Here is a 144,179-nt window from a genome sequence, read left to right as displayed (position 1 = left end):
AATACAAACCAGCTGTTTCTTGATTATTCATTAGAAAATCACTCAACAGAAAACAATTTAAGATGGCTGCTTCAGGACATAGCTTTCCAGGAATTCATTTGTTTATCTGGGACTTACTCCCACTCCATATTCCTAACAATAAGTAAAGTCTACGCACTCACATATTCTTGTTCTTAACACTAAACATTTTACAAAGTAAGACATCTTCTAAACTTCACCATAATACTAACAGAAATTACTAATGGCTCAAATTCTTTATCTATATATAACCAAGTAAGTGTTTTTGGAAATAAATTTAGATAAATGGGGCACTGACACCCAGATAAGGAAATAAAATTTAGGATCTTTATAATTCAAATGGAGAAAATTTGATTTTCTGCTCTGACCTGCATCTCTCAAATGCATGCGTTAGCGTTTTAGATGATACTGCACTCACAAGGAGTACGTTGTTATTGACTGAATAATGATCAGAGGAGAAAATAAATCACATTTTCCCTGAGACTGTTAAGGAGCTCTGGATGTGCAGTGGTCCAGCACTCAGTTACTAACAGAAAGGTTGGCAGCTTGAGCTCACCAGCTACCCCGCAGAAGAAAGGTGTGGTAATCTGCTTCCATAAAGATTACAGCCTTGGAAACCCTATGGCAGTTCTACTCTGTCCTAGGTAGGGTCGCTATGAGTCAGAATTGACTCAATGGCAAAGAGTTTTGGGATGATACTATTATTACTTTTTTTTGGCTATCAAATGAAGGGACATGCACTTTATCTAAATTTGTTGTACACATAACCTAGAAAATCAATGAACTAAGATAATTACACAGTAAATTCAGAACAACGAACACCATCACTGAACCAGAATGATAATTTGGAGAAAGTATATTTCCTGGCTCAAATAATAGGCAGCTATTTTATATTCTGGAGTCAGAAGAGTCAGAATATAAGTGAATATATACATATTGTCTTTGCCTGGGTTCTCTGGAGAAGCAAAACCAGTAAAGTATATAAATAGAGAGAGAGAGAGATTTATCAAGCAAATGGTTTACGTGGTTGTAGAGGCTGGAATGTCCCAAGTCCTTGGTTCAGGGTGGGCGTTTCTCCTGATTCATGTAGCCTCAGGGGCTGGTGCACCCCAGATTGGCAGGCCAGACAGCAGGGCTCTTGCTCACAGGCTGTGAAGACTGATGAATCCCAAGACTGGCAGACAAGACACGTAGGTAAGCTGCTAGCTCGAGTACCAAGAACCTGAGGTCAGATGAACAGGTGCCAGCTGCAGGACCAAGAGTCTGCAAAATCCTCGAGCCTTGCCAGAGAGTCTACCTGTATTGGAGGCAGGCCACACAACCCCAAGGAAACCCCCTTTCAACTGATCGGCTACTCACAGGAGATCCCATTGTGGAGGTGATGACATTATATCAAATCTCATCATGGAAGTGATCACATCATCATATGACTGAGAAGCTACATCATAACTGCCAAACCACTGAGAATCATGGCCCAGCCAAGGTGACACACAACCTCAATGATTACACACGTAAGTATGTACTATGTACTTTATTTAAATATCCTGGATTTAATGCGCAAAGGATAACAATGAAAATGAAATATAAGTGATTATATTGTTAGGTACCATTGTTATTGTTAGGTACCATTGTTGTTGTTAGATACCTTTGAGTTGGTTCAGATCTATAAGGACCCCATGCACAACAGTAAAAAACACTGACCAGTCTTGCACCATCCTCACAATAGTTTCTGTTTGAACCCATTGTTGCAGCCAGTGTGCCAATCTATCTAACTGAGGGTCTTCCTCTTTTTCGCTGACTGTCTACCAAGTATGATCTTCTTCTCCAGGGTCTGGTCCCTCCTGATAACCTGGCCAAAGTACAGGAGATGAAGTCTTGCCATCCTCGCTTCCAAGGAACATTCTGCCTGTACTTCCTCCAGGACAGATTTGTTTCTTCTTCTGGCAGTCCATGGTATACTCAATATTCTTAACCAATACCGTAATTCAATGCATCAATTCTTCCTTGATCCTCCTTATTCATTGTCCAAATTTTGTGTGCATATGAGATGATTGAAAATACCATGACTTGGGTCAGACACACCTTAGCCCTCAAAGTGACTGTTTTGCTTTTTAACACTTTAAAGAGGTTTTTTGCAGCCGATTTGCCAATGCAATATGTCATTTGATTTCTTGACTGCTGCTTCAATGGGCATTAACTGTGGATCCAAGTAAAATGAAATCCTTGACAACTTCAGTATTTTCTCCATTTATCATGATGCTGCTTATTAGTCCAGTTGTGAGAATTTTTGTTTCTTTATGTTGAGGTGTAATTCATACTGAAGCCTCTAGTCTTTGATCTTCATCAGTAAGTGCTTCAAAACCTCTCTATTTTCAGTAAACAAGGTGGTACCATCTGCATATCACAAGACCAAAGTCCTATTCATTAGAAATACCATACATGTGGACATTCCCAGATGGAAGCAAATTGACTATATTTGTGGAAAGAGACAATGAAGAAGCTCAATATCATCAGTCGCAACAAGGCCACCGGCTGACTGTGAAACATACCATCAGTTGCTCATATGCAAGTTCAAGTTGAAACTGAAGAAAAAACAATTCCACAAGAGCCAAAGTATGACCTTGAGTATATCCCACCTGAATTTAGAGACCATCTTAAGAATAGATTTGATGCATCGAGCACTAATGAACAAAGACCAGATGAGTTGTGGATGATATAAAGGACATCATACATGAAGAAAGACAGGAAAGAAATAAAAGACCAAAATGGATGTCAGAAGAGACTCTGAAAATTGCTCTTGAATGTAGAGTAGCTAAAGAGAATGGAAGAAATGATAAAGTAAAAGAGCAGAACAGGAGATTTCAAAGGGGAGCTTGAGAAGACAAAGTAAAGTATTATAACATGTGAAAAAAAGCTGGAGTTAGAAAACCAAAAGGGAAAAGCACACTCAGCATTTCTCAAGCTGAAAGAAACGAAGAAAAAAACTGAAGCCTCTAGTTGCAATACTGAAGGATTCTGTGGGCAAAATATTGAACAACACAGAAAGCATCAAAAGAAGACGAAAGGATTAAACAGAGTCATCTTACCAAGAAGGATTGGTTGACGTTCAACCATTTTATGATGCACCATATGATTGAGAACGGATAGCACTGAAGGAAGAAATCCAAGCTTCACTGAAGGCACTGGCCAAAAAAAAAAAAAAAAACAAGACTCCAGGATTTGACAGAATACCAATTGAGATGTTTCAACAAAAGGATGCAATGCTGGAAGCTCTCACTTGTCTATGCCAAGAAATTTGGAAGACAATTACCTGGCCAATGACTGGAAGAGATCGACAGTTGTGCCCATTCCAAAGTAAAGTGATTCTACAGAATGTGGAAGTTATCAAACAGTATCATTAATATCACAAGTCAAATTTTGCAGAAGGTAATTCAGAAATGGTTGCAGCAGTACATTGACAGGGAGCAGCCAGAAGTTCAAGCTGGATTCAGAAGAAGACATGAAAGGAGGGATGTCTTTGCTGATGTCGGATGATCCTGGCTGAAAGCAGAGAATACCAGAAAGATGTTTACCTGTGTTTTACTGACTATGCAAAGGCATTTGGACTATATGTATCATAACAAATTATGGATAACATTGTAAAGAATAGGAATTCCAGAACACTTAATTGTGCTTATCAAGAACCCATACACAGAGCAAGAGGCAGTTGTTCCGATAGGACAAGAGGATACTACTGCACAGTTTGGAATCAGGAAATGTGTGTGTCAGGGTTGTATTCTTTCACCATATTCATCCAATCTGTATGCTGAGCAAATAATCCTAAAAGCTATACTTTATGAAGAAGGATGCAGCCTCAGGATTGGAGGAGACTCATTAACAACCTGCTATATATACACACATATATAGGTACATATGTATGTACTTTTAAAATTCTAATCATATATTTTCTTCCCTATATAAGATGAAATATTAATACTACTTGAGAATTACCTCAGTTTTTTTATTTTTCTTATATTTTTTCATAAGAAATACTAGAATACCAAGATATTTTCTAGTGCGTAATACTTGAAATCAGATAAGTAATCAGGTGATTTTTTCATTTACATGTAAGTGTGAAATCTTGATTTTGTAGGAACTCACAATTCTTTAAAAAGCAATAAAACAGCAATGAGAAGATGGCAATTTTGTAACTACCTAATTTTTACAATTAAGTTTGGAAACCCTGGTGGCGTAGTGGTTACGTGCTACGGCTGCTAACCAAAGGGTCGGCAGTTCGAATCCGCAAGGCGCTCCTTGGAAACTCTATGGGCAGTTCTGCTCCATCCTATAGGGTCGCTATGAGTCAGAATCGACTCGATGGCGCTGGGTTGGAGTTACAATTAAGTTCAGGCATCCTGAACTCTCCTTCAAGGTGAATTATCTCAGAGATGAATACAAAGGACCTGCCTTAACTGGTCTCCAGGTCTCCTGCTATTTCTGTAAATTTGCTGATTTACGAGATACTTTGAGAGTTTTTCTTTCTCTCTCCCCCTCCCCCCTCCCCCTTCCTTCCTTCCTTCCTTCCTTCCTTCCTTCCTTCCTTCCTTCCTTCCTTCCTTCCTTCCTTCCTTCCTTCCTTCCTTCCTTCCTTCCTTCCTTCCTTCCTTCCTTCCTTCCTTCCTTCCTTCCTTCTCTCCTTTTTTCCTTCCTTCTTTCTTTCTTTCTTTCATCCCAGTGAGGGTTGTAAATTTTTTTTTTAATGTGCTATTTGTATCAGTTTGTTATGACTCCAAAAAGAGTCATCACGTTTACTTCATAAGGTATACAATTGAAATTTTATGTTAGAGACAAAATATGACATATTTCTACTCTCACATATGTCTCTATAATTATCCCCAGTCCTTCATTAGCACATGTTTTGCACACACATATAGCAGGTTAGTGTTCTATGTTTCTGAGGCTCATTGTTTCCCAAATCCATGAACTTGAATCAACTCCAAAAATTTACAGCATTGAGTTTCATTTATCACATTCGTCACTAGAATACCATCCACATTATCTCAATTTTCTGCATCACTTCTTAAGTTAAGACAAATACTTAGTAATTGTTTGAAAATCAAGAACTTAAATATATTTGACTTGTTGAAAGCTTTATATCCCGTGTATTTCCTCTGAAATGCTTTGTCACTCTAAGCTAGCCTGAGGCTTGGGGGTATTTATCCAGTAGCGATATAACTATAAACATTTCTTCCCACCTTCCTTTCCACCCTCTACCTCAGTTATTGGTAAGAACCAAGGTTTTTTATGAAATATTCATGTTCAGAACATCAGGCTGCTCCATCCTGTCAGGCGGATGACAGTCTGCCAGGAATGAAGCTGTTCATGTAAATTAATCAAATTTACTTTATCTGCCCAAGCACATCTTCTATTTCTTTGGGACTATGTACATATATATGTGTGTGTGTGTGTGTGTGTGTGTATAAATATATACATATATATACACACACAAACACGTATATCTAGACATTTTCTAGTGTACTGTGCAATAAATCTAAACCCAGGAAATTTTTGTAGATCTGGCTGCTTTCTTCTCCAATCTAGCAGAACAGCTGGCATTATTATCTTCTTGAGCACTTTGAAAAGCTATATATGTGTAAGAACAAATGATGCAATTGGTAATTGGCCTTTCTCATAAAAATTCTGGGTACGTTCGTTAGGTTGCTCAGCACTGCCAAAACAAGCAGTGAACTTCATTCCAGTTGCACTGCCTTTGTTCCTTGTTCTCAAGCCCTGATCTTTGACAAAGCTGTAGTAGAATCATATTTTATATTAAAACTTTGGGTTGTAGCTGAGGACACTATTTTGCACATGAATTTTCATTAAAATCTACCCCTAATCCCATGTTCCACTGCTCCCCTTTGATTTCTCTACTTTTCATTCACCTTGAGGTGTTCATGTTCTTTAGCCTGCTATCCTGTCTCATTCCTCCATGACTTTACGCTTTTCTCTGTTTAGCCTACACACTCCCTTCTGTGCCTGACAAATTCTTGCTCATCTTTAAAACCCAATTCAAATATCGTTTTCTAAGTAGAGTCTGTAACTCAATCTTCTATGTATTTCCAGGTCTTTTCACGTTTCTAGTATCGCTTTTTTTTAAAACATCAGGCTATAATTGAGTAATTGCAGATCTGATTCACTCTTGGATTTGAATTTCTCAAGGAGACAAATCATATATTTTTTTAATCCCTGTAATATTGGCTTTTTTTTTTCTATCAGCATTTATTCCGTTTGCAACAATCTTCCAGATACAAATTTTGAAAATACTTTTTAAAAAGTTCTATAGAAATGTGAATGGTTTACATAAGATGTAAGGTGGCATTTGTACACTTATCTTTTTTATTATTTGTTTTAATATAGAGGGCTCTTTAAAGAGCTGTCCAGAACTGTACTTTCAGTACTGCAAATTATAAATTCGTAAGTTTAAGCTCCATTTGTTAAAATAGATTGACCAAAAAAAAAAAAAAAAAAAAAATCTCCTATGTAGCCTTGATATACCTGTCAGTCACTTGTTGGGATAGAGATTTAATTTTTGTATGTTATTTAGAAGAGATATATAGTTTTTTAATTTTTTCAAAGTTCATTTAAGCTGTTGTTTTCTATTAGTGAACCTCGATAGGAGCCATCAGAGATTAACTTTCATTCCCTTGCCTCCAGGTTGAACTAAAACCATTTACTTTTTATAAGTCTGTAGAGAAGGAAACTCTATGGCCTGTATCATTTCAGTGATTAATGGGGTGACCTTGTTATTTTCTGCTTTGAATTTTTTTCATACCATGTGTTTTCATTAATGAATGTATGCTAAGTCATGGGGGTTGTTTAAATTTTTGGTTGGTAATATGGATTTTGAGGAATAATATCTTGGATTACATAGTTACCTTTGAACTTTTTTTGTTTTCAAGTCTGCTGATTGGTGGGTTACAGTCTGAACCTTGGTTGCTGAAAACATGGTGGGGTTCTTTCCATTAGGTTACATGGGGAACCTCTGGTTTTCCAAATATCACACACACACACACTACACACACACACAACACAACACAACCAAGCCCACTAGGGATCCCTAACTATCACAACAACCAAAACCAAACCTGTTGCTGTTGAGTCAATTTCAACTCATAGCAACCCTGTAGAACACAGTAGAACTGTCCCATAGGGTTTCCAAGGAGGGGCTAGTGGATTTGAACTGCCGACCTTTTGGTTCACAGCTGAATGCTTAATCACTGCACAGCCAGGCCTCCAAATCTAACAGGAAACCATAAATATGCTTGCAAGGCTTGTCTAGGGGTACAAAAGAGACAAAATTTTTACCCAATCACACTTCTTGGTTGCACTACCTTACTGGCAATCTCAGACTCCAGATATTTTTCTTCAACTAACAATTTGTTCACCTTTCGTCGTTATACAAGTTCCCACTGAAGGGCAGCAAATACTTTCAACAGTAAAAGAATACTCCCAAAGAACTCTAGAGGCATAAAAAGTGGTTGGGATACCATATGTTCATGGGCCACCAAAGGGTTAACAACACTCACCACCAAGACAGTTTTATTCATTTTTAACGTAAATCACCGTAATAGTCTATTTTCTTTGGTCTTGTCTTCAGAAAAGATGGAAAACAGCAGGTCATCATCCTCTGTATAGAAACTCCTCATGTATTTGCAGACCATCAATATGTCATCCTCCTCCGGGCTAAACAATCTTTGTCCCTTTAGCCTCTGAAATGGCTCCTATTCCAACCTGTTAATGATCTTTGTAGCTTTTCTGTGGACACTATCCTGATTTCCTTAAGTTGTGGAATCCACAATGCTTTTCTAGGTGAAGATTCAGTATTTTCGTTTGACTTTTTATACAAACCAGCATTTTTCTATAGACATTATATTTGAACTTTCAAATAACATATTTTCAGAACATTCCCCACCAGAAACACTTCCATGTGCTCCAAAGATGATTAATATAATGAATTAAAAATGCAAGGGAGAATATCCTATGTATAGTTTTATAATGACTTGAGAGTGAAAATTTACTCAATTAATTTAAATCGGGGGACTTTCTTAAACGGATCACTATGACTTAACTCCAGCAACCCAAAATGATATGTTCTCTAGAGCCTGGCTCCACTATGGTTAAACACTATAATCAACTTGAGTTTGAAATCCATAGAAACTTGGTACAATACAGATAGTGAAAAAAATATTATGAACTGACCATGAACAGGTTGCTATTTTATGAACGGTGAAGGGTTAATATGGATTCAAACACATTAATTCCAATCTCTCATCAGCTGTTCTAGGTGACCAGGCATCAGCAAATGGGTAGCTGTGATTCTAATGTAATCTTTAGTCAAGGAAAGATTATAACGGTCCACATGGAAGTGAACAGGGCCTTCACTTACCATAGGGATCACAACTATTCAAAATTCTTCTTAAGTTCCAAAAGAGTAACTCTTTTAGTTTTAATGTTTTCATTTTTGTAATCTTTATACCAGTTTTTCATACTAGTAATAGGCAGAAAAACTTCAAAAGCAAATATATGATCGTAACACATCCCAGTGCACCACATTGAAGAGGTGTTGGAATAACATTGATGTTTTAGAAATTTGAGTTTTCCTAAGGGGAATGTTAATTGGGTTATTTCTATTCCGCTCTTATTCCTGATAGAACATAGGTTTCCTTCTTTATCGTTAATGGCATACTTCAAATTGTATGGATAATATACGGCCTCCTTTTCCCACTGAGCACACATACCCAAAGAGCAGTGATGTTATCATATAAAGCCAAAGACATCTAGCTAATGGTGGAAATGTAGGTTTACAAGGCAATTTAGATTAGTATCTGTTGAATTGTACCTGTTGGAATTTGTTCTTTTGTCATTATTATTAGGTATATTTTCTTGCTTATTGTCTCTATTAGAAGCTAAGCCTGGAACTTTGTTGTTTTGTTCTACTAGGAAGGATATGTTTGCTGTGAATAGAGCAATTAGGAAACTGGGTGGAGGAGAGGGAAAGGTACATTTTCCAGACCTCTTTGAAATGCCTTGTCTAGGAGCCATGGGCGGCGCAAATGGCTAAGCACTTGACTGCTAACCAAAAGGTTGGTGGAAACCCACCCAGTGGCTCTGAGAAGAAAGACCTGGAGATCCGCTTCCATAAAGATTACAGCCAAGAAAACCCAATGGAGCAGTTCTACTCTGTCACGCACAGTATTGCCATTACTTGGAATTGACTCAACTGCACATAACAGCAAAAACAACCAATAAGTATACACAAATTGAAGAGGAATGGTGTCACATTCATCATCAAAAAGAACATCTCAAGATCTGTCCTGAAGTACAATACTGTCTGTGATAGAATAATATACCTACACACACGAGGTCCAGTTAATATGACTATTATTTAAATTTACTCACCAACCACTAATGCGAAAAATGAATAAATTGAAGATCGTTACCAACTTCTGAAGTCTAAAATTGATCAAACATACAATTAAGATGCATTGATAACTACTAGTGATTAGAATGTGAAAGTTGGAAACAAATAAGAAGGATTGGTAGTTGGAAATTATGGCCTTGGTGATAGAAATGATGCCAGAGATCGCATGATAGAATTTTATAAGACCAATGACTTCCTCATTACAAATACCTTTTTCACCAACATACATGACGACTACACACATGGACCTCACCAGATGGAATATACAGGAATCAAATTGACTACACTTGTGGAAAGAGATGATGGAAAATCTCAAAATCATCAGTCAGAACCAGGCTAGGGGAGGAACAGACCATCAATTGCTCATGTGCAAGTTCAAGTTGAAACTGAAGAAATTTAGAACAAGTCCACGAGAGCCAAAGTATGACCTTGACTTTTATCCCACCTGAATTTAGAGATCATCTCAAGAAAAAATAGTTCTCTTTTTTGCTGACAGAAAAGGGTCAGATACGTATAATATACTTGAAGACAGCATGTAACTTTAGAAAAGTGAAAATATTTTTTCAGAACATGTCTTGATATCTCCTGGAAGTTGGCTGCCCTTGTTTTTTAGATAGACTTTAGAAAGAACCAATTCCAGAAAATATTTCTTTTGCTTGGTCTGCCCTTGAAAGATAGTGTCCTGAAAAGATTCTCATATTCTTAAAATATCTTCCCTTCTGTTAAGAAGACTGTGTTGGTGGGCAATATATGTGAATATTTCCCTACCCTTGATTTCCTGATTAGAAAAAAATAGCACATACACATATGGGTTTTGAAGATGATAGTGATACCTTCAGAAGACTGCTGGCTTCAATACTGATATTGCACTGTGTCATCTGAGCCTGTTAGCATATTGACCCTCAGACTCTCAGCTTGTCCTAATTTCTATAGCTTTGTTTTCTTTGAGTAAAGTCCTCCAACTTAGAACCAGAATACTGAATAGCTAGCGTTAATCAAGGTTGGTCCTTGTTATGGATTGAATTTTGTGCCCCCAACATGTGTGTTAACTTTGGTAGGCCATTATCCCAGTGTACTGTGATCCTCTACCATTTTGTAACCTGATGTGCTTGTCCTATGCGTTGTAAATCCTTCCTCTGTGATATTAATGAGGCAGGATTAGAGGCAGTTATGTTAATAAGGCAAAACTCAGTCTACAAGTTTAGATTGTATTTTGAGTCAATCTCTTTTGAGCTATAAGTAGAGAAGTGAGCAGAGAAACAGGGACCTCATACCACCTGAAAAGCATTGCCAGGAGCAGGGTGTGTCCTTTGGCCCCAGTGCTCCGGCGCTGAGAAGCTCCTAGATCAGGGGAAGATTGATGACAAGAATCCTCCTCCAGAACCTACAGTGAAAGAGCCTTCTCCTAGAGCTGACACCCTGCATTTGGACTTCTAGCCTCCTAAACTGTGAGAGAAAAAACTTCTATTTGTTGAAGCCATTCACCTGTGGTATTTCTCTCATAGCTGCACTAGATATCTGAGACAGCATCTTTTCATTTATTTTGAGTGGAATTATTGCCCATGTGCTAACTCTATGCTTAACATTTTGAGAAATTGCCAACCCATTTCTTTAGAAAAATGTCTTTTCAAAACCTTACTCATTTTTAATTTGGGTTGTTTCTCTTTTTACTGAGTTATAAGAATTCTTTGTATTATTCTGTATGCAAATCCTTTATATGATTTGTAAATATTTTCTCACTTTCTGTGGATAGTCTTTTTACTTTACTAATGATATTGTTTGATGCACAAGGAATGTATTTCTAATCAAATATTTATCAATTCTTCACTATTTTGAATGACTTTTAAAAAATTAACTGATTAATTGGAAGTTGTGCCAATTCCAGGATCAGCTAATGTAAATCAGAGGCAAATAGAGCACATGGTGCTTAATGATGCTGCCTTGGGCAAGGATCATTGAAATGACCGTCTTGGTGTTCTATAATATTAGGATTGAGTGTTTATACTTACTTTTATGCATTAAGATTACTTTTTTCTTTTAGGTTAATACTCTCAAGTAATGTATGTAGGATGCTAAAGGTGAACCGTTTGAATATTATCACAACCTTAGTTTATAGATGTAATAAGATCCTGCCTACTGAATCTTTCTGTTTTTCTAATAAGATTTAACTAGCCCATTCCCAGCAAACTAGGAGTATTTTCTGTAATTAGTATCATAAATATTTATAAAAGAAAACAATGGACACAATTTCGTTTTTGAATTTTGCATAAATGCTATCTGATTGACTATGCCAAGTATTTCCCTTGCAAATGAATTTTTTCTTACTAGTGCATTCAGAATCAATAAGTCTCAGGAGATTTCCTATACCTATTAAACTAGAGATGACAAAATGCTGTCAAAATAAAATACAAGCATATGCCCAGCATCTACATTTGTCTATATTTTATATGTATTTCTAGAAAAAAAAATCCCATCACAAAATTACCATGAATAATAGTGGTGCAATCTACCATATTATGCCACTCCAGTTGACTTACTCATTAAGTTATTTAAAAACACCCACAACTTTAAAGTCATATATTTGGAGTCAATCATCTTAATCTATAATTACTTAAAGATCATTATTTTGTTTGCTCTCTTTGTGTCAGGATAATGAAGGTTTTATATTCTTTACAAATCTCATGCAATCTTCAAACTTTGTAAAAAGCCCTTTAATAGTTGGTTAATAAGCATTTATTGAGGATCTACTTTAAAAAATGAACAAGTATCATGGGTTTTTCATTTCTTCTCTACATCAAGAAAATTGCTACTGAGTTTTATAGTCCTTTGTGGAAGTAATGGAGCATTAGGCCATTTTTCTACTTGGAGAAACCAAGGCAGCATAAATAATATTTAAGTGATCCAGTTACATAAAATTACTAATTAGTCCCTTGAATGACTTTACCCTTTTCCATTTAACTAGATTGTCTAGCCTATAATAATTCATGTGAAATAGATTATAAATAGTGCTTTCAAAATATTGAAATATGCTCATCATAATTTGTTATCCTTCGAGCAGCATTAAAGTGATTAATGCATTTTAAAGAACTAACTACAAAACAATAAAATAAAATAAACTATAGAAAATATAAGTTGTCATAAGGTCACAGTAGATGCACCCTACGTGAAGTTAGGGACGTGATTAACAAAGGCCTTGTGATGAACAAGGGTACTAACGAAATAGATTTTAACCCTATATAAAACTCTTCTACTTTAAAGAAAACTTGCTTATTTACATGAAGCTTCTAATTTAACATAATGTGATCTGAATCCTGGTCCATGGAGTGCACTGTGCCTCTCTTTTATTGTCCAGGGCCAAGCATCTGCTAGGACAAACCAGCCATGTGAAACTGAAATTCCCTCCTTCACTTCAACTGTAGCTTCCAAGACCCTGCCCCTAGGTCCATATTCACCAAAACAATAATTACCTTGGACACTTGCTAAACCACAGAAACCTCATTTGCTCCTAAATTTCAGTCTATGTGCATGAACAACAATTGCTCATCTTTCAGGTAAAATCACATAAACATACAGAGAAGCCACATACCCCCAGTGACGTCAAGTCGATTCTGACTCATAGCAAGCCACATACTTGGATATATTTATGGTAGCTTTGCAAACAGTTTTCAAAAATCAGTACATCAGGCTAATTAATCGTTCAAATATTTACAAAGAGGTCTGTCCACAGTAGCCAAGGCCCACAATTTCCTCCCCTCCTCATCTCCTATTGTTCCATATCTGAAACCAAACTGCCTTGCCCAGCCAAGTGCACTGAACATAGCTTTAACAGTTAACATTTATTGAGCATTTGCCATACACAAGATCTTAGACTGAGAGCTTTGCATGCAGGAAGAATATTCTTTGTAATCGTAGAGTGGTAGTCATAACACAAAGAATAAAAAGAGCATGATCTTTTTATTTATGTATATTAAAGTTCAAACATTGACTAAGTCTCATTCTAGACTTGATTTAAATTTTCCAAGTTTTGGTTTCTGCATCTTTGAAGTGAGCATGGTAATCGTAATTTACAGATTTCAGTGGACTTGTCCAAGGACAGAGCCAGCAACCTCTAAAGCTGATATTCAACCCCAGAGCTAAAGTCTATGTGTTTAACCAGCATGTTTTACTATCGCCATTAGTCTTTTGCAGTTTTTCAACTTTTCCTAACAGTGTTCAAAAACTTAATGATATTGAAAAAGATTGTTATAGTCATACCCTATCAAGGATAGGAAAGACACTTTCTTGTATTTCTGGACAATTTAAATTACATAACACGCATGTGAAGTTTTGAAAATTATTCTACTTGTTTCCCACAGCTTGTCCTCTACTATCTTTCCCATGGCTTTCCTTACCCCAGAATTTGGTACATTGTACATTGTCGTGCAGGGGTGTCAGTGCAGTTAGTGGTTGTGTATATGAAGGAAAGAAGTTGGGGAAATGAACACACGTAGTGGATCTGAAGAGAGGAAAAAAAAAAACTCTATCCCTTTTTCTCTCTAACATCAAGTCTTTTATAGGTGCATTTTAAATATGTTTCTGAATATTGAAGATTGTCTTTTACAAACTGTAGCCTTTTGTCTCTACTTTTTTTTTTTTATACTAGTACAGAATATAGCGAGTAGAGGTTAAGGAGGGAACAGGAACGGAAACGGGGAAGAATGATTTTTCATGCTATTAAAATTTAAATAATAATGATAGTTAAATAAGTGAACAAAAATCCACAAGCCTTTAAAATTAAATTGCCTTTTGTTTTGTTTTATGAAGAACTTGGAGCGAACTCTTGAGCTCTCGTCATTATATGTGCTTCATCCAAAACCATCTGATGGGCTGGATTAGAAGAAACACAATAAGATTTATAAAATGTTGTTTTAACTCTCTTTATTGGCACTTTGTGCACATAGAAAAAAATGTAACTTTACATTGCCCCTGCACTGTCCATGCTAACCTGAAAATGCTGAAGAAACAGAGCCTTGGATTTTATTGGATTAACACTTATTTTTATCCAGTGGAGTACAGGTCAAAGGTATTCTACAAGCTGAATTTGTAGCTCTAGGAAGCAGTGTTCTGAACCAGAAAACAGGAAAGAATATTAATCAAAAGTGAAAAGGTTGTGCTAAAGCAGAACAGCCTTGGAAAATGTTTTTAAAGATCATTTACCATGTGCACAATTATTTTGTAGTTGCAGTTCATGCCAAGATTTCAAAGAAAACTGTTGGTAAATTGCATTATTCAAGTATGTGCTATGTATTCAATATAATCCCAGTCACTAACTGGGGCAAGACAAAAGTAACATAACAAGAGAATTTTAAAAAACCTTATTGTTCCATACTGTACAAAGTAAGCTTTCATTGCAAATATTTATTTCCATTATGAGGTCTACAGAAGCATAATATTGTTAAAATGAGAATAGTTTCTGAACTGTGGAGACTTTTATGGATATTTTAAAAATACATCTCTAAAGTGATGTCTGACTGGCACTATTATTCCTCATTTTCATTTGTGTGTGTGTGTGTATTTTACCAGTTCGGGAATGATCTAATTTAATATAAATTCCCATCACTATGTGTAACTTCCTCTCCATTTTCGTAGTAGTAACCTGAACCCCTACTTCAAACATAGTTCAGCCAGTTAAAGGTGTTGAAGACACAGCTTTGTCATTTTAAAAGGGACTTATTCCATAAAGAAGGTACAATGTTGGTAGACTTAAAATAAAAATCATTATACTCTGTTCCATTGAAAAATAATACCAACCCAAATAGATTTTTTCCTTTTCCTCAATTGCCAAACCTGTCAACCACTTCCTTGTCCCAGATGTTTCTATATGAAGTCAACATGAATGTATATCCCATAGTAGCTGTCAGTTCAGAAAAACCACCGCCCCTTTATTTAAAAAAGAATAATAATAGAATAAATAGTAAGTGAAACCACTTACCACATTAAATCACTTGTTTTGTTGAATTAACTAGTTAAACTAAAATACTTGGTGAGTAGTCTCTTTTTTGTTCCAACTGTAATCATAGATTTGATTCAGCTTACCCAACAAAAGAGCACTATAGGAAATAAAATAAGAATATGTCTTCAGAATGATGTAAAATATATTTTTAAAAGTAAGCTTGTAGAGGAAAGAGGCAATGCCTTTTGAGTTTCACCAACAATTCTAGTCTTTGTATTTTGAATTTCCCTAGGTCTTTGTTACATGGAGCCAACTCTGCTTTTAAAGCTGGTTCTCCAAAGTTTAAGAGATTACATCAGTTCTGCAAGGTTTCTTCTTTCTCACCCAAAATACCATTCTTCAGAAGAACTATCCAAGCAAGCTATACAGCAAAGTCAGTACATACCTCAGATATGTTTTCACCTAAGTAGCATCACTTTTTCCACAAGTACCTTATTATTTCTTAGGAAATTTATCTTTATTTCTGGAGATAATTTATATAAAGCACCTTGAAAAGAGTGGCAGCCTATACTAAACTCGAAATAAAATTAGTTGCCTTTTACCTCCTTTCACTGAGCTATTTTATTGTGGGATTTGAACGTAAACATATATGGTTTTGATGGTCTTGTCCTCCATAAACTTATAAATGCTAAGTCTTTCCCTTTGCCCAAGTTAATATATGTCTATTATCTAGTTAGTAATTACCCCTTCCTCCTCTCCCATTCCTGGTAACCATCAAAGAATGTTTCTTTTTGTGAGTAAAATTTTTGTTGACTTTTTATAGTAGTGGTCTCATACGATATTTGTCCTTTTGTGATTGATTTCACTCAGCATACTGTCCTCCAGGTCAACACAAGATGACCAAGGCAAAGGAAGACACTGAGAGGTACCCAAAAGTAAACTTAAACAATGATAAATGTTATTACATACACAATCCTGCAATAATAGTAACAACAAACAATAAATTATGAGTGGATACGTAAGTAGGTATGTAAGCTGAACAGGGGTGGGATGGCATATGGGAGTACACCTATGAGCATATATAGGTTTGGCAGAGGATATTTATACAAACACATTTGTATGTGCTGCAAATATATCCATATATACAGTAGAGCACACGGGGGATAAGTTATGAAAACTTTGTAGCCATAACCAAACACCATGAGGGAAAGAGTCACTGGGCTTGAGGGATTAGGACCATAGTCTTGGGGAACATCTAGGTAATTGGCACAAAATAGTCCACAAATACAATGTTCTATTTCCTACTCTGGTGAGTAGCAACTGGGGTCTTAAAAGCTTGCAAGCAGCCATGTAAGATACAATTATTGGACTCTTCCTATCCAGAGCAAAGAAGCATAAAGAAGATCAAAGTCTCAAGGAAACAATTAGTTGAAAGGACTAATAGACCGCATGAACCACAAACTCCACTAGCTTGAGACCAGAAGATTTAGATGGTACCTGGCTACCAATAATGACCCCTCTGATCTGGATCACAGTAGAAGGTCCTGGACAGAGTGGGAGAAAAAAGTAGAACAAAAATCAAATTCACAAAAAGACCAGACTTACTGGTCTGATAGAGACTGGAGGGACCTCTAAGACTATGGCCCTTAAATTTCATTCAAACCTGGTGTTGAACCCACTTCCAGAGGTCACCTTTAAGCCAAACAGTAGACAGGCCTATAAAGTGAACACTAACAACCATGAGGAGCTGCTCCTCAGAACAATCAACCAGACCAGAACAAAAGGACCTTCCCCCAGAGCCGAAAGAGAGAAAAGCCTTCTCCTGGAGCTGGCACCCTGAATTTGGACTTCTAGCCTCCTAGACTGTGAGAGAATAAATTTCTCTTTGTTAAAGCCATCCACTTGTAGTATTTGTGTTATAGCAACCCGAGATAGCTGAGATACTGTTCTTGTTCAATAATGGACAAGAATGTACTGGAAGTCCTAATCGGCAATAAGAAAGGGAAGTAAAGGGTATCGACATTGGAAAAGAAGAAGTAAAACTATCCTTATACATCTATGACATAGAAAATCCCAGAGACTCCACAAGAAAGTTACTGGAACTAATAGAAGAATTCAGCACATCTTCAGTGTTCAAGATCAACTCACAAAAATCATTTGGGTTTCTCTACACTAACAATGAGAACTCCAAAAAGGAAAAAAAAAAAAATACAACTTACAATAGCCCCCAAAGGTATAAAATACCTAAGAATAAACCTAACCAGGGATGTAAAAGATTTATACAAAGGAAACTAAAACACTACTGCAGCAAACCAAAAGAGACCTATATATGGAAAAACATTCCATGCTCATGTATTGGAAGACCTAACATTGTGAAAATGTTGATACTATCCAAAACGATCTATAGATATAATGCAATTCTGATCCAAATCCCAACAACATTCTTTAATGAAATAGGGAAACTAATCTCCAACTTTATATGGAAAAGAAAGAGCTCCAAATAGCTAAAGCAATACTGAAGAAGAACACAATACAAGGCTTCCACTCCTCCATCTCAAAGCTTACTATACAGCCACAGTAATCAAAACACCTTGGTACTGGTTCAATGACAGACACATAGGCTGATGGAATAGAATGGAGAACACAAAAGAAAATCCATTTACCTATGGGAAGCTGATCTTCCACAAAGGATCGAAGTACATTCAGTGGGGAAGAAACAGTCTACTTAACAAATGGTGCTGGCAAAACTGGAAATCTGTTTGCAGAAAAATGAAACAGGATACATACCTCACACCATGCACAAAAAGTAACTCAAAATGGATAAAAGACCAAAATGTTAAACCTAAAATTATGAAGTTCCTGTAAAATAACATATGGACAAAACTAAGGAACCTAATTTTCAGCATGAATGTACTTTCAAACACAACTAAAAATGCACAAACAACAGAAGATTAACTAGATAACTGGGACCTCATAAACATAAATACTTATGCTCATCAAAAGACTACTGAAAAAGTAAAAAGAGAGCCTACAGATTGGGAAAAAAAAAAAAAAACCTTGGTAACAACATATCTGACAAGGGTCAAATCTCTAAAATACATAGAAAACTTCAACAGCTCAATAAAAAAAAGACACAATTGAATAGAAAAAAAAATGGGCAAAGGACAAAAACAGACACTTCACCAAAGAGGAACAAATAAATGAGAAGATGTTTGCAATCAATAGTCATTAGAGAGATACCATCTCACACCTGCAAAAATGGCAATGATGCAAAAACAAAAAATGCTGGTAAGATTGTCAGGAGATTGTGACTCTTATACACTGCTGGTGGGATTGTGAAATGGTACAACCACCAAGGAAAATGACATGGTGCTTCCTCAAAAACTAGGAATAGGAATACCTTGTGTTGTTATTGTTGTCCCATGCCATCAAGTGTGCATCAACTCATAGTGACCTTATGTACAACAGAATGAAACACTGCCCAGTCCTGTGCCAACCTCACAATCGTTGTTATGCTTGAGCCCATTGTTGCAGCCATTGCCAATCCATCTTGTCTAGGGCCTTCCTCTTTTTCGATGGCCCTCTACTTTACCAAGTGTGATGTCCTCAAGGGACTGATGCCTCCTGATTATATGTCCAAAGTATGTGGGACATAATCTCACCACTGTTGCTTCCAAGGAGCATTCTGGTTGTACTTCTTCCAAGAGAGATTTAGTCATTCTTTTGCAGTCCATGGCATATTCAATATTCTTCACCAACACCACAATTCAGAGGTGTCCATTCTTCTTTGGTCTTCCTTATTCATCTTTCAGCTTTCACATGCATGTGAAGATATCGAATATACCACGGCTTGTGTAAGGCACACCTGAGTCTTCAAGGTCACATCTTTGCTTTTCAACACTTTAAAGAGGTCTTCTGCAGCAGATTTACCCAGTGCCTTAAGTCTTGATTCCTTGACTGCTGCTTCCATGGGTGTTGATTGTGGATACAAATAAAAGGAAATCCTTGACAAATTCAGTCTTTTCATGGTTTATGATGATGTTGCTTATTGGCCCAGTTGTAAGGATTTTTGTTTTCTTTATGTTAAGTATAATCCATATCAAAGGCTGTGGTCTTTCGCCTTCATCAGTAAATGCTTCAAGTCCTCTTTACTTTCAGCAAGCAAGGTTGATCATATGCATAACACAGGTTGTTAATGAATCTTCCTCCAATCCTGAGGCCCCATTCTTCTTCATGTAGTCCAGCTTGTTATTGTTGTTAGGTGAACTCAAGTCAGTTCCAACTCATAGAGACCCTATGTACAACTGAATAAATCACTCCTCAGCCCTGCGTCACCCTCACAATCATTGCTATGTTTGAGCCCATTGTTGCAGCCACTATGTCAATCCATCTTGTTGAGGGTCTTCCTGTATTTCTCTGAACCTCTACTTTATCAAGCATGGTATCCTTCTCCAGGGACTGGTCCCTCCCTATAACATGTCCAATATATCTGGGACAAAAGCTTGCCATATTCAGTATTCTTCACCAACACCACAATTCAAATGCATCAGTTCTTCTTTGGTCTTACTTATTTTTTGTCCAGCTTTCACATGCATATGAAGTCATTGAAAATACTATGGCTTGGATCAGGCAAGGCCAATGCAATATATCCATTGATTTCTTGATTGCTGCTTCCTAGGCACTAACTGTGGATCCAAGTAAAATGAAATCCTTGACAATGTCAACATTTTCTCTGCTTGCCATGACGGTGCTTATTGGTCCATTTGTAAGGATCTTTGGTTGTTTTATGTTGAGGTGTAATCCATACCAAAGACTGTAATCTTTGATCTTCTTCAGTAAGTGCTTCAAGTCTTCTTCATTTTCAGCAAGCAATATATCCATTGATTTCTTGGTTGCCATTTCCATAGGCATTAACTGTGGATTCAAGTAAAATGAAATCCTTGACAACATCAGCACTTTCTCTGCTTGCCATGATGGTGCTTATTGGTCCAGTTGTGAGAATTTTTGTTTTCTTTATGTTGGGTTGTAATCCATACTGAAGGCTGTGGTCTTTGATCTTAATCGATAAGTGTTTCAAGCCCTCTTCACTTTCAGCAAGCAAGGTCGTGTCATCTGCATAATGCAGGTTGTTAATGAATCTTCCTCCAATTTTGATACCATTTTCTTCTTCACATAGTCCAAACTCTCAGATTATTTTCTCAGCATACAAATTGAATAGGTAAAGTGAAATGATACAATCCTGACACACACCTTTCCCGACTTTAAACCACACAGTGTCCTTTTGTTCTGTTCCAATGACTGCTTCTTGATTTATATACATGTTTCTCATGAATGCAATTAAGTGTTAATAATTTGTTATGATCCACATAGTCGAATGCCTTTTCATAGTTAATAAAACACAGGTAAACTTCTTTCTGGTATTATCCACTTTCAGACAGGATCCACCTGACATCAGCTATGCTCTACCTGGTTCCTTGTCCTCTTCTGAATCTGGCTTGAATTTCTGGCAGTTTCATGTTGACATACTGCTGGAGCCACTTTCAAATGATCTTCAGCAAAATTTTACTTGTGTGTGATATTAATGATATTGATAATTTCCACATTTGGTTATATCACCGTTCTTGGGAATAGGCATAAATATGGATCTTTTCCAGTCTGTTGGCCAGATAGCTGTTTTGCAAATTTCTTGGCTTCACTTTAGCTACCATACATTTAAAAGCAAGTTTTAGAATCTTTTCTGAGATCCATTTTGGTCTTTTCTTTCTTTCCTGTCTTTTTCATGACCTTTTGCTCTCTTCATATGTAGTGACCATGTTGTGATCACACAACTCATCTTCTATTCATTGCTTCAAATCTATTCTTGAGATGGCCTCTAAATTCAGGTTGGATATATTCAAAGCTGCACTTTGGCTCTCATGGACTTGTTTTAATTTTCTTCAGCTTCAACTTGAATTTGCATGTGAGCAATTGATGGTCCATTTCCTAGTAAACCTCTGCCATTTTTTCTGACTGACGATATTAAGGTTATCCATCATTCTTTCCACAGATGTAGTCAATTTGATTCCTGTGTATTCTATCTGGTGAGTTCCACACGTATGCTAAAACCCGTTGCCATCAAGTAGATTCTGACTCATAGAGACCCTATAGAACAGAGGAGAACTGCCCCATAGAGTTTCCAAGGAGCCCCTGGTGGATTTGAACTGCCAACCTTTTTGTTAGCAGTCATAGCTATTAAGCACTATGCCACCGGAGTTTCCTCCACATGTATAGTTGCCGTTTATGTTGTTGAAAAAATGTGTTTCCAGTGAATAGACCCTTGGTCATCAAAATTCTACCATATGATCTGCAATGTTGTTTCTATCACCAAGGCCATATTTTCCAAGTATTGATCCTTCTTCGTTTCCAGCTTTCAAATTCCAATCTCCCATCATTAACAGGTGCACCTTGATTGCATGTATGACCAATTTCAGACTGCAGAAGTGGGTAAAAATCTTCAATTTTTCTCATCTTTGGCATTAGTGTTTGGTGTGTAAATTTGAATAATATTCATTTTGAATGATCTTCCTTGTAGGCACATGGATATTATCCTATCACTGCCAGTGTTGTACTTCAGGATAGATCTTGAAATATTCTTTTTGACAAGGAATATGATACTGTTCTTCTTCGACTTGTAATTCCCAGTATAGTAGACCGTATGATTTTCCAATTCAAAATGGTCAATATCACTCCATTTCAGTACCCTAATACATAGGATATCTATCTTCCAACATTCCATGTCAATTTTGACAATCTCCATTTTTCATAGATTCGTACTTTGTACATTGCATGTTCTGATTATTAATGAATCTTGTAGCAGTTTCTTCTCATTTTGAGTCATTCCAAATTAGCAAAGTAGGTGCCTAAATATTTACTCCATCTATATCATTAAGGTCAACTCTACTTTGAGGAGGTGGCTCTTCCCCAGTCATATTTTGAGTGCCTTCCAACCTGAGAGACTTATCTTCTGTCATTATATTAGACAATGTTCTGCTGCTCTTCATAAGATTTTCATTGGCCAGTTTTTTTAGAAGTACATGGCCAGGTCCTTTTTCCTCATCTGTCTTAGTCTGGAAGATCCACTGAAACCTGTCCACCATGGGTGACCCTGCTGGTATCTGAAATACTGGTAGCATAACTTCTAGCACCATAGCAAGACGAAAGCCACCACACTATAAGAAACTGACAGACAAGAGAAATACCTTATAATCCAGCAATCCCACTCCTAGACATATATCAAGAAGATATAAGAGCAGTGACATGAATAAACATAAGCACACCAATGTTCATTGCACATTATTCACAATAGCAAAAAGATGGAAACAACATAAGTGCACATCAATGGATGTATGGATAAACAAATTGTGGTGCATACATACAATCCAATACTTCTTAACTATAAAGAATGAGGATTCGGGAAACATAACGTGGATGACTCTGGAGGACATTATGCTGAGAGAAATAAGTCAGTCTCAAACAGATAAGTATTTTTTGGCTCCACTACTATAAAAAGTGAAGTATACATATACGCACAGAAAGCAGTGTTCTTTGATGGTTACCAGAGACGGAAAGTGAGGAAGGGGGGTTACTTTCTCAATAGTAGACACTTATTTCTGAAGATAGGAAAGGAAATATCAAATATGGTTGAAGTCTGCACAACTTGAACAGGATAAATGAAGACACTAAAAGCTACTCAAGAAAAAGGGACACAAAGATCAGTTGGATTCCTCTACACCAACAAAAAGAACATCGAAGTGGAAATCACCAAATGAATGCCATCTACAGTAGCCCCCAAGAAGATAAAATACTTAGGAATAAATCTTACCAGAGATGTAAAAGACTTATACAAAGAAAACTACAGTACACTTCTGCAAGAAACCAGAAGAGACTTACGTAACTGGAAAAAACAGTTGCTCGTGGATAGGAAGACTTAACATTTTAAAAATGTCTGTTCTACCAAAAGCGATCTATACATTGAATGTAATTCCGATCCAAATCCCAACGACATTCTTTAATGAGCTGGAGAAAAAAATCACGAACTTCATATGGAAGGGAAAGATATCCCAGATAAATAAGGCTTTACTGAAAAAGAAGAACAGAGTGGGAAGCCTTACATTACCTGATTTTAGAACCTATTATACTGCCATAGTAGTTGAAACAGCCTGGTACTGGTACAACAGATACATGGACCAATGGAACAGAATCGAGAATCCAGACATAAATCCATCCACATATGGGCAGTTGATATTTGACAAAGGCCCCAAAACAGTTAAATGGGGAAAAGGTGGTCTCTTTAACAAATGGTGCTGGCATAACTGGATATCCATCTGCAAAAAAATTAAACAAGACCCATACCTCACTACATGCACAAAAACTAACTCAAAATAGATCAAAGACCTAAATATAAAATCTAAAACAATAAATATCATGAAAGAAAAAATAGGGACAATGTTAGGAGCCCTAATACATGGCATAAACAGTATACAAAACATTACTAAGAATGCAGAAGAAAAACTAGATAACTGAAAAAAAAAAGGGAGCTCCTAAAAATCAAACACCTATGCTATCCAAAGAATTCACCAAAACAGTAAAAAGACTACCTACAGTCTGGGAAAAAGCTTTTAGGTATGACATTTCTGATCAGCACCTGATCTCTAAAATCTACATAATACTGCAAAAACTCAACTACAAAAAGACAAACAACCGAATTAAAAATTGGGCAAAGGATATGAACACGCACTTCACTAAAGAAGATATTCAGGCAGCTAACAGATACATGAGGAAATGCTCTTGATCATTAGCCATTAGAGAAATGCAAATTAAAACTATGATGAGATTCCATCTCACTCCAACAAGGCTGGCATTAATCCAAAAAACACAAAATAATAAATGTTGAAGAGGTTGTGGAGAGACTGGAACACTTATACACTGCTGGTGGGAATGTAAAATGGTACAACCTCTTTGGAAATAGATCTGGCGTTTCCTTAAAAAGCTAGAAATTGAACTACCATATGATCCAGCAATCCTACTCCTTGGAATATATCCTAGAGAAATAAGAGCATTTACACGAACAGATATTTGCACACCCATGTTTATTGCAGCACTGTTTACAATAGCAAAAAGCTGGAAGCAACCAAGGTACCGATCAGCGGATGAATGGATAAATAAATTATGGTATATTCACACAATGGAATACTACGCATCGATAAAGAACAATGATGAATCTGTGAAACATTTCATAACATGGAGGAACCTGGAAGGCAGTATGCTGAGTGAAATTAGTCAGATGCAAAAGGACAAATATTGTATAAGACCACTATAATAAGACCTTGAGAAATAGTTTAAACTGAGAAGAACATTCTTTTGTGGTTACGAGATGGGGGAGAGAGGTGGGGTGGGAGAGGGGCACTCACTAATTAGATAGTAGACAGGAACTACTTTAGGTGAAGGGAAAGACAGCACACAATACAGGGGAAGTCAGCACAATTGGACTAAACCAAAAGCAGTTTCCTGAATAAATTGAATGCTTCGATGGCCAGCGTAGCAGGGACAGGGGTTTGGGGACCATGGTTTCAGGGGACATCTAAGTCAATTGGCATAATAAAACCTATTAAGAAAGCATTCTGTATCCCACTTTGAAGAATGGCATCTGGGGTCTTAAACGCTAGCAAGCAGCCATCTAAGATGCATCAATTGGTCTCAACCCACCTGGATCAAAGGAGAATGAAGAACACCAAGGACACAAGGTAATTACGAGCCCAAGAGACAGAAAGGGCCACATGAACCAGAGGCTACATCATTCTGAGACCAGAAGAACTAGATGGTGCCCAGCGACAACCAATAACTGCCCTGACAAGGCACACAACAGAGAACCCCTGAGGGAGGAGGGGAGCAGTGGGATGCAGACCCCAAATTCTCATAAGTCTAGACTTAATGGTCTGACTGAGACTAGAAGGGCCCCAGTGGTCATGGCCCCCAGACCTTCTGTTGCCCCAGGACAGGGACCATTCCTGAAGCCAACTCTTCAGACATGGGTTGGACTGGACAATAGCTTGGAGAGGGATGCCGGTGAGGAGTGAGTTCCTTGGATCAGGTGGACACTTGAAACTATGTTGGCATCTCTTGACTGGAGGGGAGATGAGAGGGTTGAGGGGGTTACAAGCTGGTGAAATGGACACAAAAAGAGAGAATGGAGGGAGAGAGCGGGCTGTCTCATTAGGGGGAGAGTAATAGTGTGTAGCAAGATGTGTATGGGTTTTTGTGTGAGAGACTGACTTGATTTGTAAACTTTCACTGAAAGAACAATAAAAATTATAAAAAAAGAAAAAGGGACAATTTGAGTAAATGCTGTAATTTAAACAATTTTGCAACAAAAGTAAAAACATTTAAAAAAATATGCATATGGATAACCTGACCTAACCTAACTAAATGCTTTGGAGTCGATTGCGACTCATAGCGACCCTATAGGACAAGGTAGAACTACCCCATAGGGTTTCCAAGGAGCACCTGGTGGATTTGAACTGCTGATCTTTTGGTTAGCAGCTGTAGCTCTTAACCACTATGCCACCAGAATTTCCTGTATATGGATACATAGGTGGATATGTATGCATACATGTGTAGAGGAAGGCATATGTGAGTAAGTGCAAGAGCATGTATAGGAGTATTTGTAGCCATATATATATACATACATACATATACATGTTTTCCTGTGCTGCATATATACTCATATATATAACAGAGCACATTGGAGGCACAGCTACAGAGACCTCTTAGACATATTCGAAGAACTCATGGGACTGGTTTAGTGGGTTAAAAGGCTTGGGACCATAGTCTCATGGAAAACTTATCCAATGGGCATAACATAGTTCAGAAAGGTAATGTTGTACAATCTAGGTTTGGTGGTTAGTGTCTGGGGTCTTAGAAGCTTGCAAGTGGCCGTCTAAGATACAACTATTGGTCTCTACTTAAAAGAAACAAAATAAAATGAAGGGAACCAAAGACTCAAAGATGAAATAAGTCCACAAGACTAATAGCCCACATGACCACAGTCTCTTCTAAACTCAGACTGGAAGACCTAGATGGTGCCTGGCTACCACTACCAACCATTCTGACCAGGAGCACAAGAGAAAGTCCTCAATAGAATGGGAGAAAAATGAAGAACAAAATTCATCTCCCTGATAAAGGGCCAGACCTACTGGACACAGACTAGAGGAACCCCAGATACCACCACTCGAGATATCGTTTGAACTTAGAACTGAAGCTATTTCTAGAGTTCACCTTTCAGACAAATAATAGAGTGGCTTATAACACCCATGAGTTATATGCTCCCTCAAGCAATTAACTATATGAGACCAAATGGGAACATTTATCCTAAGTATTATTTAATATGTATTATTTTTAAAACATTTTACTCTTATTTGTTTAGTTAACATTGACTTACTTTATCCATTTTGAAACATATTAATAACTACAAAAAAGCAAATGATTTATTACTCACATTCTCCAGGCAGAAAAGAGTGAACTGATTTAAGAACTTCACATTTTTAGTGGATTTATTAGTCATAATAACTCCATGCAGTAGGAATTATTATAACTTTCTCCAGTTTGCAGATGAGGAAACTGAGAGACAGAAGGGCTAAATAACTTGTTTAAGGTGCAGTGGATTGTACATGGCCAAGCTGAGCTACAATACCAGGCAGTCTAGTTCTAGAACTGCTCCTAACTTGTAGGTTTGGCCAATGGCATGTGTTTTGGGCATTAAATTTCTCATTGTAAAATGAACTTTAGTGATCAGAATGAGACCAATGAATTCCCATGTATAAATAAAGTGAATTATTTCCAGTTCTTTCATTCCAAGACAAGCTTATTATGAAGTCTACCAAATCTCCCTAGAACTAATTTAAAATTGCTCCAACTCCAAGTTATTATTAAAATGTGGCAAGTGGTTATCAACAATTTTGTGTTTGGACAACACATGACAGGTCTCTTTTGCAGTGTACCACTTGAAAATTACTCTTCGGTCAGCTCTCTAACAGCTGTGATGCTGAAAGGACAGCTAGAACATGGAATGTGTCACTGAAAGATCACTTCATTCTCTATTATGAATCCTTTGTCATCTTTGCAGTGACAAGAGGATAAAAAAAAAATTCCCATCGAGTCGATTCTGACTAATAGCAACCCTATGGGACAGAGTAGAGCTGCCCCATAGGGTTTCCAAGGAGCGCCTGGTGGATTTGAATTGCCAACCTTTTGGTTAACAGTCGTAGCTCTTAACCACTAAGCCAGGGTTTCTGACAAGAGGATAGGTAAAATTAATTCCTTGGAATAAGACTGTATCTTATTCATTTCTGTGTCCCCAGCACAGGACACGTGCCTGGCATGTAGTAGGTGCTCAAAGCACGTTTGTTACATGAATGCGTGAAGGAATGGCACCACTCAGCTGAGTAATTGCCTAAAACTCTTCAGAATATTCTGATTCATTGTGTAATATCACAGGGGGGCAAAGGGCTGAGTCCTGTCCTTTACACGGCATGGACCATGCATGGATGTGAGCTTGACTGCCTTTCTGCAGTGCCCATGGCATCAGGACTGCACTTTATGTTGCTGTCTTCTGAGACTTTACACATTTTAAATTTGAATGATTTGATGATGCAAAACCTGTTCTAGGATGGGACAGAAAAAGAGAAGGGGGGGGGGTCAGCTATTTCTTGCCAGCATGGGGAAAATGCTTTCTTTTTGCACTACTTTCTGAATGAATCTAAGCAAGGCTAGAACTCTGTCTAGGATGAGGGATGTAAGCACCGAGGGTGCAAAATCAGTCTCTGCTTTATGCAAACGCAGGACTGACATCGCATGAACATCAGAGTAAACTCCCTTTAATATTTGTAGCTTAGGTGCTTTCTTGATTTAGGCTAGACCAGGTTTTAAGCCTAAAATACAGAATGGCAACTTGTGGGCTAATAATAAATGAGTCTAGCTCATACTGTAAATGGAAGTATAATTTTGATTTGCAGATGTAGTGAGAGTATGACAGTGCTTTAAGACAGGGAAGGTTTGCAGGTAGTGACAACTTTCCACATGTTTTCATCAAGGTGCTGCTCCATCCTGGTGCAATAGAAGCTCTTGATAAACTTACTTGGTTGCTTGGCAGCTGGGTTGTCTACAAGTGTGTTCAGATATCTCATGGCTGTCACAAGGAAAGAGCCGAATTCCTGAGGCAGAGGAGTTAGGGAGAGATAGATAGAGGCTGGAAGAGGCTAAGCTAACTTTTAAGTAGGTCAGAAACTTGGAGATAATTGTTTTGTGATGGTCTAAATTTTTCAGCTTTGAGTAACTACTGGCTGTGCTGCTGTGGGTGCATGTATGGATTGAATCGTGTCCTCCCAAAATGTGCATCAACTTGACTAGGCCATGATTCCCAGTATTGTGTGGTTGTCCACCATTCTGTGATCTGATGTGATTGTCCTGTGTGTTGCAAATCTTAATCTCTATGACATTAATAAGGCTGGATTAGAGGTAGTTATGTTAATGAGACAGGACTCAACCTACAGGATTAGGTTATATCTTGATTCAGTCCCTTTTGAGATATAAAAGAGAATCAAGCACCTAGGAGAGGGAACTCCTACCACCAAGAATGAAGAACCAGAAGCAGAGAGTGTCCTTCTGACCAGAAACCCCAGCACTAAGAAACTCCTAGACCCAGGGGAAGATTGATGACAAGGACCTTCCCTCAGAGCTGACAGTGAGAGAAATTCTTCCACTGGAGCTGGTGCCATGAATTCAGACTTCTAGCCTCCGCGACTTTGAGAGAATAAATTTCTGTTTGTTAAAGCCATCACTTGCGGTATTTGTTAGAGCAACACTAGATAACTAAGACAATATACTAGACATATTCTGTGTGAGGGGGTATTTCATTAGTTTAAATGAATTTAAAACAATTGTAAATAATTAGGTGACATTTTTATAAATCACTGTAAAATAATTTTTGTTTGTTGATGTGTAGAACTATAGCAATTAATACATCTTTGTACTTGGTGAGTACCCGTATCGTGAATAATGTCAGCAATCATGCAGATCCCTACAGATTCCTTCTTCCTGTTATAATGTAACCATCTCCTTCCCATCCCACCATCAACTTCAATATGTATTTTGTGTGTTTTTTCTTCCAGCAACAGCACCTGCCTCTCTTTGCAGAGGACTGACCTTGGGCTTCTAGGTTCTGTTATGCCCTTGCATGCAGAGACTGGAGTGTTTGGACATTTTTACCCCTTCCAATCTCAAAGCCAGATGGAATGAAGACATGTTCCTTAACTTACCTTGCAAAGTCTTTACGACCTGCATTCTGCTGCCCTTGTGAGAAACCTCTCATCACTCTTCCCCGGTATTTCAAATACCTCTCAATGTGTTCCCTCAGAGCCTCTGGCTCTTGCACGTTTGGTTTCCTCTTTTGGAAATAGGTTTTCTATACTCCTATTCCTCAGCCAGTTGACTCTGACTCTCCATAAGGTCTCACCTTAAAATTAATTTCCTTATGGGAATTTTTCCTCATCCCCATAATACTCTGTTGTAATCTCAGAGATTTTATACTTTATTTGTTAGTTTATTAATTTGCTATTTTTTCAAGTTTAATTTCTTTTCTCACCAACTTCTGTGTAAATGCTGGGAGAATTGGATAGAGCTTTTGGTTTCATCATGATAATTCTAGGGCATAGTACAGGGCTGAGCATATACAAAAAAAAAAAAATTTTTTTTTTTTTTAATAACTATACATTAAATATATGACTAAATGAATACATTGATGTGATTAATCAATCTATATATGGCTTATAAATCTCTTAACATTTTGTCTTATTTTCTTTATTTACATGATTATTAGGCCCTCCGCACTAACCCTGTCAATTATTGTGAAGGTTGTTGAATATAATATATATATATACACTTCCTTTCCTGAAAGAGTAAAAAATAACTTTAGTAATCAACACTTACACACATTAAAAAAAAAAATTAAGGATTTAAAGACAATGTCCTACTGATTTTCTAAGAGGGTAGTCAAAGGGCAACCAAAAATTCACGCTTACTCAGGGAAAATATTTCCAAACTCTGGGTCAATGCCTGGCCACAGCTTGCACACATTTATTTAAACATTTTAAAATCAGAGTTGGGTGGGATCCTTTCCCATAAATATTCAGTAAGTTTGCTGTGAACAAAAAAAGTCTCTCAGACAAAGTTAGAGCCCCTTCCCCCAACCCCCCACTTTTTTTCTTCTAAAGCAGAATTTTCAAAATGGTACAGTCTTAGCAGAAGTTCTCCCCAGAAACTAGAGCCTAAGAACAGGTTTATTTTGGGATACCAGAGGCCCTAATAGAGTAGTGGTTAAGAGCTATGGCTGCAGTTTGAATCTACCAGGCACTCTTTGAAAACCATATGGGGCAGTTCTACTCTGTCCTATAGGGTCACTACAAGTCAGAATTGACTTGACGGCGATGGGTTTTCTTGGTTTTATCTCAACGTACAGAGCCCTGGTGGCAAAGTGGTTAAGAGCTTGGCTGCTAACCAAAAAGTCGCCAGTTTGAATCCACCAGCAGCTCCTTAGAAACCCTATGGGACTGTTCTACTCTGTCCTATACAGTCAATATGAGTCAGAATCTTCTCGATGGCAACAGGTTTTTGCTTTTATCTCAGTGTAGAAGAGTTCCTGGGTGTTGTAAATGGTTAAGCATTCTACCACTAGCTGAAAGGTTGTTGGTGGTTCAGAATATAGGCCTGCTGATCTGCTTCTGAAAGATCACAGCCTTGAAAACCCTTTAGAGTACAGTTCTACTCTGACACACATAGGGTCACCACGAGTTGGATTCAACTTGTTGACAACAACATCCCAATATACAAGAGTGGAGGACTCAGGGAAATCAAAATTAGGCAGGAGGGAAAGCCAGGACAAAGATGGGTTCTCATCCTTTATTTACCACTGTGGACAATTGTATTGGAATTCTCTGAGGAACCATGTACATGAGCCTTTGATACCCCGTAGATTAATGTTTGCCTCACTTGTTTTCCAGCTGCTCAGTCTTGAGTACTGGGTGATTCTGCTGGTTTACCATGCTGAAAGATCAGAAAATCTTTGGGAGCAGACAAATGAGATCTATTCAGTGCCACTGAGAAGTACACCAGGTTCGCCTCTGAGGAGCTGGTTGCCACAGTGATGCCTGGAAAAAAAAGTAAGCCTAGAAGACGTGAGTGGGGAGCAAGAGTTATCCAATACAGTTGGCCTATGGGATGAATACTTCTAACAGATGTGTTTTCTTTGGTAATCATAGGATCTATTTTTTTCTTAAGTTAATTGACAATGTTTAAAAATCTGAATTCACATAATAATATGAATTTTCTGCTTCACTTCCAAAAATGGGATGAATATCTCTCATAGACATGTTTTGCTTGGTCATCACAGAATCTTTTTTTAAATTAATTGTTGACATTTAAAATTAAGAAGCTTTCATGGAGTAATCTGGATTTTCTGCTTCCTTTCTAAAAATGGACCTTCTAGCAGCACTGGTTCTAGATTCCCCCAAAGCTAGAAGGAAGTTATGCACATGATATTTATGCTGTTTTAGATGGATACATACTCAATTGTCCATCATGCACTTACATTGCTGCCTCTCCTATTTGCATTACCATCTGGCCCCTGACATACTTAAATTTGAAACCACTATTCTGAAGACTGAAATCACTTACCAAGGTAAATGGTTAACCTGTTTGCCCCTTTAGAAATATTGTTTGCCAATCTCTGCCCCCTGATCTGTGCCTGAGAAGTTGGTATGTACAGACTGAACCACTTGAGCTCCCTTTCCAAGGTAACTTCATGTTGGCTCAGCCAATGGGAGGCATTGGCAAGAGATCAGAGGGCAATAGGAAAACCAAGTTGGGGAATATTTTCCAACTCTCTCCAAGCTTCAACATCACAGTTATTAAGTGGTTGCTTCCCTCTACCATCACAGCTCACTTGAGTTGTTACCTGGCCCTAACAATACCATTTCCTCCCCTTACCCTTTCAGACTGTTGCTAATCTCTGGATATCTCAATATTTATTTTGGTTCTCTTAAGCTTTCCATCACTACTGTAAATAGATTTCTCATTAAAAATATCTTCTGCTGAACCATTTGATTGGAATTCTCTTTAATGCTCAGGTTTTGACTAATACAATAAGGCACTTGTGGTTATTAATTAATAAGGGAGCCATCCTTCTCTTGGAAGTCCTTCATCAAACTCTCTTCTGGGAAACAGAATATTCTGTTGTGAACTGCTTCTACCATCTCTGCCAATCTTGCTTGCTTCATTCCTGTTTTCCCATTTAGCTGACCATGTGGTCTACTGGGGCCTAATCTGCTGCCTCATTTTGGTCTGCTTCAGCCAGACAGCAGATTTATTGACTGACAGGCCAGGAGACCTTTTGCCAGTTTTTTCATACAGTGGTGGCTTTGTGTAGCTGTGATGCTATAAGCTATGCCATTGACATTTCAAATACCAACAGAGTCACCCCTGGTGGACGGGTTTCGGTGGAGCTTCCAGACTAAGAGAGATTGGAAAGAAGGACCTGGTGATCTACTTCTGAAAAAACTGGCCAGTGAAAACCTTATGGATACGATCAGATCATTGTCTGATATAGTGCCAAAAGATTAGCCCTTCACGTTGGAAGGCACTCAGATTAAGACTGAGGAAGAGATACCTTCTCAAAGTAGAGTTGCCCTTAATGACGTGGATGGAGTAATGCTTTTGGGACCTTCATTTTCTGGTGTTGCATGACTCAAAATGAGGAGAAACAGCTACAAACATCCTTTAATAATTAGAATGTAGAATGTGCAACGTATGAATTAAGGAAAATTGGCAGTTGTGAAAAATGAGATAGAATGAAAAGATAGATATGCTAGGCATTAATAAACTGAAAAAAAAAATTAGCCTATTTTGTTTCAGATAATGGTTTACTACGCTGGAAATGGCAAATTGAAGAGAAACGATGTCACATTCATTGTCAAAAAGAGCATTTCTAAATAGCTCCTTTAAAATTTGTTTATACTGATTTGCATTTTTTGAGGGGAATTAACACATTTATATATTGGCTGTGTCAAGGCCACACTGAAAACTACCCTTTGCCATAAAAAGATATTTTTACTGAGGTCATGTAATCAAGCCTACACTTCATTAGTCACTAAAACTTACTGCAAATATTCAATAGCTACATAGAAATTGCAAAGAAAACAATGAAATTGATTTCAAACTGTAATGCCTGTGATTTGTCTCATAAAACACAGAAAGACGTTAGTATGCTTTGCTTCTTACATTACCATCTTCACATATTATATATAGAGAGAGAGATAGATAGATAGATGATAGATAGATAGATAGATGATAGATAGGTAGATAGATAGGTAGATAGGTAGGTAGATAGGTAGGTAGATAGGTAGATAAGTAGGTAGATAGGTAGATAGATGCAGGTTTTTAATCAATGCCATAACTAAACTTTCTTACATGGGGAAACTACATAAAATTAACATTACTTGAATAGTTTTCACCTAGGTATACTAAATACATTAAAATCATAGAATTTTAGAGAGCTAGTGGATTCTTGGCCTGATTCATAACAATTCCCTCTAGTCTGAGTCAGTGGTCATTTGATAATTGCTGCTGGAACGTCTGGAATAAAGACTTTAAAATAATACGTGGATGGGAACAATAAAAGAGCACTCAATGCAGAGTAAGTCCAATGTTCAAATGTATCTTTCTCCTTATCAACCCACATTATTTATTTTTATTTTTTCTCATTAAAAAATTCATACACTTATTATTTGGTGATATTGGTTGCAATCCCCAGTATGTGACAGCACACTCCCCCTTTCCACTCCAGGTTTCCTGTGGCCATACATCCAATTCCTGTCCCTTTCTGCCTCCTCATCTCTTTTTTGGACAGGGTTGTCCATTTAATCTCATATATTTGATTGAACTAGGAGACACATTCCTCACGTTTATTTTTATTTACTTTATTTTATTGTTTATTTTATGGGCCTATCTAATGTTTATCTGAAAAGTGGACTTCAGGGGTGGTTTCAGTTCTGAGTTAGTAGAGTGTTCAGGGGTCATAGTTTCAGGAGTTCCTCCAGTCTATGTCATGGCTGGACCGACAATCCACATCATGATAAACAGAAAATGTTGAAGTTGTCACGGATTTATTTTTACTTGTATTACAATCAATGCCAGTGGAAGCAGCAGTTAAGAAATCAAACAACACACTGAATTGGGCAAATCTTCTGCAAAAGTCTTCCTTAACGCGTTAAAAGAAAGAGATGTCACCTGAAAATTAAAGTGTGCCTGACCCAAGACATGGAATTTTCAGTCACCTCATGTGAATGCAAAAGCTGGACAATGACTAAGGAAGATTGAAGAAGAACTGCTGTATTTGAATTATGGTGGTGGCAAAGAATATTGAATACAAAATATAAACAAATTTGTCTTAGAAGTGCAGTCAGGATGCTCTTTATAGATGAGGATGGAGAGACTTCATCTCATGTACTTTGGACATGTTATCAGAAAGGATCAGTTCCTGGGGAAGGACATCATGTTTGAAGAAGGTCAGCAAAAAAGAGGAAGACCCTCAACAAGATGTATTTACACAGTTGCTGTAACAGTAGGCTCAAACATACCAACTATGGAGAGGATTGAGCAGGACCAGGCAGTGTTTCATTCTGTTATACATGGGGTCACTATGAGTCAGAACTGGGTTGATGGCACCTAACAACAGTCCAGGAGGCTCCTTACTGGGGTCTCAGGTTACCCACTGCATTTCCCAAGGCTAAAAAAAAAAAGGCTATAAGGGGTCTTAATTAGATTCCCATGAACCAGTTGCTGTCCAACCTGTCTTGCTTGCAGTTAGGAAGGGCAGTAAGCATCTTATCTTTCCTCCCTCCTCCATGGCAGTATTTGTGATTTTAGATTGTTTGCATTCTTGCTAACAATCTGTGTGAGAATGCCTGTGGGGAACAAATTTTGATCTTGCCACCTCTGAGCAGAGCTTCCTGCAGAAAAGAAAGCACTGAAAGCTTTACAAAGGTTGTGACTTTTAACCCTGCACATCTGAACATTATAAGTAAGCTTTGGGTCACTACATAATGCAGCTTGTTCAGACCAGGGTGCTTAGTTTCCCAGGCATGTGCAAAGTCTAAAGACTTCAGCTCGCTCAGCAGTTCTATGCAAGTTCCACCAGCAGAATTTCAGATTCAGTATTTCAACAGCTGCTCAAGCTCCTGCTCTCTCTACTGCATCACAAAATTGAGAAGAGTAAGACTTGGGTATGAATACTTGCTTTGCAAATTTGGATAAGTTACTTAACTTCTCTGGACCCAAGTATTTTTGTCTTTAAAATGGGGATAAAGGAAGCGAGCCAAGATGGTGAAGTAGTCAGATGCTTCCGGTGATGCCTCTTACAACAAACACCCCAAAAAACAAGTGAAACAATTATATATGTGAGACAAGCTAGGAGCCCTGAACATCAAAGGCAAAGTTAGAAAATGAACTGAGTGGCAGGGTAAAGGAGAGATGGTTCAGGAGCAGCAAGGAGTTACTGGACCTGATTCAGCAGGAACCCTCAGGCACCATTCCCTGGAGCAACTGGAGCAGGGCTGGTGATAGCATTCTGGACGCAGTTTCCTCAGGGAGAGACAGCAAGCTGCACAGCCTATTCACACCTCCGGAACCAAAGAAGAACAGTGCTCTCACCAAAAGCTAAGTACTTGCATTTATTTTACCACGCCCCCAGCCTCCAAGCCGGCTTCAGTGAGTGTCAATTTCCCTGGGTCTGAGATAGGTCCTGCTGCACACCCTGAGCCATTCTCTTGGCCTTGGAAAAGAAATACATTCACAACTGGGGGAAAAGATAATCTGCCAGCTCCACTAAGCTGGGGAGATCAGGACAGAAGCAGCTACTGTCCAGGCACAAAGGGTCCACGGACTTTGAATGCCTTTCACCACTGTATGGACCTGTGTGGGCCCATTTCAGGAGAATGGGTGCTTGTTGGCAGACTGAAACTGTTTCAGCTGTGTGGTAGAGAGGTGGGTGTTTGATCTTTGACACTGCTTTGCCTATTAAACAGGGTCCTCACCTACGGATATCAGGGGCCTAAGGACTGGTGGCTCCCCCCATGTCACCTAGCCACCTGCAACATGGGTCCAAGGGTAAGTGGTACCTCCCAGTACTTGCAATAAAAAGCACTGGGTGCCCATGGTCCAGCTGCAGAACTCACCCACCTGTGCGCTCTAGGGAATAAGGATGCGCTTTCCTCAAAGACACTCAGGGGACAGTTGTCAGTCACCTGCTTGTTCAAAGCATGACCACCTGCTGGAACTGGATACCTGTACCTACATCAATCACCCATGCCCCTCTAAGACTGTAGGACAGCGCCCGTACCACACACTTGAGAACCAACTACATGGACACCTGAGCTGAATCCATACAAGAAAAATGAATGGACTCCTATGCTTATATACCTGGTAACAGCTCTAGCCATCTAGTAACAGGATGTAAGAGCTTCAAAGGTGCAAATAATGAAGCTAATTCACTCAAGCAGCCTACTTGGGCATATCAAAACAAATCAAAGCAAGAAGCTAGGATACAGCAAACAAACATAAAATAAACTGATATAATAACTTAAAGATGGCTCAGAGACAATAGTCAATATAACATCATATAAAGAAGCAGACCATGCCGCCTTCAACAAGCTCTCAAAAAAAAAAAAAAAAGGAATCTTCCAGATGAAGGTGTATTCCTGGAATTACCAGATGCAGAATACAAAAGATTAATACAGAGAACTCTTCAAGACATCAAGAATGACATCAGGCAAAATGCAAAACAAAGCAAAGAACAAACAGATAAAGCAGTTGAAGAAATTAAAAAGCTTGTTCAAGAGCATAATGAAAAATTTAATAAACTGCAAGAATCCATTAAAAAAAAAAAAAAAACCTGTTGCCATTGAGTCAGTTCTGACTCATAGCAACTTTATAGGATGGAGTAGAACTGCCCCATAGGGTTTCCAAGGATTGTCTGGTGGATTTGAACTGCTGACCTTTTGGTTAGCAGCTGTAGCTCTTGACTACTATGTCGCCAGCGTTTCCACAAGAATCCGTAGAGAGACAAAAATTAGAAATTCAGAAGATTAACAATAAAATTACAAAATTAAACAAATCAATACAAAGTCAGAGTAGCAGGCAGAGTGGAAGGCAGAATCAGTGAGACTAAAGATAAAAAACTGGGCACCAATATAGTCAAAGAAAAATCAGATAAAAGAATTTAAAAAAGTGAAGAAACCTTAAGAATCATATGGACTCTATCAAGAGAAATAATCTACATGTGATTGGAGTACCAGAACAGGGAGGGATAACAGAAAATAGAGAATTGTTGAAGATTTGTGGGCAGAAAACTTCCCAGATAATGTGAAAGATAAGAAGGTATCTATCCAAGATGCTCAACGAAATCTACATATGGTAGATCTCAAAAGAAAGTAGCCAGGACATACTGTAATCAAACTTGCCAAAACCAAAGATAAACAGAAAATTTTAAGAGTGGCTAGGGATAAACGAAAAGTCACCTACAAAGGAAAGTCAATAACAATAAGTCTGGACTACTCAGCAGAAACCATGCAGGCAAGAAGGCAGTGGGATGACTTATATAAAAAATTGAAGGAAAAAAATTACCAGCCAAGGATCACATATCCAACAAAACTCTCAAATATGAAGGTGAAATTAGGACATTTCCAGAGAAACAGAAGTTTAGGGAATTCATTAAAAAAAAAAACTATAAGAAATGCCAAAGGAAATTCTCTGGTTAGAAAATCAATAATATCAGATATCAACCCAAGACTAGAACACAGGACAGAGCAACCAGATGTCAACCTAGATAGGGAAATCACAAAAATAAATCAAGATTAAAAAACGCTCAAAACAGGGAAACAGTGATGTCTTTATGTAAAGGAAGACAACATTAAAATAATAAGAAATATAGTCATGGATCTTTCATATGGAGAGGAAGTCAAGGTGTTATAAAGAAAGAAAAATTAGGTTTAAACTTAGAAAAATAGGGGTAAATATTAAGGTAACCAAAAGGATACTAAAAATCCTACACATCAAAATAAAATACAAGAAAAAAATAAAGACTCAGCAAAAAGAAAATCAACAACAATAAGAGGAAGAGACAGTACATAAACTATGCAGTACAAAAAATTAAGTGTGAAAAAGAAACTGCCAACACCACACACAAAAAAAAGACGTCAAAATGATAGCACTATACCTATCCATAATTCTGCTGAATGTAAATGGACTAAATGTACCAATAAAGAGACAAAGAGTGGCAGAATGGATAAAAAAAAGATTATCAGTCTATATGCTGCCTACAACAGACACACCTTAGACTTAGACACTCAAACAAACTAAAACTAAAAGGATGGAAAAAATATATCAAGCAAACAACAATCAAAAAAGAGCAGGAGTAGCAATATTAACTTCTGAAAAAAGAGGCTTTAAAGTTAATACACCTCAAAGGATGAGGAAGGACACTATATAATAATTAAAGCGACGATATACCAGGAGGACATAACCATATTAAATATTTATGCACCCAATGACAGGGCTGTAAGATACATGAAACAAGCTCTAACAGCATTGAATAGTGAGACAGCTTCACAATAATAGTAGGAGACTTCAACGCACCACTTTCGGCGAAGGACAGAACCTCCAGAGAGAAGCTCAATAAAGACACAGAAGATCTAAATGCCACAATCAAACAACCTGACCTCATAGATGTATAGAGAACACTCCACCCAACAACAGCCAAGCATACTTTCTTTTCCAACTCACACAGAACATTCTCTAGAATAGGCCACATATTAGGTCATAAAGCAAGCCTTAACATCCAAAACATCAAAACATTACAAAGCACCTTTTCTGACCATAAGGCTATAAAAGTAGAAATCAATAACAGAAAAAGGAGGGAAAAAAATCAAGCACTTGGAAACTGAAAAATACCCTGCTCAAAATCGATTGGGTCATAGAATACATTAAGATAGAATAAAGAAATTCATATAATCCAAGGAGAATGAAAACACTTCCTATCAGAACCTTTGGGACACAGGAAAGCAGTGCTCAGAGGTCAATTTATATCAATAAATGCACACATACAAAAAGAGGAAAGGGCCAAAATCAAAGAATTATCCCTACAACTTGAACAAATAGAATGAGAGCAACAAAAGAAACCCTCAGGCACCAGAAGAAAGCAAATAATAAAAATTAGATGAGAATTAAATGAAACAGAGAACAGAAAAACAATTGAAAAAGTTAACAAGACCAAAAGCTGGTTCTCTGAAAAAATTAACAAAATTGATAACCATTACCAAACTGACTAAAGAAAAACAGGAGAGAAAGCAAATAACCTGAATAAGAAATGACATAGATGATATCACTACAGATTCGACTGTAGTTAAAAGAATCATATCGGGTTACTACGAAAAATTGTACTCTAACAAATTTGAAAATGTAGAGGAAATGGTTAAATTTCTAGAAACTCACTATCTACCTAAACTAACACAAACAGAGGTGGAACAACTAAATAAACCCAAAACAAGAGATTGAAAAGGTAATTTAAAAACTCCCAACACAAAAAAAGCCCTGGCCCAGATAGCTTCGCTGCAGAGAGTTCTAACAAACTTTCAGAGAAGAGTTAACACCACTATTACTAAAGGTATTTCAGAGCATAGAAAAGGACAGAACACTCCCAAACTCATTCTATGAAGCCAGCATACCCTTGATATCAAAGCCAGGTAAAGATACCACAAAAAAAAAAAAAAAAAAAGAGAATGAGAGAGAGAAAATTACAGACCTATATCCCTCATGAACATAGATGCAAAAACCCTCAACAAACTTCTAGCCAGTAGAACTCAACAACATATCAAAAAAATAATTCACCATGACCAAGTGGGATTCATACCAGGTATGCAGGGATGGTTCAACATTAGAAAAACAATGTAATCTATTACATAAATAAAACAAAAGATAAGAACCACATGATCTTATCAATTGATGCGGAAAAGTCATTTGACAAAGTTCAACACCAATTCATGATAAAAACTCTCAGCGAAATAGGAATAGAAGGAAAATTCCTCAAATAATAAAGGGCATTTATACAAAGCCAACAGCCAATATCATCCTAAATGGAGAGAATCTGAAAGGATTCCCCTTGAGATCGGGAACCAGACAAAGATACCCTTTATCACCACTCTTATTTAACATAGTGCTGGAGGTCCTAGCCAGAACAATTAGGCTAGATAAAGAAATAAAGGGCATCCATATTGGTAAGGAAGATGTAAAAGTATCTCTATTTGCAGATGACATGATCATATACACAGAAAACTCTGAAGAACCCTCAAGAAAACTACTGAAACTAATAGAAGAGTTCATCAGAGCATCAGTATACAAGATAAACATACAAAAATCAGTTGAACTCCTCTACACCAACAAAAACAACATCGAAGACAAAATCACTGTATCAATACTGTTAAAGTAGCCCCCAAGAAGATAAAGTACTTAGGAATAAATCTTACCAGAGATGTAGAAGACCTATACAATGAAAACTACAAGACACTACTGCGAGAAACTGAAAGAGACCTTCCATAAGTGGAAAAATATACCTTGTTCATTGATAGGAAGATTCAACATTGTACAAAAGTGATCTGTAGATACAATGCAATTCCCATCCACATTCCAATGACATTTTGTAACGAGATGGAGAAACAAATCACCAACTTCGTATGGAAGGGAAAGAGGCCCCAGATAAGTAAATGGGGAAAAGACTGTCTTTAGCAAATGATGCTGGCGTAACTGGATATCCACGTACAAAAAAATGAAACAAGACCCATACCTCACACCATGCATAAAAACTAACTCAAAATGGATCAAAGACCTAAATATAAAATCTAAAACGATAAAGACCATGGAAGGAAAAATAGGGACAATGCTAGGAGCCCTAACACGTGGCATAAACAGTATACAAAACATTACTAATAATGCAAAAACACCAGAAGAGAAACTAGATATCAGGGAGCTCCTAAAAATCAAACACCTATGCATATCCAAGACTTCACCAAAAGAGTAAAAAGATTACCTACAGACTGGGAAAATGTTTTTAGCTAGGACATTTCTGATCAGCGTCTGATCTCTAAAATCTATATGATACTGCAAAAACTCAACAGCAAGAAGAGAAATAATTAAAAAAATGGGCAAAGGATATGAACAGACACTTCACTAAAGAAGACATTCAGGTAGCTAACAGATACATGAGGAAATGCTCAGGATCATTAGCCATTAGAGAAATGCAAATCAATACTTCAATGAGATTCCATCTCACTCCAACAAAACCCCCAAACAAGGCTGGCATTCATCAAAAAAACACAAAATAATAAATGTTAGAGAGGTTGTGGTGAGACTGGAACACTTATACACTGTTAATGGGAAGGTGAATAGGTACAACCACTTTGGAAATGGATTTGGCAGTTCCTTAAAAAGCTAGAAATAGGGCTACCATGTGATCCTGGAATCCCACTCCTTGGAATATATCCTAGAGAAAAAAGAGCCTTTACACGAACAGATATATACACACCCATGTTCATTGTAGCACTGTTTACAACAGCAAAAAGATGGAAGCAACCAGGGTGCCCATCAATGGACGAATGGATAAATAAAGGATTGTTATAGTCACCCAATGTAATACTAAACCCAGTGCCTACTACACATCGATAAAGAACACTGATGAATCCGTGAAACATTTCATAACATGGAGGAATCTGGAAGGCTTTATGCTAAGTGAGATTAGTCAGGTGCAAAAGGACAAATATTGTATGAGACTACTATTATAACAACTCAAGAAATAGTTTAAACAGAAAAGAAAATATTCTTTGACAGTTACAAGAGTGGGGAGTGTGGGAGGGAGAGGGGTATTCACTAATTAGATAGTAGACAAGAACTAATTTAGGTGAAGGGAAAGACAACACAATATAGGAGAGGTCAGCACAACTGGACTACACCAAAAGCAAAGAAGTTTCCTGAATAAACTGAATGCTTCGAAGGCCAGTGTAGCAGGGGCAGGTTTTGGGGACCATGGTTTCAAGGGACATCTAGGTCAATTGGAATAATAAAATCTATTCAGAAAACATTCTGCATCCCACTTTGGTGAGTGGTGTCCGGGGTCTTAAACACTAGCAAATGGTCATCTAAGATGCATCAATTGGTCTCATCCCACCTGGAGCAAAGGAGAATGAAGAACACAAAAGACACAACTTGATTATGCCCTAGAGACAAAGGGCAACATAAGTCAGCGACTACATCAGCCTGAGACCAGAAGAACTAGACAGTGCCTGGCTACCACCAATGACTGCCCTGACAGGGAACAAAACAGAGAATCCCTGAAGGAGCAGGAGAGGAGTAGGATGCAGACCTCAAATTCTCATAAAAAGACCAGACTTACTGGTCTGACAGAGACTAGAAGGATGACGGAGGTCATGGTCCCCAGACCTTCTGTTAGCCCAAGACTGGAATCATTCCCAAAGCCCACTCTTCAGACAGGGATTGGACTGGACTATAAGGTAAAAAATGATATTGGTGAGGAGTGAGCATCTTAGTTCAAGTAGACACGAGACTGTATGGGCAGCTCCTGTCTGGAGGGGAGATGAGAAGGCAGAGGGAGAGAGAAACTGGCTGAATGGATAAGGAAATACAGGGTGGAGTGAAGGCATGTTCTATCTCAGGGGGAGAACAACTAGGAGTATATAACCCAAAAAAAACCCATTGCAGTCGAGTTGATTCCGACTCATAGCGAACCTATAGAACAGAGTAGAACTGCACCATAGAGTTTCCAAGGAGCGCCTGGCAGATTTGAACTGCCAACCTCTTGGTTAGCAGCCGTAGCACTTAACCACTACGCCACCGGGGTTTCCAAGGAGTGTATAGCAAGATGTGTATAAGTTTTTTCATGAGAGACTAACGATTTGTAAACTTTCACTTAAAGCACAATAAAATTTTTTTAAAAATGGGGATAAAAACTCCATTTAGGAAGGTGATAATAGATAACTTGTATGAATTGCTAGTCCAATGTCAATCAAATAATGAGCACTTAACAAATGTTAAAAGTGTCAGATAAAATGGAATCCAAGTCCCTCATTCCGATTAACTGTAGAATGCTTGCGAAACATTGGCCCATTTTATTCTGTTCTTAATCACAGCATAGAACAGTGCTTAAAATTATAATAGGCTCTACATTTTCCTAACTCTGTAATGCTGGAAAAGTCACCTAATCTTCCTACCTCTCAATATATTGTCTCTAGAAATGTCTTGCCTGTGTTCAAATTCCAGGTTTATTCTTTAGGAACTATGTAACCTTAGGCAATGCACTTTACTTCTCTGTGCCTCAGCTTCCTCAACTGTATTTAGATCTTAATATTGAGCGTTATCTATCTCATTGAGTTATTGAGATAATTAAATGGGTTAATTTGTATCAAGTCCTTGAAACTGCTCAATAAAAGTTAGCAAATATTAGTTTCTTTATCTGTAAAGTTGGTATGATGATATTTATTCATGGTTTACTGTGAATATTAAATGAGATAATGACTTATGAAGAGCTAGATAAAGTTGCTAATATTTGGTTATATATTTTATATACTTTAATAGTACATAATTATATTATTAACATAATGGTTGACACATATTAAGTGCTTAGTAAATGTTGGCTGTTACCATTTAATCATCACATTAAGGTAAAGAACCGTGAATCACATGAATCACACACTTTCCTTTGTATGTAAAGGATCCAAATTAAGATCCTATACCATCTGCCCAATAAGTTCTCTAATGCTGTTCAGCCTCAGATGATGCTTAGAATATTGGGTCTATCTGGCATAAGTTTCTGTAGAAAGAAGGGGTATGAGCTGCAATTTTTGAATTCGACTGCTAACCCTAAAAAAAATCTCCCTTAATACAGTTTGACAAGGGCTTAGCCAACACTTGTCTAAAGGACATAGAGGTCATTTTCATTCCCCCCTCTTAAACCCCCAAGCCTTGGTGAGACTCTGTACTAACCGAAATTCTTTCTGGTTTGGGCCACTTCCAGCTTGTGTTGTGACAAGTTAAGGGTCCATGGCTAGCTTCAAGATTGCAGTTCCAAAGTCCTTTCTGCTCCCTGTCTCCAGTTGGATCCTGACCATTCATGACCTTGAAATGATGATTATTTCAATAAAAAATGTATGACTTTTGGTATGGGCAGGAGAGTGGCTCGCAAAAACTTTACGGGTTCTTTCCTTTAGCTTAACTGAGCACATACCACTTCAACCCGACATCTGGAAAATGGGAGAGCACCTTCCCAAGGAAACAAGGCAGCCTTCACCAGAGCCAATGGGAGAAAAACTGTTGGGGGGGCAGGAGGGGATGGGGAAGGAGGAAAGCTTGAGCAACCAGCTCCTCTTGTAGCCATTCATGAGAAGATGACCGAAAAATGTACGGAAGGGCTTTGGATTAGATATTTTGTTGAAGAGTATTTATATAGATCCACATCAGTGCTTAAGATTATAGAACCACAATGCTGAAGAGACCCTATTCAGGTCTCCCTCCCTGATTTTCAGCAGGATTCCATGAAAATCTCTGCAGAGAGTGTTTTGAAACACATTTGAACAAAAGAGGGTAGATGAGGTAATGGCCACCTTGGTAAAAATTTGCTGGTAGAGAGCAAGGGGAAATTCTTGCCATGAATTAAATAATTGGAAAAACAGAATGAAACACCTGCAGTTTATAAATCAAAGTCACCATATGGCATATAACATTTGCTAATAAATTCTTATAAGCAGAGCCCTAGAAATGAAGCCTTTTTAAAAGGTTTTGCTATAATGCAATACTATTTTATACTGGTTAACTTCGTATGGCACTTTTTTTTTCAAACTTCAAGTTACTAGATTATAAGATACTACTTTAAAGTTCATTTCAAACTTTTACTAGTGATAAAAAGACACAGCGGAGCAAATTACTGAGGCATGAACGGCAGCAAAAAATGAACAGTTGAAGCAAGAGAATAATCTTCAGATATATTTTACTCAGCTCTTGGTTGAAGCTCAGTTTTGTGTTGATTCTTTGGTGTGATGGAGGTAATAGTTTATTGATGGCAAGGTGGTTGTGGTAAGTATCTTTTCGTTTTCATTTTCAGATACTCCATTGTGTACAGCTTTAAGCATCAAATATTCATCCGCTCAATTTTCTTTTTCCAGTCCTTCTTCCCCCTTTAGGAAGAGAAAAAGCAGTAGCAAAAACAGCATTAAGCTGACTCCCTAAGCCCCACAAGTTAGTATAATTTCTGCATTCAGAAGAACAAATTATTTTTTTAAGCCTGATAGGACATCACTGACTCTACATCATGAATGCCTTCCTTCTGGACGCAGATTGTCTTAGGCCAGGTGTCAAATGTTCCAGCCCCCATTTATATGCCACGTATTTCATGCTGCTTGATTCACATACCCTAATTTAAATAGGTGACATTGCAGTGCAGAAATGAGTTTGTTAAGGAAAAAAAAATGGCTTATATGCATACATCTGAGAGAGCGTCTCTGTCTCTAGCAGAGCCAAAACAATGCCGCTTTCTAAATTGCCTTTGGTGTCTTGGCATATCCTTTGAATATTTTTAAGTGATTCCAGCTCTTTCCTCTCTGATGGTGAATTTAAAACATTTAATAATCCAAAGGGCTTTGGGAGCCAAGTCCTGTGCAAAAGGTGCGTGAACAAGCTTTATTAAAAATAATTTCACTTGTAAAATATTAAGACCATTTTCCTGTGTCAGTAAATGTGAATCATTTACTATGAAACAGCTGAGTGTAATCCTGCTATTTTAGCTAAAAATACATCTGCAGAATATTTCTGAAGGTTGGTAGGTGAATACGCATTGGTAAAAAGGGAGAAATTTAAGATTACTTAAACTGATTTGGGATATCCAGTAACATTTTCATTTTCTATAAAAGCTATTTCTAAAGCAAATGTCTATAAAAGTCTTGGGGGAAAATTCACAATTTAACGTTTAAAAGGTGGTTCATATTGAACAAAAAATGTTACTAGGGACAATAATTCAGACAAAATATTCATTATAACTCTCTTAATTTCATGTCAGGAAAGTAAAGCCACATGAGAACCATTAACCTTGTTGTTAGCTACTAATTTAATTATACACACACGCACACACACATATGAGTGATATATGAGTAATATAGGGGAGCAACAATTCAAATTGCAGTGGAGTTCTCATCTGAAACTATGGAGGCCAGGAGAAGTGGAACAACAATTTCCAAGTATTAAAAAAAAAAAAAAGTCAAGCACAAATTTTGTACCCAGGAAATCTATACTTCAGGAATGAAGGTGAAATAAATACATTACCAGATGAAGGAAAACTACAAGAATTTGTTGCTCACAGGCCCACCTTAAAAAAATGTCTAAAGGACATTCTTCAAACAGAAAGAAATAACATAAGAGGAAATCATGGAGCAGCAGGCAGGAAGAAAACACAACAGAAAGTGCAGAAATACAGAAACATACAATACTCTATCCTTCTCATGAGTTTTATACATCATATTTGATGACTAAAAAAAAATATGTGGCAAAATAAATTCTATTATGAAAACTTTCTGCATCCCACTTTGAAGTATGGCACCTGGGGTCTTAAATGCTAACAAGCAGCTATCTAAGATGCATCAATTGGTCTCGACCCACCTGGATCAAAGGAGCATGAAGAACACCAAGGTCACACAATAATTATGAGCCCAAGAGACAGAAAGGGCCACATGAACTAGAGACCTACATCATCCTGAGACCAGAAGAACTAGATGGTGCCCAGCCACAATGGATGACTGCCCTGACAGGGAGCACAACAGAGAACCCCTGAGGGAGCAGGAGAACAGTGGGATGCAGACCCCAAATTCTCACAAAAAGACCAGACTTAATGGTTTGACTGAGACTAGAAGAATCCCGGTGGTTATGGTCCCCAAACCTTCTGTTGGCCCAGGACAGGAACCATTCCCAAAGACAACTCATCAGACAGGAAGGGACTGGACAATGGGTTGGAGAGAGATGCTGATGAAGAGTGAGCTACTTGTATCAGGTGGACACTTGAGACTGTGTTGGCATCTCCTGTCTGGAGGGGAGATGGGAGGGTAGAGAGGGTTAGAAACTGGCAAAACGGTCACGAAAGGAGAGACTGGAAGGAGGGAGCGGGCTGACTCATTAGGGAGAGAGTAAACGGGAGTATGTAGTAAGGTGTATATAAGCTTATATGTGACAGACTGACTTGATTCGTAAACTCTCACTTAAAGCACAATAAAAATTATTTAAAAAATTAAAAAAAATCGAGAAAAAAATGACAGAATATAATAATCCAGAGAAGGATATTTAAAGCAGATAAATTAAAGAAATCTAAATTAAAATAAAATTTTCACACTTCACTTGAAAACACTCTAAATATATCAAGATAGAATCCTAAAAAAAGTCCAGGTAACCCAGGAAAGCAAGCAAAGGAAAGAGAAACAGAAGAAGCAAGCAGAAAACAAATAATAAATTTGAAGATATAAGCTCTTACATAGTAATAATTACCTTCAATGTAAATTGTCTTAATATACCAAATAGAAAAACTGAGATATGCAAAGTGGATTAAAAAAATACGACCCAACTAGTTTTTGTTTTTTTTTTTTAAGAAACTCACTTTAAGTAAACAATACAGATAGGTTAAGAGTAAAAGATAGAGACTATCTCTATTCGCAGATAACAGGATCCTATACATAGAAAATCTCAAAGAATCCACAAGAAAGCTACTAGAGCTAATCAGTGAATTTAGCAAAATTGCAGGATACAAGAGCAACACAATACAATCAGTTATGTTTCTATACAGCAGCAATGACCAATCTGAAAAGACTATTAGAAAAACAATTCTATTTACAATAGAATCTAAAAGAATAAAATATCTAGGAATAAATTTAACCAGGGAAGTAAAAGTATTATATACTGAAAACTTTAAAACACTGCTGAAAGAAATTAAAGATGACCCAAATAAACAGAACAACATTCTGTGTTCAAGGATTGAAAGATCTAATGTTAAGATGTCAGTCCTACTCAATGCAATCTACAGATTCAACACAAACTCTTTCAAAATCCTAACAACATTTTATTCAGTAATAGGAAATTCAATCCACAATTCATATGGAACTGCAAGGGGCCCAGATAGCCAAAACAGTCTTAAAAGGAAGAGCAAAGTAGGAGGACTCACATTTTCCAAATTAAAAACACATTATAAAGCTAAAATAACCAATGAATATGGCATTGGCAGAAACATAGACATATAGACCACAGGAATGGAACTGAGAGTCTAGTAATAAACCCATATGTCTATGATTAATTAATTTTTGATAAGGATGCCATGTATATTCTATGGGGAAAGAATAGCCTTTTCAACATGTCGTTATGAGTTGCCATCAAGTTGTCTCTGACTCATAACAACCCTATATATAACAGATGTGTCTTCTTCACAATTGTTGGTATTTTTAAATTCAATGTAAAAACTAAAATCATAAAGCTCTTAGAAGAAAATATAGGAGTAAAGCTTCTGGACCTAGTTTTGGACAACGAATTCTTAAACATGGCACCAGAGCACAAGCAACAAAGGATAATATAGATAAATTGCATTTAATGAAATTAAAAACTTGTGCATCAAATGACTTTGTCAAGAAAGTGAAGAGACGACCCATAGAATGGTAGAAAATATTTGGTAACCATACATCTGATAAAGGGTTAAAACCTATAATATATAAAGGATTCCTACAAGTCAACAACAAAAAGGCAAACAGCTCAATTTAAAATTGGGCAAAGAACTTGAATAGATATGTCTGCAAAGAAAATATACAAATGACCAATAAACACATGAAAATGTGCTCACTGTCATTAGTCATCAGGGAAATGCAAATCAAAACCACAAAGTGATATCACTTTATAGCCATTAGGATGGTTATTTATCAAAAACATGCACAATATCAAATGTTAGTGAGGATGTGGAGAAATTGGAACCCTTAGTGATGGGAATATAAAACGGGGCAGCCAATGTGGAAAACAGGTTGGCAGTTTCTCAAAAAGCCAAAATAGAATTACCATATGACCGAGCAATTCCACTCCTAGGTATATACTCAGGAGACTTGAAAGCAGGAGCTCAAACAGATACTCGTACACCAATGTTCATTGTAGCACTTTTTGTATAGCCAAAAGGTGGAGACAACTCAAGTGTTCATCATCAGATGACATACATATGTGTGTGCATATATGTATATATATGCATACATACACATACCTATAATGAAATATTATTCTATCATAAAGACAAATGAAGTTCTATTATATACTATGACATGGATGAACCCTGAAGATATTATACGACATAAAATAAGGCAGACACAGAAGGGCAAAGATTGTATGATCCCATTTATGTGAAAAATCTGTAATGGGAAAATACATAGAAACAAAAGTTTACTAGTAGTTATCAGTAATCAAAGGGAGGCGGAATGTGGGGTTATTACTGAAGGGGTACTGAATTTCGGTTTGAGGTGATAAAAAATTTTTTGAACTAGTGGTGATAAGGTGATAGTTGCACAAAATGGGGAATTTAATTAATATCACTGAATTGTACACTTAAAAGTGGTTAAAATGACAATTTTTGTTATATCTTCTCAAGGTAACATTATGAACTTAAAGAAATAAACTTTGAAACATATTGAGATTAATCAGCTCTTTAGAGGTTAATGTGCAGATTCTATACTACAGTGTTGTAATGGATTGAATTGTGTCCCCCCAAATATGTGTCAACTTGGTTAGGCCATGGGTAATTGTCCTCCATTTTGTGATTTTCCTATGTGTTATAAATCAAAATCTCTGCCTGTGGTTAAAAGGATTACTCAGGTCACCTCCCTGATCCAAAAGGGAGTTTCCCTGGACTGTGGCCTGCAGCAGCTTTTCTCTCTCAAGAGATAAAAGGAAAGAGAAGCAAGTGGAGATTTGGGGACTTCATACCACCAAGAAAGCAGCACCAGGAGCAGAGCTCATCCTTTAGACAGGGGGTCCCTGCACCTGAGAAGCTCCTTGACCAGGGGAAGTTTGAGGACAAAGAATCTTCCTCCAGAGCCGACAGAGAGAAAACGCCTTCCCCCGGAACCGACACCCTGAATCTGGACTTGCAACCTACTAGACTGTGAGAAAATAAATTTCTCTTTCTTAAACCCATCCACTCGTGGTATTTCTGTTATGGCAGCACTAGATGACTAAGACAAGTGCGGTAATATGTCTGAAAGTACGGAACCAGGTTATGCTTTTATCAGTACTACATGAGCATCCCTGAGAGTTAGGGAATAACAATGTCTACCCTGGGATAGGACCAGCACACGCTTTCGTCAAAGGAAGAGAAACAACCCAGTTGAATAGGGCAGCATGTGGAGGTTGTTTCCCAAATAGCTGAATTTCTGCTGTACCTGTCCAGTGAAGGCCACTGTTATGGACTGAAGTTTGTAACCCAAATATATACCTTAAAATCCTAACCTTTATACCTGTGGATATAATCTCATTTGGGAATAGGATTTTCTTTGTATGTCAATGAAGCAATATCAGTGCAGGTGTGTCCTAAATCAAATCACTTCCGAGTTATAAGAAGCAGCATAGACACGGAGACAAGCAAGCACAAGTGGGGAAAACAGCTACCTGATGAGAATGGTGGCAAATGAATCTACAAGTCAAGGATTGCTGACTACTAGAAGCTGAAATAAACAGAGAAGGACCTCCACTTGGAACCACACTCTGAATTTGGCCTTCTGGTCTCATAGAAATTGTGAGAAAATAAATTTCTGTTCTTTAAAGTCACCGACTTGTGATATTTGTGTTATGGCAGCATTAGGAAACTCAGGCAGACATCTTTCTTTTCTAAGACACGCACGATTTCTTTGTAAATCACTGTGACTCTTTATCAGCACTAGTTTCAAAATCTATACTGATTAATCTCCCTCTGCACTCCAAATTACAGGTGTTTCTCATCTTTGCTTATGCAGACAATGCTAAACCAAAGGTAAGTTCACCCGTACAAAGTGGATAACCAGTTTGGCGGAACTACGAAAAAATTCTCAGAGTGACAGTGCAATCATTTTCAAATGCTCTGGATGCTACTGCTACTCATAAGGTTTTCACTGGCTAATTCTTTCCAGAAGTAGACTGCCAGGTCCTTCTCCCTAGTCTGTCTTAGGATGGAAGCTCAGCTGAAACCTGCCCTCCATGGGCGACCCTGCTGGTATCTGAATACTGGTGGCATAGTTTCCAGCATCACAGCAACATGCAAGCCCTGCGGTACGATAATTGCATCATATGCATGTGAAAGCTGGACAATGAATAAGGAAGACCGAAGAAGCATTGACACCTTTGAACTGTGGTGTTGGCAAAGAATATTGAGTATACCACGGACTGTCAAAAGAATAAATAAATCTCTCTTGGAAGAAGTACAACCAGAATGCTCCTTAGAAGCAAGGATGGCGAGACTGCATCTTACATACTTTGGACATGTTTTCAAGAACGATCAGTCCCTGGAGAAGGACCTCATGCTTGGTAAAGTACACTGTCAATGGAAAAGAGGAAGACCCTCAATGAGGTGGATTGACACAGTGGCTGCAACAATGGGCTCAAGCGTCAGATTGTAAGGATGGCGCAGGACGGGGCAGTGTTTTGTTCTGTGATATGCAGGGTCTCTGTAAGTCAGAGCTGACTTGACGGCACCTAACAATAACAACAACTGGGTGCTCCAATCTGAGCCCATTTTAAAGGATTATGTTTTCTTAAATGTGTGTTGCTGTGTGCATTATTTAACAAATCCTTTATGATTATCAGGGCTATAACTCGTACTTTCTAATTGGAAACATAGATCTTGAGATTCTCTGTTCTGTTTGTTCCTCCTCCTTCTACTCCACAAGTATTCATATGCCCCAGATAAGGTAGTAACCCATGCCGGAACATTCCAAAGGAAAAAAAGAAAAAGGTAATAATCTCTACTGTAACAACTTTTATACCATCTAAGAAAGAAAATAAAATGAGTATATTCTCTTTTTTTCCCCTAGGACAGCAAGACTGGAAATCCATTGACAAATCAGGAAGTTTATCAATTTTCTACTAAAGAACAGAATCCAATTGAAAATAATTTGAATAAATCAGGGTTTCATATGCTGATGTTACCAGCTCTACTTTTTGCCCAACTTATGATTTACTTAATAATCCAGAAACATAATGACTTAAATTTACTTCCATCAAGAAATAATATAACAAAAGGCAATGAGAGGTCAAGTTAAAGTAAATACAGTAATATTAAATGCTGTAAGAGTTTAGAGTTAGACAAAAGGACGTACATTCTTTGTAATCACAAAAGTTTCACAGAAAAAGGGGCATCAAAGGGTGGTGTTGGCCATGACTGCAATCTAGATTGTATGCTGAGAAATTTTAGTGAAATGAGTTAGCTACGGCATCTTACAAATCAATAAGCTGGCTTACACAATTTTTGCCGGGAAATTTGGAAAGAAAGCCTGAAAAGTAGGTTGGGATTAGGCTGTAAGAGCTGAAGGTCAGACTAAGAAATCAGGATCTTGGATTCTTTCTCTCAGCTGCTCAGAATTGTCAATGGTTCCCTATTGCTAAACACAAAAAGATGGGTCTAGAAAAATCAGAGTGGTAGTCATGAAAGGATGGACACAATATTGGAGGCAGAAAGAAGGTTTCGGAGAAAATATTCTCAGTACAGATTGCTGGCGTCAGAGGATGCCTGTTGATTACTTCCAGAGCCCCCAAATCAAACCAAATGTTAAGCTTCATTTTTATGAACATAAACCTTCCCAAACTCTGACAAGTTCACATGCATTATTGAGTATCTTGTGAACCCTGACTCAACTCAAACATTCTTCAGTGACTTTGCATATTTTTCTCACATTTTCCTCCCAAGGTTCATGCAACATATATTTTCAGGAAATTTACTTTCATATACATCTTCTAGCAATGTAACTAAACTTGCAGCTCAGCTGTAATATATATTTTAAAATACTATACACTATCGTAAAAATGCTATACGTAGCACCATCTGTTGACTGAGGTATCTTTAACAGATGAAAAATGTTTTATGCAAATTGGATTAGAATATCATTAAAATCTTTTAACAGAGAAAGGGAAAGCATAGTTTTAATTTGGATCAGAATAGGATGATGTTTATATATGGTCATTGACTGAGAATGAAGCCTGAAAATTCAGGTTATGTGGCCTCTGCCAAGAGTAATAGCATCAGCTATGACAAATTGATCTTGTAATAATTTACATTGATCAGAGGTGATAAAATGATCAAAAAGTCATAGAATATACATTTTAGACACACAGATCTCACCTAAAACAGGAATAAATAGTGAATGCATTCAGTTTCAAGATGAAATACAGTCTGTAAGAATATTATGAAATAGTAAAACCGGTTAAGATGCAGTTCCAAGAAAACCCACCGCTGTGGAGTCGATTCTGACTCAGAGATGCAGTTAGAAGATGAAATTAACCAAATAATGTGCATTTTTTGTAGCCCGCTTTGCTTCTGCTTAGCTTACCTGTGCATATACAATGGCGTAATAGACGTGAAGTAAATATGGGGGGAATTCTAGTTGTATTTACTTGATTTTTTGGGAAGTCAACAATGGAGTGAAACTTCACTCTTTTTTCAGTATTTTTCTTTTTGTAGGATGTGGTATTTGTTGTAGAGACACAGGCAACTTCTACTTTAAAATTTCTTTTTTCTTTTTTTAGCTTTTCTTGAGTTTTTGTCTATTATCTTCAAGAAATACCAACAAGTAGTAATGATCAAAGAATTCAAATATATAATTTTCAAGTGTTCAATTTTTACCATAAACTATATCAACAAAGCAATAATTATCAATTGTGTGTCATGGCCCAGTGCTAAGCAACCCTGCTTTTAAGGAACTAAATGAAAGGTTGGCAGTTCGAACTCACCAGCTGCTGTGCGGGAGAAAGATGTGGCAGTCTGCTCCCATAAGATTACAACCTTGGAAACCCTGTAGGGCAATTTTACTCTCATCTATAGGGTCATTATAAGTCAGAATTGACTTGAAAACAATGGAATTTTTTTTTTTTTTTTACACTTTAATTGGAGTTATAAGCCATGGAAGTGAGAGAAAACATACAAATGAAAGCTACATAATTTGATATGTAATGATTATCCAAAATAATAAATGGTAAAGGTATTCAAAGGAAATAATTCTTTTAGACCTGGAGTATTCAGGTCAGAGTTAATGCTCACCTATATTGTGTGTCATATCTATTGTCTCTTCCATACTTATTCATTTGCCACCAAGCTCTAACCCATTAATCTAATTGATTTTCCCTAAATAGGCCTTTTGTAGTTCAGTGTGTTTGCACAATTCTTCTGCCTTTGTAGAAATGTCCCTTTTGTATTTATTGTCTTTAAAAAATTCATATTTTTCATTCAGTAGTCATCGCAACATAACTTTCCAATCTCATCATAATATGGCCTCTGTTTATTTCTCCATCTGTATCAATTCGTTATTTTTTTTTTACTTTAATTTTGGTGAAAATATATACAACATAATATGCACCCACCATCAATTTCTTGAATGTATGATATACTCCATTTATGCTGATCCCCTTAAATTCCTGGAACATGTTAAATTCTCTCTTTTAAAGATATTACAACATATTTCCTCTCTCTGAATGCCTTCTTTTTCTACCTCATCCCACCCCATATCTCACTTTATATTATGTATTATATAATATATAATATTTATAATTGCAACTCATCCTTAAATTTTCAGATTAGAGATTGTGTCTGTTTTAGATGGTTTCCTTGATGTTCCAGTATGTGCTAGGATTTCCCCTCAAGTACTCTTATGTACTTTTCTTGTATTTATTACAACCATATTATAATGTCCCACTTCCTCTCAAGACTGTAAATTCTATAAATCTTCTTCAAGACTGAAATATTTCCAGTTAATGCAGTTTCTAATACATAGTGTTGACTCAATATTTACAAATAAATAAATATATGAATGAATGGTCCTTTTATGAGAAGCAGTGCTACTTGTTCCTTTTTCTGTTCCAAAGAGTTTTTGTTTAATATTTATCATGTAACCTTTATTTACTTTAAAGAGCTATTATTTTTTGTTTAAGTACAAGGAATTCTCTTGGAAATTCCAGACCTTACCATAGTAGACATCAGGTAAGTTTTAAGTCAATGTCTTAGTTGTCTAGTGCTGCTATAACAAATACCACAAGTGGACAGCTTTAAAAAAGAGAAGTATATTCTCTCACAGTCTAGGAGGCTAGAAGTCCAAATTCAAGGTGCCAGCTCCAGTGAAAGGCTTTCTCTGCCAGCAGGGTCCTCCTACCAACAAGAAAGCAGAGCCAGGAGCAGAGCGAGTCCTTTGGGCCTGGGGACCCTGCACTGAGATGCTCCTAGACCAAGGGAGGATTGATAACAAGGAGCTTCCCCTAGAGCCAACGGAGAGAGAAAGCTTCTCCCTGGAGCTGGCACCTCAAATTTGACTTCTAGCCTCCCAGACTGTGAGAGAATAAATTTCTCTTTGTTAAAGCCATCCACTTGTGGTATTTCTGTTATAGCAGCACTGGATAACTAAGACAGTCAATGTCTACTGAACAAATGCATGAGTGTGTCATTGAATTGTTTTCCATTAGTTAACTAGTTACATACCATTTTAATATTTTTAGTGATAATTTGAGAGAATATAAGTCATTTTTCACTTCTTAAAATCTAATGGAAATTATTATTATGACCACTTCCCCCAAAAAATATTAGGACCTTAAAAAAAAAACAAAAAACTTAGAATATCTTAATTCCATAATTCCATTTACTATTTTAATTCCATTTACTTCTCTCTTGCATTTTGTGGTTTTGGTGTTATACATTTTACAGAAATTACTGAAATATTCTATTTTTTTTCCTTCCTGATTTCCATGTTTCTATCTAGGTTAATATTTTTTTTGACTCAAGAATTTTTCTAAGAGTTTATTTTATTGCAGATTTCTGTTGGAAAATTCTCCACTTTTGCTTGTCTTTATTTGCCTTCACATTTGGGGAATATTTTCACTAGATAAATGTTTCTAGATTGACAAATTTGTCTTTTCACTCCATCAAATTCAGTTCCATTTTCTTCTGGCTTTCATAGTTTCTGTTAAAAAGCCAACTGCCAATCTTATTGCTGTTCATTTGGAGCTAATGTTCTCCCCAACCCACCCTACATCAGGCTACTTTTATGATTTTATATTCATTTTTAATTTTCAATATTTTGACTATTAAGTTCCATGGTATGATTTCTTTTCTTTTCTTTTTTTTTAATGTATTTATCCTGATTAGAGTTTTCAGCACTTCTTAGATTATTGTTTAATGTATTTCCTCAGTTTTGGAAAATTTATGTGTATTATCTTCTTATGTATCGCTTCTGCCTCATTCTCCCTCTCCTTCTGAGACTCCAATTCACATATACTAGACTATGTCATCATGTCACATGTCTTTTATGATCTTTTCTGTATTTTCCAGTTCTATATTCCATATATAAGCCTTTATACTTTCTCCTTACATAAAGTTTACTGATCATCTGTTCTCCTGAATCCGTTTTTAGGTAAACCAACCCATTTAGTTCCTTTTAGTTGCAAAATGGTCACCTAATTCTTTCATACATATCTAGTTCTCTGATAAAATTCAACTTTTGACTACTACTTTGATCAAAGTTAGTTTTTAAATTTGTGTCTGATAATTCCAATATCTTGGTAACCCGTAGGTGTCTTTCTTCGTTCTCTCTATTCTCTTTTAAAAATTATTTTTCTTGCTATGTCTGTTGTTGTTAGGTGCCATCAGTCAGTTCCAACTCATACTGACCCTATGTACAGCACGATGAAACACTGCCTGGTCCAACGCCATCCTCATAACCATTGTTATGCAGGAACCTATTTTTGTAGCCACTGTGCCAATCTATCTTCTTGAGGCTTCCTCTTTTTTGCTGACTCTCTACTAAGCATGATGCCATTCTCCAGGGACAGATCCCTCCTGATAACTTGTCCAAAGTATGTGAGACAAAGTCTCCCCATCCTTGCTTTGAAGGAGCATTCTGGCTGTACTTCTTCCAAGACAGATTTGTTCATTCTTTTGGTAGTCCATGGTATATTCAATATTCTTTGCCAACACCATCATTCAAAAGCATCAACTCTTCTTCAGTCTTCCTTATTCACTGGCCAGCTTCCTCATGCATATGAAATGAATGAAAACACCATGGCTTGCATCAGGTGCATCTTAGTCCTCAAAGTGACATCTTTGCTTTTGAACACTTTAAAGATGTGTTTTGTGCAGATTTGCCCAATGCAATATACCTTAATTTCTTGACTGCTGCTTTCATGGGTGTTGAATGTAAATCTCAGTAAAATGAAATCCTTGACTGCTTCAATCTTTTCTCCATTTATCCTGACGTTGTTTATTGATCCAGTTGTGAAGATTTTTATTTTCTTTATGCTGAGGTGTAATCCATACTGAAGGCTGTGTTCTTTGATCTTCTTCAGTAAGTGCTTCAAGTCCTCTTCACTTTCAGCAAGCAAGGTTGTGTCTTCTGTGTAACACAGGTCATTAATGAGTCTTTCTCCAATCCTGATGCCACGTGCTTCATATAATCCAGCTTCTCAGATTATTTGCTCAACATACAAATTGAATAAATATAGTGAAAGGCTACAACACTGACACCCAGCTTTCTGAACTTTAAACCATGCAGTATCCCCTTGTTCTGTTTGAATGGCTGCCTCTTGACCTATGTACAGATTCCTCATGAGCACAATTAGACGTTCTGGAATTCTCATTTTTAGCAATGTTATCCATAATTTGTAATGGTCCACACAGTCAAATGCCTTTGCATAGTCAGTAAAACACAGGTAAACATCTTTCTGATACTCTCTGCTTTCAGCCAGAATCCGTTTGACATGGGGAATGATATCCCTGGTTCTATGTCCTCTTTTGAATTCTGCTTGAATTTCTGGCAACTCCCTGTCAGTGTATGCTGCAGCCACTTTTAAATGATTTTCAGCAAAATTTTTACTTACGTGTGATATTAATGATATTGTTTGATAATTTCCGCTTTCGGTTGGATCACCTTTCTTGGGAATAGGCATAAATATGAATCTCTTCCAATAGGTTGGCCAGGTAATTGTCTTCCAAATTTCTTGGCACAGATGAGTGGGCATTTCCAGTGCTGCATCCATTTGTTGAAACATCTCATTTGGTATTCTGTCGATTCCTGGAGCCTGATTTTTCACCAATGTCTTCAGTTATATCTGGTAGTTTTTGTTAATGCCAGATATTAATCATAATACACTCTAAAGTCTCTTTGTGTTATTTTCTTCCAGAGAAAATATGCCTATTCTTTTTTTGTTTGTTTGTTTTTGGGGGGAGGGATCAGGCAACAGTGGCACAAATAACTTTAATCAGGAACTGAATTGACTGGTGGGTTGTTTATATTTAGCAGACCTGATATCTCACAGTTTGTTCTTTCTAGAAATTTCAACTGAGAACTCCAGATGTTTCTCAGAGACTCGTTTCCTTAGTTAATCACTAACTCCAGTTTTTGTCCTCCTGACATCTGAAAACACTGTTTTGCTTTTCTGTAGAATGAAACTTCTACCTCCCATAGGTAGTCCAAGAAGAAAATTGATCAAATTGGACAAACAAAATCTTCATATTAATGATGAGTAAATTACAAAATATATTCACTTTAGCAACATCTATATTTGTACACTGGTTCCCATTGTGAACTTCTTCATATTTTTCTTTTACATTTGACCACCAGAAAACTAAATCATTAAAACAGAAAATGTAAATTGAAAAAGTTCCAGTAGTGACACCAAAATGAAAGATGGCTTGTATTTGTTAATTATCAAGCAGAAAACAGTTTATATATGTTTTTGGCTTCCTCAGGGCCAGGATTAGGAAAGCTCTGAAACTTGAAATATGTGACAAAACTGATGAATGAGCACATGAAGGATGAACAATTTTCTAAAACAAACGGGTATAAAATTGGGTAACCAAATGATCAGTTTCCTTAAATACAAGCTTGCATTTTATGGAAGTTGTAGCAAAACCATATTCCTTGAAGGTTCCACCAGACTGTTGGCCTGATTTGAGAATTTGCACTGGGATGTGCTACCTTCTTTCTTCAATGACAAGAATAGTTTTAAAATAAAACACATTGCCTGAAATCAGGACACTGAGACCACAGAGACCATTATGTAAGGCAAGTCAATTTTTAAGCCTAACAACCTTGAAGGTGTCCCCTTGAGCAGGAAGTATTATAATGGGAAGAAATAGCTTCATTACTGTGTCCTTTTTTTAGGAGTAAGAACTATCCTTTTAACTAAACAGCTTGCTCTGTCTCATGAGATATCATTTGGATCTTTGAGGAGGAATGTAAGATTATTGGTCTGGTTTGAAATGTTTGCATGTGGTTATCTAAATCCCTCAAGAAACTTGTAAGGTTCTGGCCAAGCCTGCTGCTATTGAAAACAGTAAAAGTATTTTCAGAATCTTAGAGATTGAAATAATTCATCTGTAACCTTTTCAAAACTCTTGTTTCCTATTGGGAGCATGAATTTGGTCTTTTGACTCATTTGACTATCAATTTTGAGTTGCTTCATTAAACCTTTCACTGGGTGAGGGCCAGGTTTCTATGCAGGGTGGGGGGGCATAGAGAATTGAAGGGCTGTAGTCTGCTTTTGAAACATGCTTTCCTTATGCATTTGGATTTTGACATGTTTCAGGGTTTTGGGAAATGGAATTGTATTACCTGCAGTGGGAAAAATTCTGACCTCAAAAAACATGAAATAATTGATTTATAAACTAGAAATACACATAGAAGTTAATTTATTTAAATTTGTATTTACCACTGTAATTATTAAGGTGAGGGACTAATTGGTATAAACATTTAGTCGCACAATATCAACTTTGCAAGTTAGACTAGGTCAAACTTCTATATTAGACATCCTCTAAAAGCAATTCCAACCGTGGAAATTTATTGGAACCATGATTATTCATTATTGGAATTTGTGTCTAGATTAAAATAATTTCAGCATGCATGCTTATGTCAGATATTGGTTTATCAGTCATTATTACCATCATCACCATTATCATCGTAATCATTGAGATGTAAAAGACAGTATATATGTGTTCCAGTAACTGCTCTGAGTGTTTCACACACTTTATCTCATTTAATATTCACAGTAATATTATAAAGTAACTGTTTTTTATTGCTGTATTTTATGCGTTAAAAAAAAGAGGCTTAGAAAGTTTAAGTAACATGCTCAAAGTTATATGGAATGTCCCCAAGTGGTGAAGAAGGTAATTTTCAGTGTCCATTAGACAGACAATGCACAGATCCAATCCGAAACATAGAGTAGGAGAATCTGGCATCCTTTTACGGGCATCTCTCAGTGCCACTTGACAATCTCGATTCTTTTGTGTGAGCATGAAACTAATTTGATTGTCAAATTAAAGATTTTTTTAAAATAAAAGTAGTAAACACAGTTTACATTTGATTTTATTAGAAGAGTTTGTTAATTCAAAATAATTTTGTCAGGTGGGATATGCATTATGATGTTCTTTTCCTTATCAGGAGGTAATAGCAAGTGACCAAATATTTCCTCTTCTCTGTTATCCACACCAAAAAGAATTTCAGAGACACAAGTGGCAGCAATGTGACATGCCACTTCTGAAATTTTGCACACCACAGCCCCAAAGTCAACAGATGGAATTCTTATCAAACCTGAAAAGGGCAAAGGACCCCAGAACAGTGAGCAGACCCACCTGCGTTTCTTTATCGTCCGAGCTAGAAAGCGCTAGGTTGACACAGCTGAACTCTGAAGGTCTGGGTTCTGACTAGATGGCTGTCTTAGTCATCTAGGGCTGCTATAACAGAAATACCACAAGTAAAAAAAAAAAAAAATGGCTTTAACAAAGACAAATTTATTTCTTCACAGTAAAGCAGGCTAAAAGTCCAAATTCAGGGTGTCAGCTCCAGGAGAAGGCTTTCTCTCTCTGTTGGCCTTCTCATCAATCTTTCTCTGGGCTAGGAGCTTCTTTGAAAATTAACCCCAGGTCCAAAGGACGTGCTCTGTCCCTGACACTGCTTTCTTGGTGATACGAGGTCCTTCTGTCTCTCTGCTCACTTCTTTTATATCTCAAGAGATTGCCTCAAGACACAATCCAATCTTTAGATTGAGCCCTGCCTCACTAACACAATTGCTGCCCATCCTCCCTCATTAACATCATAAAGGCAGGATTTACAACATATGTGAAAATCACACAGTACAGGGAATCCTGGCCCAGCTCAGTTGATACACACATTTTTGGGGGGACATAATTCAATCAATGACTAGGGGCAAACCATTAAATCTACAACTTCAAATGAGGAATTGAGGGTGTTAAAACAATTGATAAATAAGGACACCCTCAGATATTTTATCTCAGATAAAATAGTGCAGTGGTTGAGTGCTACAGCTGCTAACGAAAAGGTTGGCTGTTTGAATCCACCAGGCACTCCCTAGAAACTCTATGGGGCAGTTCTGATCTGTCCTATAGGGTTAGTATGAGTCAGAATCGACTTGATGCCAATAAGTTTGGTTTATATATATATAAACAGACACTCTTCCCTTCTGAAATTCTGAGCCAAATATTCAAGTTCACTGTCTACTTGTGCCTTCATCATTTAATACTGGAAATTAGTTTCTTATCATGAAAACAAATTATTCAAAAGTCATTTTATGTCAATTATGTGTATTATAGCTACACAACCTCATTACAAAAAGTATTTCCTTTTTGGCAAAGGATATTGAATCATGATCTAACAAAAACTTCAAAGATAGCTAAAAAAATACCTTACCAATGCAGTGTCTTGTGCCGAGGTGGGTTAAAGCAAGGAACATTGGTGCACTGTGAGGAAAAACATACAAAATGTTATAAAGAGAGGTTATGACATGAGTTCATTCACATTTAAACAGGCTAGGAAAAAAGAAAAGAATCAGGGTATTTCTGAAAGTCCTTATAAGTGAGATTGATGCTTATAGTCTTAGGAAATCAATACTGCGTCATCTCTGTAGTACATCTTGATTTGTAATTCATACAGTGTTATGAAATGTTATAAATCTAAAGGAAAAAAAGGGGTTCATAGCCTAAGGAGTTCATGCAAGAAAAACTAAAGTTAGAAAAAGAAAATGATGACTATCCCAGGTTTTATACTTCTTTTGTTCCTTTACATACAGATTCAACTTATAGTGAAAAGCCATAATATCTGTCAAAAGGTATCACTGAAGGTCAAGCCATATTTGTTTCTCAGATATTGAAAATTTAACTTACAAATCAATCAATATATGGAGCTGAGAATAGCTTATATTTTATAAGGCTTAGTTCAAGACTATAAGTGAATGCATATCACACTATTTTTTTAAAAAAATGACTTGAACGTATTCTAATCTTTCAACCTAATATTTTAATTCATGATCTATGTGTCGATCACACAGGCACTATGAAGAAGAGAGGAATAAGATACAACTTCACTTAATAGATTAAATCCAATATGACATCTGGAAATTAAATGACGATATGTAATTCCTAGGAATGAGCTTGAATTTCTGTGTTCTCATCTTTAGAAATATTACCTAATTATACTTTTAAGAAAAAAGATACAAAATATTAATTTATTCCCTTTTTGAAGTCTCATTTCAAATTCTTGACATGTACCTGAACTGTTGCTTGCTAATATACTTTATATAATAATTAAGCTTGTAAGTTTTTAGAAGGCAAGGATCATATCCTCTGTCTCTTTTTACCTACCACACTGGACGAGAGAATTTAGGCACATATTATACTCACAGTAAATATATATAGAATGACATAGCATAGCATAGAATGCCTTCTTTCTAAAAGATTTTCAGTGAAATCTGTATATATGTAATAGTAAAAAATGGACAACTTTACAACATGGTTTGTAATTTAAAAACTGTAGATTTAGGTCCGCAGTTATGGCCGGCTGATACTAATCAATTTAACTGCAAACCTAACATCAGTCTGCTAAATTCTGCTCTTTGAATCAGATGATAAAAATTGTCCATCATCAAGGACTATCTTTACTCAGCCTTTCTTTTTTCTTTATTACAACGTAAGAGCTTTACACATCATGATAGAAATACCACATTGTTATAGAACTGACTGAACCACTCTGCTGTATAGAAATGTTCTGTCTACTGACTTACCCTGCAATCTGCCAAACTGGCTTTAGAAGAAATATTGACCATTAACACAAGAATGTTAACCTTACCCCATGTGCAAATAGGATGGGTTTTCTGGGTGTACGGGAGCCAGTGCTCAAAAGTCAGTTGTGTGCACCTCTTCCCCATTGTGTGTACCTCTTCCCCACTGTGTGTTAAGTGAGTTATGTCCAGTAACTTGAAATTGATTGTGGTGGGAGTATTTACACCATGGAAATTTGGAACGTACCACTAATCAGGTTCTTCTTCCCCAACACCCCACCCTCCCATAGACAGTTGTTATCACATTACTGGCTTTTCCCTTTTCTTTTCTCGAAGATTCCTGTTTCTCCTACCTCCTCCCATTTCTGTTGAAGAAAACAAACAAGCAAAAACTGGTGGTTTTTTCACAGTTGGTTTGTTTTTTTTTTTTAAAATAATAATCTCATAACATCATATATCGTGGTGTCAGAATAGCCTGTCAAAATAGGGATTGATTTTGGAAAATACATTTTAGTTTCCAATCATTTTCACTAATTTTAAGCAGAAGAAAAAAAAGTATGTTTGCTGATTTTCAATATTCTTTACAAGCTTATATTTTGCTACATTGTGTTTTCATACACAATGTATGATGAGCCTTACAACCCCTGATTATCCAAAATACAGAATATATTCCTACCTATCTGAGTCCCTAAGTCTATTTTATCAGGGATGTCTTAGTTATCTAGTGCTGCTATAACAGAAGTACCACAAGTGGATCTCTTTAAAAAAGAAAAGTTTATTCTCTCACAGTTCAGTAGGCTACACGTCCAAATTCAGGGTGTTAGCTCTAGGGGAAAGGCTTTCTCTCTCCATCAGCTCTGGAGGAAGTTTCCTTGCCATCAGTCTCCCCCTGGTCGAGGAGCTCCTCAGGCACAGGGACCCCGGGTCAAAAGGACATGCTCTGCTCCTGGAGCTGCTTTCTTGGTGGTATGAGGTCCCCAACTCTCTGCTTGCTTCCCTTTCCTTTTATCTTTTGAGAGATAAAAAGTGGTGCAGGACACACCCCAGGGAAACTCCCTTCACATTGGATCATGCAGCTGACCTGGGTAAGGGTGGTGTTACAATCCCACCCTAATTCTCTTAACATAAAATTACAATCACAAAATGGAGGACGACCACAGAATACTGGGAGTCATGGCCTAACCAAGTTGATACAGGCATTTTTAGGGGGATGTAATTCAATCCATGACAAGGGGACTAAATTTGTTTCCTTCCCCCTCCTGCTAATTTAAACTTTTTCAGTTGGCTTCAAAACAGTGGGAGATTGCAAAATAACATTGATTATCTTTTAGGATGAAAGTATTTTTTAAAAAATCACTAATGAAATGTAACCACCCACACCAGAATAGGATTGGGTCAGGTCGAGTTCCTGCTCAGAGCAGCCTATCTAAACTGAGACGCATAAATGGCTGTTAAGGCAAAGCCTTTATTTAGTTGGTCAAGTAAAGAAGCTCTCTGGGATCTGTGTGGCCAACATGGCTCCCTGAAACTGGGTGGGGGACAGCTTTTATGGGACCTTTACAGTAAGCAGAATTAGGAAGTTATATATGTTCATGATTTCTTGCTGATTTTTCATTGTGGGCCAGGGCTAGGGATTGACAGGAACCCACTGAAGGACTCTTTGCTTGCGAACTGGGCTCAGCTATCGCAGATGACGTAAGTCCAGTGACTTTTCATTCCTTGACATGAGTCCTTTAGTTCCTTGGCATGAGTTTTCTGATCAATTTGCATATGTCTGGTAGTCTGGTGCCAGTTCTCCTGGAACTTGTTTGTGACCCTTATCTGCAGAATTTGCTGAAGTTAAAACAATGTAAGGAGTAAACAGATGGTCAATCCTAGTCAAACAGTTCTGATATGAAGCCCTGATAGAGGGGAGTGGTTAATCCTAGTCAAGCAGTTCTGACCTGAAGCCCCAATGTAGCCTGACCTTAAAGTTTACCAACCACTTTATTAACTATACTTGTTAAGTTATAACAAGTATATTTTGTCCTTTATTTTCTATGTGATCCTACAACTTATACAGCATTTTCTCTCATCTTTAATCTAAATATAATTATGAAATAAGTATGGAATTCACATGGGGATGCTTTCCATTTGTTCCATTATGTATGTCAGAGTATATATGATTTATACTTTTCTCCTTAAGTCAAACAACATTAGTTTTCTTTGAACATCTGGCTGGCATCTGGGAGATCTACTCTCTGTACTATTAATCAGAATATCATTGTGAAGTTTGGGTAATGACTGATGTGAATAGAATATATTTATATATAGAAAAGTTCACTTTATTGATTTAATACTACTCAGCATCCTGAAGTGCTTTGGTTTTCAACACAATTTAAAAACTTTGCCAAAGCTTTATTTATTTAATAAATTTATACAATATTTTTCTTCCAAAGTGCTATGTGGTAAATGGCAACCAGGCAGAATCAAAAGGCACTTTGTCTTCTGTCTTCAGTCATTATCACTGAGCACTTTTCTATGAGCTAAGAAACCCATCAGGAGTCCGGCCTAAGCCACATCACATCCTCCTTCTGTTTTTCCTTCTACACTGTCCTGCCTAAATCTTGACGCTTTCACTTGTCTGTTTTGCCAGACAAGTGAAAGCGTCAAGATTTCTCTCTCTCTCTCTCGATATCTCATTCCGTCTTATCTTCCTCTCCCTTTTGCCTCATTAGGAATCATTCTAATCTTCAATCCAAAAAAAAAATGAGAATGAAATCAATTTTTCATGACTCGATGTGGCTCATTTTAGTTTTTATTCTCTACTCAATGTGAATTGTTTATTTTCATGTTGCTCTTCTGTAAGTATCTCTATTTTTACCCTAGCTTAAGAGGCTATTTAAGGTAGGGCTATTTGTTGTTGTTTAGGGGTTAATCTTACTCTCTCAATTTAAGAATAAAGAAGAAAATTAGATAAAATAGAGAGAAAGACATAGGAAATATGAATTAAAATGAACAAGAAGCTAATGGCTTTTGTTGTCTAAATTATGTATTAACCTTGTTTTTAAAAATAATGGCATTCTTTAAACCCAAACCCTCAATTAAACAATGAGCACCATATTTATATTTTCCATTCTTGACTCCTATTGCTTTTGTATGTTATTGAATGACCCTGTTTCTTAGTTGTTAATCCACAATCCATATGTAAAGAACATTGTGCCCAATAGACACTAAAGATGTTTCTCTGGTGATCAAAATGATAATCAAATGCTAATTAGCCTTATTATTGTGTTTACTTGTGGTAACAAAAGCTCAGTATGGTGAGAGGCAAAAATGAAAGAATGGTCTCTGAAGTTCCTTATTCTTATGATACATCTCTAACAATAATAAAAAAAAATAGGGCACGGATATGTCTATAATTTTGAATTGCAATTGTGAAGGCAACAGGAGTCATTGTGAACATTTTCCTCATGACAAGTTAAACCCAGTAGCCCACCATCACTAGTGATCATTGCCCTTTTTTTTATCACATTGAATTTCCTTTGAGAAAACGGAGTAAGCACAGACTCTCAATTGCCTGGGAAATATGATGGTGACCAACCCTGATTTGCAGCAATAGTGCATACTTTTAATTTCTATGAAAATATAAAATATGATATATAGTTCCTTCCCCAATTTTCAAATGACTTTGCCCTGTGATGATTATGTATTATTACTGTGACTGAGGTCTTCCCCAGATGTGACTGCATGAGTCACTGGTTAAGGAATTCCTTTACAGATGTTTATACAGTGCTCTGGGAGCTGGTATAATGGAAGGTGTTTACTTATATGCTGGCTCAGTAAATCAGACTGCTATTTCACATAAAAAACATACAAGAAGCCTAATGAGCCAATAGTGACTGCAAAATAAAGCAAACTGGGTGTTGTTCATCCCACACATAGCTATTAGGAAGAAGGAAAATCAGCTGTAGATCATGCTGAGTTGAAGCAACAGAACAACCAGTTTTACCATTTCCTACCATTGCTCTTACAACTGAGTTTAGCACTTAAGAGGTCACAAAGCAGTTCTGTATCTAACAGCTGTCATGTATTAAAATAATTTAAATAGATTTCTATTCCTTCTTTATAAGCAAAAATAAGACAGCCTCATGCAAAAGATTTTTCTGACAACAACTTTAGAAGGGAGGCTAGATGGAGGAAAGCACAGCAAAGGCTCAACAAAGGAAGGACTCCTGATTTCCTCCTTGTTCTCACTACAACTCCTGAAGCTTCTTAGTAGGTATTTTCTGCTAGTTATGTAGGTCAGTATTATGGTTGGGGTGTGGTGGTGGTTGTTTCTTTTACTCCTGTGTTCTGGGATGCATTGTCTTTGCACAAACACAGATACATACCCTTTTCTAATTATATTTTTATCCTGGATGTTTCCAGTTCTGGGATGAGGATCCTAAGAAAGAAGCCCAGAGGAAGGAAAAAAACATGAAATTTCAAAACTTAGGAGGACTTTCGTCTTGCTCTACTTCAATCATTGCAACTCCAATTCTCTTTGGGAGGCAGTGTTCATGCTGATTAAACTGAATGATTTTATAAGTGAATTACTGAGTTGGAAAAATGAGAGCACATACAACTAGGAGACGAGGAAAAGGGACGGTTGCTCAGCCCCAGTGAAAATGTACTATTTTATTTTCAAAACAGAGAGAGTGATGGACTTGAATACTTAGAAAAGTGGTAAGAGAAACAAGTATTTGAGAGAAATGAGACTACTCCACTATTCCGTTAAACAAAGCAGAACTAAGCCCACACATCTGTGCTATATGCACTTTACACATAGCACACACACACACACAAATACCCAATGATGGGTTGCCAGTCACTCTTTGTGCTTTTAATCTCACTATCAAAAATTGAGACGATAGCCCTGAATGGAGCATCAATGTATAAATACTTAAAAAAAAAAAAAGGTAGAAACAATTGCTTTGCCAAACTGTGCATTCTTGTTCCAAGTTCACAAGTCCACTTACAAATACCCATGAGAGTCATGGATTGTAACTGAGTTGGCGTGAGTGAAGGGGTGTACCTTTCCTGATCCTTGTTGTTCTGAGCTTGTGGACATTCATGAACTTTTCATTTTATGTGATCTCATGGGTGAGAGAACCGCACACCTGCTTGGCTCATGCTAAACCCCCCTTTTTTTTAAGAATTTAAACACATAACATAGGCACCAGAGGATTTCATTCTGGGAGGAATTTTCTTATAAATTCAGACATTTAACACATCTTCCAAGTCATAATACTATCCCTATGCCATAATTATGATATAGATTGGGAAATTGGCATTGTGTGATCCTTATGGAAATGAATCCAGTATACTTTACACATATTATGCAGATATGCTTAATAAAACATACTGCACATACATTTAAAATATGAGAAAGTTTTATACATGTTATTGAAAATATAGTCTAGCTAAACATTTCATATTATGCAACAGTAGACAAATGACATACTATTTGGAAGTCTTTCTAGAACCTGTTTTGGCCACCAAATTTGTAAGGCCATTCTTGAAACCTACTTCTTCCAGGAAACTTCCCTCGACTAATTAGGAGAGTGATTCTGAAGTTCCCTGACATAGAAATTCCACAGGTCCTTTCTCTTCACTGGAGCCCTGCTGGCGCAGTGGTTGAGACCTATGGCTGCTAACCAAAAGGTTGCAGTTCAAATCCACCAAACACTCCTTGGAAATCCTATGAGACAGGTTGAAATCGACTGGATGGCAATGGGTTTGGTTTTTTCTCCTCACAGGCCCTCTGAATGCAGTCAAAACACTTCATTTACTCATATGGCTTTCCTCATAGTAATTATTATGTACCATTGTTCTTGCTTGAGAAAGCATATTCTAAGGCTAGTGTTTCTCAAACTTCACTCATAATACTACAGCCAATAAAATGTTTGCCATATGCAAATATAAACAGTTGTTGTGGTTGTTAAATTGCCATTGAGTTGGCTCAGATTCAAGATGACTTTATGTATGATAGAAGAAAATGTTTTTCGGACCTGTGCCATCTTCATGATCATTGCTATGTTTAGTTAATAAATATCTCTTATGAAATTGACTAATTTATATACTTAATCATTTAAAAGAGTTTTATGTTACTATTATCGATGTGAAATTAGTACTTTTTTCATAAATAGAAGATAAATATAAAGGTAAATCAATGAAAACACAACAATGTAAATTCCATCTTGATACATTTGCCAGGTGAAGCTGGTTTAAAGCCTGCTTTCCCGTTTTTTTAAGAAAGGAGATACGCAATTACTAATGAGATGTTAGGGACTTGATAGTACCAAGCTGAGACTTGCCTCTGATGTAAGCAGAAAGAACAAGAAAGAATAAAAAGTGTGTACCTTTTTCACTGTGACTTAAATATGTATCAGTTGCACCAACTGAACACATCTTACATACCATCGCTGTTGTGTGCCACATGTTTGAAGAAATTCTGCCTTGTTGGCATAGTTTACAGGCAGTATTTGATAATCCCAGCTGTTAATATTCAGGAATTTTGTGAATTGAGTGTTAAACACAGCCATTATTAAAAATCAAATTATATAAACTTGCACCTAAATAAGTTAAAGACAAAAGTAATACATATTTAAAATGCATTACTTCCTTATTATTTTACTATTATTGATCCTTTTGCTGTCATTTACATCTTTTGTATTCATGTAGTAGAAAGATTATAACCTGTTATTGTGCACCTTTTTTCCAACTCTGTGTTCAGTGATGTGAGTTTGATCTCTTGAATCAGCCATTGTAGGAATGCTTATACCATCAAGATCAGTAAATATTTTAAATCAGGGCTTCCTTCAGCCTAAAGAGTCAGTTGTTAAACATTTACAGCAGAGCACTGCCAGAGCTAATGTTTAAACAATGACATCAAGAATTAAAGGTATTTGCAGTACATACAGCTGATGAAGAGCTGACATACAGCGTATGCAGAATCCCTACAAATCAATAAGAAAAATGTAGACATCTAATAGAATAATAAGCGTAAGACTTGAACTTTATGAAAGGGGACATATAAAAAAAAAAACCTAAAAAACATGAAAATGTGTTCCACCTTATTAGCTATTAAGAAAATCTAAATTAAATTAGTAATGAAATGTAGATACACATCTACCAGGGTGACTGAAAAAAGGCCACTGATAAATGCAAATGTTGGTAAGGATGTGGTGCAATTGGAACTTTCATTCCCTGAAGAAAGACATTTGAATTCATACAAACATTTTTAAAACCATGTGGTAGTGTTTAATAAAGTTGAATTTAGACTTAGCTATTCCATTCCTAGGTATATATCCAAAAAGAAAGCTAACTTATATGCATCATAGAATGTTCACAGCCTCACTAATCACAACAGTCAAAAACTGTAACCAAAAAAAAGTTCTATCCACAGTAAGCATAGGTAAATAAATGCGATGGAATATTATACAATGAATGACTGAACTATGATGACACACAAATAGAGGAATCTTGCAAAAATAAAATTGAGAAGAAAAAAATTCACAAAACTGCATAGCATAGAATTCTAATTTATGGTGAAACTAGTCTAAGCTGTTAGAAGACAGGATAAAGGTTACCTTTGTGAGAGCATCAACTGGGAGGAGGCCTGTGGGACTCCAAGCTGCTGGTAATATTCCATTTCTTTGTCTTGATCCTGGTTACAAGAGTGTGTTCACTTTGCGAAGAGCTGTTGCCAGCTGAAGGCTCTAAACTTAGGCACCACTTTCTCTTTGTTAAAAAGGGGGATAAGCAGGTGTGAGAAAAAAATATTAGGAATCAGTGTGAACCAAGCTGCAATATTCTTCTGGTACAATCAGAAGGGATAATACAAAATCAAAAATAGCTATATATTAAGATTTGTACATACTGCTTTATTGTGTATTATGTATTGATAAGAAGATGACTTTAAAAAATAATGAAATGTACTTGGTCATGTGAAAAAAACCATATAGTCTATATATAGTTCGTGGTTGGTAGGTGCAGTAATATCAGCAATGTCATTAATAGACGATTATATCTTTGTATATTCACTATGGTGACCAAAGATTGACTATACCTGGGTCTAGTTCTGCTAGTAGTTATAGGACTGCCTGTAGCAACTGGGGCTATATCTTTCTTGTTCAGATCTGGTACTTGAGATAGTTTCTTTTCTGTCTTTAAGAATAGACTTTTTCAGAACTCTTTGGCGATTTTATTACTGTGTGTCATTGGTCAAAAATTGTTTACATGCTTATTCTTGAACCAATCGCCATTAAAGGAAATGATGTTCTTTTAACTTCAGTTCAAGAAATAGCCCAGAAGGGTACGAATACATCAAACCTTAAGCTATTCGTCAATGCAGGAATGATATAATGGATATTAAAGAATCGGTCTTAACACCCAAATTACAATTGTACTGGTAGGCAATTATTTGTATGTGTTCCATACTTTAGCCAACTTTTTAAACCTGGAAACTTATCAGCTGAGCCTACATCACAACTATATCAGTAATTCTCAACTCAGTTAGAACCAACAATTCCTTTAACACACTGAATGAAGTTCACAATTTTTTAACCCACCTTTATACATCATTTAAAAATTTCAGTAGAATGTTCTAATGATAATGTAAAGACAAAGAATTTATAATAAAATAATCAATATTTAGTTGGCATAATTGGCATTGTCTTAGTCATCTAGCGCTGCTGTAACAGAAATACAACAGATGGATGGCTTTAACATAGAGAAATTTATTTCCTCACAGTAAAGTAGGCTGAAAGTCCAAATTCAGGGCATCAGCTCCAGGGGAAGGCTTTCTCTCTCTGTGGCTCTGGAGGAAGGGCCTTGTCCTCCATCTTCTCCTGGTTGAGGAGCTTCTCAGGCGCAGGGACACCAAGTCCAAAGGATGCGCTCTTCTCCCAGTGCTGCTTTCTTGGTGGTATGAAGTCCCCAACTCTCTGTTCGCTTCCCTTTCCTTTTATTTCTCAAGAGATTAAAGGTGATGCAGGCCCCACCCCAGGGAAACTCCCTTTACATTGGATCAGAGAGGTGACCTGAGTAAGGCTGGTGTTACAATCCTACCTTAATCCTCTTTAGCATAAAATTACAATCACAAAATGGAGGGCAACCGCACAATACTGGGAATCATGGCCTAACCAACGTGACCCACATTTTTGGGGGGAAAAAATTCAATCCATGACAGGCATATAATTGGCATAATTTGCAAACTTTTTTATAATGAATATAAAAAAAGATTGTATCTAAGAGAAAGGAAATAATAATCAACATAATATTTTGACACTTTTTCTATTTGGCATTTTAACATCAGTACCAAATAAGCACATGACTGTGTCTGCTACAATTGCAGACTGATACGAGCAACTTAAATGATTCTGGCAACTTAAATACCACGAGAAGCATTGCCGTGAGTGATGACATTTTTGAAATGGTGAACAGCTCTTGGGAAATTTCCAAACAAAACAAATTATGATCTTCCCCTGATTTACACAGTAGTTGCATTTCTGGAAAAGTCAATATATATTAAAACTTATCAAAATTTCTTTTTGCTTATATGCAAAGCAGAGTTAGGCTCTGGGCTTATAAAATTATAAGCAGATTGTTTTTCTATGCTAATCTCTAGAGTAAAATCCAAAAGTCACATAGGAAATAAATAGGTCAATTCTTTACCGTATAAGATTATCTTAGCACTGGAAAATGTCTAGATATCATCCCTAGGCACCACCCATTAAATGCCAGCAGTGTGTCCCAAATATTGCAACAACCAAAATGTCCCCACAGATTATAAATTTGATTTATACAGAAATTGAATTTCTGGAAAATTCAATATCTATTAAAACTTACAAGAAATTCTTTCTGTTTGCATGCAAAGCAGAGTTAGGTGGCAGCCATTAGCAAGTGGATTATGGAAACCACTCTTGAAATGTAATTAACCTGGTTTCTTGAGTTAAAAAGTTCTGGTTTTAATTCTTTACCTAATCTATGTTTGACTGTGTAGCCTTGAGGATGTTAATTCCGAGCTTTCCTATCTCTTCTGCAAAAGAGCAATAACATTGCAAGGTTGTTTTGGGGCTGATGAAGTCAGTAGGCACAGTGTAGATGCTTCCCCAAAGTTATTTTCTTTCTCCCTTCTCTTCTTTTCTTCTTGTGTTTCTTTTTTCTTATTTCTCTAGATTACTCTTTCTGGCTTCTTTATGTCCTGTAAGGCTGTTCCTAAGACAGGAAAGCATAAATCAAAAATAGACATTGATCCAGCATGGAGGAAATTGTTAACCTTATGGAAAAATACGAAAATATATAATAGATGATACATTTTCTTAAAAAGAAATTGGGTCACTTGTATAGCTTAATATTAACTCTTTCTTTGGTTCTTAAATGTATAAAATAAATTCAAAGCTTCATTGGTGATTGTTTGGTTTTCATATTGGACTGAAAAAAAAAAAAAAGGCTAGATCATGTAAATACCACTTGTCCGTAAGACATAGTTTCATCAAAACAAGATTTTTTAAAATAACCGTGTCAACAAAATTGGCTGAAACAAATAAAAACACGGAGCCACCTGCAATAGTACATTGAGGTTTTTTTTTGTTTGTTCGTTTGAATTTTGTGTGTGTACAGTGAATTAGAAAGGGAGGCTTTAAGCCAATTTTCTCTTGTTAACAAAGCACTGAATTCAAGGGATCTACCAAGAGTATGGTAATGACAGTTTCTTTCACCATTACTTGATTAAAACACACAGATTTGTTGCCTAAAAATTACTGGTGATTTGCCCTGGTGGCACAGTGGTTAAAGTGATTGACTGCTAACAGAAAGGTCGGCAGTCCAAATCCACCAGCCACTCCTTAGAAACCCTACAGGGCAGTTCTACTCTGTCCTATATGGTTGCTATGAGTCGGAATTGACCCCACAGCAATGTTTTTTTTTTTTTTTTTTTATTCTCTGGAGAGTTAGAAATATTTTTCCATGTTCTCAACTGGCAAATAGGTCCCTTGTTTGTTATAGCTGAGGTAGGTCTTCTACCTGGGTGGCTGCATGGATTAGGTTGGAAAAATGTGAGTATGATATGCTTACTCAAAGGTCACTAACAAGCTCTACATCACCTATTGTCCCAATTACCAGTAGTGTTCACATCAGAAATTTTACCACAAAAAAATTGTTCCTCACTTCATTCTTTATTTTTAGTTTAGGCATGATGCTCTGTTAATAAATAAACTCCTGGAAACAAAATATATGTTGATTCTGTATTGACTACAATAAAGACAGATTTTATACGGTATTTAGTTTCTGAGAACAAAAATATTAGTACAATCAAAATAACCCTCAAACATTTCTTTAATGAAAGTGCCACATTGAATATTGGTATATTATTTCTTGGTAATTCAAATGCTCTCAATTTTCTCTTAAGTTTTTGGGGAAAATCCTGCTTCTTTGAATGAGCAGTGGGTGACTTAATGTCTTGCATTCAGGATTTTTTCGTGTGTGACATATATACATCTTAAAACATTAAAGTCATATCCAATATGTTAGAGATATACAATAAAAAGAATTATAGACTGAGGATTACTGGTGAAACAACAGATTTATGATTTTTAGAAAACATTTAAGAAATAAGTATAAAAGCTTTATCAGCAAAAGATATTATTAAAGATATAAAATATGTCCTAAATTAAAGGAAAAGTATAGTATTTTAATTTATGGAAAGACTCACTGTCTTTACAATATTACTATTCTAATTAAAATTCCAGGAAGTGCTCTTAAAAGAAGTTAACAAGTTGCTTATAAAACATAATGAAAGACATTATTAAGAAAAAGAAAAGACAAACCACAAACTGAGAGAAATATTTACAAAACATATCACTGATAAAGGATTTGTAACCAAAATATTCAAAGAACTCTTATGACTCAAAAATAAGAAAAAAAAAAAAACCTAATTACAAAATGGGCAAAAGATCTGTACAGAAACCCCACCATAGAGGATATGCAGATGGAAAATAAGCATATGGAAAAATGTTCAACACCATATATCATTAAGGAATTGCAAATCAAAACAAAAATGAGGTATCTGCACACATCTACTAAACCCATCACCATCAAGTCCATTCCAACTCACAGCAACCTTATAGCAACCCTATACTAGAAAAGGTAAAACTCAAAACTCTGACGACACCAAATGCTGACAAGAATGTGTAACAACAAGAACGCTCATTCATTGCCAGTGGAAATGCAAAATGGCATAGCCACTTTGAAAGTCTGACTGTTTCTTACGAAACTAAACATTGGCTTACTTGCTATCCTATCCAGAAACTACGCTCCTAGGTATTTGCCCAAATAAGATGAAACTTATATCCACAAAAAACCTGCACATGAATCTTTACAGCAGCCTTATTTATAATTTCCAAAACTTGGAAACAGCTCAGATGCCCTTCAATAAATGAACTGATAAACAAACTGCTGTACATCCATTCAATGGAGTATTATTCCACAGTTAAAAGACATGTGTTATCAAGCCACAAAAAGACATGGAGGAACCTTAAATGCATATTGCTAAGTGGAAGAAACTAGTCTGAAAAGCTATATACTGTATGATTCCAACTATATGACATTTTAGAAAAGAAAAGGAAAAAAAGACTATAGAGAAAGTAAAAATATCAGGAGCCAATGGGGAAGGATAGACACATGAATAGGTGGAGCAGAGAGTATTTTGGGGACAGTAAAACTATTCTGTATGATATTGTAGTGGCAGACACATGATATTAAGCATTTGTCAAAATCCATAGGACTGTACAACAGAAATTCTGAACTCTAATGTGAATCATGGACTTCAGTAATAATACTGGTTCATTAGTTGGAGCAACTGTATACCTCGGGAATACAAGATGTTAATAGGACTGTGTGAAAGGGAGAGAGAGCACATGGGAAAATTCAACTATATGTTAAAATATCCTAAGGTGCCTCTGGGTGGACTTGAACTTCCAACTTTTCACTTAACAGTTTTCTGTACAATTTTTCTATAAACTTAAAATGGCTCTAATAAATTTATTTAAAAATTCATATGGGGGAATAAGTGTTCAAAAACAACCAATAATAGGATAGCCAATCATAGATTAAAAACAAGGAAAGAGAACTCATCCAGATATCAAATCTTTTTAGAGCTAGATAATTAAAAATTTGCTATACTAAAATGGAAGAGGAAACCCTGGTGGCATAGTGGTTAAGTGCTATGGCTGTTAACCAAAAGGTCGGTAGTTCAAATTCACCAGGTGCTCCTTGGAAACTCTGTGGGCAGTTGTACTCTGTCTTACAGGGTTGCAGAAGACAAAGAGACCCATGAAACTGATAATTTAGAGATATATCCATGTGTATTATGGGGTCATAGAATATCAGTGTGGCATATAAAACTGGTCGTTGACAGTCTTTTTCTTTCAGAACTTGAAAAATGTTGTGCCACATTTTTCTAGCCTCCATAATTGCAGATGAGAAATCCACTGTCATCCAAATCATTGCAACACTATCACTAATACATCTTCTTTAGCCTTATAGCAATTTACATAAATCAACTAATTAGATTAATATGTCAGCTTAAATAGTTCTCAAAACACAAAATTTCCATGAAAAAGATCCATTTATAAAATAATATATTCATTCTAAAAGAATTTAAATAATACTTTTAAAATGCCTATACTATATTGGGTATATATGTGTAAAAAATACTAAAAGTGGAGGCCAAGATGGCTGACTAGGTAGAAGCTACTTCAGATCCCTCTTGCAACAAAGACTTGGAAAAACAAGTGAATAGAACACATACATGACAATCTACAAACCCTGACCATCAAACGCAGAACTAAAGAGTTCACCTGAGTGACAGGGGAGTGAAAAGCCATGCCCTGAAGCAGCAGCCACTTCTGGAACTGGCATCCCACACCACAGCCTTGAGCCCTCGTGGTTCCCTGGTGCCTGAGTGGTGGGGCTGATTGCGGCTTACTGAGATGGGGCAAGCATGGGACACAGCCCTAACCCCTAAGCCCTGAAGTAACCTTGGTAGAGACTCAGCCAGTGCAAGCAGGCTGCACACTGACATGGCTGACAAGAGAATGAGCAACCACGGGGAAGCCAGCATCCCAGTGAGAAAACCTTGTGCCAGGCTTTGGACTAAGTGCAGAAGAGCTGAGCACAGCTTTCTGAGATGGCGTAAGCACCAGACGCAGCCCTAGCCCCCTGAAATAACATCAGGGGAAACCCAGCCAGTGCATGCAAGCAGCACAATGGCGCGGCTGACCAGAGAAGAAATCACCAGGAAGCAGTGACTGGTTTTGGAGCCTGGAGTGCAGTGTCCCAGCCAGAAAACCTTGGCGCTGGGCTTTGGACTAGGAGCGGAGGAGTTGATCAAGGCTTCCTGAGACTGTGCAAGCACGGGAAGCAAGCTGACCCTCAAGGGCAATCTCCACCCAGCCAGCGCACACAGGCTACATGCCCCTCTGGAATCTCAGATAAAACAATCATCATCGAGTAAGACAAGTAACTTTGTCTATATTGCTACTCTTTCCTATTTATCTGATCCTTCCCCTCCCTGCCCCAGGTGGCTTCATTAACACTGGAATTTCCTGGGCCAGGGAGTGAAGTGCTCTGTGGATTTTTTTTTCCCCCTCACCCATTCTCCTGGCCTGAAAGAAGCAGCAACTAACAACCCAGGGGGAAAAATCCTTCCCTGACTTCCCTAAACTGGCATAAAAGTGCAGAACAAGCTCCAGCCAAGCATATGAGATCCACAGTCTTTGGCTTTCATTCCTACAGGGAACAAGGTGGCAATTATAATGCAAAGGCAATTCTGATAGAGACCTGACTGTAATTGTTTTAGCAGAGCAGTGGAAAGACAAGTTTTAGAGGTCTGGTACCTCTCTACCTATTAAAGAGAGCCCTTACTGATCCATAGCAGGGAACTGAGGGCTGAAGCTTCACCCAAACCACCTAGCCACCTGCTAAAGGGGTTTGAGGATAGTGACACCTACCAAACATTAGAGGTACCAGCATTGGGTGCCTAAGGTAGATATGCAGAGCCCACCCCGCAAAGTGCTCTAGGAATAGAGACACACCTACTTCACTGGCACAGGGGGAAGGCTGTCAGCATCCTTCCCTCCTTAGAGTGTGACCCCCTGCCGCTAGTAGGATCTGGTGCACACAACTATCACCACTACTCCTCTAAGTTAATAGGTGACAGTCTACACCACACACTTGGTGACCCAAAATCAGAACACCTAAGCTGATTCTATTCAAGAATAGTGAATGGACTCTTAGGCTTATATACCTGGTAACAGCTCAAACCATCTGCTAATAGGACATAAGTGATTCAAAAGCTACAATAATCAAGATAGCACAATCTAGTAGCCCATCTGGGTATACTGAAACAAAACAAAACAAGAAGATAAGACTCAGTGAGAAAATATAAAATAAATCATTACAATATCTTATAGATGGCTTGGAGACAGCAGTTGATATCAAATCACATAAAGAAGCAGATCATGATTGCTTCTACAAATCCCCAAATTAAAGAATCAATATCTTTCCCAAATGAAGATACAATCCTGGAATTGCCAGATGCAGAATATAAAAAAAATAATATATGGAATGCTTCAAGACATCAGGGATGACCTCAGAAATGAAATAAGGCAATCTACAGAAAAAGCCAAGGAACACACTGATAAAGAAGTTGAAGAGATCAATAAGATTATTCAAGAACGTAGTGGAAAAATTAATAAGCTGAAAGAATCCATAGAGACAGCATTCAGAAATCCAAAAGATTAACAGTAAAATTACAGAATTAGAAAACTCAATAGGAAGTCAGAGGAGCAGAATAGAGGAATTGGAATGCAGAGCGGGGGAGGGGAGGATAAAGCAATTAACACCAATATAGTTGAAGAAAAATCAGATAAAAGAATTAAAAAAAAAATGAAGAAACCCTAAGAACCATGTGGGACTCTATCAAGAAGAATAACTTGCGTGTGATTGGAGTTTCAGAACAGGGAGGGAAAACAGAAAATACAGAAAGAATAGTTGAAGACCTGTTGGCAGACAAGTTCCCTGGCATCATGAAAGGCAAAAGGATATCTATCCAAGATGCTCATCGAGCCCCATACAAGATTGATCCAAAAAGAAAATCACCAAGGCAAATTATCATCAAACTTGCCAAAACCAAAGATAAAGAGAAAATTTTAAAAGCAGCCATGGTTAAAAGAAAAGTCACCCTCAAAGGAGAATCAATAGGAATAAGTTCAGGCTACTCAACAGAAACCATGCAGGCAAGAAGGCAATGGGATGACATATATAGAGCACTGAAGGAGAAAAACTGCCAGCCAAGAATCACATATCCAGAAAACTCTCTCTCAAATATGAAAAAAAAAATATGAAGATGAAATTAAAACATTTACAGATAAACACAAGCTTAGAGAATTTGCAAAAACCAAACCAAAGCTACAATAATTACTGCAGGAAATTCTTTGGTCAGAAAATCAATCATATCAGATACCAACGCAACACAAGGTCACAGAACAGAACATCCTGATATCAACTCAAATAGGGAAATCACAAAAACAAAATAAGATTAATTTAAAAAAGAAAAAAAAATGCTCAAAACAGGGAATCATTGAAGTCATTATGTAAAAGAGTACAATAATCAAAAAAGAGGGACTAAATATAGGAGGCATAGATCTTCCACATGGAGAGGAAAACAAGATGATACAAGTTAGGTTTTTATGTAGAAAAATAGAGGTAAATATTAAGGTAACTACAAAGAGGTCTAACAATTCCATACTACAAAATAAAAACCAAGATAAACATAATGACTCAGCAAAAATAAATTCAACTACTATAAAAATGAGGAACACACAATTTACAAAGAAAAACATCTCAGCACAAAACAGTAAGTGGAAAAATGAAATTGTCAACAACACACACAAAAAGGCATCAAAATGATAGCACTAAACTCATACAAAAACTTATCTATAAATACACTGAATGTAAATGGACAAATGCACCAATAGAGAGACGGAAAGTCTCAGACTGTATAAAGAAACACGATCCATCTATATGCTGCCCGCAAGAGACAGAACTTAGACTAAGAGACACAAACAAACTAAAACTCAAAGGATGGAAAAAAATATGTCAAGCAAACAACAATCAAAAAAGAGCAGGAATGGCAATATTAACTTCTGACAAAATATATTTTAAAGTTAAATCCAGCACAAAGGATAAAGAAGGACACTACATAATGATTAAAGAGACTGTTTACCAGGAAGATATAATCATATTAAATATTTATGCACCCAATGACAGGGCTGCAAGATACATAAAACAAACTTTAACAGAATTGAAAAGTGAGATAGACAGCTCCACAATTATAGTAGGAGACTTCAACACACCACTTTCAGAGAAGGATAGGACTTCCAGTAAAAAGCTCAATAGAGACACAGAAGATCTAATTGCTACAAACAACTTGACCCCATAGACTTACACAGAACACTCCAACCAACAGTGGCAAAGTATATTTTTTTTTTGGGCACAGGGAACATTCTCTAGAATAGATCACATATTAGGTCATAAAACAAACCTTTGCAGAATCCAAAACATCAAAATATTACAAAGCATCTTCTCAGAACATAAGGCCATAAAAGTAGAAATCAATAACAGAAAAATCAGGGAAAAGAAATCAAATACTTGGAAACTGAACAATACCCTGCTCAAAAAAGTCTGGGTTATAGAAGACATTAAGGAGGGAATAAAGAAATTCATAGGATGCAACGAGAATGAAAACACTTCCTATCAAAACCTCTGGGGCACAGCAAAAGCAGCGCTCAGAGGTCAATTTATATCGATAAATCACAGATACATAAAGAAGAAAGAGCCAAAATCAGAGAACTGTCCCTACAACTTAAACAAAGATAAAGTGAACAACAAAAGAATCCGTCAGGCACAAGAAGAAAACAATAAAAATTAGAGCAGAATTAAATGAATTAGAGAACAGAAAAACAATTGAAAGAATTAACAAAGCCAAAAGCTGTTTCTTTGAAAAAATTGACAAAATTGATAAACCATTGGCCAGACTGACTAAAGAAATTCAGAAAAGGAAACAAATAACCCAAATAAGAAATGAGACAGGCCATATCACAACAGACCCAACTGAAATTAAAAGAATCATATGAGATTACTATGAAAAATTGTACTCTAACAAATTTGAAAACCTAGAAGAAATGGATGAATTTCTAGAAAAACACTACCTACCTAAACTAACACAGTCAGAATTAGAATAACTAAATAGACCCATAATAAAAAGGTAACCAAAAAACTCCCAACAAAAAGAAGCCCTGGCCCAGAGAGCTTCACTGCAGAGTTCTACCAAACTTTCAGAGAAGAGTTAACACCACTACTACTAAAGGTATTTCAAAGCATAGAAAAGGATGGAATACTACCTAACTCATTCTATGAAGCCACCATATCCCTGATACCAAAACCAGGTAAAGACACCACAAAAAAAGAAAATTACAGACCTATATACCTCATGAACATAGATGCAAAAATCCTCAACAAAATACTAGCCAATAGAATTCAATAACATATCAAAAAAAAAAAAAGTCCACCACAACCAAGTGGGATTTATACCAGGTATGCAAGGTTGGTTGAATATTAGAAAAACCATTAATGTAATCCACCATATAAATAAAACAAAAGACAAAAACCACATGATCTTATCAATTGATGCAGAAAAGGCATTTGACAAAGTCCAACACCCACTTATGATAAAAACTCTCAGCAAAATAGGAATTGAAGGAAAATTCCTCAACATAATAAAGGGCACCTATACAAAGCCAACAGCCAACATCATTCTACATGGAGAGATCCTGAAAGCATTTACCTTGAGAATGGGAACCAGACAAGGATGCCCTTTATCACCACTCTTATTCAAGATTGTTCTAGAGGTCCTAGCGAGAGCCATTAGGCTAGACAAAGAAATAAAGGGGCATCCGGATTGGCAAGGAAGAAGTAAAATTATCTCCATTTGCAGATGATATGATCTTATACACAGAAAACCCTAAGGAATCCTCCAGAAAACTACTGAAACTAATAGAAGAGTTAGGCAGAGTTTCAGGTTACAAGATAAACATACAAAAATCACTTGGATTCCTCTACATCAACAAAAAGAACATTGAAGAGGAAATCATCAAATCCATACTATTCACAGTAGCCCCCAAGAAGATAAAATACTTAGGAATAAATCTTACCAAAGATGTAAAAGGCCTATACAAAGAAAACTACAAAGTACTACTGTGAGAAAGTAAAAGGGACCTACATAAGTGGAAAAACATACCTTGCTCATGGATAGGAAGACTTAACATTGTAAAAATGTCTATTCTACCAAAAACCATGTATATGTAGAATGCACTTCCAATCCAAATTCCAACGACATTTTTTAATGTGATGGAGAAACAAATCACCAACTCCATATGGAAGGGAAAGAAGCCCCGGATACATAAAGCATTACTGAAAAAGAAGAAAGTGGGAGGCCTCACTCCACCTGATTTTAGAACCTGTTATACAGCCACAGTAGTCAAAACAGCCCGGTACTGGTACAACAACAGGCACATAGACCAATGGAACAGAATTGAGAACGCAGATATAAACCCATGCACATATGAGCAGCTGATATTTGACAAAGGCCCTGTGTCAGTTAAGTGGGGAAAGATAGTCTTTTTAACAAATGGTGCTGGCATAACTGGATATCCATCTGCAAAAAAATGAAACAGGGCCCATACGTCACACCATGCACAAAAACTAACTCTAAATGGACCAAAGACCTAAACATAAAGACTAAAATGATAAAGATCATGGAAGAAAAATAGCGACAACATTAGGAGCCCTAATACAAGGCATAAACAGAATACAAAGCTTTACTAAAAATGACGAAGAGAAACCAGGTAAAATCAAACATCTATGCTCGTCTAAAGACTTCACCAAAAGAGTAAAAAGACCACCTACAGACTGGGAAAGAATTTTCAGCTATGACATCTCCGACCAGCGTCTGATCTCTAAAATCCATATGATTCTGTTAAATCTCAACCACAGAAAGACAAACAACCCAATTAAAAAGTGGGCAAAGGATACGAACATGCACTTCACTAAAGAAGATATTCAGGCGGCTAACAGATACATGAGGAAATGCTCTTGGTCATTAGCCATTAGAGAAATGCAAATTAAAACTATGATGAGATTCCATCTCACTCCAACAAGGCTGGCATTAATCCAAAAAACACAAAGTAATAAATTTGAGAGGCTTTGGAGAGATAGGAACACTTATACACTGCTGGTGGGAATGTAAAATGGTACAACCACTTTGGAAATCGATCTGGCCTTTCTTTAAAAAGCTAGAAATAGAACTACCGCACGACCCAGAAATCCCACTCCTTGGAATATATCCTAGAGAAATAAGAGTGTTTACACAAACAGATATATGCACACCCATGTTTATTGCAGCACTGTTTACAGTAGCAAAAAGCTGGAAGCAACCAAGGTGTCCATCAACGGACGAATGGATAAATAAATTATGGTATATTCACACAATGGAATACTATGCATCTACAAAGAACAGTGAGGAATCTGTAAAACATTTCATAACATGGAGGAACCTGGAAGGCAGTATGCTGAGTGAAATTAGTCAGAGGCAAAAGGACAAATATTGTATAAGACCACTATTTTAAGATCTTGAGATATAGTTTAAACTGAGAAGAAACATTCTTTTGTGGTTATGAGGGGCGGGAGGGAGGAGGGGGTGTTATTTACTGATTAGATAGTAGATAAGAACTACTTTAGGTGAAGGGAAGGACAATACTCAATACAGGGGAGGTCAGCTCAACTGGACTGGACCCAAAGCAAAGAAGTTTCCTGAATAAACTGAATGCTTCAAAGGTCAGCGGAGCAAGGGCAGGGGTTTGGGGACTATGGCTTAAGGGGACATCTAAGTCAATTGGCAAAATAAATTCTGTTAAAAAAAAACATTCTGCATACTACTTTAAAGTGTGGCGTCTGGGGTCTTAAAGGCTTACAAGCAGCCATCTAAGATGCATCAATGAGTCTCAACCCACCTGGATCAAAGGAGAATGAAGAACACCAAGGTCAGAAGGTAATTATAAGCCCAAGAGACAGAAAGGGCCACATGAACTAGAGACTACATCAATCATCCTGAGACCAGAAGAACTAGATGGTGCCCAGCTACAACGGATGACTGCCCTGTCTGGGAGCACAACAGAGAACCCCTGAGGGAGCAGGAGAACAGTGGGATGCAGACCCCAAATTCTCATAAAAAGTCCAGACTTAACGGTCTGACTGAAACTAGAAGAATCTCAGCGGTCATGGTCCCCAAACCTTCTGTTGCCCCAGGGAAGGAATCATTCCTGAAGCCAACTCATCAGACATGGATTGGACTGGACAATGGGTGGGAGACAGATGCTGACGAGAAGTGAGCTACTTGCATTAGGTGGACACTTCAGACTATGTTGGCATCTCCTGTCTGGAGGGGAGATGGGAGGGTAGAGGGGATTAGAAACTGGCAAAACGTTCATGAAAGGAGAGACAGGAAGGAGGGAGTAGGCTGACTCATTGGGGGAGAGTAAGTGGGGGTATGTAGTAAGGTGTATATAAGTTTATATGGGAGAGACTGACTTGATTTGTGAGCTTTCACTTAAAGCACAATAAAAATTCTTTTAAAAAAAGAAAAAAAATATTAAAAATGGTCTGGAACTTTTCATACACAATTTATTACTGTAGATGCCTTTCAGGGATGGTGAGAGAGAATGGGATAGAAGGGGGAAAGTAATGACTTCATCTTTAAGTTTTATTTCTTCATTAAAATAAGATTTAAACAAAATCTGTGAAAAACATTTTTTTAATTCTGAACAGAGAACACAGGCATATATATTATTTTCTTTAGACACATTTTTTTATTGTTCTTTTTGAAATGTCTAAAAAGTAGAGGCTGTCATTTGTGATTACATTTGCAATTTCAAACTCCTCTACTAAGGGTAATAATGACAATACCATAAAATATTAAAGGCAATGTCATTTACGGGGTCCCTTGGTAGTAGAAACAGCTAACATGCTCAAGTGTTAACTGAAAAGTTAGACGCTGATGTTCACACAGAGGCACCTTCGAAGAAAAGTCTGATAATCTACTTCTGAAAAATCCGCCATTGAAAACCCTAAGGAGCACAGTTCTACTCTGACACACATGTGGTCGCCATGAGTCAGAATTGACTTGAAGCCAACTGTTATGTCACTTATGAAATATGCCATAGAGAATCTGGTAAAGTTCAAGGAACACATTTAGGAAAGTTGCAGTGCCGATGTTGTAGCACCTGTGACCTGCACCTGACTACAAGTCACTGTTTGGTTCATACATGGACATTCTGACCGAGAGCTGTAATCAGGCACAGCTCCCTCTGAGCTATAACCCCTTCTCTCCTTAGGTGTTTAGAGACGTGCCTCAAATCAGGAGGAACAATCTTTCGATAGTAAGTAATTTACTATAAATTTCAAAATTGACCACTTTTACTTTCTTATTTTCTATGAATCAAAAATATCAAATCTGTTGCTGTCAAAAAAAAAAAAAAAAAAGAATTTTTTTTTTCTTTGTCAAGTGGGTTCATAGTGACCCTACAGGATGGAGTAGGACTGCACCATAGGGTTTCCAAGGAGTGGCTGGTGGATTTGAACTGTGGACCTTTTGGTTAGCAGCCTATCTGTTAACCACTGCACCACTAGGGCTTATCTTTCTTTCCCTTTTTTTTTTTTAAGGTGGTATTCTTTAAAAGTAATGTTCTGTGAAGTAGCAAATTGCAGGGTTCTAAAAATTAGTAGCCATCATAATTTTTAAAAGCATAAAACTCTCCTCACTAATGCAACTGTACTTATCCAAAGTTAAGTTATTATATATTTAGGAGCTGAAAATGTATATAAATGCTTCTACGGTAGACCATATCATTCGCAGACCTATGTTAAAGTGTTGACATTTTGATGTAGTCGTATAGGAATTTTGCTTTACTAGATATTCCTGATAAAGGAAAAAAATCTTCTTGAAGGAAAAAGTTTCATTTTTGAGTCATTTTGCAGTTGTAAATCTCAACAACTTTTACCTTGTAAATCTACTATGCATATGAAATTCCGTTTTTCAAGTGTAGAAGGCTATAATACCCTATGGCAAATATATGATGCTCTGCACACATTGGATCTGAATTTGCTTTGTAAAATAATCATGTCTATTGGCCTGTCATATTAATTGAATGTCAGGGACTTTGGAATGCTCAACTCAGCTTTTGCTTTTTTTTTTTTTTTCCAAGAGGGTTGGAGAAAGGAAATTGAGGAAACTTTTCTCTTAAGGATAACCAGACACGAGGAGAATAAAAATAAAATGTCTTACAGTTCTGCAGCTCTTAGAATGAGGAGACAGTTTTAAGTACTTTACAAATTTAACTTTCTTTATTCCTATAACCTCTCTATGAGATAGGTACTATTCCTCATTTTACAAATGAGAAAGTAGAGCCAAGAAGGAGTGAAATAAATTGCCCAAATCACAAAACTAGTAAACAACAGGTCTGAGATTTGAACCCAGGAATTCTGATTTCAGAGTCTATATTCTATAACTATACCATTTTGCTGCTCAAAAATAAATACAAAAATATCAAAAGGTGATTCTGAAGAAAAATCACAGGGATTAAGAATGTTTTTCATGCCAGCATTGTTTATTTAGAGGAAATTGAATTTTAAACTTTTTTTTTTTTAATTCTAAAATTGTTCTTCCTACTCCTGATTTTCTATTTTGGTAAATGTGACCAATTATCATATAGTAACTAATTTTTGAAATATCTAAAAATTAGAAGCCGCCATTTGTGATTACTCTCACTTCAAACTTTTCTACTAAGGGTAATGATGACACGTCAACACTCTTCCTTCTTGACCTTAGGTTCCCCATTATTAGCTCTCCTGTCCTCTCCTGCCTTGTCATTCTTGCCCCTGGGCTGGTGTGCCCCTTTAGTCTTGTTTTGTTTTATGGGCCTGTCTAATCTTTGGATGAAGGGTGAACCTCAGGAGTGACTTCATTACTGAGCTAAAAGGGTGTCTAGGGGCCATACTCTTAGGGTTTCTCCAGTCTCTGTCAGGCCAGTACGTCTGTTTTTTTTTTTCTTTTTGTGAGTTAGAATTTTGTTCTACATTTTTCTCCAGTTCTGTCTGGGACCATCTATTGTGATCCCTGTCAGGTCAGTCAGTGGTAGTAGCTGGGCATCATCTAGCTGTGCTGGACTCAGTCTGGTGGAGGCCGTGGTAGTTGGGATCCATTAGTCCTTTGGACTAATCTTTCCCTGGTGTCTTTGGTTTTCTTCATTCTCCCTTGCTCTAGATGGAGTGAGACCAGTGGAGTATCGTAGATGACCATTCACAAGTTTTTAAGACCCCAGACACTACTCACCAAAGTAGAATGTAGTATATTTTCTTTATAAACTATGTTATACTAATTGAGCTAGGTGTTCCCAAGACCATGGTCCCCACAGCTCTATGGAGGTAATTTTGATAATATTACCAAATATCATCAGATATCAAAATCAATATTGCCAAGCCAGAAGCCCTAGACTCATCTAAAAGAAGTAATTCTTTTATACTTTTTACATCTAATCACTAAACAAATCCTGTTGGTTTATATATGTTAATGATTTAGTCAGCTGTCATTTAATAAGTGCCTATGGTCATAAACTGCAAGTTCCTTTACCTATGATATATCTGTTCCCTGAACAAAGTTTGAAGTAGACATTCTTATCCCTACCTGATAAGCTTCATTAGTTTGCTTAGAACACATTGCTAGTAAGTAGATGAGCTGGAAATTGAGCCTACATCTGTGTCTAAGACCCATGCCCTTTCAACTATAATATATATGCATTATTAAATATCTCTCCCCCTTGTAACCTATCTTTTCTATACTCAGATGCATACCTTTAGGTCATAATCTTATTCTTTCATCTTCACTACTAGAAAATCATAACAGTTTTTCCTGTGTTCAGTGTTGTCAGAGTCCTCATACTCTCATTCATCTCTAGCCTGTTGCCAAATTATTATCTGAAATGCAAATTTGATCATACTACACCCGGTGAAAACCATCTTCACTTTCTACAAGATAAATTTTGTTGCCCACATACATAAGTCCCTTCATAACATATACCTAATTCTCTAACTTCTTATTTGTCCTTACTATACCCACCCCCCCCAACACACACACAAACACAGGCCATGCTCCAGTGAATTTGAACTATGATCTGGTCTCTGAATGCACGTTGGTGTTCATGTTTATATGCATTTATTGATTCAAATGTCTTTTGTGATTGCCCTTGGTTCTTTTTTTTTAATTAAACTATGAACTCAATTCAAGTGCTACTGCTTCAGGAAATCTTTCCAAGATTCCCATCCCCCTTATCCTACTCTGAGTTGCATACTTCTCTTCTCTGACATGATTTTATGATAGGATCATGTTATCATTGTTGGTTTTATTGTTCTTATATATCATATACAACATAAGATCTTTCAGGATAGAGTTTAAAAAAGAATTTGGTCTCATCAATTTTTCAGATTTTAATGAAAGAACAAACAGCTACATTTTGTAAAGTTAAGTCAAAATGTAAGCAGTGAGAAGGGTCAGACCCTAAAAACTTCAACTTGGTAGAATGTAGATAAGTTAGTAACATTTCCTAATTATGCCTGCGGATAAGAATTGCTATGGAAGTGTTTTGAATTCTAATTTGTTTAATTTATAAAATAAACTTTTTTTAAAAAAAGCAAAGCAAAAATCTAATGAAAATATACATTAGAACACTGAGTAGAGAACAGTGTGGGTAAACAAAAGATTTATCACTGTATAGAGGAATATTAAATGTGGTTCAAAACATCAAGTATATTTACATGCATTAGTATGAATATCAGTAAATTCATAAGGTTAAATTAATTTGATGTTCATGTTGATAAGGAAATTATATTCAGTCATTCACTCAATAGATACTTGCTGAATGTCTCATCTAGAAAAGCAGAGGAAGGGACATGAAGTCATTCACATCACATTATGCAAGCACATCTGACATAAATGGGGTTCTGGGTCAGACGGCTGAAGAACAGAGGGGTGGGAATGTATAGTGGACAATGGGAATAGACAGTAGAGAGCAGTAGGAACCCGAAAGGCCGGTGTGCTAATCCCACAAGTTTTGCCTTTCTCTTGAAAATATTGGAATTTCCTTGATAGCTTTAAAAAATAAATGTTGTAAATAGATTATAATTTTAGGAATATTACCCTAGCACCATTGTGAAGTTACGATAGAAGGAAACTGACAGGGTGTGACTGACTGGGGGTAAACTGAATACACAAAGACAAGATTAGAAGCCAGTCAAAGTCAAATTTTAAAGCAGCTGATATACCTATGTTCAAGATTGTAGAGAACAATATGACTAAATGAATGAAAGGCTATGAAATCTCACGGAAACTATAAAAAAGAACCAAATGGAAATTCTGTAATTAAATTTTTTTTATCTGAAATAAAATATATATATATATATATATATATATACCACTGGATAGATTTACTGGCAAAACAGGAATGACAAAGGAAATAGTAAGTGAACGTAAAGATAGATCAAAACAAATTATCCAATTTTAATAAAATGGAAAAAATTAAAAAGGAAAACAGATATCACCTAATGGAACTGTAGGAAAAACAAACAAACATATTTTTAATTACATTTCCAAAGGGAGAGAGGAAAGAATGAGGTAGAAAATATATTTGAAAAAAAAATGGCAAAAATTCATCAAAATTTGTGAAAAGACAAGAATTCAAGAATCTCAGGGACCTCAAACAGAATAAATGTAAAGAAAACCATACCTAGGCTGAAAATCCAAGATAAAGCAGTCATTAAGTAAATGAAGCAGTACATTCAGGCAACAACAATTTGCATGAGCATAAACTCTCAGCAGAAGCAACAGGACCAAGACGGTAAAAAAAATAATATTATCTCAAAAGTCTATAGTCGGTAAAAATGAAAACAAAAAAAATGCCTTTAATACTGAATTAGAAAAAAAAGGCATTTCCATCTCAAAGAAACTGTGATAATCAGTTGCCAATAGATCTGCACTATAAGAAACGCTAAAATAAAAATCTTTATGTTGAGGAGAAGTGGTACTGGATAGAAACTTGGATCTTTACTAAACAATGTTATTGCTGTTGTTGGTTGCCCTCAAGCTGATTCTGACTCATGGTGAGCCCATGTGTGCAGAGTAGAACTGCTCCAAATAACTTTAAAGGCCGTGACATTTCAGAAGAGGATCACCAGGCCTGTTTACCGAGGCACCTCTGGGTAGGTTAAAACTGTCAACTTTTCAGGTAGTAGTTGAGCACTTAACCACCCAGGGACTCTGTGTCAGTTATCTAGTGCTTCTATAAAAGAAATACCACAAGTGGATGGCTTTAACAAAGAAAAATTTATTCTCTCATAGTCTAAGAGGCTAGAAGTTGGAATTCAGGGTGCCAGCTCCAGGGGAAGGCTTTCATTCTCTCTCTATTGTCTCTGGGGAAAGGTCCTTGTCATCAGTCTTTCCCTGGTGGAGGAGCTTCTCAGGGCAAGAACCCCAGGTCCAAAGGACATGCTATTCTCCTGGCTCTTGTTTCCTTGTGGTATGAGGTCCCACAGCCTGTCTGCTTGCTTCTCTCTTTTATATCTCAAAAGAGATTGATTAAGGCACAGCTTAATATTGTAGATTGAGCCCTCCCTCATTAACATAACTAGCACTAATCCCGCCTCATTAACATCACTGAAGTAGGATTTACAACATATAGGAAAATCACATCAGATGACAAAATGGTGGAAAATCACACAATACTGGGAATCATGGGCTAGTCAAGTTGATAAACATTTTGGGGGGACACAATTCAATCTATAAAGACTTCTGCAAGAGAACCTACACATTATATATAATTGTAGATTAATATACAGCAGGCTGTTAAAGCAGTCCATAGAGGGAAATGTATAGCTTTAAATGTTTTTATTAGAAAAGAAGAAAGGTCTTAAATCAGTGATATAAGCATTAACCTTACGAAGCTAAAAGTAAAAGAAGAGCAACATAAACTGAAAGCCAATAGAAATGAATGATAAAGATAAAAACAGAGATAAACATATTAGAAAACAGAAAGGTTCAGAAAATTAACACAGTCTTTTAAAGCGGGTTCTCTAAATCTTTAAAAAAAAGATTAACCATAGCTACAGAGATTCCAAATTACTAATATCAGGACAAAAACCAATATCACTAAGATACGACAGACATCGAAAGCATAGTAAGAGAATATCATATATGACTTTATGCCCAAAAATTAGTAATGTAGATGAAATAGACAATTTTCTTGAAAAATGAAACTTTGTATAACTAACATAAGATGAAACAAACCATAAAAAAACCTGAATAGCCCTATGTCCCTAAAAAAGTTGAGTTTCTTAGTAAAAAACTTCTCATATAAAAACTTCTGCATGAATGTTTATAACAGCTTTTAATTAATAATATCTCAAAACTGGAAATAGTCTAGATGTCTATCAACATGAAAAAAGATAAACAAAATATGGAATATTCATGCAATTGAATAATATTCAGCAATAAGAACAAGAAGGACTTACTGTTTTGCACTCAGATACCAACCAAAAGATTGGCAGTTTGAACTCACCCAGAGGTGCCATGGAAGAAAGACCTGGTGATCTGCTTCCATAAAGATTACAGCCAAGAAAATCCTATGGACCTTGGTTCTACTCTGTAACAAATGGGGTTGTCATTAGTTGGAATTGATTTGACAGTGATCTTTTTTTTTTTTTTTTGATACATTAGGGATGAATATTGAGAAATACGGTGAATGAAAAAAGGCTTACACAAGAGATTATGTAACATACGATTCCATTTATGTAAAGTTCCAGAATAGGTAAAACTAATTAGATGAGTAGTTTGCCTTTGTGAGTAGGTGGGGGCAAAGACTGGCTGTGATGAGGCATGAGGGAAATTTCTGTGGTTAGAGAAATATTCTATAATATGAAGAGGGGTTGGGTTACACAGGTGTATGCATCTATCAAAACTCTGCAAATGAGGAAACCAAAGTATCAGAGAAGAAACTAGCCTACATGAACCATGGCCTCTTCTACTCTGAAACCAGAAGAACTAGATGGCACCTGGCTAAGACTACTGACTGTTCTGATCAGGGCGACAGTAGATGGATCCTGTTAGAATGGGAGAACAATGAGGAACACAACTCAAAATCTTAAAAAAGTCCAGACTTACTGGATCAGTTGAGGCTAGAGGACTCTCTGAGACTATCACCCTGAGATACCCTTTAAACCTTGAACTGAAACTATCCCCTGAGTTCACCTTTAAGTGATATAACTGAGTGGTACACAAAACAAAGGATATTATCAGTGAGTACGGTGCTCCATTAAAAAAAACATCTATGTGAAATCAAAAGGTCAACAATTACTCTAAAACAAAGATAAAAAGACAAGGGGCCAGGGAAACTAGAGTATTAGAAATGGAATAACCACAACACAATTGAAGAGAATGTTGACACATTATGAAAAATGTAACTAATGTCACTGAACAATTGGTATAGAAATAGTCAAACGGGGAGCAAAACATACCGTGTAAACTTACACTAAAAACACAATATTACTTAAAAAAACAAGCAAAAATCAACAAATGAGCTACTTAAACTTTGTTCAGCTCATTGTATGTGGATTTTATTTTTAAAAACTCTAAACCAATATTTAACTCTCATTAATTACACAAATGCTGAAATATTTAGTAGAAAATATATTAAAGTCTTAAAATTTATTTTTATGTCTGTGGTTTACTTCGGATGGACAAGATGGATGATACATGAACAGGTATGTAATAAGAAAGCACAGTAAAATATTAACAAGATCTAGGTGGCATGTAAATGAGAGTTCATGATACAATTCTTTCAATATTGTAGGTCTGATAAATTTCATAATGAAAATTTAGAAAAAATTTTAAAAATGCTATAAATACATATTGCTAATACATTAAAATATGACATTTTATAGAATCTATTACTGCTTACCAAGTATTTTGTTGCCATTCCCTACAATCACTCTGTCTGAGATAGATTATACATTTCTGTCCTTTTGTACTCATGTGTGTCCCTTTGACTTGTGAGCAAAAGTGATGTGTGTCACTTTGAGCAAGAAGGTTAAGAACCAGAGCACAGTTTGCATTTTTTATTTTACTTTATCTCTGCCATAATCCTGCGGATCCTCTAAATAAACTCTTCTCTGTGAGCCTGGATTCTCAAGTGAAGATGACGTAGGGCAGAACTGTCACCAATCTACAATGAACATACATGAGGGAAGATAAAAACATCTGTTTTTATAAGCCCCTGAGATGGTATTTGTTGCCACAGCATAATTTACCCAATTCTGGTGTTTTGAAGAAAGGGTAGGGTATATATTCTTCACCTTCATTTTGTATACACACACACACACACAACTAGCAGATTTTAAGATAATGGTTGAACATCTGACAAATGTTAACCTTGAAGTTGTCTTGTCCCATTAGATAATCAACATCAATAACATGAGAAAACATCTTAGATTTTAAGTCATCTGCCATTCCTGATTTAGCTTATTATTGTTAGGTGCTGTTGAGTCAATTTCGACTCATAATGACCTAGTCAAACTGTTCCAAAGGGTTTTCTTGGATGTAATATTAGCAGAAGCCGTTTGCCAGGTCTTTCTCCTGCAGAGCCTTTGGGTGGATTTGAACTTTCAATCTTCTAGTTACCAGCTAAGAGCTTAACTGTGCCACCAGTGATCCTCCTGATATACCTTGTTGTTGTTGTTAGATGCCATCCAGCAGTTCTTACTCATAGTGACCTCATGTTAAACAGAATGAAACACTGCCTGGTCCTATACCATCCTCACAATCATTGTTATGCTTGAGCCCATTGTTGCAGCCACTGTGTCAATCCATCTCATGGAGGGTGTTCCTCTTTTTTGCTGACCCTCCACTTTACCTAGAATGATGTCCTTCTTCAGGGATTGGTCCCTCCTGATAAGATGTCCAAAGTGCATGAGATAAGTCTCACCATCCTTGCTTCTAAGAAGCATTCTGGCTGTACTTCGTCCAACACAGATTTGTTTGTTCCTCTGGCAGTGCAGATTATATTCAATATTCTTCACCAACACCATAATCCAAAGTTGTCATTTCTTCAGTCTTCCTTATTCATTGTCCAGCTTTCACATGGATATGAGGCTATTTAAAATACCATGGCTGGGGTCAGGCCCACCTTAGTCCTCAAAGAGATATCTTTGCTGTTTTCACTTTAAAGACATCTTTTGCAGCAAATTTGCCCAATGCAATATGTCATTTGCTTTCTTGACTGCTGCTTCCATGTGCTTTGATTGACTACATCTGTGGAAAAAGATGATGGAGAAGCTCAATATCATCAGTCAAGGCCAGGGGCCAAATGCAGAACAGACCATCAATTGCTTTCATGAAAGTTCAAGTTGAAGCTGAAGAGAATTAGAGCAAGTCCATGAGAGCCAAAATATAACTCTGAGTATATCCTACCTGAATTTAGGGACCATCTTAAGAACTAATTTGATGCATTGGACACTAATGACCAAAGACCAGACAAGGTGTGGAATGACATCAAGGACATCATACACAAAGAAAGCAAAAGGTCATTAAAAAGACAGGAAAGAAAAAAAAAAGACGAAGATGGGTGTCAGAAGAGATTCTGAAACTTGCTCTTGGACACTGACAAGATAAAGCAAAAGGAAGAAAAGGAGATGGAAAGAAGATTTCAAAGGGTGGCTTGAGAAGAAAACAGTAAAGTATTATAATGACATGTGCAAAGACCTGGAGTTAGAAAACTAAAAGGGGAGAACATGCTCAACATTTCTCAAGCTGAAAGAACTGAAGAAAAAACTCAAACCTCAAGTTGTAATATTGAAGGATTCTATGGGCAAAATATTGAATGACACAGGAAGCATCAAAAGAAGATGGAAGAAATACAGAGTCACTGTACCAAAAAGAATTGGTTGATGTTCAACCATTTCAGGAGGTAGCATGTGATCAGGAACTGATGGTACTGAAGGAAGGAGTCCAAGCTGCACTGAAGACATTGGTATAAAACAAGGCTCCAGGAATTGACAGAATACCAACTGAGATGTTTCAACAAACAAATGCAGCACTAGAAGTACTCGCTTGACTATGTCAAGAAATTTGGAAGACAGCTACTGGCCAACTGACTGGAAGAGATCCAGATTTGTGCCCATTCCACAGAAAGGTGGCATAACAACAACAACAACAAAAAAAACAGAATGTGGAAAGTATCAAACAATATCATTCCTGTCACACACAAGTAAAATTTTGCTGAAGATCATTCAAAAGCGTTTGCCTCAGTACATATCCAGGGAACAGCCAGAAGTTCAAGCCAGATTCAGAAGAGGATATGGGACTAGTGATATCATTGTTGATGTCAGATGGACCCTGGCTGAAAGCAGAGAATACTGGAAAGATGTTTACCTGTGTTTTATTGACTGTGCAAAGGCATTCAACAGTGTGGATCGTAACAAATTATGGTTAACATTGAAAGGAATGATAATTCCAGAAAACTTAATTGTATTTTTGAGGAACCTGTACACAGACAAAGATGCAGTCGTTTGAAAAGAACAAGCATGATTTAAAGTCAAGAAAGGTGTGCTTCAGGGTTGTATCCTTTCACTATACTTATTCAAACTGTATGCTGAACAAATAAGCCAGTAAACTGGGCTATATGAAGAAGAACGCAGCCTCAAGGTTGAAGGAATTAACAACCTGCAATATGCAGATGACACAACTTTGCTTCCGAATTAAAGAAGATTTGAAGCACTTATTGATGAAGATAAAAGACTACAGCCTTCAGTTTGGATTACACCCTGATTTAGTTAGGAGTAGTCTTTGGTGGAGTCAAAACGTCTTCAGTAGTGCAATGCAGCTTTCCTGGCGTGTATGACTTTTCTTTATCTCTTCATGCCTAGTTACAACATTCAGCGGCCAATTTATGGCAGATGTTTTTCAGAAACTGTGTTTGGTTTCCTCATGATTTACACTAACAGTCATATTAGTAGCCTGGGGTTGGGGCTGCTAAATTTCTTGGATGCAAATCAAGTCAGAGAAGAAATGGAAACCAACCTTAAAAATTAAGGCAATTTATTATGTAAGGATGCATTACTCTCTGCCAAGAAATTCTCCCATAACTCACCGTAGTCTTACTTTTGGAACTTTCGTTTTCCTTCCTTTTCAGTTTTTAAAATTGCATACGCCCACCATATATAGCATACAACTTCCTCTGACCCAACAATATTTGCATTTATCAGATCTTTTAGTGCTACATATTTGTAACCTTGAATAAAATGGCCCCCAGGAAAGAAAAGAAAGGGATCACTGAATCACAAACACTCCCAACCTTAATTTTAGACAGCAACCACCAGATTATAAAGGTCGAGTTAGTCACACTGCATCACTAGGATTTTCCTCAACGAAGATATTGATCCTTTCACTTTAACAACACAACAAATTCTATCTCAGGCTCTGAGACTTCTGAGAAGAGAAAAATGCAGAATGACAGCATAGAGAAAAGGAAGACAAACTGGTTAGAGGGAAAATGAAGAATCACAGGGTGGAAAGAAACAATATATATGTAGATGTGTGTTGATAGAAAGCCTGAAAAATGAAGAAAATATATACATAAGGTAAACTGCAAGGAAAAAATTTTTTGGAAGCAGGGTTTTATGCAATTTAGATGGCAGTCATAAAAGTGGCTGTACACAAAATAGTAATTGGTTTTTTTCATTAATTTTTCCTGAGACCCAGTGTTAAGGATAGACTTAAAATATGGGTTGAGTTTCAAAAGTAATAAACTTCTACATTGGAGGAAAAAAAAAAAAAAGAACTTTTTTTTTTTTTTACAGTAAATGATTATAACGGATAAGAAGTAATGTAAAGTAAAAAAGACGAGCTATTAAAATATGTAAATATGTGAGGGTGAAATAACATGGTAATATTCTAATTCCTTTTTCTGGATCCTTACCTTTAAAAAAATTTTTTAAGATAAATATATAATAAGTCTTTGAAAAAGTCTAAGATTAAGAATGAAAAACTTCTGTGTTAGCTGGCTCACAAATCGAGACAAGACATGATATCCTATTTGTGTTAGTATAAAAAAGAAAAAAAAATTACATTGTGCTTTTTATAACTTGGACCTTTATTATTTGAATTGTTACCAGTAGTCAGTTTTTTTTTTTTTCCCTGTTGGATCTCTGTGAAATTACCCTTCTTGTCTTCTTGGACTCAATTCACAACACTTACTGTTGTTTGCTGTCATCAAGTCGACTCCCACTCACGGAAACCTTATGAATAACAAAAGAAAACGTTGCATGGTCTTGTACCATATTTGTGATCATCGCTGTGTTTGAGTCCATTGTTTCGGCTGCTGTGTCATTGAGGGTTTCCCTTGTTTTTGCTGACCTACTTTACCAAACATTTCCTAGCTCTAGGACTATATATTTCTTTTCTCAAATCAGTCCCCTCTCCTTTTCTACTTTCACTTAATATTTTCTTTTCCCTTTTTGCCCCTTCCATCCCTGTTTCTCATTTTCATGGATTGACATCAAAACAAAAAACAAACAGACAAAATCTGTCATTTCTTGTCTACCTACTTGTGCATATGTGCGTTTGGGTCTGACTGTGAGTGCAGGAAACAGGGGAGGATGACAAGAACGGATGATGATAAAAAATAGAATATCACATTAACTCTGAAATTCCTTACTTGAAGAGAAAGAAGAGTTTGTTACAGAGACAAGAAAACAGATAAAGGGAACATAAAAGGGAAGTAAAATGTTTTCACTTCTTCATGGAGGTTATGAATCAATATTCATGTTAAAAATAAAGTGAAGACATTAGATTACATTTTAGAAGCATAAAAATTATGGTTTTGAAACAGAGATAGAAAAGAGTTTCTAATAAAATATATTGAATTAACATGGCAAGTTCTGGGTGCAGTTTTGTAGTAAAGGTGAATATAATATTAGTGATTAAAAAAAAGAAAAAAACCCAAACTTGTTGCCGTTGAGTAGATTCTGACTCATAGTAACCTTATAGAACAGAGTCGAACTGCCCCATAGGGTTTCCAAGGAGTGGCTGGTGGATTCAAACTGCCCATCTTTTGGTTAGTAGCAGAACTCTTAACCACTGCGCCACAAGAGCCCCAAACATAGAAGTAGAAACCACATAAAGTAATAAAAATTTGAGGAAACGTGTTCTAAGCTTGTCTCAGTTAAAAAAAAAAAAAAAAATCAAGTAAGTGGGAAGTGTAATGAAACTAAGGTTTCCCTTGGAAAAGGGAATGGAAAAAAATTCTTGGGAGAGGAATGAGAATGATTGAAAAAGTTTAGTGGACAAGTCCAGGGAGGATTTATGAGCTCTCATTCTGACTGGATTTGAAGAAAAGAGGAGAAATCCAGTGAAGGGGATAGAGGAAATAGTTGATTATTGCTTTGCTTTGTGTAATCAGGTAGTAGCCTGGCCTTAGGATGCTCTTCCGAAATTTGGAGAACCTTGAGAACAAAATTGTACTGGGGGAACAGTAATAGGACTGACAATTAGAATTCGCTAGTCTAAAGTTCAATGTGAGGGTCAATTCTAGCAATTTTCCATAACTTGTGTTTCATAGAATACCACAGAGTTGGTGCAAGAAGAGTTTTATTAGAAGTCAACAAAGAGGAGTTCACACAGGACCTAGAAATAACACAGAGTCTGAGGGGGAGAAAAGTAATATTTCAGAAACGTTCAACAAAGAGGATGTTTCTTCCCTTTCTTTCTTTTTTAAACGAGGAAGGAAGACATCATTCTCCAAAACCTTCAGCGAAAGAAAATCAGTGACAGCAGGCCCTTGCAGTTAGGCAGGGAGGTCAGGAGGAAGCTGCTGATAGAAACCAATGGGCAGTAGATTACTGTGGAGACTGAGGTACTCATTTTAGATTCCACCAAGTCCATGCTCCCCTTTTTGTGACTTTAGTGACCTGTGCATGATCTAGTAAAATGGCCTTCTATTGTGAAATTGTCCCTTTTCTTGAGTAAACAAAACTCTTTTCCAGAAGTCTGCTTATGTGCTGGATACTCACTCCAGTAAGAAACAGACAAGGATGGGCATGGTGGAGAGTTGGAGACTGTGGGGTCTTCATTGTCAGTTAGAGGAAAAGGAAAAAAGACTCCAGCAATGGACATTGAAGAAGATCATCCAATGCTGCCCATATGTGTTAGAACAGTCCTTCACAATCAAAGCAGGGACATGAGAGTCACACACTCTTATTGCACATATCATTGGCTGGCTGTGATAAATTCACTTTTGAAAACTGCAGTTGTGACCAAACAAAACAAAAAAACCAACCCCGTTGCTGTTGAGTCGATTCCGATTCATAGCAACCCTGCAGGACTGAGTAGAAGTGTCTCACAGGGCTTTCAAGGAGCCCCTGGTGGAGTCAAACGGTAAACCTTTGGTTAACAGCCTAGTTCTTAACCACTACACCACCAGGGTTTCCGTGACCAGACAAGGAGCTCATTTAATGAAACACAGAGAACAGCTGAGCTCTCCCTCAGGGCTTTGTTTATGTATAAAGTATATCCGGATCTATGTATATTCAACAAAATCTCATGACTTAGTGACTTACTTTGCTATGTTATTCTAAGCAACAATTTATTTGGAAGCTACTAAATAATATGTTTTAAACTAACATTGTAACATGACATTTCAGCCTATAGTTGGTTTTCTCATGGTTGTAAAACAACACATTTCCCATTAAAAAAAAACAAATTCCCGGATGCTGACACAAACATTTGAAGTCATGTCACTATAGATATGCCTTGGAATAAGACATTAGGCCACATCAGGGGCCTGAGGAAAAGAGATGTGAATTAAAATGGAATATGGGGATCTAGATCACCCCTTCTATCCCAAGTGGGAAAAAATGAGAAGGGATATACCAAAACTCTACAGTGATGAATTACTCATATACTTTAATAAAATAAAGAAAAATCAATATTTTAAAACAATATTTTATTCAATAAAACTTATTTAATGATGGCTCTTTTGAATATGAATTAGCATGATCTATGTGTTTGATGTGTTCAGAGGAAACCCTTGTGACGTAGTGGTTAAGTGTTAGGGCTGCTAATCAAAGGGTCAGCAGTTTGAATCCCCCAGGCGCTCCTTGGAAACTATGGGGCAGTTCTACTCTGTCCTATAGGGTCTCTATGAGTCGGAATCGACTCGATGGCACTGGGTTTGGTTTGGTTTTTCCAATGTGTTCAGATTCCCTTAAGACTAATGAAATTGTCCAGAAATTGTTAGAAGCATGACCAGTATGACTGAGCCACACGATGCCCAGTCTTTTATAAGCATTCTATTTTTTTGTGAACTATGATGCTCTGCAGTTCATTATGACCTTTCTAACTATCCAAGGTTAAAGTTTTACAAGAGGTATTAACACAATCATTTAAAACAGGCCTCTGGTAAATACTTATATTTACTCACTTATTTTTCTCCTTTAAAATGTTGATTTAAATTGATTTTAAAGCACTGTATTTTTGAATATTTTATCAAACTTTTGCAATAGATAAAATGCATATACAGTACAAAGATGCTCATAAATTTCTTAGCTCTTTAAGTAATCTTACTAAGAATCTCCACTTTTAAAGATTTTTAAAAAATCTTTTCAGATTTTAAGAGTTCTTGGAGTTGGAATTGATTCAACAACAGTGGGTGTTTTTGGTTTAAAGCCTGAGATGTGCCACGTATGAACTGGTTAAGTTTTCATCACTGTAGCTGTTGTTCTTTCCTTTTTTAGGTCATGTTAATAATTAAAGATGATCACCATATTTATATAGGAAGTGGGGGAAGGGATGAGAAAGGAATACGGGTGACAGAGAGACAGGAGAAGGGTTGGGGGAACAGGCCTCAGAAGGTGCAGATAGTTAAGAGTATAAAATAAACCAGAAAACAAGCACGAAATGCAAAGTAAGGAATTTGAATTATTTTTTGGCTCAGAACTACTGTGTTTCCATAACATAATGCAGAGAAATCAATTTCCATTCTGAAACCAGGATGTGACAGGTAGCTGAACTCCACCCACTACTAAATCCCAAGCCTCAATTATGGATTGAATTCCTGTCATTCTTCATATTTTTTGTTTACTTTTCACAGGAACTAAAATAAATCAGTGGTGAGGTGAAAAGAAGGAAAGAGGTGGAGAATGAGGAAGAAGAGATACTGTATTGACTAAAGACTATTCCCTACAGATTTCTTCTTCTAAAAGGCCCTGTCCTGCAGTCTGAGTCTATATCTGCAAAATGAGTTTTTTGTTTTCAGAGAACTAGTCTTACACAAGTACTACGAATATTTTAGTACGAAGAATTACTAGGAAACCTTCATGGTGTAGTGGTTAAGAGTTCGGCTGCTAACCAAAAGGTCAGCAATTCGAAAGAATGTTTTTCCAAGCTCATCTTTGTAATTTACTAGCCTGTGTATGTTAAACTCATTTTGAGACACATTCTGGGATTAAAAAGTCCTTGAGTTTATGCAGCAGCAGATTTCAAAAACAGGGTGTGATTTTTGGAGATTAAATTCTGACATAGATGGACTTATTTCTGGTCTTCAGACAATTGTCAAAAACTGAGGGCTTTCTAATAAACTGGTTATTGGCACAATAAATAAAAGCAGTCGTAAGGTAAATATGTCTATTTCTTTCAAAGTATATAAGACATACTGAAGAATTTATGTGTGCTTTCACCTACAGTGGCCCCTGACACACTGAGATATATCAGGTCACCTTATCAGGTCACCTTTGCTGATATAGACTAATAATTGACAATTCAGGTCCTTATTTTATTTTCCTTAGGTAACCAATTGAAAACCCTTTAGTGTGAAATGATGGCAGAGCAGTATAGGCATTATTTTTCTCTGATTTTATTCAAGAGGTATGCAGTCCTGGCTGAAAGGCAGACACTGAAATTCATAGAAATAAGTCATCTGAACAGATTTAAAAATTAGTTAGGCCTTTTATTTTTTTTTAGCTTGAAAACTCCTTGAGCTACAATTCACATTAAAAAACATTGCAGAGCCGAGTTTTCAGGTACTAAGGTGATGGAACCATGTAAAAACGTCTTTGTGTTCTTTGCAGCATCAAGCCCTACTGTTTTTATAGTCAAACCATGTAGGCAGATGATCAAGCAAATGCAGAGCAGAAAGTGATTACTTTAAGTTAAAGGAAAGCTGAGGGGATTGTGGGCACAATTTAGCATGGAATTTTTTATGCTCCAGACATCACTTTCTGCTTTTTTTCTAATTTTTTTAGAACCCTTAAAGAAACTTGCTAAAAGAAATTCTTTGAACAAATTCTGCCATTTTTGCTCTAAATGGAAGCCTTAATTGTTGAATGATATTTATACTGATGGAAAGATATCCTTCAATTTTGCTGTCCATATCATTCCTATCAATTTCCATAGCAGTGAAGTACGTAAGGCTAATTAATGGGTAAAGAAATTTAGAAACAGTTTTCACCTTACACTGGTACCCCCATCTCCTACCGTCAAGGTAGAGGCTAGCTGTAGGTTGGAAGTACAGTTGGCTACTGGAAGTCAAGACCATAGATGGCAAAGTAACTCTGTCTACCTTGTTGTGTTGTTAGTTGCCATCAAGTTGAGTATGACTCATAGTGATCTTAATTATTTCGCCAGGCCCTGTGCTATCTTCATGATCGTTGGTATATTTGAGTCCATTGTTATGGCTACGGTAGCATGCCGTATCACTGAGGGTTTCTCTATTTTTGCCGACCCTCTACCAAACATGATGTCCTTTTCTAGAAATTGGTACCAGACATTATATCAGGAAAATAGTTTTTATTATTATGCTGTTCAATTCTACTTTTCAGTAGCAATGGTAATATTAACATAGCTACAACATCATACAATATGTGTAGGCACAATTCTTTATATATAATAACATATGAAAATATGTTATTAGATCTTATACTTAATACATAATTGTTGAACAAATGAATAAATCTTAAATTACTGGGTGACTTTCAAACATCTTTTCTTTTATAATCTCTTCCACAAATATTAAGATCTCTATTTTACAGACAAGGCAACTGGTATCAAGGTAATTTATATGATTGGCTTAATTCCACACAGTTTAGTGAATAATATTGGCATAATCAAAACCCTTTTTTTTTTTTTTTTCTATGCTGGTTCCTTTGGCCCATGTTGTGTGGAAAATGAATTCCTGGTTACTGATTATTTCAACTGATTCTGTGTCCAGCAGTATTAAGTCCATATCTTATATTTAGGCTGAGGATGTTACACCGTTTCTGCCATACTACCTACTTGATGGTCCTTCCTTCCAGTTTGGGAAACCATGGTAGCGTAGTGGTTAAGCGCTACAGCTGCTAACCAAAATGTCAGCAGTTCGAATCCACCAGGTGCTCCTTGGAAACTCGATGGGGCAGTTCTACTCTGTTCTAGAGGGTCTCTATGAGTCTGCATTGACTCGATGGCAAAGGGTTTGGTTTGATTTTGGTCATTACTGTTTAAGCTTACCCTGGCTCCTTGGGAAATCTCAGACTTTATAAATGAATATAATGAATATAGGGTCGTTATGAGTCGGAGTCGACTCGACAGCACTGGGTTTTTTATAAGTGAATCTGTAAGCCAAGTTCCCATTTACCCAGGCAAGGTGGGAAGCATTAATTTTATCTGCCCGTATTATAGGAAGAGACCAAAGAAAGACCAGATAAAGCTTCACATTCTAACCAGTCTAATGATTTTAACTTCTACCTTTATGTCTGAGACAGTGTCAATAATATATTAAAAAAGAAATGGAGTCTCCTTCTTTCTTCTTTGGAAATTCATTTGGTCATGTATTTAGTCAAGTTTATAACGTGACTACTATATAAGGACTGTGTGAAGTTCTGTGAGTACGAGAATGAGCAAATACGCCGTTACACATCACCTACACATAATTTTGTGCTAGGGTGGGGAGGGCAACCTGGAATGACTGGAATAATAATTGCTCCTAATCAAGTCTCACAGGCTTTGCTCTCTTCTGCCATGTGTCTTCTTAGATGACAAGTTACCTCTTTCTACAGGAAAGTAGAAGAGAAAAAAATCAATGCTTAGTGTCATTGGGATAGGGGAGAGCTGGCAAAAGCAACGTCCAAATTTTGGAGCTACTCTGGAACTAGGTACCTTCTCAGACAGGGCCTGAAGCTCTGTGATCAGATCAGACCACAATCATCTGCAAATGTACTGAGTAACAGCCGCATCTGTGGTAAAGATGATGATGACGTGAGAAGTAAAACCAAAGAAAATCAAGAATTATAGAATGTCTTTCATTTTATTCATTTGTTCATTCATTCAGCACTAAGCAGTCTTTGCCATCATGGGCCTTATATCATTGGTTGGAATGGGAAAACCAATACACAAGTGAACAAATACACATATAAGAAAATTGGGGACCAAAATATACGCAGTAAATTAAACAAGTTAATGGGATAAAAAAAATGACAGAGTTAGGATTACATAAGGAATTCAGAGAAGTTCTTTCAGAAGAAGTAACGTTTGAACTGAGACCTGAATGATAAATAGCCAGCAAAGCAAAGATCTGGAGACAGCCATCCAAGTTGAGGGAATACAAAACGCAAGGTTCCCCAAGGAAGGAATGTGGTCGGTAAGTTCAAGTGACAGCTCTTGTGGCTGCAGCCTCATAAAATGAATGTGGAGAAGACTGGGAGGAGATGAGGCTGAAGAAATAGGCAGGAGTATATCATGTAGTGTCTGTACACTGTGTAAAGACAGCATTTAATTTTAATTATAACTGAAAGTCGTTGGAGGGTTTGCTGTCCCTGCGTAGTGCAAATGGTCAATGCACTTGGTTGTTAACTGAAAGGTTAGAGGTTTGAGTCCCAACCAGAGGCGCCTAGAAAGAAAGGATTGGCAATCCAGTTCTGAAAAATCAGTCATAGAAAACCCTATTGAACGCAGTTCTACTCTGACACACATGGAGTTGCCATGAGTCAGAAATAACTCAACAACAACTGGTTTTGGAAGTTTTAAGGCAGTGAGTGATACTTGATCTACATTTTTTTAAAAAAAAATCACTCTCTTTCTATGGAGAGAACAAATTCTATGGGTTGTAGTGGAGTGGAGGTGGGAGCGGCAGAGCAATAGTTGAGTGGTAAATATGGGCTAGCGCTGGAGAATTCAGGGATAGTATGTGCTAGTCTAGAAGAATCCAGAAACAGATACCTATGGTTGCTTATCACATAATCCTAGCACAGATTTTCTGATGGCCAGAACTGGTAGGAGGTATAACAGGGTACACAGACCTGGCTTTAAACAGGAACTGACAACTTCTGTATTGAAGGAGCATAGAATCACAGCTCTTTTTTGTTTTTGATTAACTGAATGCAATAACACCAAATGGCAGAATGTTTCCTGCATAGCACAATCCAATCCAAGATTTGAAATTAAATGTTTAAATGGAATGGAGCCTACTTCAACATTTATATTGATAGTTGCTACTGCAAATGATTGGTTTAGTCTTCAAAATGCTAGAAGAAAAATGAAAAAAGGAAACTTTTTGACAAATAATGGCTCATGGTACAAAGTATAAAGTTTGTTTATCATAATCTGTTCCCCAAACAAATAAATTAAGAAAGGCCATTTTATTTTCCAATTAACTGGATGAAAAGCCTTTCATGTGATTATTTTTATTGTGCATCCTGTGGGCAGACAGACATTGCAAATATTCATCATTGATTTAGAAATTCATAGACAAAAAAGCATTTCCTATTATTTCTATTTATGGAGTTAGTAATTGACCCAGAGAGCAAATAAACCATTTTTTAATTAACCTGAAGGTAAAAACTTTAAAAAGGTTATTTTTTCTGTAAAATTTAAAATCATGCTTATGAATTGTTTCATTTTGTTAACACAAAAATGAACTTTTAAAACTAAAATGAAATTTAGTGTATAAAATGCTGATGTGACTCAAAATTATTATTATTTACCACTATGAGATATACTTGCAAGTCCTGCTTGTGGTGAACTTTCAACCTTGTAATTATAATGGTAAACTTGGCAATAAAATATAGTTTTTGTCTTTTATACATAGTATTATTTTACATATGAATAAAATCAGATATACAGTGATTACCTATGCAGCTTCAAGCCTACTATCAAAGATCAAAAACACATTTGCAAAAAAAATAAATGATTATTAATTAATTCCATTAGCTTTATAAGTAATACCCGATGGTTGATTATTGACAGTGTATACAAGGACATACATGAAACACACATACACATTCTACACAGTCAATTTTCAAAATATGAAATTTCTTGCAACAAATCTTGTGTGTAAGAGAGAAACAATGGAAACTACTGTCCTTGATTCATTGGCTGAATTTGAAAAGTGATATTCACCTTTCCTCTCCTCCAATATAAAATCAGGATTGGGTGGTAGCTTTTCAACCAGGTTGACAATATGACATCAAAATTTTGTATAAAATATTGTGGTTTTCCACAATATCTGAGAGGTCATTTTTTACATGCAAGTTACAGAAGTAATATTTAAGTGAAATGTATGTATTTTTTGTATTTTATATTACTTGGGGTGATATGAGGTTCATCTGTTTATGAGGGACAGAAGCCCATTCAGCTTATTTCAACAGTAGAAAGTTTACTGTAAAAACGCTTCAGAACCACATGTGTCACGCCTCAGAGAAACATCAGGGAAAGACACATGCCTGGGCCTCCCAGGAAAAATGGGAGCTGCAGGGTAACCATACCTCATCTTCTCTTCCCAGAACACCTAGACTTTCTGCTAAGTAGGTTGTCTTATCAGCTCCTCAGAAGCAGGATTTCATTGCTTTTCATCCACACCTGTTAGTACAAATCAACTTGACCCCTTTATTCTCCACATAAACCAAGTCGTTCTTTTTCCATTATCCAATTTTTTCATGTAATCACGATCTTTCCTATTTGGACAAAGCTTTGATATGGCAAACTTATAAAGAATTTTTGGGAGGACTTCATGCTACTCCTGTCCAATAAATTGTTTTCAGGAAGCTGGGTCAATAGTAACAGCCAACTCCCTTACAAGTAAACCAAGGGCATGGCTGAAATTTTGATGTTTGTCTTCTGCAGTCACTGACTATTTCAGCTCTGAAAGCCCGTCACCGTTCAAAAATCTTAAAATTTAAGTGATACATTTAATAGAAATTAAAGGAGAAGGACAGGATGCAGAGGAATGAAAATTTGTATAAAGTACTCATGGCAACTTCATTTTATTGAAAAATAATGTCTCCTTAAGTAAGCAATGAATAAGGAAGACCAAAGAAGAATTGACACCTTTGAATTATGCTGTTCGCAAAAAATATTGAATATCATGGACTGCCAAAAGAATGAACAAATCTGTCTTGGAAGAAGTACAACCAGAAAGCTCCTTAGAAGCAAGGATGGCGAGACTATGTTTTATATACTTTGGACATGTTATCAGGAGGGACCAGTCCCTGGAGAAGGACATCATGCTTGATAGAGGGTCAGCGAAAAAGAGGAAGACCTTCAATGAGATGGATTGACACAATGGCTGCAACAATGGTTTAAGCAAAACAAGATTGTGGGGATGGCACAGGACTGTTCTGTTGTACATAGGGTCATTATGAGTCAGAACCAACTCAACGGCACCTAACAACAACAACAAGTAAGCATGTTCATTTAGTCGTCCAATCATGTAGTTATCTATTTCACACGTATTATTGATTTTCTACTATAGTTCATGAACTAAGCTAATAGGGTCTCAGCCTCCACCAACCACTCACCCTCTGACTTTCATGGGGCTTGAATTCTTTTGGAAAATTATATACAATTAATAAGTAGACACATGATTACATAAATAAATAAATAATGATTACGGAACTATAAGATAAATGATTATGGATTACAGAATCTATATATGGTTACAGAACTATAAAAAGTTTTAGATTTGAAATTAAATAATGATGCCTATTTTCAGAGATTAAATGGGAGAGGTCACCTTACATAGGATGCTCAGGGAAGGTATTTCAGAGGCAATGATAAGAAACCAAAACCAAACCAGTTGCCATTGAGTCAATTCCAACTCATAGCGACCCTATAGGACAGAGTAGAACTGCCCCATAGAGTTTCAAAGGAGCACCTGGTAGATTCAAACTGCTGACCTTTTGGCTAGCAGCCAAGCTCTTAACCACTGTGCCACCAGGACTCCAATGCCATGATACTTGAGCTGAAACCTGAAAAATGAGAAGGAACAAGCCCAAAGTAACGACAGCTAAAATAAATAACATTCAACGGCAGCACTCAATTTCGTATTTCCTCACAGTGGTAAAGATTAGTAGGACAAAACACTTTTGACCTAGCTCATTCAGTTCTCAGGGCAAAAATGGGACTAATGGCAAAGGCAAGTGGGACATTTTCTCCATCTCTTAGTCCTTTAGGCCCATAATGGTGCTCTTATAATAAACCATTCATTGGATCACTTGAAATGTTACTGTAATGTGGGAGTGAGAAAAGAAATTGCCACCTGGAAGAGAATATTTCTCAGCGGTAATAGGACAGCACACGGCATGAAATTATAGTAGCAGCAGCTGAGCACTGATCCATCTGGAAACTTTAAACAATGCATCTGGAACGTACAGGTAATAACTTGCCACATTTGACAGGAAAGGTCATAAATATTTCGCATTATTACCAAACAAGGCACCTGTGAGCTCAGAGTCAATAGTTATAAATCTAAAGGCCATATTGGCTGGCTGTCCTGACACAAATGTAAACTCAGCTAATCTTTAAATTGGAAAATGCCATAAACATGCAAAGAAGTCAAAAGATTTGTGAATCAAAGTAACCTGTATGACGGTAGCATGCAGTTGGATTTTAAACTGTAAAGGGTCTTTTATCAGATTACCATAGATCACCATATTCCTGGAACCCTGCTGGTTTATGCCAGTTACCTTAATGAATTGTTAAAAGTGTCCTCTTTCACTCTTCTTTTGAAAGACGCCCTTGTACCCATTTGAAATTATATGGTCTCCCTGGTCTTGACACACCCATACTCCACAGAACAAAAAATATGAGGGAGAAAGAACTGAACAGCAACTTCAGTCTCCAACTGTTACAGAAATAGGTATCGAAAAAGCTGTTAGCTTTGCGGGGACACCACTCCTTAGTATCACCTGTTGTGCTATTGGTTTACTCTGAAGAGATAAGGCTCTCTCAGGAAAAGCAGGCTAGCAATCGCGTGTGTGTGTGTGTGTGTGCGTGTGTGTGTGTGTAAGTGATTGGCTAAGCTCTGAACTCAGCTAAGTATAACTCCTCAAACGCTGTTTCTGAGAAGTAATGCTGAGTTGCTAGCATTTTCTAACTCTCCGGTAATGTACCTCTTTTTAAGGAATCAGCACATATATTTTATAGACACTCTGAACTCTCAGGCAAAGGAAGAAATCACTTATTAAAAATAACAACTGAACCCTAATTTTATAAAGATTGGGTAAAAGTATGCTGAGCATACAAGCTCAAACTTCTAATTAAAAATAATTAACTAAACATGATGAATTCTGGAAGATACAATCCTTATCATACCATTAATATTTTGGTAAATACAACATTTCCAAGGAAAAGACTTTTACTCTAATTCAACTTTACTAATATCTCTTTTGAACAAATGATGAAATTGCATTGCAATAAGCAATGGTTACTTCCCATTTACAAACTATTTTTTTCCTCTCGTTTTTAATAGGCCAGCTTCCCTAACTTTTGAACTTCATCTGCCTCAAATAACTTATTCAACAAGAGTGGCTAGCATTCTCTACGTAATGGAAATCAAATCATTTATATCTCAGGATTCGATCAGCAGAATAACTTGAATTAAGCCAGCAAAGAAAAACGGATTAAGAAAATGTCTGCCTTGAGTATTATGGTCTTTTAAGAACTATCCATATGGAACCAAATTTACAATGGCAACTCGAAAGATTAGATAGGAAACTAAAGGAGCAATGAGTTTATATTATTGGGGGAGGAACAACTCATAAAAGAAGACTGAGAATGGTTATACAACTTTAAGGATGTAATCAGTGCCACTGAATTGTACATGTAGAAATTGTTGCATTGGTGTATGTTCTGTGTATATTCTTAACAACAACAAAATAAAAAATAAATAAATAAAAAAAACTCAAAACCATGCTTTTCATGGAGAAGCCTATACAAATATCCATGAAATCAGATCAACGATAAAACTATGAAGGAAAGCGATGCAGTTTAAAAATAATCTATTATGAAATGAATTAGAATGTTTACAGTTATCTAGTGTTTTTAAAATGCCCCAAAGCCATTTTATTTATATGTTTGTACATCTTGGTTAAAATCCTAAAACACCCAGACAATAAGGGGAGAGAAGAATACTAACACATTAATTATCCCCTTGACCAGTTAAAAATGAATGTTAATTAAGATCATCTATTTCTTTATTTCATTAACGCTCCAAGACAGTCATGTAATATCTGAATGTCACTTTTTTTTTTTAATTTTACCTTCAGGATACAAAATTAAGCAACATATTAAGACATTAATAATTATATAGGACATTTGAAAGATTTAAAATGGCTACCCTGCAAAAGAGGATCATAAATAAGAACTTGATGAGTAGAATAAAAAAATTTATTTTACAGTTATTCACTAATTGTATCTATATTTATATTTTCCTAATGCCTTTTGTATTTCTATACATATATCTTTAAACTATACTACTTTTATTGGTGATATAATAAGATAAATGTCCATCCACCCAACATGCTCCATAGCACTGCTTCCAGGGCAACTTGAGGGAAGGATAGTGTCATTGAGAAGAAGGGGGAAATCCCCACAAGCCTCTGAGCTGGTAGAACTCTATGAGTCTTGTTTTGATGGACGATATGTTCAAAACAATGCCTATTTAGTATAAAGAAATGTATCCTTAAGCACCAAGGTCCCTGTACTCCCATATCTAGGATATGATGTAGAAGCTCCAGAAAATGCCAGGTCTCGGAATCATGCCAATTGGGAGGAAAAGTGTCTCAAAACTGAAGAGAGGAGGCAGATGGTGCCTTGTTAAGAAGTGAATTGTTCCGTCTACAAAGTTATAAAAAGTTCTCATAAAAGAGAGGATGCACAGAGACAAGAATAAGACAGTCAGTCATGTGAAGATACATCAACAAGTCAAAGAACACTTAATGTTACTGGGAGCTACCAGAAACTAGGAGAGAAATATAGAACAGTTTCTGTCTCAGGGCCCTCAGAAGGAATCAGTCAACATGGCTAATACCTTGATTTGGACTTCTAGCCTCTAGAACTGTGAGAAAATACATTTCTGTTCTTATGAGCCATTCAATCTGTGGTATTTTATTACTTCGGCCATGGGAAACTAATATACTCTGAAGGGTCTGACTCATGTACCTTTCTCATTGGGTGCAAGAACCTCTTATCTCTCACCATGGAACCATTTAGTTTATATAAGGGGCTCTTAGTGGTGAATCCCTTTTCATTTATTATCCCCTCCTCCCTTTTCTATTTCTTATACTCAGGGAAAGTGAAGGCCTTCCTTCCTAGAGAGGCTTGAGTGCCCTAAGATTTTTTGTTAGTTCAGTGAGGAGAATCTTGCATGCATTCCTTCAATTCTCTGAAGAGTATTTTATAATTACAAATGTGAAATCCTAAAAATCAGCAAATCCCCGTTTTTGTATACTATATTCCTGCCTTACACATCTTCTCTTTGTTCCTTTTTTGTATCTCCTACTCTCACTCTCTCTTATTGCCAGGTAATCAGTCCTGAAAGTTAGTAATGGGATGAATGCCTTCTCATGAACTTGCAAGCAAATCAAAATATAAACCTGGGATCTCTGTGCCTAATGGACATATGTGCCAAAAAATCCATGCTACTGTAATGAATATTGTTTTCACATATAATCGACAATGCTTATCTAGGGAACATTATATTCTGAAGAGTTCCTCAAACAATTTTTTTTCCTGTATAGAAAGTATGGATTTTGTCTATTTTGCAGCTTCGTTTTCATCGCTGTTAGCATATTCACTTTTCAATGCAAAGCATGGCATTTTCCTTAATGCCAGTTTTTCATTCAGAATTCCAGCTCGTTCAGAATACTGAGGGCTCCTTCCTGAAAAAATAAATTGCCCATTTAGTGCATATTTCATTTCTTTCATATGCATTTCTGTGTTCAGCCCTGTTAGGATAAGTTTGACTTATCTCTCTTGATTTATGTCACTTTCTTTTCCCTTCTCGGCAGAGCCCTCTTACCTTCCAGCCTTGCCCATTCATTTGAGGATATGAAGGTTTGATGCAGGTGAATTGGCCTCCCTGAAGACTAAGAGTTTGACACAGATTGCAGAAATTTTCCTATAAAGTTGTATCTCAGTTGAAGAGCTGTTAAAAAGAAATAGCAGCCTAGAGCATCTCATTTCACATTACCTGCAGAGGGATTTTTTTTTTGGAAGCTATCAAACTGAATAGGTGAAAAGACGTTGCCAAACATATCCACCAACAACGCATTATAGATGCTATTCCCATGAATAATTCTAATTGTGTCCCACATGTTCACATTATTAGCACTCGGTTGAATGATATGATAATAAATTCAAAGGAAAAACTCACTCTGAATATTTCATAGAAATATTTAGCATTTTTATGGTATGTTATATTTTCCAAGTGAGGTATAATGAATAATTGGTGATCTCCACTGGATATACCTAGGAGGCAGGTCAAGCTCATTATGTCCATTTTGCAGGGTAAGAAAGAGAAAGCCTGAGAGCCTACATGATTTGCTCCACGTATCTCCATAAATGTGATATTAGAAAGAAATAACATAGAACTGCTGACCCCTTTACTAAAGCCTGAACTCAGAAGACATTCACGCATTGTGTTAGTGAAGAGGAAATTGAGGTAAAAATGTAATATACTGTGTTTCTTACTGAAATTCAAACACCCATATCCAAGTAGCCAAATAGCACTGACCAAACTTCTCATTTATGATGGCAGCTGAGGCAAATGACACCAACTTCTTGACTCTTTAAAACCCTTCAACTGTAAAAATGACTCTTAGTGGATATTAGGTATACAAGAACTATAGACTCACGGTGATTGTAAGGGAATTGCCCTGGAGATTCAGACCCAGAGGATTCCTCCTATTCAAGAAGCAGTTGTAAAGTCAGATGTGTGGGTATGCTGCAATACACGAAATTAAGTGTCTTCCCATCGACCTTTTTACCTACAGCTTAATTTTGATGCATGTTGTAGCCTGTCATGAGAAATTCAACACTAAATGTTACAATGTAATGAGACATTCAAGGCAATTAAAAACAACTCCTAATTTCTGAAAACTACCCAAGTGCTTAAGGTCATTTCCCAGATATTTCCAGTTTATAATTTCTAATCAAGAAGAAAGAGTCTGATGCCCATTAAACATAGTAATTATTTTGTTTTATTCTGTGGGCTAAAAATAAAAACTGCAGGAAAAAATAGTTCATTTAAATTTTTTTATACCATAAATAAAATCATATTTGCATAAATTAAGACATGTACACATACATTTAATATATCTTTTTATTCTAAAGAGCATGTATTTGTGTAAATTATTCCATCATTAAGCTGGCAGATAGGGATGGATTACGCAATAAGCAAGGTAAGTATGTAATTAGAACATCAACAAAACAGGGGCACCAGTTGTCCAAAGAAAAGATCCGTAGATGCCAAGCAGACAGGACACAAGGAAAAGCGAGCATCGCAGTGGAAGGGAACTGACAGGGTACTAAACGAAACTGATACCAGCTCCAGTGCGTGAGAATGTGCCTGCTGAAATAAAGTTCACACAGGGTCACAAGGGCGTCCACGAGCAAGGTTGTTTAAACTATGAGTCTCCTACCACTTCAAAACCTTTGTTGACATCTTTCTAGTGTGGTCCACTCCTGTGTAATTGAAACTCCTTGTCTCAGCAGGTCTCTTGGGAGTACGTATACTAAACTATTTCTTCCTAACAAAGAAGAGGTGGTGGTGGGCTATTGAGTCTAACTCTTGCTGTATTCACCCAATACGCAACTGGATCCAACATGAGCAGTTACTGGGTAAGGACAGATTATATTAATAGATAACATGTCTCTAATCCATTTTGAAAGAACCCTCTCGTACATCCATGACTGCTGATCCAACAACTCCAGCCAGGAGGGCCATAGATACTCTTTGCCATGATCCAGATACAAGGGTATGCTCTTGTGCATGTCCTGGTAAACAACTAGTGGGAACTCAGTACAAGATGACACCCAAAACCAAGGGAACTCGAATAAGTCGACCATTGCAATGAGTTCAATCAAGTTACTTTTTAACTGTATAGCATTTATATACAAATTTAAGTGCTAAATTTTGTAAACAATAATAAGTACAACTTTAAATTTAAAATATGTTTGGCATACATGTGGAAACAATCTAGCATACATTTAATATAATACTAACATGGGTAATAATTTAATATAACACTAATATAGCAGGTGTCCAAAAATACTAGAAATATAGTATTTATCTAATGCAAAAAGTTTTAATTTATTTATCAAGTTTCATTTCTTAGTGTCTATTTCAAAAGACACAGTGCTTGATATTACTCTATATATGCTAATAAATGAGGTATTAGACACATTAAGAGGACGGAAAATTCAATATTTATTGTGCAAAATACGTTTCCATTTTGCAACAATGAGTGTGTTTCTAAATTTGTCTTCCAACAAAGCAACAAAAGGCATTTATCCGAACATTACATTTATATTTTATCAGAATATTTATGTATTTCCACATAAGGAAATTCAACTCTTCCTCAAAGAAATAAAATAAATGAATATTTAGATAATAAAAATAATATAAATGCATTTTATTTTCCATTTCCTTCAAACTGACATTCTTTTAAGAAATTGATAATGTTGCGCCTCACTAAAAAAATTGCTCATGAAGAAATGGTGCTATTGCTACATCAGTTATGTACATATCTTAGGATATGGGTGTTGAACAATTCCACAAAGAAATAAAACTTACATGTTATAAATGTTGCATGTAATAACAGTTATATTTTCCTTTTCACTTCTGCCCAATTGGGTATAACCTCACATTCTATTCTCTCTCTTTGACCACATTAGAACACTCCAGTGACACTATAATCACATGACTCATGACATATCTGGTCCTGGCCTTCGCAAAGTGAACCAAAACTTGTGAAATTGAGCATACACTTGTATTTGTATCATGCTGTTTGTGATCACTCTAGACCCCATTGGGTATTAGCAGTAGTCCAATTAACTGTGAAGATGCAGCATCAAAGGATGGAGAGTGAGTGCACAAGTTTTTAAGTATTATTTCAAAAGAAAAATGCTCGTGGAGATCTGTGAAGGGCCACCAATAAACAGTATACAACAAATGAATGAAATTATACCCAACTGCCTTGTCAGTACTATTTCTTTGGCTTATCTCAGACCTGAAGAACAAAGTTACATGTTCAAAATCAATTTTTTTTACTTACTAATTTTCTAATATAAATTTATGTATTAATGACCAAATTCAAATGTAAATTTTATTTTCTAAATTTTGTTTGTTTTATAAATTTTATTTATTTTCAGTTATTCAAATTTATTTGCTACAGTAGAACCAAACTGAAAAAGTGACAATTTTATATCCAAGTAAAATGAAAAGACAACAACTAAGTGGACCACAAAAACGGAAGCTTGCAGAAGATAAAAAGAAAAGGATTTGTGAATCCTTAAAGACATTTCCAAAATTAACTTCTATTTTAAAACTTAATCAATCAGAAGAGACTTTTTCCATTGAATGGTGGAGTTTTATGGGTGCAAATCATTGTACTAGTATTGCTAGTGCTGAAATTACTAATAGCAATATGAATATAACAGAATTTGTCCCAAATTCTGCATCCATGCCTTGCCATAGTAAAAAAATAATAATGGTATAGAATGAGAAACTATTTTAGAATCTGAAATTGTCACATCTAAAGACCCCATAAATAACAGAAATACAGATTCGGCTTTGTGGAACAATTTTTCTGCTAATAATGTAAACTACTAGATACAAAGAGGGCCAAATGATTGTCAACACCCCAGTGGACCATTTGAAAATTCCTATCATAAAAAGAACTATTTTGGGTGAAGGGAAGCACAACACTCAACACAGTGGAGGTCAGCACAACTGGACTAAACCAAAGCAAAGCAGTTTCCTGAATAAACTGAATGCTTCGAAGGTCAGCGAAGCAGGGGCAGGGGTTTGGGGACCATGGTTCCAGGGAACATCTAAGTCAATTGGCATAATAAAATCTATTAAGAAAACATTCTGCATAAAAAAAAAAAAATTCTGCATGGCAAATAAACTAGTTTCTATAGCCAGAATATATTTCTAAAGTGCAAAGCTAATGGTGGAAATTATAAAAGGGAGTAGCTTCTGTATTCTCCATCAGTTGGCTCTATACATATATTTTTTAGTTTGTAGACTATTCATACTAAATCATTTAATTCTCAACTTGCTAAGGATAGGTTTAGCAGTTGTTGCAACTCCAATATGATTGATAAACATGAAAACAGATCAATCACAGAGATTGTATGTTGTTAAACCGAAGACATTGTTTTGGCTTAACTCGTGAAGTGAAAACACAAATTCACGAAGAATGTCAATATCAGAAAGCTGTTTTGAAATGCACTGTTACTGTCATTGTAACAGTCACCGAACTTAGACTATCTTTTCAAGAAAGAAAGAAATGGGTCCCCACAAAATGGAAATTTTTTGGATTACTTGAATTTGTTGCTGTTTAATCCATTTTCGCAGGTCATGGCTCAAAATCTGGTAATACAGGAAAGGGCAACCCATCATATATGCCTAAAACAACATGTGAAGAATTTATAAACTTAAGTGATAAAGTTCTAACAACTATTTTCAGTGAAATAAGCATAGCTTGATATTTCAGTTTCTAGATTCCATTCATGATCTTTATCATACAGAGTAGCTAGGTATTGTTTTAAGATACGTATCTCCAACAGATGAAAAACTTGTTAAGTGATTTATCATATTTACTAGCTTAAAAAGTCATACCAGTAAAGAAATTGCAAACAATTCTTGTGATGTTTACAAAATTAATTTTTCTAAGTGCCGATGCCCATCCTATGACAATGCTGCCAATATGTCAGGGCATTATAAAGACATGCAATAGAAGATTTGAGAACATAGTGAATATTCTGTTTTCACACCATGCATTGTACATTCACTTACTCTTGTAGGACGTAGCACAGTAGGTTGCTGTCTGGAAGCAGTGGATTTTTTTCTTTCTATTATTCAGCTACTCTGTGCATTTTTTTGCCACCTCTACTTACTGATGGGTTCTTAAACCATATTTAGATAAGGATTGAGTATTAAAATGTCTTTCTAATACACATGGGGAAGCACATGCTGTAGCAATGAGTGCAATCCTAGAATCGTACATTCAGATTCTAGATGCCTTAGAAAATATTGCTGAAGACCAGACACAAAAAGGATATACCAAAATAGAAGCTGAAAACATTCCCAACAAAATGGAAACACTAGCACATGTCTTTATGTTGGTTATGTGGAATAATATATTGCAGCATTTTCATCGGATGAGTCAAGCTTTCCAAGATTCAGAAGTAAATGAAAAAACACACACAGATCTCTATCAGTCATTAACAGAATATTTACATAATTTAAGATTTTGAAAAAAACAGCAAAACAAATACTGCCAAGTACTAATTATCAAGCAGTTCACCATCACAGAAGCTTTCAAAAAAAAAAAAAAACCAAACCCGCTGCCGTTGAATCAATTCCGACTCATAGGACCCTATAGGACAGAGTAGAACTGCCCCATAGAGTTTCCAAGGAGCGCCTGGTGGATTCAAACTGCCAACCTTTTGGTTACCAGCTGTAGCACTTACCCACTACGCCACCAGGGTTTCCCACAGAAGCATTAGAAAGAAACAAGTCCTCCAGAATATCTTTGAGTGCCAGAGATCAATTTTGTGTAAACAAATACTACACCATCATTGGCACACTTGAATTTTATGTGAAAAGAAGGACAATAATGTATGAAGTCCCTTCAGCTAGATTTCCCTTCTTAAACAATGTAGATATACCTGATAAAGGAAAGCATCCAAGAAATTAGTACAGGCTTATCCCAATGACTTAGATACAAACTTTTATGGAAAAGTGTGACAATTTCATTCTTATATGAGAACTAACTTTACAGATTCAGAAAAGACAAATTTTAGTTATGTAGGTATATATGATTCCACAATAAAAGATAAAATATAGTATTTCCCAATGTTGAAATTGCTTAATGGATATTCCTAACTTTAATGATCACAGACGGCACAATAGAATGCTCACTTTTGTCCCTAAAAAAAAAAAAAAAACCCAAACCCACTTCCGTTGAGTCGTTTCCAATTCATAGGAACCCCATAGGACAGAGTAGACTGGCCTATGGAGTTTCTAAGGAGTGCCTGGTGGATTTGAACTGCCAACCTCTTGGTTAGCAGCCTTAGAACTTAACTACTACGCCACCAGGGTTTCCTTTGTCCCTAAAGAGACTCAAAAACCCTCAGCATATGACAATAATTCCAGAAGACTTGATTCATTATCCTTGTTATGTATGGGAATACATATTGTTCTAGAACTTAACTGTGACGAAATCACTAAAGCATTTTAAAAGCAAAGAGTAGAAAGAAAGGTTTTTAATCATAGCATGTTAGAATGAAAGATTTATCTAAAAATGAAGTATAGTAATTTGTCATAATATCTGTTTTCTGATCATTAAATTCCCTTTTATGACATCTTTTCACTTGTTCACTTATAATTACAGCATTTATTACAAAACAAGTATCAAAATTGAAGTATGAGCCATTTAAAGCAAAATTGGTGAAAGTCAATTTTTTGTTGTGGCAGATCGTCAGAGTTCTCCACTGCTTGTTGAAACAACTGCATTCAATGACTCATTCTCTTTGCTGTTGAAAATATGGAATATTCTTCTTGTAGAAATTGTGGTATACAATAAAAATCTTAGTATCCTGCACCAATAAAAATTTTATAATCCAGTTCATCTCATTCCACTAAAATGGTATATGCCACTTTGCATTAAATTGCTAATATTAATGTTGTTGTTAGGTGCCGTCAAGATGGTTCCAACTCACAATGATCCTACGTACAACAGAACGAAATTTCTGCCAGTCCTGTGCCATCCTCACAATCTTTGTTATGCTTGAACCCGTTGTTACAGCCATTGTGTCAATCCGTCTCCTTGAGGGTCTTCCTCTTTTTTGCTGACCCTCTACTTTCCCAACATCTCAAAACAAGTTACATCATGGATAGCTAAGACACACACACATATATATCCATGTATATATATAACTTACATATCCCATTCCAATGAGTGAGTATGCAGAGAAGCAGGCACCACAGATTATCAGTGTGTAGGGCCCTCACTAAGTGTTGCTATCGTAGTTAGATGCCATCAAGCTGGTTCCAACTCATAGTGACCCCATGTAAAACAGAACGAAACACTGCCCGGTCCTGCACCATCCTCACAATCTTTGTTATGCTTTAACCAATTGTTGAGCCACTGTGTCAATCTATCTCCTTGAGGGTCTTCCTCTTTTTCCCTGACCCTCTACTTTACCAAGCATACTGTCCTTCTCCAGGGACTGGTCCCTCCTGACAACATGTCCAAAGTATGTGAGATATAGTCACCCCATCCTTGCTTCTGAGGAGCATTCTTTTTGTACTTCTTCCGAGACAGATTTGTTCCTTCTTTTGGCAGTCCATGGTATATTCAATATTCTTCACCAGCACCACAGTTCAATCATGTCAATTCTTCTTCAGTTTTCCTTATTTATTGTTCAGCTTTCGGATGCATATGATGCAATTGAAAATACCATGGCTTGGATCAGGGGCACCTCAGTCTTCAGGGTGACATCTATTCTTTTCAATACTTTAAGGAGTTCCTTTGCAGCAGATCTGCCCAGTGTAATGCTTCTTTTGATTTCTTGACTACTGCTTTCATGGGAGTTGACAGTAAAGCCAAGTAAAAATGAAATCCTTGACAACTTCAACCTTTCCTACATTTAACCTAATGTTGCTTACTGGTCCAGTAGTGAGGATTTTTGTCTCCTTTATGTCGAGGTATAACCCATACTGAAGGCTATGATCTTTGATCTTCATCAGTAAGTGCTTCATCAGTAATGAGTCTTCCTCTGATCCTGATGCCTCATTCTTCTTCATATAGTCCAGCTTCTTGAATAATTTCCTCAACATACAGATCAAATAGGTATGGTGAAATGATATAACCCTGAGGCACAACTTTCTTGACTTTAAACCACGAAGTATCCCCTTGTACTGTTCCAACCACTGCCTCTTGATCTGTGTACCAGTTCCTCATGAACACAATTAAGTGGTATGTAATTCCCATTCTTTGCAATGCTATCCATAATTTGTTATGATCCATACAGTCAAATACCTTTGAATAGTAAATAAAACACAAGTAAACATCTTACTGGTATTCTCTGCTTTGAGACAGGATTCATCTGACATCAGCTATGATATTTCTGGATCTACATCCTCTTCTGAACCCAGCTTGAATTTCTGGCAGTTTTTTGTCAATATACTGCTGCAGCCGCTTTTGAATGATCTTCTGCAAAATTTTGCTTGCTTGTGACATTAATGATATTGTTTGATAATTTTTGCATTTGGTTGTATCACCTTTTTCAGGAATAGGAATTAATATGGATCTCTTCCAGTCAGTTGGCCAGGTAGCTGACCTTCAAATTTCTTGGCATACAAGAGTGAGCACTTCTAGCACTGCATTCATTTGTTGAAACATCTGAAATGGTATTTCATCAATTCCTGGAGCCTTGTTTTTCCCCAATGTCTTCAGTGCAGCTTGAACTTCTCCCTTCAATATCATCAGTTACTGGTCATATGCTATCTCCTGCAAATATTGAACTTGGACCAATTCTTTTTGGTATAGTGACTCTGTATATTCCTTCCATCTTCTTTTGATGCCTCTTGTGTCGTTTAATATTTTCCCAGTAGAATACTTCCATATTGCAACTTGAAGTTTGAATTTTTTCTCCAGTTCTTTCAGCTTGAGAAATGCTGAGTGTGTTCTTTTAATTTTCTATCTCCAGATCTTTGCACATGTCATTATAATACTTTGTCTTCTCGAGCTGCCCTTTGAGATCTTCTCTTCAGCTCTTTTCCTTCATCATGTAATCCTTTCACTTTAGCTACTCAACGTTCAAAAGCAAGTTTCAGAGTCTCTTCTGACATCCATTTCTGGTCTTTTCTTTATTTCCTATCTTTTTAATGACTTCTTGCTTTCTTCATACATGATGCCCTTGAGGTCATTCCACAACTCTCCTGGTCTTCATTCATTAGTGTTCAGTGTGTCAAGTCTATTCTTGAGACGGTCTCTAAATTCAGGTGGGATATACTCAAGGTTGTACTTTGGGTTTTGTGGATTTTTCTAATTTTCTTCAGTTTCAACTTGAACTTGCATATGAGCAATTGATGGTCTGTTTTGTAGTTGGCCCCTAGCCTTGTTCTAACTGATGATATTGAGCTTTTCCATTGTCTGTTTCCAGAGATGTAGTCAATTTGATTCCTGTGTATTCCATCTGGCCAGATCAACATGTAAAGTCATGGTTTATGTTCATGAAAAACGGTATTTGCAATGAAGAAGTTGTTGGCCTTGCAAAATTCTGTCATGGAATCTCTGACATCCTTTCTATCACTAAGGCGATATTTTCCAACTACTGACTCTTCTTTGGTTCCAACTTTGGCCTTCTAATCACCAGTAATTATCAATGCCTCTTGATTGCATGTTTGATCAATTTCAGACTGCAGAAGTTGGTAAAAATCTTCTTCACCTTTGGCCTTAGTGGTTGGTATGTATATTTGAATAATAGTCATATTAACTGGTCTTATTTGTAGGCATATGAATATTAACCTATCACTGACAGCATTGTACTTCAGCATAGACCTTGAAATGTTCTTTTTGATGATGAATGCAACATCATTCCTCTTCAAGCTGTCATTCTCTGCATTATAGACTGTATGATTGTCAGATTCAAAATGGCCAGTACCAGGCCATTTCAACTCAGGAATGCCTAGGATATTGATGTTTATGCATTCCATTTCATTTCTGACTGTTTTCAATTTTCCTAGATTCATACTTCGTACATTCCACATTCTGATTATTAACGGATGTTTGCAGCTGTTTCTTCTCATTTTGAGTCATGCCATATCAGCAAATGAAGGTCCTGAAATCTTGACTCTATCCACATCATTAAGGTCGACTCTATTTTGAGGAGGCAGCTCTTTCCCAGTTCTATTTTTGTGCCTTCCAACCTGAGAGTCTCATCTTCTGTCACTATATCAGAAAATGTTCTGCTGCTATTCGTAAGGTTTTCATTGGATAATTCTTTTCAAAAGTAGACCTCCAGGCCCTTCTTCCTAGTCTGTCTTAGCCTGGAAGCTCAGCTAAAACCTGTTCACCATGGGTGACCCTGCCGGTATTTGAATACCTGTGGCATAGCTTCTAGCATCACAGCAACATGCAAGCCCCCGCAGTATGACAAACTGACAAATGCATGTGTGCCATTGCTGTTAGGTACCATCAAGTCCATTTTGACTCACAGCAACCACATCTTACAAAGTTGAACTGGCCCATAATGTTTCATATGTTGCAATCTTTATGACAGTAGATCACTGGGTCTTTCTTCTGTATAGCTGCTGTGTGGTTTGGAACCCTAAACCTTTCAGTTAGCAATGGAGTACTTAACCATTTCACCACTAGGGCTTCTTATAAGCTGAATGCCAAAAACAAAACAAAACGAAAACTATTGCCAACGAGTCGATTCTGACTCCTAGTGACTCTTTAGGACAGAGTAGAACTGCCTCATAGGGTTTCGGATCGGCTGGTGGATTTGAACTGCTGACCTCTTGGTTAACAGCCACTTAACCACTCCACCACCAGGGCCCCATAAGCTGAAGAAATAAGGAGCCTGATGTCACCAGCTGCCAACTCTATGGAAACGCTGGTAGCAGTAGTTAAGAGCTACGCCTGCTAACCAAAAGGTCGGCAGTTCGAATTCACCAGGCACTCCTTGGAAGTACTATGGGGCAGTTCTATTCTGTCCTGTAGGGAAGCTATGACTTGGAATTGACTTGATGGCAATGGGTTTTGTTTGGTTTGGTGAATGTAACCAGTTACCTTGGTGTATTTCAGACGTTATACGGTCAGTGTTAAGGAGCACTGGTGGTGCAACAGTTAAGTGCTAGGCTACTAACCAAAATGTTTGCAGTTCAAACCCACCCAGTAGCTCTGAAGGAGAAAGGCCTAGAGATCTTCTTCCCTAAGGCTTACAGCCAAGAAACCCTATGGGGCAGTTCTACTCTGTCACATGGGGTCAATATGAGTTGGAATAGATGACACCCAACAACAACAATCACCATTGGCAGATGTCAGAGCCAAATTAAGATGGCACTTTCAGACAAGGGACTAAGAGCTACATGTTACAAAATTAAACATCCCTTATTTGACATATAAACCTCATATTACCAAACCAAAACCAAACCCACTGCCGTCGAGTCGATTCTGATTCATAGCGATCCTATAGGACAGAGTAGGGCTGCCGCACAGAGTTTCCAAGGAAAGCCTGGCGGATCCGAACTGCCGAGCCTTTGGTTAGCAGCCATGCACTTAACCTCTACGGCACCAGGATTTCCGCCAACCTCATATTTTTTTTTTTTTTCATATTAGTGGAAGCTTATTATTATGTCAGCCACTCTCATTTCACAAACACCCCAAATTGTAGTGATTCCCTATTAACCATAGTATAAAATTAACCCCTTTGCTTTGATCTTTAAGACAACTCCTTATTTATTTGTAGAAAAATATTCATCTTTTTTTTTTTTTAATTATCACTTATGATTCTCATGGCCAACCTGTTTTCTGGCCAAACTGATTTCTTTAGCATTTCCCTCTTATTCTTTCTCCCCTCCTGGTATTGCTTATGCTCTTATTGCACTGAACCCTATTTACACAGTTTCCACACAGCCTAAATCTGCCCAGAAGCCAGGCTGATCTGAAATTCTATGTCTTTCATGAAGTCTTCTCTGCACGAGCTCCTCTGAATTTCCTCAGCTCTCAAAAAAAAAAAAAGCCGGGGGCGGAGCCAAGATGGCGGACTAGGCAGACGTTACCTCGGATCCCTCTTACAACAAAGACACGGAAAAACAAGTGAATCGATCACATACATAGCAATCTACGAACCCTGAACAACAAACACAGATTTAGAGACGGAGAACAAACTAAAACGGGGAAGCAGCGATAGTTTCCAGAGACTGGAGCCAGCGTACCAGTCAGGTACGGCACAAGCACAGAGACCTGCTCCACCCCCCTGAACTAACCCCGGGAGGGGGACCAGCCGGTTCCACGGGCGACGTGGGACGCAGCCGGTAGGAGAAGTCCCCGGGAGGCAGTGACTGATCTTGGAGCAGAAAGAGCAGCATCCGAGCCGGGGAACCGTCCAGCAGGGATTTGGACTGCACGCAGGTACGGCATAAACACGGAGAGTTGCTCCACCCCCTGAACTAACCCCGGGAAGGGGACCAGCCGGGTCTCACGGACGGCGTGGGATGCAGCCGGTAGGAGAAGTCCCCGGGAGGCAGCAACTGGTATTGGAGTGGGGAGAACAGCATTCCAGCCGGGACACTCGGTCGCAGCACAAGCACGGGGAGCTACTCCACCCATCTGAACTAACCCCGGGAGGGGGCCCACCTGGTTCACGGGGGCGGCACGGCCACGCAGCTGGAGGGACGAGAAGTCCCCGGGAGGCAGCGACTGATTTTGGAGTTGAGAGTGCACCATCCCAGTAGGGGAGCCTTGACGCTGGGCGTGGGGCTGGAAGCAGAGGATCTGACCGTGACTCCAGCGGGCCAGACCCCCTGGGGGCAATCTCCACACAGCCAGCACACATAGGCGACGCGCCCCCGGGAATCTCAGATATAACAGTCATTCCAAGCAAGACAAGCAACTCTGGCTATATTCTGAGGTGCTACTCTCCTATCTCTCTGTTCCCTCCCTCACCCTCCCCAGGCGGCTTCATTAACATCTGAATAGCCTGAGCCAGAGGGAGAACTCTGATAGGGAACTGACAGCATTTTTTTTTTAGCGGATTTTCTGGAAAAACTAGTTTCCCAGTGATGGCTCGGAGACAACAATCCATATCAAACCACTTAAAGAAGCAGACCGTGACAGCTTCTCCAACCCCCCAAACAAAAGAATCAAAATCTTTCCCAAATGAAGATACAATCTTGGAATTATCAGATACAGAATATAAAAAACTAATTTACAGAATGCTTAATGATATCACAAATGAAATTAGGATATCTGCAGAAAAAGCCAAGGAACACACTGATAAAACTGTTGAAGAACTCAAAAAGATTATTCAAGAACATACTGGAAAAATTAATAAGTTGCAAGAATCCATAGAGAGACAACATGTAGAAATCCAAAAGATTAACAACAAAATAACAGAATTAGACAACACACTAGGAAGTCAGAGGAGCAGACTCGAGCAATTAGAATGCAGACTGGGACAACTGGAGGACCAGGGAATCAACACCAACATAGCTGAAAAAAAATCAGATAAAAGAATTAAAAAAAATGAAGAAACCCTAAGAATTATGTGGGACTCTATCAAGAAGGATAACCTGCGGGTGATTGGAGTCCCAGAACAGGGAGGGGGGACAGAAAACACAGAGAAAATAGTTGAAGAACTTCTGACAGAAAACTTCCCTGACATCATGAAAGACGAAAGGATATCTATCCAAGATGCTCATCGAACCCCATTTAAGATTGATCCAAAAAGAAAAACACCAAGACATATTATCATCAAACTCACCAAAACCAAAGATAAACAGAAAATTTTAAAAGCAGCCAGGGAGAAAAGAAAGGTTTCCTTCAAGGGAGAATCAATAAGAATAAGTTCTGACTACTCAGCAGAAACCATGCAGGCAAGAAGGGAATGGGACGACATATACAGAACACTGAAGGAGAAAAACTGCCAACCAAGGATCATATATCCAGCAAAACTCTCTCTGAAATATGAAGGCGAAATTAAGATATTTACAGACAAACACAAGTTTAGAGAATTTGCAAAAACCAAACCAAAGCTACAAGAAATACTAAAGGACATTGTTTGGTCAGAGAACCAATAATATCAGATATCAGCACAACACAAGGTCACAAAACAGAACGTCCTGATATCAACTCAAATAGGGAAATCACAAAAATAAACAAATTAAGATTAATTAAAAAAAAAATACACATAACAGGGAATCATGGAAGTCAATAGGTAAAAGATCACAATAATCAAAAAGAGGGACTAAATACAGGAGGCATTGAACTGCCATATGGAGAGTGATACAAGGCGATATAGAACAATACAAGTTAGGTTTTTACTTAGAAAAATAGGGGTATATAATGAGGTAACCACAAAAAGGTATAACAACTCTATAACTCAAGACAAAAACCAAGAAAAACGTAACGACTCAACTAACATAAAGTCAAACACTATGAAAATGAGGATCTCACAATTTACTAAGAAAAACGTCTCAGCACAAAAAAGTATGTGGAAAAATGAAATTGTCAACAACACACAGAAAAAGGTATCAAAATGACAGCACTAAAAACTTATTTATCTATAATTACCCTGAATGTAAATGGACTAAATGCACCAATAAAGAGACAGAGAGTCACAGACTGGATAAAGAAACACGATCCATCTATATGCTGCCTACAAGAGACACACCTTAGACTTAGAGACACAAACAAACTAAAACTCAAAGGATGGAAAAAAGTATATCAAGCAAACAATAAGCAAAAAAGAAGAGGAGTAGCAATATTAATTTCTGACAAAATAGACTTTAGACTTAAATCCACCACAAAGGATAAAGAAGGACACTATATAATGATAAAAGGGACAATTGATCAGGAAGACATAACCATATTAAATATTTACGCACCCAATGACAGGGCTGCAAGATACATAAATCAAATTTCAACAGAACTGAAAAGCGAGATAGATACCTCCACAATTATAGTAGGAGACTTCAACACACCACTTTCGGAGAAGGACAGGACATCCAGTAAGAAGCTCAACAGAGACACGGAAGATCTAATTACAACAATCAACCAACTTGACCTCATTGACTTATACAGAACTCTCAACCCAACTGCTGCAAAATATACTTTTTTTTCCAGCGCACATGGAACATTCTTTAGAATAGACCACATATTAGGTCATAAAACAAACCTTTGCAGAGTCCAAAACATCGAAATATTACAAAGCATCTTCTCAGACCACAAGGCAATAAAACTAGAGATCAATAACAGAAAAACGAGGGAAAAGAAATCAAATACTTGGAAAATGAACAATACCCTCCTGAAAAAAGACTGGGTTATAGAAGACATCAAGGAGGGAATAAGGAAATTCATAGAAAGCAACGAGAATGAAAATACTTCCTATCAAAACCTCTGGGACACAGCAAAAGCAGTGCTCAGAGGCCAATTTATATCAATAAATGCACACATACAAAAAGAAGAAAGAGCCAAAATCAGAGAACTGTCCCTACAACTTGAACAAATAGAAAGTGAGCAACAAAAGAATCCGTCAGGCACCAGAAGAAAACAAATAATAAAAATTAGAGCTGAACTAAATGAATTAGAGAACAGAAAAACAATCGAAAGAATTAACAAAGCCAAAAGCTGGTTCTTTGAAAAAATTAACAGAATTGATAAACCGTTGGCTAGACTGACTAAAGAAATACAGGAAAGGAAACAAATAACCCGAATAAGAAATGAGAAGGACCACATCACAACAGAACCAAATGAAATTAAAAGAATCATTTCAGATTATTATGAAAAATTGTACTCTAACAAATTTGAAAACCTAGAAGAAATGGATGAATTCCTGGAAAAACACTACCTACCTAAACTAACACATTCAGAAGTAGAACAACTAAATAGACCCATAACAAAAAAAGAGATTGAAACGGTAATCAAAAAACTCCCAACAAAAAAAAGTCCTGGCCCGGACGGCTTCACTGCAGAGTTCTACCAAATTTTCAGAGAAGAGTTAACACCACTACTACTAAAGGTATTCCAAAGCATAGAAAATGACGGAATACTACCCAACTCATTCTATGAAGCCACCATCTCCCTGATACCAAAACCAGGTAAAGACATTACAAAAAAAGAAAATTATAGACCTATATCCCTCATGAACATTGATGCAAAAATCCTCAACAAAATTCTAGCCAATAGAATCCAACGACACATCAAAAAAATAATTCACCCTGATCAAGTGGGATTTATACCAGGTATGCAAGGCTGGTTTAATATCAGAAAAACCATTAATGTAATCCATCACATAAATAAAACAAAAGACAAAAACCACATGATCTTATCAATTGATGCAGAAAAGGCATTTGACAAAGTCCAACACCCATTCATGATAAAAACTCTTACCAAAATAGGAATTGAAGGAAAATTCCTCAACATAATAAAGGGCATCTATGCAAAGCCAACAGCCAATATCACTCTAAATGGAGAGAACCTGAAAGCATTTCCCTTGAGAACGGGAACCAGACAAGGATGCCCTTTATCACCGCTCTTATTCAACATCGTGTTGGAAGTCTTAGCCAGGGCAATCAGGCTAGACAAAGAAATAAAAGGTATCCGGATTGGCAAGGAAGAAGTAAAGTTATCACTATTTGCAGATGACATGATTATATACACAGAAAACCCTAAGGAATCCTCCAGAAAACTACTGAAACTAATAGAAGAGTTTGGCAGAGTCTCAGGTTATAAAATAAACATACAAAAATCACTTGGATTCCTCTACATCAACAAAAAGAACACCGAAGAGGAAATAACCAAATCAATACCATTCACAGTAGCCCCCAAGAAGATAAGATACTTAGGAATAAATCTTACCAAGGATGTAAAAGACCTATACAAAGAAAACTACAAAGCTCTACTACAAGAAATTCAAAAGGACATACTTAAGTGGAAAAACATACCTTGCTCATGGATAGGAAGACTTAACATAGTAAAAATGTCTATTCTACCAAAAGCCATCTATACATTTAACGCACTTCCGATCCAAATTCCAATGTCATATTTTAAGGGGATAGAGAAACAAATCACCAATTTCATATGGAACGGAAAGAAGCCCCGGATAAGCAAAGCACTACTGAAAAAGAAGAAGAAAGTGGGAGGCCTCACCTTACCTGACTTCAGAACCTATTATACAGCCACAGTAGTCAAAACAGCCTGGTATTGGTACAACAACAGACACATAGACCAATGGAACAGAATTGAGAACCCAGACATAGATCCATCCACGTATGAGCAGCTGATATTTGACAAAGGACCAGTGTCAATTAACTGGGGAAAAGATAGCCTTTTTAACAAATGGTGCTGGCATAACTGGATATCCATTTGCAAAAAAATGAAACAGGACCCATACCTCACACCATGCACAAAAACTAACTCCAAGTGGATCAAAGACCTAAACATAAAGACTAAAACGATAAAGATCATGGAAGAAAAAATTGGGACAACCCTAGGAGCCCTAATACAAGGTATAAACAGAATACAAAACATTACCAAAAATGATGAAGAGAAACCCGATAACTGGGAGCTCCTAAAAATCAAACACCTATGTTCATCTAAAGACTTCACCAAAAGAGTAAAAAGACCACCTACAGATTGGGAAAGAATTTTCAGCTATGACATCTCCGACCAGCGCCTGATCTCTAAAATCTACATGATTCTGTCAAAACTCAACCACAAAAAGACAAACAACCCAATCAAGAAGTGGGCAAAGGATATGAACACACATTTCTCTAAAGAAGATATTCAGGCAGCCAACAGATACATGAGAAAATGCTCTCGATCATTAGCCATTAGAGAAATGCAAATTAAAACTACGATGAGATTCCATCTCACACCAGCAAGGCTGGCATTAATCCAAAAAACACAAAATAATAAATGTTGGAGAGGCTGCGGAGAGATTGGAACTCTCATACACTGCTGGTGGGAATGTAAAATGGTACAACCACTTTGGAAATCTATCTGGCGTTATCTTAAACAGTTAGAAATAGAACTACCATACAACCCAGAAATCCCACTCCTAGGAATATACCCTAGAGATACAAGAGCCTTCATACAAACAGATATATGCACACCCATGTTTATTGCAGCTCTGTTTACAATAGCAAAAAGTTGGAAGCAACCAAGGTGTCCATCAACGGATGAATGGGTAAATAAATTGTGGTATATTCACACAATGGAATACTACGCATCGATAAAGAACAGTGACGAATCTCTGAAACATTTCATAACATGGAGGAACCTGGAAGGCATTATGCTGAGCGAAATTAGTCAGAGGCAAAAGGACAAATATTGTATAAGACCACTATTATAAGATCTTGAGAAATAGTAAACCTGAGAAGAACACATACTTTTGTGGTTACGAGGTGGGGAGGGAGGGAGGGTGGGAGAGGGTTTTTTTATTGATTAATCAGTAGATAAGAACTGCTTTGTGTGAAGGGAAAGACAACACTCAATACATGGAAGGTCAGCTCAATTGGACTGGACCAAAAGCAAAGAAGTTTCCGGGATAAAATGAATGCTTCAAAGGTCAGCGGAGCAAGCGCGGGGGTCTGGGGAACATGGTTTGCGGGGACTTCTAAGTCAATTGGCAAAATAATTCTATTATGAAATCATTCTGCATCCCACTTTGAAATGTGGCGTCTGGGATCTTAAATGCTAACAAGCAGCCATCTAAGATGCAGCAATTGGTCTCAACCCAGCTGGAGCAAAGGAAAATGAAGAACACCAAGCCCACATGACAACTAAGAGCCCAAGAGACAGAAAGGGCCACATGAACCAGAGACCTACATCATCCTGAGACCAGAAGAACTAGTTGGTGCCCGGCCACAATCGATGACTGCCCTGACAGGAAGCTCAGCAGAGGACCCCTGAGGGAGCAGGAGATCAGTGGGATGCAGACCCCAAATTCTCATAAGAAGACCAAACTTAAAGGTCTGACTGAGACTGGAGGAATCCCGGCGGCCATGCTCCCCAGACCTTCAGTTGACACAGGACAGGAACCATCCCCGAAGACAACTCATCAGAAATGAAAGGGACTGGTCAGCGGGTGGGAGAGAGATGCTGATGAAGAGTGAGCTAATTATATCAGGTGGACACTTGAGATTGTGTTGGCAACTGTTGTCTGGAGGGGGGATGGGAGGATAGAGAGAGAGGGAAGCCGGCAAAATTGTCAAGAAAGGAGAGACTGAAAGGGCTGACTCAAGAGGGGGAGAGTAAGTGGGAGTAGGGAGTGAGATGTATGTAAACTTATATGTGACAGACTGATTGGATTTGTAAACGTTCACTTGAAGCTTAATAAAAGTTATTATAAAAAAAAAAAAAAAAAAGCCATTGAGTTGATTCCAACTCATAGCAACCCTCTAGGACAGAGTAGAACTGCCCCATAGGGTTTCCAAGGCTGTAAATCCTTACAGAAGCAGGCTGCCATATCTTTCTCCCATGGAGTAGCTGGTGGGTTTGAACTGCTGAGCCTTCAGTTAGCAGCTGAACACTTAACCACTGTTCCACCAGGGCTCCCCTGAGTTCTCTACCTAGAGCTTTTTTCATTTTTATCACATCCACCCTGCCAGAGTGTAACTTCTTTACAAGTCAAATTCTTCACGGATTAATGAATAGCACTACCACAGTATGATACTTTTTCTTCATTTATTCATTCATTCACCCATTCAACTACTATTGCCTTAGTACCTCCATGTACTAGGCACTGACCTCCATATTGGGTATGTAGTCAATAACTATATTTCTTAATAAAGAAGTGTGAGCTAAGGAGGGTCAGTATGAAAGAACTTAGGGTCTGAAGAAGAAGGCAATCTGACAACAGAGATTAATTTTTTTTTTTTTTAAGACGACTGTATAAACGAAAGTTAGTACATACATATAATGGAACATTACTCAGCCATAAAGAGAAATAAAGTCCTGATACATGCTACAATGTGGATGAACCTTGAAGACATTAGGATAAATGACATGTCAGTCATAAACGGATGACTGTCTTATAATCCCACTTATATGAAATGTCTAGAATAGGCAAGTGCAAAGAGAGTCAGGTTTATTAGTGGTTACCAGGGGCAGAAAGAAGAAGAAAAGCGGAGTCATTGTTTAAGAATCACTGAGCTTTTGTTAAGGGTGATGGAAAAATTTGGAAACAGGTAGGGGTGATGGTTGCACGACATGATGAATGTAATTAATGTCACTAAACTGTGTATGAAAAAAATGTTGAAATGGCAAAAAGAAATCTGTTTTAACTAAAAAAAGACTCGTTTATTAGAATTCCACAGAATTTATACTACTGTTGGATAAATCCCATAGACAACACCATTATGGCAACCTCTAGCAGATGCTACAATCGTTGCTTGTTAGAGAAATGTTTGGTACATAGATGAATTTGCAGATTTTTTCTCTTTCTTATCTTTGATATACTGCGACTTGGCTGAACTGACTTTTCTGGTTCAGAATTAACTTTGAAAGTTAGTATTTATCTGAGCTCTGAGGGGCTGATTTCCGCTTTCCTCTATGCAGCTATCTATCTCTTCCATATGTAAGGCGGTTTCCTTTGAAGTTAAGACCTCATATGCAGCAGAGATAAAACATATTAATAATTCTTTAAAACTCGTATCAGACATATGCAAGAACACTTACAGAAAGGCGTAAGGAAATCGTCTGCAAGACCAAAAGAAAAATAAAATTGCTTCCAAAATGTAAGTAAAAAAAATCATGTATTTTTTAGCTTTTGAAAGATGGTAGCACACCTGGAATATAATAATCGTTATCTTTCAATGCGTCCGTAAAGGTCGATAAGAATTCTTCACGGTATATATCTTATTAGCAAACCAGAGCCCAAAGTCTGAAATGTTAGTAAAAAGAAAGACTCTCTCACTAGTCAGTCTATTCTTTTCTGGAGGAGTAAAAAGCTTAGGGAATTGCACATCAGTGATCGAAATTAAAAAGGAATTAAAAACATTATCTGCGTCACACACGTGCTATCAGCTTGAATGTCAACAAAGCCCACACCGTTAAATGAAGTGTGTTTGTTCTCACCCACTTGTGTCTGTGTGCTGAGTCCTGTCTGTCAGCAGAAGAATCAGCTTGGCAGGTAGCAGCTGGGCTATTGATTGTTTCTCCACAGAAGGCTGATTGCAAGCTTTGACAATTTGGCCCCAACTGTTCAGCCCACTGGGGAATTAGTATTGTCTATCTCTTTTTACATACTTAAAAAAATACAAAAATTTGTAAATGAGGCCATCATGAATTTTTCTATTTCCTTTTTTTTTTCTTCTGTAACAGTAAATTTATATCTCCAAGTCTTTTCTGAGAAGGTAAAATGGTGCTTCTTAAAACTGAGTAAACTTGTTTATTTTGAGATTTACTTTTTTTCTGAATATTTTTCCCCCAATACTATCTTGGTCATTTGTTTCAGTGTACATGAGACCACACACACACTCTCTGCTGTCGAGTTGGTTTCAACTCATAGCAACCCTTTAGGACAGTATAGAGCTGCCCCACAGGGTTTCCAAGGTGTGGCTGGTAGATTCAAACTGCTGTCCTTTTGGTTAGCAGCCAAATGCTTAACACTGCATCACCAGGGCCCCTACATGAGACCAGGCAATATGATTTCCTTACTTTTTCTTTTCCATCTATTTCCTTAGCAATTCCTTAGTCTACTAACATATTATAGTGTTTACTCCAGCATTTCCAAGTCTATTTGTAATCACTGTGCATTCTACCAGAGGAGCTCTGGTTGTGCAGTGGTTAAAGCTCTCAGCTGCTAATCAAAAGGTTGGAAGTTTGACACCCCCCCCCGCCCCAACACACACACAGGAGAAAGATGTGGCAGTCTGCTTCTGTAAAGATTTACAGCCTTGGAAACCCTATGGGGCAGCTCCACTCTGTCCCATAGGGTTGCTAAGTGCTGGAATCAACTAAATGGCAATGGGTTTGGCTTTTTTGTGAACTCTATCTGCACCCTATAACCAGGCCTTTAAACAATTTTACTCATTCCAAAGCATATTACATTCTCAGTTTTTTCCCAATATTTAGCAATTTTTTAATTTAGAATTAGGTATCATTCACAGACTTGCAAACCTAACTTGTAACATTATCTGATCACATTCTTTCTTGTCCCATTTTGCTATTAAACATACTCATGAATGCAAATTATGTTAATGTCTTTATTGTAAGAAACTGTTGTGTTGTCTAAAATATACCTTAACCCACCAAAAAACCAAACCCACTGCCATCTAGCCGATTCCGACTCATAGAACTGTCCCATAGAGTTTCCAAGGAGCACCTGGGGGATTTGAACTGCCGACCTTCTGGTTAGTAGCCGTGGCACTTAACCACTCCGCTATCAGGGTTTCCAAAATATACCTTAGGATAAAATAAATCTTTAGGAAGAAGAATTCTTACCCTTTTCTTACCCTAGAATGTTTAAACGTATTTTATAATGTCAAGCACCCAGGAGCAGTAAATAACTCTCAAAAAGTTGTTGTAAATACAGCTGCAAGAGTTCAGTTGCCATTTCAGGGACATAGGAATTATGAAAGGTCACTAAAGATAGTGAAGGAGAGTAAGAGTGGACCCCTAAAACAAAATAAAATAAAGTAGGAAAGCTAGTGATGGCGAAGCTCTATTGAAAGGAGAAAGAAAAATATATCTATTTTAGAAATTAAATAATTTAAAACCTCATATTAATCGAACAAAACATGAAGTTAAAAATACAAAGTAATTGTTTAGCATTTGCTCAAATTATAATCTGCGTATAAGACACTGCACAAATTGTAAATGTATAAATCAGTAACTTTTCACAAAGTAAATGCACCCACGTAGCCATCACTCAGGTAAAGACACAGAACACTGACAGGCGCCGGTAACTTCCCTTGTGCTCCTCCCATGCACCGTCCCATAAATTATTACATTCTACCTTTTATTATCATAGATCAGTTTTCTAGTTTTCAATTGTATATTTTTTTAATCAATATCATGTTTATGATTCATTATGTTGCTGCTTGTAAAACTAGTTTGTTCATTTTCATTGACATGTATTTTTCCAGGGTACGGATATATAAAATTTATCCATTCTTCTCCTGGATATGTTGGTCTTTTTCATTTTTCACTAATTACGATCTTTTCTGCACACATTTTTTTGTCTTTGACATAATGGATTTAGAAAAATGCGTATTCCGAGGATGATTAAAGGATCAATTCTTTACACAATGATTTAAGTATCAATTCTTCAAGGAAACATAACAATCCTAAATGGATATGCAATCCCTAAAAGAGACTCAAAAATACATGAAGCAAAAACTGTTAGTATGTCTAACTACAAACTCTATTATTTTTGTATGACGATGTTTGATTTTATCTTCAGTTTCAAATTATACATAGACAGATTATGAAATTCTATTTTAATCATTTTCTTACAGGTCTTTGAGGATATCACTTCATTGCAAAGGTGAAAACAGACATGTGCCACCAAAATAACCCCTTTCAAGGGTGAACTTGTCCCTGATATCAGCAGACAGCCTCCAGCTGTCAGCAATTTTATGGCTTGTCTCCTCTGCAAATAGCCACCTTACCCCAAAGCATGCTTTTCTTGGGAATCCCACAGCCTGTGATTGATAGAGATGGAAATATAAAGACACAGCCCATTTGGCCCCACACAGGATAAATCACGCAGACCATGGCTCTCCACGAGATTGGTCAAGGCTATGTGGGTTTACGTCATAAATTGACTGTTTATTGTCCCAAATGCTGCACCCTCCACCCTCTTCAGCCTACATACCTTGATCTCTGATAAACATCCTGCATGCCAAACTCTATCTCAGTATTTAGTTCGGAAAATCCAAACTGTGACAGTTGGTACCAGGAGCGCTTTGAGAAAGCTGATGATGAAATTGGTTTTAGAGCTAGATTACTCATTGCATGGTCACCAGTGAGGAACACGTAACTACTGTTAGGTAAAGTATATCCCCTGGCACGCAGGGAAATATATCAGCAGGTGTGACATCTCAGGCATTTGAGAAATACAGAGGAAATAGCAATAACCAACCAATCTCATTGTTTTTGGTTACTAAGCACCTTTGGAGAAGGTAATGAAAAGCTGCAGGGGATTAACAGACAATTGAAAGCCAAGAGTGGAAGCTAGAGAACCTCCCTCACAGTTCACCAAAAACACACCAAACCAAACCAGTTGCCATCAAGTCAATTCTGACTCATGGAGACCCCAAGTGTGCATAGTGGAACTGCACTCCATAAGATTTTTAAAACTGCGACCATTCAGAAGCGGATCACCAGGACCTTCTCCCCAGGATCCTCTCTGTGCACCACAAACTCACAAATGTTTCTGTTGTAGCGCACTGCTTAACCAATGTACTACCCAGCAGAAACACTCTCATCTGTTGTAGCAACAGGCCAGAGAAATCTAAGACCCATGTTCAGGACCAGTAGTTGAGCTCCAAATTGCAGTCTCAACTGCAGCAGTTGAGACTCATTTTCTCTCTCCTCCGCTATCGACTCAATGTTACTTTAGCTACCACCTCAACTGGCCTCAGTGGCTCACCTAAAGACTTGTCCTGGAAGATTCTGAGTCCCTCATCAACATGCCCTTCTCAGAATGGGATTTCTTCCTTTCCCTGTTGACCATCGTAATTGGACAAGGGAATCCACAGATGGGCCTAAGTGGATTACCTGGGTGTTACACGAGTTCCTTCTCCCTCCACTATGTAACATATGTACCACCTCATGAAGATCATGCCAAGTTGGTTACTCCTCTCTTTGTTACTGGTCTCTGCACACAAAGAGACCAAAGTGCCAACGTAGCAGCTACAGCTTATAGCTCAATGGTATTCTTGCTACGACTCTGGCAATGGTGTACCGAAGTGACACCTAGACCTTTAACCATGTACAATCCAGAATTCTGGGAAAAAGGATCACCAGTTTTCCCAGTGGGACATTGACTGATGGAAAGTAAGACCACTCCTGCTTCCACCCCTTGCATCCCAGGCCTATGTATTGTTCCTATTGGAACATAATATCATACAAAATCTTTGATTCGATGTGTACTTTGCATCCTGGAGGATGGTGGTCTATCTTCACAGAATATTTTCTCCAAGCTGGTGTTACAACTTGGAAGTGTAGGCTGATCTAATGCTGCATCGGGCTAGCAGTTTCTGAGTGATGTGGTATGTGACATGACTAGTGGGTTCCATTGTCAGAGGTTAGCTCCTACACCTCCTTTGCTGTAAAGTGGGACCTTATTTTGATACAATGTTATGTGATATCACATACTGGCAGATCAAACACTTCATACTTCCTCAGGTGCTGGTGCTGATCAAGGTTCTACAGTTAGGAAAGGAAAACCCACATCCAGAATATATCGATTTTTTTTTTTTTCTGATTATAACAAATTTATGGTCCTTTTAGGATGGAAAGAGCCCAATATAATGATGTTAAATCAAGTGGCCTATTAGTCTCCCCTAGGAATGATGTCATGTTAAAAAAAAAAAAAAGTTGCTTTCCAGTTGATTTCAACTCATGGTGACCCCATATATGTCAAAGCAGAACTGTGATCCATTGGGTTTTCAATGGCTGATTTTTTAAAAAGTAGATTAGCAGGCTTTTCTTCTGAAATGTCTCTGTGTGGATTTGAACCACCAACCCACTGGTTAGCAACTGAGATCCTTAACCCTTTGCACCATCCAGGGACTCCAGCACTATATTGGTGGATCAATATCTGTATTTATTGTTGTAGTTTGGATATTCTGTGGTAGCAGTATCTAAGTGAGATTTGACATGCGGGATCTCATGTCATTGGGCTTATGCATGCCTTTATCTTGCCCTGTGGTCATTGTGTTGATGTACACATCATACCAGCCTTGGTGTAGCTAATGACTGAGGTTGGCTGATGTAGTCTGGATGAGTCATTTTGTATACTTAGCGCCTCTTTTGTGATGGTTGCTCCCTGGTAGCTATTAACATAACACAAAGACCTTCAAATATATTTCTATTTATACATCCACATTGCTTCTGCCACAGAACACTTTTCCCCAATCTTTCAATATTTTTCTTCAATATTTTTGTAGGGAAGCTACAATAGGGACCACTACTTTGTAAGGTTTTTGGTATCATACCTCAGATCTGCAGTGACTAAATATAATTGACCCCATTATTACTACATCTTTTTGATACTTGGGATAGGGCACTAATTTTAGCCATCCATCCCAGAGTGCAATATTGTTTTAACTATCTTGGTTGGGAATGACAGTGTCAGAGGCTTCTGCTTCGCTTTTACCAACATCATAGTTCTTAACCTACAGGCCAAGAACTCAACACAGGGGTTGCATCTATTACTGATCTTCAAATAGTCCTGGAGAAGCTACTTCCAGAATGTATATGAAAAAGTATATTTGAGGAGATCAAGTGAGGTACTATTTAGGGCAAGGAGACTACATGCTAAGTCCCACTTCAAGAGAGGACTTGTTGCCACAGCTTCCGGAAGACAGACTCTAGCTGTCTGAAGATTTAGATTTTGTTGTTACTGCAGATATCCACTTCATCCATATCCCCTAACTTACTGAAATGCGTGTGTGTGTGATTGTGTGTGTATGCATGTATATATGTGTGTGTATTTTCCCTCTTAGGATTTGTAGGCTTCTTAAGTATGATTTTTTTTTTTTTAATGCCTGTTACCATTATTCAAAAGCTTCCAGGCTTTATCTTTTCAAATATTGTTTCTTCTACAATCTTTCTCTTCTCTATTAATGAGATTCCAATGACATGTTATTAGACTTTATCATTTTTCCTATTGCCCCTTACTCTATATTTCATATTTTTTATATCCTTTAGCTTCTCCAACCTTAATTTTGGATATTTTCTTCTGATCTCTTGCTGATTTTTCCAACAATTATATCCATTGCTTTGTAACCTTGTATTTTTATTCTTACTTTTTTGTTTGTTTTATTTTGTTTTTACAACTTCCATTGAATCATTTTTTATAGTTTTTTTGTTATCTGTCAAAATTCTCAAACCCTCAGGACTTTGGGTCTTGCAGTTTCCTGTTTCTGGCTGCTTTTGCTGCCACCACCACCCCCTCAATGTATTTTCAAGGAAGAGAAACAAAAATGGGGGATTTTCTTTTTTCTCTCTGAGTTTTCAAAATTCTTTTTTTTTTTTTCCTGTAGCCAGAATTAGTAAGTTCCTACTGTATCCCTCTCTGCCTACATTGTAGTGCTCATTTCTAGTTTTAAAATTATATAGATATGAGAGGGGAAAAAATGGTAAACCAGCTTGACGGTACTCAGAATTCTGGTATTTTTCCATCATCTTCCTACTAATATTTTATTTTCAGAGTTCTCAAAAGGTTTCATGTATCTGTCCATGGTTCATTGTTAATTCAATGAGAACCAGAACCCTCCTACCTACCACTTTTGTGTTTTATTACCTTGAACATAATGACCATAGTTATTTTTACATTCATTTCTGATAATTACACTATCTACATTTCTTATGTTTCTAGTTCTATTATGTATTGTTTCTCTTGGTTTTCATTGCATTGTCTTATCTTTTAAGGTATTTTAATGGTTTGATATTTTATAGAAAAAAATTGTACAAATAAAATGATAACTAGCTTCTATTGAGCACCTGACAGCAAAAGCAATTACTGATCATCTTAATTCATTTTGAGCAAATCATCTTATTTCAAGAAACTAGATAATTTGGAGCTGTGAGGCTCAGTGTCTTTCTAATTTACTCTAACTCTTTGAATATAGTTTTTATGATTCTGACCCATGGAACTTTCTCCTCAGTTGGCTTTCAGTTCCAATTTTTGTCATACTGGTCCTAAAGTATTAACAAAAATCTCTGTTTAGCTTCTCAGCCTTTCAGCTTATCTTTCAGAATATATAATTCTTCAAATATACATACCTGGTAGACTTCAGATACTAACAAGTAAAGCCTTATGATCTCTCTCTTTTGCATTTTCTTAGATTTGTGCCACTATAAGGTGATCCTTAGTGAAGGCGTATTATTATTGTTACTTCTTGCTTTAAGCGATTGTTTGGCCAATATGGCTATGGGGGCTACTTATTTTCTAAATTAAGAATACTTGAACATGTGCATTGTTGCATTTTTGGTTTCCAGCTCATAGACAGAGATGCGGCTTTCAAGGAAAACTCAAGAAAATACGGGAGGAAGGACTTAACATGGAATTTATGTCACGCTTTAGAAAAAATTGTTTCTGAATATCAATTTAGGAAATGTGACACTGGATAAAAATAGTAGACTAAAAAATACAAATTAATTACTGTTCCATTAAGTGCTGGAAAAAACACTGAGCAGTCTTCCAAAAGTAATTATTTGTAGTAGACCTAGATTATGGATACACTTTGCTCATGACAGGCATTTGAACTTGGTCTGGTTTTCCAGCTCCTTTCTGAATTGTATGGTCTACTCTGTAAGGCATCATTCATTCATGAGTTTACTCATTTAGCATACATTTATTGAATACATAATGTATTACAGACACAAAGATATTAAAGACACAGAATGTAGTAACTAACACAAAGCCTTCTCAAAAGAAACTCATGGTGTAACACAATGGACATTGTCACGAGTTCAGTAAAGGAGCTATCAAGTAACATGTTGCAAGATTATGGGAGCCATCACATGAATATCATTGGAAAGAAAAGTAGGTGAGATTCCTGTTTTCACTATTAAAAGATCATTGATCATTTTTACTGGTTGCACATAGTAGACACTCAATACATGTGTTAATGGCTCACTGCAATTTTATAGCTGTTCCTATGATGGACAGCCCTGTTTAAATCTTTACTTCTTACAACATTGAAGTAGCATGTAAAGTATATACATAAACTGATTTATTATTTTTTTCTTTCTTTCCAACAATGACATAACGTGTTGCCAGCTTTGGATTCTCAAAAATTGAGAGTAATGTCTACTGCAATTTTGGATTGTAAACTTCTCCAAGAAGGATTTAAATAATATCTTAATTATATGGGAGTTATATATAGCTTGCATTATTTCCCTTGACCTGCAATGTTTAAAAATAGATGTGTTAAAATTCTGGGAAAACAATAATCTTCAACTTCCAAAAATTTTATATGTGCCTACAGCAGCCCTTCACTCTAAGGACTCTCCTGAAATATTGTCTGGACATTGTAACTGTTAGAAATGTCACTGCCTCCTCCTTTAAGCAAACATTTGGATTCTATTCACTTGACATGTGCACTATTCCAAGTACATGCAGATCAATCCAGTCGTGTCCTTAGCCACTGGTAGACTAATTAAAAGATCACACTTCCTACCGTCTTTTGTCCCATGTTGTTCTTAACCAGGGGAGATTTCAGAAACATTTCCCGGGCTCTTCTATCTGAAATACGGGTTTAAAGGTCAGCAGCTTATGAAGTTCCTTCTTTCACTATGTCTAATACATAATGCAAGGCAGGCTCTATTTGTTCTCTATATTGTAATTAATTAACTAGGAAAAGCTACCCAAAACTACTGACACCCTTTTTGAACTCATGGCACTATAATCCTAGAGGCCTGTGCTGTTTTGTCAAAAGGTAGGAGAAGTGGCAACCACCAGGCTCTGTCTTAAGGTGATAACAGTCTACCTTACCTCTAAGTGTTTATAGACTCCCAGCACCTATCGTGCGTCTGGAATTACACTGGGACCAGAGAACATAAACTGAGATAAGGCATAGTTCTATTTTGAGTTGCCTACTGATGGCTTTCTTCAAGGAGATTGCCTCTGTTCCTTCCAGATTTTTCCCTTTAAGATTTAGAATGCTTCGAAAGTTCAGAATTGTTAAATCTTTGAGACTACTGGAAGGGTATTTTTCAGGAAACTTGTCATTGTTGATAGAATAGATAGAATATTGTTGCAATTGTGTGATGCCAAAGAGTTTGAGGTCACTGTGCCTGAAAATTTGCTTGTATTTTAAAAAAAGAGGAAACAGAAAAAAAAAAACTTCTTATAACGGCTCCTGAAAAATACATACAACAGTTTAAAAAAATGACAGTCTCTGAGCCTAAAGCCCCCATATACAGGAAGATTTGTCCCTATCAATCAGGAAGATGCCAAAGTAAATCTATCTGCACTTCCTCTTAAGTGCAGTTAAGTCAGATTAAATGGAAAGAAAATTCCTAGGCCAGGAATGCTCTTTATCTTTTGTGGAATAAGAAATCTAGTGTCCTGGCATTTAAAAACAACATTTTGTTATTACAAAGGAAATGTATGTTCATTGTAAAATGAAAACACAAATATATAAAATAGAAAGTAGAAAGCCTCTATTTTTTTTCAATAAAACATTAGATTTAGTAAAAGTTATCTCATTAAAAGGAGTGACCAGTTTGTAAGCCAGCCAACATTAGAAAGAGAGTTTTGAACTCATTTAGAAGTTCTGACAGGTGCAAATCATTAGGCAGTGGACTAATAGCTGAAAAGTTGGTGGTTTAAACCCACCCAGAAGCACCTTAGACGGCAACCCTGGTGATTTGCTACTGAGAGGTCACAGCCTTGACAGCCCTATAGAAGAACTGTTCCACTCTGCACACATTGGGTAGCCATGCCTTGGAATTGACTGTATGGCAAATAACAATAACAACAACAGGCTCCTTTTTAGAACAGTAAAACTTGCGTAGTCTCAGGACATTCGGAGAATAGTGATCAGCAGCCTGGTGAGGGAACCCTAAGATACTGCCAAAGGAATT

The sequence above is a fragment of the Loxodonta africana genome, chromosome 2, assembly GCF_030014295.1.
Source record: "Loxodonta africana isolate mLoxAfr1 chromosome 2, mLoxAfr1.hap2, whole genome shotgun sequence".
Classification (NCBI taxonomy): Eukaryota; Metazoa; Chordata; class Mammalia; order Proboscidea; family Elephantidae; genus Loxodonta; species Loxodonta africana.
Note: the sequence above shows the minus strand (reverse complement) of the source record.